This window comes from Thalassophryne amazonica, chromosome 11, assembly GCF_902500255.1.
Source record: "Thalassophryne amazonica chromosome 11, fThaAma1.1, whole genome shotgun sequence".
Lineage (NCBI taxonomy): Eukaryota > Metazoa > Chordata > Actinopteri > Batrachoidiformes > Batrachoididae > Thalassophryne > Thalassophryne amazonica.
The window spans coordinates 5,768,545-5,899,928 of NC_047113.1; the positions used below are offsets into that span (position 1 = coordinate 5,768,545).

Sequence of the window (131,384 nt, forward strand, 5' to 3'; positions counted from 1 at the left end):
AAGAAGTTTAACTGAAAATTACCCCCAAAATAGCCTTTTATGTAAGACCATACAGTGTTGTACCATGTGCTTTTCATGCTGCCACTGCTGCTGAGCTGAGCCTAGCACCCACAGCTATATAGCTTTGAGCTGAGCCTAGCCCACACAGCTATAGGTATAAAGCTTTGTTGCTGGCCTGCTGACCAGCACAGTTAGGTCTCTGGTCCAGCACACAGCACAGCACACTCAACAAAACAACAACATGCTTAGGCTGAGGCTGTGGGTATGACCAGACAGATTCAAATTTCCAGCCCTGTATATGTGTTGGCCATCTCTGTTTATTTAATCCCTTTCTATAGCACACTCAGCACAGCCACAGCACACTCAGCAAAACAACAACATGCTTAGGCTGAGGCTGTGGGTATGACCAGGCAGATTCAAATTTCCAGCCCTGTATATGTGTTGGCCATCTCTATTTATTTAATCCCTTTCTTCAGCTACTTTATGTTCTCAACTGTTAAGCACCTGACTGTCCTGTACAACCCAGTTTGCCTTCCTGTCTGAATACATTCATTTTACGTTTGTAAAATTGCAATGTAAAAACAGTGAAATACACCACTACCTCAATTTTGATTCATTGATAAATTTGATTGCAAAACAACGTCTGCATGAAGGACTTCAATTGTGTTTGTCTTTTAACCAAGTATTTCCACTTAGTTTGGGGAGTCCACCTCTTATAGTTCTGCTGGACAAACTTTAGCCCATTAAATATTACATTTATAAGATATCAGCATTACAAAAACAAATGTTGGCAATTGCTTTGATTAAAATGATTGGCATTTGGCCTATGTCTAAAACAGGTTAACCCTGACACTCGCCGATTTGAGGAAAGTGTGTACCATATTTCTGTGATTAAAATATGGTCTATTCATTTTTTTCAAATTGTGCTCAGACACAGTGCCTAAACGAGGCAGGGCATAATTCAAGGCCGGTGATTATTAACAAAATGCTACTTGTTGCCTTCACTGTAATATGGTGTTAAGTTTCACACATATCCCTGGGTGTGACAAACCAAAGAGCTTTAGCTCACAGCCCTCTGCGGGGCTGCGAATCCGCACACCTGGTAAATCTGAGACCACAAAGGGCTGTGATTTGTCACTTTTCTGGTTTCACTCCTTCCTCACCTGTCATATTTTTAAATTTTTTGCAGTACACACGTTGATTTAATTTCAATCATGGATCAAATATGTTTGGCAGAAACGTCCGCAAATATAAGTTCACAACACAGTGTCGGCAAAAAGACACTCAAATGACCCACAATTCAATGGAGGAAATTGTATGCCTTACCTTTGGTTTGGAGGTTGATGACTGTATAAACAAGTGGAGTGTTGTGAAAGTGTAGGAACACGGACCCACAACAGGGGGCGTAAAAGAACGGGCAATGGATAAGCCAAACAGTAACAATTTAATGTTGTAAATTGTGCACAACGGAATACAGACAACAATCAGTTTGGGACTACAGTCAATTACACGTTGGGTGACGTGTGGGCAGGCTTGAGGATAGGAGACGCCCATCCAGAACCGAGCCGGATCCCACACGGCCCTCACCGCCAACGGACCTGAAGAACACCGGAGCCGCCAAGTCCTGGGTCCCCAGGTGGTCACCGTCTTCAGCTGTCAGACCTGGTACTGCTGGCAGAGAATAGAAACAGCACAGGTGAGTGTGAGTACGCACACTCAGTAATCCCACAGTCTGTGTTCAGTAAGGAGGGAGCACCTCCACCTCCAATCACACACTCGTGCAGCTCCTGTCTAACCACTTATCTGGTTGGGGTGTGAAGCGAAGCAGTCGCTGATCACACCAAACGCCAATCCCACAGATAAGGCAATCCCACAGGAAAACGGCTGCAAAGAAGTTCAGACTATTAGTCAGCGTTAAATACAGCAGAGAATACCTCCAAGGTAGCTGATTTCTCGGCGGGGAGGTGGAGTTGCAGTCCGGCCTTTATGGTGATGGTGTTGAGTAGTGGATGAGTGACAGCTGGTACGGATGATGAGTGACAGCTGTCACTCCCGGACGCTCCGACGCCCTCTCGTGCTTGAAGCCCGCACTTCAAGCAGGGCGCCATCTTGTGGTGGTGGGCCAGCAGTACCTCCTCTTCAGCGGCCCACACAACATGGAGCTCATTGAGGGACAAATTAATCCAGAAAACGCCACTGCTCCTGCGGCAAATTGCATGAAATGATTCTTTTGACGTTAATGCATGGCCACAGAATTACAGAGTTGCAGAAGAATAAATCAGGCTTTAGGATTTAAAGGTACCACTCCACAGCTGACTTAGAATAAAGAGTGATTCGTCCAGATGTAATCTTTTTAATAGACATAATGTGTGGCGCTTATTTAAGGCAGGTTTTGACTCGGTCATTAAATGAGACAGGTCCCGATTCAGGATTCCACGCTGATCGTATGGCTCCTCCTGACTGTAACTAATCCATTACCTACATGTAATGGATTTTGTCCGTTTTATACGTATAACGGATTTTCTCCATTTTACACATATAATGGCTTTTGTCTGTTTTATACATATAACGGGCTAACTTACAAAATTCACTGGTCCACTTGAATCCATCATATGTGAGTGTATATATATACGAGGTCTATTAGAAAAGTATCAGACCTTATTATTTTTTTCAAAAACCATATGGATTTGAATCACGTGTGATTACATCAGACATGCTTGAACCCTCGTGGGCATGCAAGAGTTTTTTCACGCCTGTCGGTTATGTCATTCACCTGTGGGCAGTCTTTGAGTGAGGAGTCGCCCACCCTCTCGTCGATTTTTTCATTGTTTAGGAATGGCTCAGAGACTGCTGCTTTGTTTGATCAAAATTTTTTCAAAACTGTAAGGCACAACTGAGTGGACACCATTTGATAAATTCAGCTGGTTTTCGGTAAATATTTTAACGGCTGATGAGAGATTTTGGTCTGGTAGTGTCGCCGTAAGGACGGCCCACGGTGCCTGATGGCGATCTGCGCTTCGAGGTGGCAGCGTCTCGCCGTTTCAAGTTGAAAACTTTCACATTTCAGGCTCTGTTGACCCAGTAAGTCGTCAGAGAACAGAGAACTTTCAGAAGAAGTCAGCATGAGGAGTTTATTCGGACATTCCATTGTTAACGGACATTTTGTAATGAAAGAATGTGCGGGCAGAGTCGCATGTCGGGCTGGACCCGACCGCGGGGGGTCGCGACAGGAAAAACACCTCCGTTGGAAACCTTAACAGGCAAGTTGGAACATGCCCAAGCTGTTAAACAATTTCTCAGTTACTCACTTGTTGAAAGTCATCAAAAGCCGCCTGAATTTTACAAATGGTTTTCAACACGGAAGACGTGCGCACAATTTGCGCGCACGTCTTTCATTACAAAATGTCCTTAAACAGTGGAATGTCCGCATAAAGTCCTCATGCCGGCCTCTTCTGAATCTTCTCTGTTCTCTCACGACGTCCTTGGTGAATTAAGCCTTAAATTAGGATGTTTTCAGGTCGAAACAGGCCGACGACGGCGCCTGGAAGCGCTGCGCGATGTCCCGCTCTGTGGGAAGTCCTTACACCGACAGAAACACCCCATAATCTCTCATCAGCCGTTAAACTGTTCACCGAAAACCAGCTTAATTTCTCAAATAGTGTCCACTCGGATATTCCTCACAGGTCCAGAAACAAAGGAATTCAGCCGAGAGGGCGGGACCACATCTCACTCAAGGCCTGCCCACAGGGAAATGACGTCATCGACACTTGTGAAAAAACTCACGCATGCGCACGAGGGTTCAAGCATGATTGGTGTAATCGCACGTTATTCAAATCCATATAGTTAAAAAAAAGTGTTGGTTTCTTATCTAATAGACCTCGTATATATATATATATATATATATATATATATATATACACATACAGGGCTGTCGGTGGTTTTTCCATCGAGTGATTATCCGAGAAATTATGGATGTGCCTGGACATGCCAGAACATGTCCTGTGAGGCTTCATCACGGCGTTGCTGTGCGCCATGCGGCACCACCGCGACGAGCGGAATTCCTCGTCTGTCTCAATGTGCCGAAAAAGTGCTGATGTCCACGTCTTTTCACAATTCCTGTGCTAGTCAGTCGACGTCCTGGACAAAACACAGCGTCCAGTTTGGAAATGAACGGCACATTCCACTGTTACAGGAGTTTTTGTCATGGAAAGAGGAGAGGAGGCTTCGCGCGTCGCGGCGGTGCCGCATGGCGCACAGCAACGCCGTGATGAAGCCTCACGGGACATGTTCTGGCATGTCCAGGCACATCCACCATTTCTCGGATAATCACTCGATGGAAAAACCACAGACAGCTGTCTGAACGCCATCTCAAAGCTGTCCTGTGAGACCAAAACGGAGGTGGTTTTGTCTCGCTTCATCAGCGAATCCATCATGACACGCGAAGCCTCCGCTCGGCTTTCCATGACAAAATCTCTTGTTAAAAGTGAAATCTGCCGGAAAATGGTTGATGTCCAGCTCTTGTGATAACCAGAGAAAGTGCACACGACGGTCTCGGATCCACAGAGCCATCCGTTTAGAAATGATCCGGTGGTTTGTGGCTCTCGATAGCGGCACGGAGCGCGGCGCGCCGAGCGTCCTTAAAGCCGTCCTTAAAGTTGTAGTAACAGTCCTTATTCTCTGTCAAGCCCGTACAATTTTCACCGAAAGCCAGATAAATTTTTCGAATGGTTTCCAGCTGCCAGTCTCTAACAGTTTCTGAAAAAATTCTGATGGAAAAAAAGCCAAAATCATTCCGCCATTTCCTGACAATGAAAATCCGCCGAGGGGGTGGACCACTCCTCACTCAAAGCCTGCTCACAGGCGAATGACGCAACCGAGAGGCGTGGAAAAACTCACGCATGCGCACGAGGGTTCAAGCTTGTCTGATGCAATCACACGTGATTCAAATCCATATGGTTTTTGAAAAAAATAATAAGGTCGGATACTTTTCTAATAGACCTCGTATATAGATATATATATATGCTCAATAGTTTACTATGAATGATGACACAAACTTTTTTCACTCATGGTTTGTGGTTGGGTGAAGGTATTTATTGTCAAACAACTGTGTATACTCTTTTTAAATCATAATGACAATGGTAACTACCCAAATGACCCTGTTCAAAAGTTTACATACACCTGGTCTTAATACCGTGTGTTGTCCCCTTTAACATCACTGACAGCTTGGAGTCTTTTGTGGTGGTTGTGGACGAGGCTCTCTGATGGTGAAGCTGCCACTGAATATGTCTTGAGAAATACAAACAATACGGCACTCTATGGTAAATCTGCATGGAGTAGACAGTTCTCAAAAACTGAGTGACTGTGCACCAAGATACCCAGACAAGCCAGAAGTTCTAGGCTTCTGTGGCTGTGATTGCATTTTGCATCACCACTCTGCTTCATAGTGGAGTACAGAAGGATTTTCTTTCACCAAAACAGATGAAATGTTGGCTTGTATCTCAGATGTACCTTCTGTCAATTTGGAGCTAAACTTTCACGTCTTTTCAAGAAAATCCTCCTCTATACCACTTCATCATGAAGCTGTATAACTGCATGTGCTGGGGAGAGGAATGAGAGACACGTGCTGTGGGCTCATCTGGAAATAAGATGCTGATAAAAGTGCTTTATTTGGCTCCCCACGTTAAATAATGAACCTCTTCTGTTCTTCTTACCATATTGTTTGCTAATAATTTATGTGAATGAACTCTAAGACATATTCAGTGACTTGTTCATGTATCCATTCCCTGACTTGCCTGAAGAAAACTTACTGTAAAATTGATGATTTACTTACGTCATACTAATAAATGCAGATTATTAAGATGTTATGGCGCGTGTGCACCATCGAAATATGTCCGGCGGAAGTGGTGCTCACCGCCTTATCAAAAAAAAAAAAAAAAAAAAAAAAATGGCGAGTGGTCTTGGGAGTGAGTAATTTCTCCATCATTCTATAGTTTTATTGAACGTTATATAGTGACTTTGTGCGTCTTCTTATATTTATATGTTGCACTTTTGTTAGTTTTGTTTCGATCCAACACATTGTTTTTTGGTAAAATTTAGCGTTAGGTCTATGTGTGACTGTGTCTCGTGAATGTGTTCCCCCGCATATCAATAATGCTAAGCTAACGTTAGCGTCGATATTTTGATTATATGTTGCAGGCTTGCAAAGTCAGGCCTTACGTTTATATTTTTTTATTTGCTGCTTCGAGCTTATATTAAAAGTGAAACTTACCCCAACACGTAAAACCCCGCGTCTTTATAGTACAACGTGCAAGTAGGGTTGCCAACTCTCTGAAAAATAAATAAGGGACACCTCGCCAGGGCCGACTGACCATTGCCTTCACCCTTCCCAGCGTCTTTGTGAAACGATTTTTAACCATTTGACTGTTGACTTGACCCTGAATTTAAGTAGATGCATATGTGCATTTGTTCTAATATGAACACGTGGAAAACAAATTATTATTTAGCAATTTATTTTTAGTGCAAAATAAATTTTCACTCACAATTTCAATATGAGCATTCTGTCCTGCTTCAAAGCATAAAATAAAAAAAAATTCTTTAAAAATAAATCTCTCTGTAGTGCTTAACTTAAAATTGTATAAATTAACAAAAAACAATTGAAAATTTGCATCATCCAAAACAATGTAACAGTGCACATTTACACATTTAGTGTGATAAAAAGTGCAAAAAATAAAGTCTGAAAAGTAAACAATACTTACAATACTTATAGCTGTTGTCGCGCACCTTTTCCACCCAGCCATTTTCCTTTTCTCATTCGCCCCTGTATTTTTGCATTCTTTTTTTTTTTTTTTTTTTTTAGGAGGAGGAGTAACGACGTTACAGACATTGCTGTCTGTAGGCATATCTGCAGTGCTAGTGTCGGTGTCTGCATCGATATCAGCCATGCTGCTTTGTTATTGTCGTCCAGCGACCGTCGTCGGCTCATGACGTCGGTATCTTCTTGCGAGCAGATTCCCTCGACCAATGAGATAAGAGTGATTCTGTATTGTCAACTCGTGTCTGTCAGCTCATTGGTGAAAAGCAGGAGAGAGGCTGGGATCAAATTTACCGTAAGTTTCCATATAAAGCGCCAGTCAATTCCATTGACATTTTACAGACTTTTTGATTCTCACAGAAATACGGGACAAACTGCGTCCCGTTTCAGGTCAATACGGAAAGCACACTTTTATTTCCAAATAAGGGACGATTCCGTTTTTCAAGGGACGGTTGGCAACCCTACGTGCAAGCAAACAGTTTTTTTTTTCGGCACAATGATAATATCAACAAAGGTAGGTTTGTAAACAAGAACTTTCACTATTTGCTATATAATGACATTTCTGTATATTTCCGTAATATGTATATGTCGCGGACATGAACGAGCAAATCTCTTCAGCATCTCACCTTGTCATTTAGGTCTCGGGATGGGTCTAATCAATGCCATTATCGATTCCGCTTATAGATCCGATTCCTTATCGATTTCCCTTATCCCTCTTGTGAATTTTCTGGGTACTAAAAGTAGGCTTTACAGGTTTTCTATGTCAACAACATTTTATTGAGTCTTAAAGTAAATATATATGAAATTGGTCACTGGATCCTCGGTCTCTGGACATAAATAGAAATAAACAAAATCTGTAATTTTTTGTCCAAAGCATTTCTTTTCAGACATTAATGCCATGAATATCACTCCACACCTTTGAGCTGAGCTCAGCCGGCTGCGCTGCAAGTCAGCATCATTGTAATTCATAAAAAACACAGGACGTCTCATTTTGGGAGGAAAAAGCGTTTTAGTCGATTGTAGTTTGTTTGTATTACAACGTTTGGAAAGGTGTGATTTGATTTAAAACTGCGATTCGCATTGAAGTTATTAATTCTGACTAACCTGACTCAGCAGAGAGCGGCGCAGTGTTTGGAGCTGTCCAAATGGAATGGAGGATGATTCTCCTTTCTTGCCTGCAACAAGACAAGAATCCCAATTAGTGGCTTTAATAAGCACAAAAGTGACTCATGATTGACATCTTTAAATCTCTTTGAGAGGGGTTAAGAAGCGGACTCGCTGCTTCTGAAAAGCATCGAAGCAATGAACCAACAAAGCAGCGAGTTGGAGTACTGCTTCATTGGTTCACGCTTCAAAGCGGAGGTGTTACTGAAGCAGTTGATTACAGACCCGCTGCAGGGTCTGCAATCAGCGTAGAGAAATTATTATTTTCCCGATAAACGCCCTCAAAAGCTGCTCTGAGGGACCGATAAGGGAACCATTAAACAAAATGGCTATCGATCATCGGCTTGTGGCTTTTTATGAAAATGTTGTCCGGTTTGCGGGTTTTTCGCCACTGGGGAGATTTTTTATTTATTTTTTGTGCCATTTCCGGTTTGCGCCTTCCTCTACCATAACAGCGAGCTTCGTGCCGCTTCGCTCTTTTAATAATCCCTTATGTTAATGTGAATAAAGAGGTTGTTTCACTTTAGATCAAAGTGTATTCGCTCCAAAATATGAACTTATATCAGTGTTACCCACTTATTAGGTATGTCTGTTCATCGTGCCATGATGTGAAACCTGTTAGTTTTTTAGTTTTTTCAAGTCCACTGGTCACTCAATTTGTTCCTGGAAATCATCTGTGCTGCTTATGTTCCGTGTGTCTTTACCAACTCGATCAGGTCCATAAGTATTTCAATATGACACAATTTTTGTAATTAGTAAGCCGGTCTGCTCTGTGTCAGCCTGATCCCATCAGATCTCAGAAGCTAAGCAGTGCAGCGTCTGGTTAGTACTTGGATGGGAGACCTCTTTGGAACACCACCGTCTGTGTGTGTTTCTCCGGGTAAAACGGGAGTTGCATCAGGAAGGGCATCCGGCATGAAACTTGTGCCAAATACCATTGCGGATCTGACTGTATCCGCTGTGGTGACCCCAAACAACACGGGAGCAGCCGAATGGACAACAACATTACCTTTGTGCACACAACAGTGGTTTAAGTCAAGACTAGGGATGGGTATTGATAAGATTTTATTGATATCAATGCCATTATCGATTATGCTTATCGATCCGATTCCTTATCGATTCTCTTATCGATACCTCTTGTGAATTTTCTGTGTACTAAAAGTAGGCTTTAGAGGTTTTCTATGTCAACAACATTTTAAATTGGTCACTGGATCCTTGATCTCTGGACATAAATAAAAATAAATAAAATCTGTAGTTTTTGTCAAAAGCATTTTCTTTCAGACATTTTGGCATGAATGTCTCTCCGTATCTCTGAGCTGAGCTCAGCCGGCTGCTGCACGTCAGCGCAGGATGTCTCATTTTGGAAGGAAAAAACATTTTGATCGATTGCTGTTTGTTTGTATTATAATGTTTGGAAAGAGGTGTCATTTCATTTAAACAGCGTTTCGCTTTGAATTTATTAATTCCGACTGACTCGATCATTCTAACTTGACTCGGCAGAGAGCCGTGCAGCGTTTGGAGCTGTGTGAACAGAACGGAGGACGATTCTCTTTTCTTTCCCGCAACAAGACAGGAGTCCCAGTTAGTGACTTTAATCCGCACAAAAGTGACTCACGATTGACATATTCAGGGATGAAAGTGGTGAAAAACAAAAAAAGCTGAAACCCAAAATTACCCCCCAACACCACCTCACGAAAATATTTGCAGCATCCATTTTGGTGAGGAAAAAACAACTTTCCTTATTCAGATTCATTCCAGTAGTATTCTGTTCTTACGAGGATGCTCAGTTTTCTAGCTTCATAGATAGTTCTGGAGGAAATGACACTGTTACGTCTCAAGAAATGAACAAATTGAAAATATGGTTTGACCGAAACAAATTGTCATTAAACTTAGATAAAACAGGGATGAAGTGGAGGTGTAAGAGTCACTAGGTGTTCACAGGAAACACTTATTTATTTCTATGTTTATTTATTCATGTTCATTGTTAGTTGGTTTTATCTTTTCTGTTGTTTTGTTTTATCAGGTTCTTTTTGTCTCTTTCTCTAAAATTGTATTTTATCATTATTAGTTATTATGTTATTACTGTTATTGTTGTTGTTGGTATTACTATTAATATATGAATTAATATATGAATTAAAATAAATAAAAAAAAATTACAATTTGACTCTTTTATGACAACGAACGCTGAGCCATTTATTATTATACAGAAAACAAATGCACACAAACGTGCTGAGATGCAAGCAGTTTAATGCTAACTTTAACATTGAAAATGCCATAGACATGCTAATGCGTTAGCATCGGTACCGCTTTTAAGTTATACATCTGTCAACTTTTTCAGAAGACCATAACAGGCCGGTTTCACATAAAAAAGGTAATTATTACTCACTTTAGGGTTTTAGCGGGGAAAAATTAAGATAAAGCGAAATAAAACAATGAATTAACGAAGCAGCAGATCGAATCACTGCTTCGATCTGCGAATCACTGCTTCGATCTGCGAATCACTGCTTCAATTGGGTCAAGGTTCAAAGCTGCGCCGTAGAAAAGTTGATTACAGACCCGCTGCAGGGTTTGTAATCAATGTAGAGAAATGATCATTTTCCTGACAAACACCCCCAAAAACAACGGCCACTCTGAAGGACCAATAAGGGCATCGTTAAGCAGAAAGGTTGTTGATGTCAGTGGATCAGATCATTTCTTAACGATAACTGAAAGGAACCGGTTCTCGATACCCATCCTTTAGTCTGGATGTTCTTCTGTAGACTTTCAGGTTTAATTTAAGGGCCTTTAACAAAAATATATCATTAACCTTTTAGGAATTACAGCAACAGGGTTGCCAAATTTGGAACCTTGGTTGGAGTGAGACTCTGCATGCGCATAGCGTGCGCCGAACATTTGTAACCCTAAACCTAATAAAAAAAACAGTCCTCATTTCCTAATAAAAGTAATAATGGAAGGGAAACTGTGTTTGATTCTTCTCTCCACGTCCATGATCCTTCCTTTCTCTGAAATATTTTAGCAGGCTCATCTACAGGCATGTGAGAGGCAAATAAAGAAAAATGATTCAAGTGACTGGAGGTAAAGAGGGCCCTGGTTGGGGGGTCTGGGGGGTGACGCCCCCAGAAGCTGAAGGATTTTAGCTATGCTAATCCTCCCAGAACCATTTTCTGCATTGAATTTTCAAGGAGAGTTAGGGAAGATGGAGGCAGGTGTTTATCCAACTCTTACAAGCTGGACAAAATCTACATATGCTAGCAGCTTCTGTTCCTGCATGAGTCTCGTTCAAAACGGGAGAGCAGAGAAACAGACTCAAGCTTAACATCGCTGAAATGATCTTGTTTTAAATAAAAACCTTTGAAGCCCCCAAATCCCCTTCATTTTGTACAACTATGGTCATAACAGTCCCTAGTTAAACAAATATTTCACAATTTCTATATCTATGACATCACATTATAACACAAGTATATTATTAATGCCTTTAAATGCCTGACTGTTTCATTGTTCCATGTAAAGATTGGCCAGCAGATGTTGCCATATTTAATTGTATCAAATGCTTCAAACACTGAACCATTTCAACACAATTTCTTCATATTGATTCAATGCTTCAAAACGCTCCAGTTTCTCCGTCAGTAATAATTATCAATAAACTGTATCAGCAACCACACGTTTTCAGCGCATGTGCACAGATAGACTTACAATCATGAATACTTGCTAACCAGGACATTAAATAACATATGCCCTTTAAATTACATAGTTTGCAACTAGTTGAAGTCTGTAGCTTCCTGTCTCAACACAGTTAGACTGATGAGGCTCCATCTTTAGTAGCAAGACCCAATTTTATTTGACAATAATTTATTTGATTTGTTAGGCTTTGTATGGGCTTACCTTGTCATCCAAAACTTTCTATCCCGCATCAGTGGCCAACTCAGAACCATAACCTGCTCTACAATTATGCCTCACATTCACCCCGAAGTCAGGGTACTGCCATACAAGGCGCTCACTACACACCGGGAGCAATAGGGGATTAAAGACCTTGCCCAAGGGCCCTTAGTGATTTTCCAGTCAGGCGGGGATTTGAACCGAGGATCTTCTGGTCTCAAGCCTAACACCTTAACCACTAGACCATCACCTCCCTATGATGCAGATGGAAAAGCACTATATAAATGCAGTCCATATACCATTTTAAACAGCTCACCACACATTTTATTGGATGCTGTTGTAATGTGTCTCATTTGTGTTGCATTACATGCTCATCTCAAGTAGAGTCTGAAATATCAAAGTTATCTTTGTTTACTCTCAGAGTACACCTCTTCAAAACTTTGTAACAAAATTGCGTTGATGACTGAATTGCTAATTTTATGATGCCATGAAAGAAAAAATAAGGTCAGTAATCTGTCGTTCAAAGTTGATCCATTATTTTGGGGGGCCAAATATTGTAAATACCAAATTTGAGCTTTATGCTTCCATTCAGAGCTGATATATTGCTTTCTGAATATGCAAATACAGGTTCAAAATTTGTTCGCGCCATTTATGGTACCCTACTTTGCAATTTTTTTTTTTCACTATGAAGGCATTTGAGCTAGATTAAAAAAAAAATTGACATAGAGATGGTATATCAATATGCTCTCCACAAAAAAAGTATGAATTGGCTGAGCAATTGCCCACATGGTCAAATCATTAAGAGACTGGAGGCCTGTTTTTGACATTCTACGATCATGTTTGATTTTCAAGAGTCAATAATTGAAAAACCCTTCAAGTTATGACCACAATGTTTTACACACATATAACTAGTACCCTAGATATGTCTATTCGACATTATGAAGATTATCCATTGAATCCCTTCTTTAGTACAGCTTTTTGAAATTTTGTAATTTTTTGCGAGAATGGACAAACTGCCATTTTTGTGATGCTACAGAATGAAAAATTAGCTCTGTATCCCATTTTTGAAATTTACTACTGTATCTGGGGTGCCCAAACAGGGTGTTTTCCAAATTTGAGCTTTATATCTGCATTTTTAGCTGAGATAATGCCTTTTAAAAAAGAAGGAAAGCTCAAAATGCATTCGCGAGTGAAAAATAGGATTATGGGTACCCTTATTCAAAAAATATCTAAAAACAAGTACTTGGAATTGAGCAGAAATATTTTGCATGTGTTCATCAGACATATGTAGGTACTTGCAAAAAAAAAAAAAAAAAAAAATCATGAGAATTCCAGTCGGTGACCTGGGAGGCACCTGATGATTTCACACAGAATGACCCATTTAGGATTCATGATTTCAGCAGACATGACACACATCATGTTACTGTCCTTTCTACTTGAAAGACCCTTTTATTTTAAGGATAGTTTTGCAAATGCTTTATTGTCCAAAGCACCCAGTCATGATAGTCTGGCTCCTCCACAGCACTGACAATTTTAAAATTCTTGTAACCCCCCCCCCCGCAAAACTCTTTTAATAATATACGTCTTAAGCTTCCTAAATGTAGAAAAAGATGGTTTCTCTGTTTTAATGTACAGCTATTTAAATTGAATAGTTTGAAGTTTTATACTGTTTAATGAATAAAAAACATTTGATTCTGTAATAAAAAGTAGTTTAAGAAAATTGGTAATTTCTTTGTATATATTATGTGTTGGCATGACTTACATGTCTCCCTTTTAAATAAGGGTTTTCTGTCTTTTTCCCACAAGCGCACTGCTGCCACAAATGCACGGACATGGTGTTTATTTACCTGTACTGTTTTTGTTTGCATTCCAGAACATAAAATATTAAATGTGGGGCCAACGGAGCCCTGGTCAGTCAGAGAGAAACTGTGCTTGGCTTCTTCTGTCATGAGGAGTGGCGACCAGAACTGGTACAGACACAGCCTACTCACAAATACACAACCGCTGTTTTTACCACTCACTCCGTACTTGGAAAGCTATAAATGATCTGCAGTTTTGGTGGTAAAAGTTAATTTGTAAATAGAATGCCACACTAGAATGGGCTGGTTTAGATGGCAGGAAGGTAACAGTAACTCAAATAATTGTGTGATTAACACAAGGTGAAACATGTACAACATTCTAATTTTATCATAGCCTCAGGCATACATCCGGGCCTCCTGCTGTTTCAGGCAAATTTTGAAATAATCTTTTCCCAGTTAATGAAATGTTTAGTTTAATGTTTAATGTCTTGTACAGAATAATGAAAGAATTCAGGGTTTGTATGTGGTCAGCTTGCACTATTTATTTTTTTAATAAAAACTTCAATTTTGGTATGCTGCTGTCTGGGTTTAATTAAAATCCATAGATTAAAACATAAAGGAAGGAAAGTTTAGGGTCCCCTGCTGGAGCTGTTGCGCCGCAACCCGCTCATGGATAAGCAGTTAAAGATGAGTGATGAGAGTGTGAGATTAAAACATCATCTACTGATAGGCAAATCTTATATTCAGCTTTTTCCCCCCCAATTAAAATACCTCCATCTGATGGTTTTCTGTCTGAGGGCTTGTTCCCTGCACTGATATTTATAGATTGTGACTTTGTTTTCCATAAATCACTTTTTGGCTTCATTCATTTCTGAATAATCTCTGTCCTCCAGGGTGTCTGTGAGCAGAGCCATAAAACCCTTCTCTGAGCCTGGTCGTCCACCCGACTGGTTCTCACAGAAGGTAAGAAACCAAATGTCCTACATGACACTTTGATTCTATGAGTCCTCCTAAACAGCAAGGACTCACTGTTGTCTTCAAATTTTCTCTGTTTCTCAGCACTGTGCCTCCAAATACTCTGAGCTGCTGGAAGCCACAGAAGCACCAAAGTCAGTGCTGCAATACACCCATTCACATCTGTTGATGAATCATAACACTTAATTTGTTTTTGGTTCCTTTTAACTTTAATTTTTTTTAACCACTGTGGAATATTTAACATGCTCTTTTTGTGCACCAGACGTAAGCGTGGCGAGAAGGGTGAAGTGGTCGAGACCATTGAGGATGTCATTGTTCGTAGACTGACCGCTGAGAGGATAGAGGAGCTGAAGAAACTCTTGCGAGATACACAAGAACAATACAGGTGCATTAAAGAAAACCTTTGAGAAATGCGAAACATGACTTTTAACTGACCGTGCTTACTGTCTGAACAGGAAGTTGAAGAAAGAAGTGGATCTGATACAGACAGGTCACATGGACTCACAACTGAAGGAACTATGGGCAGATATCACACAGTAAGACTCTGAACACGTCTTTTTATGTTGGTTAATACCATTTATTATACCCCCTGCAAACAAAAATTGTTGTGGGAGTTATTAGAAATCACCATGTGCGCCCACCATGAATTTCAGTGAAACCTCATGCAATGTCGTAGTACACCATATGAAGAAAGGAAAGAATTCTGGTCTGACATATTCAGGGAGGAGATAATTGGATTTTTGTTGTTTTTTTTAAATACATCATATTTGTCAATTACATGTACAGAGGTGGACCAGTTTTCTTAATTCAGGTATTTTATCCCAAAATATTTACTGCAATGAATATATATTGTACGCAAACAAGTAGCGTGTCAGATGAACTTTGGCTTTGGACTGCATTATTTTTATAATTACTGTTTGAAATCGCATGTTCAAATCAAAACATCACAAATGTAATGAATGAAAATGTGTGAGTCCAACTTTTTTCTGCCAGATTTCAATATCTAGCTGTTCTCTGTTTGTCAGTGTAAAATACTAAGATGATTAACCTATTGATTCCTTTTCCAGCCAAATTGGCTGAACATAATAAACCTCTAGTCTCTGTTCATTGAGTAAGGAAGTAGCTGGTGTTATTTTGTTAAATATAACCTAATAGTAGTTGTACTGAAGAATTTCTCCCGTTAATCCTGGAATTCAGCCAAAATCCTACTTTTTCCTTCTTTCTCAACATGCTGCCAGTTTTTAAATGGTTTATTTTCCCAACCCCAGAAAGAAAAAGCATGAAGAGGATGAAGCAGAACAGAAGAGGAAAGCTACAGAAACAGCCTATCAGGGTAGGTTCACTCCTGATCCCTCTTGCTCAATTGTACGATGTATCTTAGCGTTGGTAACAGGATAGGACAGTGGTCATCAACCCTGGATAATATCTGCTCTGCATGTTTTCAAACTCTCCCTGATCCAACCACTGCTAATTAATTGAGTCAGGACTCAGGAGTCTTCAGCCCTTCAAGAGCTACGAAACACCAGACTTGACTAATTGTCCGTGATTGCAGCAGGTAGACACTGAAATCAGGCAGGACAGGGGATTTCCAGGAGCAGGGTTTGTGACCCTTGGCATAGGGCTTGTCCAGCAAAAATGTAGCTGAATAGGTGGGTGGCTAAGTGAGTGGGTTAGTATTTCCCAGCCAGCTTGTGTGAGCAGTAACTCAAAAACAATAAATTTTAGCCCCCCTCAGTCTGCTCTCTGTGTGTGTGAGGCAATCAGAGAGAACAGTGAGCCAGCCATTTGAAGTAAGCAACCACAATATTACAACCAGAAACTTCGGAGGCATAAATGGAATTGATCTTTTTCTTCTGAAATGTGAACCTAAAAGCAAAAGTGTACTGATCTGATCATTTGCGTTGAATTACTGTCCCCAGATGAGATCAGTCTGATCATTTGAGTTTAGACAGACAAGGCTAAAAATATGGACAAAATATTGAAGGTGGCCTGGGTCGACACATCACGCGACATAAAAAAACAAACAAGCAAAAAACAAAACAGCGCAATGCACAGTCAATTCATCCCAACGCAAATGACATGAGATGTAATTAAATTCAGAAACATTTAATGAAAAAAGAAAGTTTACATTTAAACTTTGTCTCACAGTGTTAAAGTGGCTGACAACAGCTCTCTGGTGCTTGTAGATAAAAATACTGAATAAAGATTTGATGAATTTTCAAAAACGGAACTTGTGTGAACCAAACTGTGACTTCTGTGTATGTGACACCTATAATACATACACGCACACACACACACATATATACAGTGAGGAAAATAAGTATTTGAACAACCTGCAATTTTGCAAGTCCTCCCACTTAGAAATCATGGAGGGGTCTGAAATTTTCATCTTAGGTGCATGTCCACTGTCAATCAATCAATCAATCAATCAATCAATCAGTTTTATTTATATAGAGCCAAATCACAACAAACAGTTGCCCCAAGGCGCTTTATATTGTAAGGCAAGGCCATACAATAATTACGTAAAAACCCCAACGGTCAAAACGACCCCCTGTGAGCAAGCACTTGGCGACAGTGGGAAGGAAAATCCCACTGTCGCCAATCCCACTGATTGTGAGAGACATAATCTAAAAAAAAAACCTTAAAATCACAATGTATGATTTTTTTTTTAAATAATTTATTTGTATGTTACTGCTGCAAATAAGTATTTGAACACCTGTGAAAATCAATGTTAATATTTGGTACAGTAGCCTTTGTTTGCATTTACAGAGGTCAAACGTTTCCTGTAGTTTTTCACCAGGTTTTCACACACTGCAGCAGGGATTTTGGTCCACTCCTCCATACAGATCTTCTCTAGATCTTTCAGATTTGGAGTTTCAGCTCCCTCCAAAGATTTTCTATTGAGTTCAGGTCTGGAGACTGGCCAGGCCACTCCAGGAGCTTGAAATGCTTCTTACGGAGCCCCTCCTTAGTTGCCCTGGCTGTGTGTTTGGGGTCATTGTCATGCTGGAAGACCCAGCCATGACCCATCTTCAATGCTCTTACTGGGGGAAGGAGGTTGTTTGCCAAAATCTCACAATACATGACCCCATCCATCCTGCCTTCAATACGGTGCAGTCGTCCTGTCCCCTTTGCAGAAGATCACTCCCAGACTATGATGTTTCCACCCCCGTGCTTCACGGTTGGGATGGTTTTCTTGGGGTCGTTCTCATCCTCTAAACATGGTAAGTGGAGTTGATTCCAAAAAGCTCTGTTCTGGTCTCATCTGACCACATGACCTAATCCCATGCCTCCTCTGGATCATCCAGATGGTCACTTGTGAACTTCAAATGGGCCTGGACATGTACTGGCTTGAGCAGGGGGACCTTGCTGCCCTGCAGGATGTTAAACCATGACAGCATCATGTGTTACTAATGTAATGTTTGTGACTGTGGTCCCAGCGCTCTTCAGGTCATTGACCAGGTCCTCCTGTGTAGTTCTGAGCTTTCTCAGAATCATCCTTACCCCACAAAGTGAGATCTTGCATGGAATCCCAGACCAAGGGAGATTGACAGTCATCTTGTGTTTCTTCCACTTTCTAATAAATAATCATAACAGTTCTACCAAGCTGCTTGCCTGTTGTCCTGTACTCCATCCCAGTCTTGTGTAGGCCTACAGTTTTGTCCCTGGTGTCCTTAGACAGCTTTTTGGTCTTGGCTATGATGGACAGGATGGAGTGTAATTGATTGAGTGTGTGAACAGGTGTCTTTTATACAGGTAACAAGTTCAAACAGGTGCAATTAATACAGGTAAAGAGTGCAGAATAAGAGGGCTTCTTAAAGAAAAATTAACAGGTCTGTGAGAGACAGAATTCTTGCTGGTTGGTAGGTGTTCAAATACTTATTTGCAGCAGTAACATACAAATAATTTATTTAAAAAAAAAAATCATACATTGTGATTTCCGAATTGTTTTTTTTTTTTTTTTAGATTATGTCTCTCACAGTGGACATGCACCTAAGATGAAAATTTCAGACCCCTCCATGATTTCTAAGTGGGAAAACTTGCAAAATCGCAGGGTGTTCAAATACTTATTTTCTTCACTGTGTATGTGTGTGTGTCTATGTATGTATACAACCCCAATTCCAATAAAGTTGAGACGTGTAAAATGTAAAAAAAAAACAATACAATGATTTGCAAATCCTCTTCAACCTATATTCAGTTGAATACACCACAAAGACAAGCTATTTAATGTTCAAACTGATAAACTTTTATTGTTTTTGTGCAAATATTTGCTCATTTTGAAATGGATACGTACAACACGTTTCAAAAAAGCTGGGACAGTGGTATGTTTACCACTGTCTTACATCACCTTTCCTTCTAACTAGCTAGGGCTGCCACAAATGACTATTTTGATAGTCGACTAGTCAACGATTATTTTTGTGATTAGTTGACTAGTCGGATCATATGTAATTTCCTAAATTTAAGGCCTGCAGCATTTTCCGGGAAATGTCAGGGGATGAAAACATGAACATTTCCAAATCAATGACTATTTCTTAGACTTTGCTTACATCAATCATTCAGAACATTAAATATCTTGTCTTTGTGGTCTATTCAATTGAATATAGGTTGAAGAGGATTTGCAAATCATTGTATTCTGTTTTATTTACATTTTACACAACGTCCCAACTTCATTGGAATTGGGGTTGTACACACAGTTTTCAACCTCTGTTATTATATAGAGACAGCAACCAGGGAATCAAATACAGAGAGAGACTTACACTGGCAGGCAACCTGGGGACTGTGCAAACCACATTCTGCCACATATGGTACGCACCCCCTCAGCCATGCTCATCTCTTAAGAAAATCTCAATGTGATTGATGCGATTTTGTTTTTTTTTTTTAAATAGCTTTGATGCTAGTCCATGGGGCCCGGCCGGGCTCAGCCCGAAAGAGCGACGTGGGCCCGCCCTCCTGTGGGGTCACCACCTGCAGAGGGGGCCATGGGGGTCGGGTGCAGAGAGGATTGGGTGGCGGTCGAGGGCGGGTGGCCCGGCGGCCCGGTGCATGCTCACAGCCCCTGGCTGTTGGGACGTGGAATATCACCTCGCTGCGGGGGAAGGAGCCTGTGCTTGTGCGGGAGGTTGAGAGTTACCGTCTAGAGATAGTCGGGCTCACCTCCACGCACAGCTTGGGCTCTGGTACCCAACTCCTGGTGAGGTTTTGGATGCTTCATTATTCTGGCGTTGCACACGGGGAGAGGCGGAGAGCTGGGGTCGCATTGCTTATTGCTCCCCAGCTCAGTCGCCATGTGTTGGAGTTCACTCCGGTGAACGAGAGGGTCGCGTCCCTACGCCTTCGGGTCGGTGACAGGTCTCTCACCGTTGTCTCGGCCTACGGGCCGAGCAGCAGTGCAGGGTACCCGACCTTCCTGGAGTCCCTGGGAGGGGTACTAGATAGCGCTCTGACTGGGGACTCCATTGTTCTCCTGGGGGATTTCAACGCCCACGTGGGCGGCGACAGTGAGACCTGGAGGGGGGTGATCGGGAAGCACGGCCTCCCCGATCCGAACCCGAGTGGTGTTCAGTTGTTGGACTTCTGTGCTAATCACAGTTTGTCCATCACGAACACCATGTTCGAGCACAAGGGTGTCCATAAGTGCACATGGCACCAGGACACCCTGAGCCGGAGGTCGATGATCGACTTTGTAGTCGTATCATCTGACCTTTGGCCACGTGTCTCGGACACTCGAGTGAAGAGAGGGGCAGAGCTGTCGACCGCTCACCACCTGGTGGTGAGTTGGATCCGCTGGGAGGGGAGGAAGCCGGTCAGACCTGGCAGGCCCAAACGTATCGTGAGGGTCTGCTGGGAACGACTGGCGGAACCCTCTGTCAGCGAGGTCTTCAACACCCATCTCCGGGAGAGCTTCTCCCAGAACCCGGGGGAGGTTGGAGACATGGAGTCCGAGTGGACCATGGACCATGTTCTCCACCTCCATTGTCAATGCAGATGTTGTCTGGCGGTGGAAGGAGTACTTCGAGGATCTCCTCAATCCCATCGTCACGTCTTCCGAAGAGGAAGCAGAGACTGGGGACTCAGAGGCGGACTCATCAATTACCCAGGTCGAAGTCACTGAGGTGGTTGGAAAGCTCCTCGGTGGCAAGGTTCCTGGGGTGGATGAAATCTGTCCTGAGTACCTTAAGTTTCTGGCTGTTGTGGGACTGTCTTGGCTGACACGCCTCTGCAACATCGCGTGGCGATCGGGGACAGTGCCTCTGGATTGGCAGACCGGGGTGGTGGACCCTCTGTTTAAGAAGGGGGACCGGAGGGTGTGTTCCAACTATAGGGGGATCACACTCCTCAGCCTCCCCGGTAAGGTCTATTCCAGAGTACTAGAGAGGAGAATTCGAGCGACGGTTGAACCTCAGATTCAGGAGGAGCAGTGTGGTTTTCATTCTGGTCGCGGCACACTGGACCAGCTCTACACGTTCCATCAGGTGCTCGAGGGTTCATGGGAGTTCACCCAACTAGTCCACATGTGTTTTGTGGATCTGGAGAAGGCGTTCGACCATGTCCCTCGGGGCACCCTGTGGGGAGTGCTTCGGGAGTACGGGGTCCGGGGTCCTTTGCTAAGGGCTATCCGGTCCCTGTACGACCGCAGCAGGAGCTTGGTTCGCATTGCCTTTAGTAAGTCAAACCTGTTTCCAGTGCACATTGGCCTCCACCAGGGCTGCCCTTTGTCACCGGTTCTGTTGATTATTTTTATGGACAGAATTTCTACGCGCAGCCACGGTGTAGAGGGGGTCTGGTTTGGGAACCAAAAAATCTTGTCTCTGCTGTTTGCAGACGATGTGGTTCTGTTGGCTTCATCAAATCAGGACCTTCAGTGTGCACTGGGGCGGTTTGCAGCCGAGTGTGATCCGTCCTGGGTGAAAATCAGCACCTCCAAATCCGAGGCCATGGTTCTCGACCGGAAAAAGGTGCTTTGCCCTCTTCAGGTCGGTGGAGTGTCCTTGCCTCAAGTGGAGGAGTTTAAGTATCTCGGGGTCTTGTTCACGAGTGAGGGACGGATGGAGCGTGAGATCGATAGACGGATCTGTGCAGCATCTGCAGTGATGTGGTTGCTGTATCGGACTGTCATGGTGAAGAGAGAGCTGAGTAGGGGGGCAAAGCTCTTGATTTACCGATTGATCTACGTTCCGATCCTCACCTATGGTCCTGAGATTTGGCTCATGATCGAAAGAATGAGATCGCGAGTACAAGCGGCCGAGATGAGTGGCTGGGTGCCCCCTTAGAGATAGGGTGAGGAGCTCGGTCACTCGGGAGGAGCTCGGAGTCGAGCCGCTGATCCTCCACATCGAAAGGAGTCAGTTGAGGTGGCTCGGGCATCTTTTCCGGATGCCCCCTGTACGCCTCGCTGGAGAGGTGTTCCGGGCACATCCCATTGGGAGGGACTACATCTCTCGGCTGGCTTGGGAACGCCTTGGGGTTCCCCCGGAGGAGCTGGGGGAGGTGTGTGTGGATCGGGAGGTCTGGGCGGCTTTGCTTGAGCTGCTGCCCCCGTGACCCGACTCCGGATAAAGCGGAAGAAAATGGATGGATGAATGATGCTCATCTTCTTGTTAGGCTGTGTTTGTATTCCTCATTCAACTCCTCTAGACCAAATGGGATTTGTGTCCACACTTCTGGATAATAAAACGTGACTTTCTTTAAACAGATTCTAGTTCAGGATTCATGAACTTTTATAAAGTACAAAAGCAAATGGAAGTATTACATTCAAACATTATAGAACAGGACAGCATTGAGTCTACAATCTTTCTGACGTACGTTGTTACGCAGATGATACCCAGCTTTATCTATCCATGAAGCCAGAGGACACACACCAATTAGCTAAACTGCAGGATTGTCTTACAGACATAAAGACATGGATGACCTCTAATTTCCTGCTTTTAAACTCAGATAAAACTGAAGTTATTGTACTTGGCCCCACAAATCTTAGAAACATGGTGTCTAACCAGATCCTTACTCTGGATGGCATTACCCTGACCTCTAGTAATACTGTGAGAAATCTTGGAGTCATTTTTGATCAGGATATGTCATTCAATGCGCATATTAAACAAATATGTAGGACTGCTTTTTTGCATTTGCGCAATATCTCTAAAATTAGAAAGGTCTTGTCTCCGAGTGATGCTGAAAAACTAATTCATGCATTTATTTCCTCTAGGCTGGACTATTGTAATTCATTATTATCAGGTTGTCCTAAAAGTTCCCTGAAAAGCCTTCAGTTAATTCAACATGCTGCAGCTAGAGTACTGACGGGGACTAGAAGGAGAGAGCATATTTCACCCATATTGGCTTCTCTTCCTTAGCTTCCTGTTAATTCTAGAATAGAATTTAAAATTCTTCTTCTTACTTATAAGGTTTTGAATAATCAGGTCCCATTTTATCTTAGGGACCTCATATTACCATATCACCCCAATAGAGCGCTTCGCTCTCAGACTAGGGTTTGTAAGAGTAGAATGGGAGGCAGAGCCTTCAGCTTTCAGGCTTCTCTCCTCTGGAACCAGCTCCCAATTCGGATCAGGGAGACAGACACCCTCTCTGCTTTTAAGATTAGGCTTAAAACTTTCCTTTTTGCTAAAGCTTATAGTTAGGGCTGGATCAGCTGACCCTGAACCATCCCTTAGTTATGCTGCTATAGACTTAGACTGCTGGGGGTTCCCATGATGCACTGAGTGTTTCTTTCTCTTTTTGCTCTGTATGCACCACTCTGCATTTAATCATTAGTGATTGATCTCTTTTTCCTGGTTCTCTCCCTCAGCCCCAACCAGTCCCAGCAGAAGACTGCCCCTCCCTGAGCCTGGTTCTGCTGGAGGTTTCTTCCTGTTAAAAGGGAGTTTTTCCTTCCCACTGTCGCCAAGTGCTTGCTCACAGGGGGTCGTTTTGACAGTTGGGGTTTTTCCGTAATTATTGTATGGCTTTGCCTTACAATATAAAGCGCCTTGGGGCAACTGTTTGTTGTGATTTGGCGCTATATAAATAAAATTGATTTGATTTGAAGTATTTCCATCAGAGTCCTATCTTTTAAATGATCTGAGGTTTTTCAGACAATGTAAGTGTTGGTGTATTTCCTCCCAAAAATAATTTGCTATCTGTGTCAAAATGCAACTTGGTGTCAGTAACTGAACATAAATATTTGTAACTATTATGTATGAATGGCATAATATATACAGTGCCCTCCAAAAGTATTGGCTACTTGATATTTCACACATTTTAATTTGTTTATGCCATTTCAAATACAAATATAACACAATGCTAAAATACCCTAGGCCATATGAGCATGAAAATAGGAAATAGAATGTGACCTTTTGGCCTCTTAAAATAGGTCAAGGTTAGCCATCTTTGAACTTGTCCAAGGTTTGTGTCCCAAGAATGTTTCTTGTGAATTTGAAGACCCTGGGAGTAATAGGACTGGACTTATGCTGAGCACAGACGAACGCACGGACGCATTGCATTCGTAATACCCAATGGCCATATTTTGGCCTTGGGTATAAAGTAAATCAGGCTTCTTAATATCAGTGGTGGGCACAGTTACGATAATCCGATAACCAATAATTATCGAAGATAATGTTTTCATTATCGGATTATCTTTTTATATAACTTTAAAAACCGGACTAATTATCTTGCAATAAATTTTTGTCCGATAATTTTTAGACCAGCTACAAATGAACAGCTACAAATGTTGATCAAACTTAAAATCAGTTGAGCACCTACCTACCTGTTAAATGTTTTTTAGCTGATGTGTAGTTCTACCCTCTGCAAAACAGAGAAGAGCTGCTTTAAGAAGAAACCACTCTATCCTCTGCAGACAAAGGACAACTGGTCCCACAAAAAACCCCTAATTTCTCTTATCCCCGTACCGAAACACGGGCAATATCACCCAAGTCATCCAGAGGCATACATTTTTAACTTATGGTTCAACTTTTAACCAAACTAATTTCGGACAAGTTATTTAAATTAACATCATGTCTGAAGTTTTATAAAGTGAAAATATCAGATATATGTTTTAGTTTTAAAGTAATGCGCTAATTTTTAAGGTTTTAGTGTGGATATATGCTGTGCCCAGCAGTGCATTATGGGTAGGATAGGGTAATCTCAGTACGTTCACGACATTAGAAATGCATTTCAGACACTCTGAACAGGTTCTACAGACAACAGCATTAAACTCTCGTGCCTAAAACTCTCGTGAATATATTCTCTGGGTTCATAGACGTTATTGTGTCTGCGTTTAATAATTCCATGCATGTTAAATGTAGCAGACACAGATTATCTGGAATTTTGTTTTGGCAAGTTTTCAAGGTCTCTACTGTCATCTATTGGCCAGTAGTGTTCATTCGCCCTGTTGACTTATCCCATTATCCCTTGCGTGCCAGAGAGTCGCTGCAGTCAAACATTTAGAGAATCAACACGATGACAGTTGTAAATAATTTTTTTTATGCTTTTCATCACATTAATAAGAGACTGCTGCATGATACCCTGAAAACTTGCTAAAACAATTATAACAAATAATCCGTGTCTGTTACATTTAATCTGCGTGGAATTTAATAAACGCAAACCAAATTTCAGACATATTATATATATATATTAGTCTCGAACAAAGAGGACAGACAGTGTTGTAAAGAACAAGACGTTAAAGAGCAGTTCTCAATGTTACTGAGATCTATCTCACAGCGTGGCGACCTCTCCGAGGTTTTGCGGGATTTGAAACGTCAATAGGACGAGTAGCCAACATTTATGTGTCAAGACAATATTGAGCGCACATTTTACAATATAATAAAACGTGCGCACAATATAATAAAGTGAGTGCACATTCTCTCCACATGCAAAACATTTTGCAGTGACACTTCCAGGGCTCTGTAAAAATGGAATATTTTACAAAAACACATTTATCTGTAAACACCAACACACGTCACATTAACGTGTTGGTTTACACTATGAATGACAAACTTTTTTTTCACTTATGGTTAGTGGTTGTGTAAAGCCATTTATTGTCAAACAACTGTGTTTACTCTTTTAAATCATAATGACAACACAAACTAATCAAATGACTACTTTGAGACAATTATAGAAACATGATTCTTTGCTGAATATTTGTGCTGTGTGTCTTTGTCTCTCTCTCTCGCTCTCTCTCTCTCTCTTCAGCCCGTCAGGCAGTGAAAAACACACCTAAGCGTGTGCCCAGTGTCACAGTACGCTCTCCTCTGGGTGCCAGCCCCCCCACCATGGAATCTCAGGCTGACTCCTTGGTTGTTACTCCGCCCATGGATACAGGAGGAGTCATGGCCGATGACAGCATCCCCCATTCTGTTGTAAGAACATACTGACATACACAGTTTTTCTTCTATATCTACAACAATACAAAATGTGGCCACTCTTAAAACCTTTCTCTTAGCCTCCAACATAAACTCCAAGTTTTTTTCTCTTCTCACTGAGTCAGTGAGAAGAGATGCACCAGAAACGGGCCCATCAAAAGAAGTAAAAAAAAAGAAAAAGAAAAAATTAATACAAGATATTTTTGCTTGCAATAAGCAAAAAAATCTGCCACTGGAACAAGTGAAAATTCACTTGATAAGACATCTTGAAATAAGACATTACATTAAGCCTTGCAACATAAAAGAGGTGTTGGAATTAGCTGGGCAAACTCATTCTTAGCTATATTTTATTGTTATTGTCAATTTTTTTTCTTTTCATTTCATTTATATAGCACCAAATCACAACACAGTTGCCTCAAGGCGCTTCACACAAGTAAAGTCTAACCTTACCAACCCCCAGATCAAGCACACAGGCAACAGTGGTAAGGAAAAACTCCCTCTGATGACTTGAGGAAGAAACCTCAAGCAGACCAGACTCAAAGGGGTGACCCTCTGCTTGGGTCATGCTACTGACAAATTGACAAAACGAATATACAGGAAATTTAGACGTCCATACCAGTGCACAGGACAGGAGGCTTGCAGAAGAAGACACCACCCCCACCTCTGGATGGAACAGCACCTCAAACAGAGATTTAAAAAAAAAAAAAAAAAAAAAACAGAATCAGGCATCAGAAAGACAACAAATACAGTATACTTTGTCAGCATTAAGCAACAAAAAAACTGAAGAAATACTGGCCACTAGCCCTAAGCTTTACTCAGAGACAGACTTTGGAAAAAGTTGAGGCTGCAGCCTGCTCCGTTCACTAATAAATTAATTTGAAAGGGTAAAAAGGATAGTGACATACTATGCCAGTATGCTAGCCATACAAAAGGGAAAATAAATTGGCTTGCAATTGGCTTGCCTCTACTGGTGGTTGGCTCTCACTGCGGTATTGTATCACTTCCTGTTCCGGAGCACAGCTGTGTTTTTCTGTATCTGTTAGCTGTTTAATCTGCGCAGTTAGATTGATCTAGTTATCTAGATTACGATTTGTTTCCCAGTGTAATCTTCACGTGCCTTAACTAAAGCACTCCTTCTGCTGAATCACCTCTAAATTATTTACACATTATACACTTTGCGTGTTTTTAGGAATCCGCTAGCTTAGCGCAGCTACTAGCTCTTAGCCGATTTAGCCGATTTAGCATGGCGGCTTCTCCTGTCTCTCCCGCACTTTTCTGCTCTGGGTGTGAAATGTTTAGTTATTCCTCGGCCTCCTTTAGCAGTATCGGTACTTGTAATAAGTGTAGCTTATTCGTAGCTTTGGAGGCCAGGCTGGGCGAATTGGAGACTTGGCTCCGCACCGTGGAAAATTCTACAGCTAGCCAGGCCCCTGTAGTCGGTGAGGACCAAGGTAGCTTAGCCGCCGTTAGTTCCCCTCTGGCAGATCCCGAGCAGCCGGGAAAGCAGGCCGACTGGGTGACTGTGAGGAGGAAGCGTAGTTCTAAACAGAAGCCCCGTGTACACCGCCAACCCGTTCACATTTCTAACCGTTTTTCCCCACTCGACGACACACCCGCCGAGGATCAAACTCTGGTTATTGGCGACTCTGTTTTGAGAAATGTGAAGTTAGCGACACCAGCAACCATAGTCAGTTGTCTTCCGGGGGCCAGAGCAGGCGACATTGAAGGAAATTTGAAACTGCTGGCTAAGGCTAAGCGTAAATTTGGTAAGATTGTAATTCACGTCAGCAGTAATGACACCCGGTTACGCCAATCGGAGGTCACTAAAATTAACATTAAATCGGTGTGTAACTTTGCAAAAACAATGTCGGACTCTGTAGTTTTCTCTGGGCCCCTCCCCAATCGGACCGGGAGTGACATGTTTAGCCGCATGTTCTCCTTGAATTGCTGGCTGTCTGAGTGGTGTCCAAAAAATGAGGTGGGCTTCATAGATAATTGGCAAAGCTTCTGGGGAAAACCTGGTCTTGTTAGGAGAGACGGCATCCATCCCACTTTGGATGGAGCAGCTCTCATTTCTAGAAATCTGGCCAATTTCTTAAATCCTCCAAACCGTGACTATCCAGGGTTGGGACCAGGAAGCAGAGTTGTAGTCTTACACACCTCTCTGCAGCTTCTCTCCCCCTGCCATCCCCTCATTACCCCATCCCCGTAGAGACGGTGTCTGCTCCCAGACCACCAATAACCAGCAAAAATCTATTTAAGCATAAAAATTCAAAAAGAAAAAATAATATAGCACCTTCAACTGCACCACAGACTAAAACAGTTAAATGTGGTCTATTAAACATTAGATCTCTCTCTTCTAAGTCCCTGTTGGTAAATGATATAATAATTGATCAACATATTGATTTATTCTGCCTTACAGAAACCTGGTTACAGCAGGATGAATATGTTAGTTTAAATGAGTCAACACCCCCGAGTCACACTAACTGTCAGAATGCTCGTAGCACGGGCCGGGGCGGAGGATTAGCAGCAATCTTCCATTCCAGCTTATTAATTAATCAAAAACCCAGACAGAGCTTTAATTCATTTGAAAGCTTGACTCTTAGTCTTGTCCATCCAAATTGGAAGTCCCAAAAACCAGTTTTATTTGTTATTATCTATCGTCCACCTGGTCGCTACTGTGAGTTTCTCTGTGAATTTTCAGACCTTTTGTCTGACTTAGTGCTTAGCTCAGATAAGATAATTATAGTGGGCGATTTTAACATCCACACAGATGCTGAGAATGACAGCCTCAACACTGCATTTAATCTATTATTAGACTCTATTGGCTTTGCTCAAAATGTAAATGAGTCCACCCACCACTTTAATCATATCTTAGATCTTGTTCCGACTTATGGTATGGAAATAGAAGACTTAACAGTATTCCCTGAAAACTCCCTTCTGTCTGATCATTTCTTAATAACATTTACTCTGATGGACTACCCAGCAGTGGGGAATAAGTTTCATTACACTAGAAGTCTTTCAGAAAGCGCTGTAACTAGGTTTAAGGATATGATTCCTTCTTTATGTTCTCTAATGCCATATAATAACACAGTGCAGAGTAGCTACCTAAACTCTGTAAGTGAGATAGAGTATCTCGTCAATAGTTTTACATCCTCATTGAAGACAACTTTGGATGTTGTAGCTCCTCTGAAAAAGAGAGCTTTAAATCAGAAGTGCCTGACTCCGTGGTATAACTCACAAACTCGTAGCTTAAAGCAGATAACCCGTACGTTGGAGAGGAAATGGCTTCTCACTAATTTAGAAGATCTTCACTTAGCCTGGAAAAAGAGTCTGTTGCTCTATAAAAAAGCCCTCCGTAAAGCTAGGACATCTTTCTACTCATCACTAATTGAAGAAAATAAGAACAACCCCAGGTTTCTTTTCAGCACTGTAGCCAGGCTGACAAAGAGTCAGAGCTCTATTGAGCTGAGTATTCCATTAACTTTAACTAGTAATGACTTCATGACTTTCTTTGCTAACAAAATTTTAACTATTAGAGAAAAAATTACTCATAACCATCCCAAAGACGTATCGTTATCTTTGGCTGCAAGCCATCACTTGACCCAGCTATCTTAGCTAATTATAGGCCAATCTCCAACCTTCCTTTTCTCTCAGAAATTCTTGAAAGGGTAGTTGTAAAACAGCTAACTGATCATCTGCAGAGGAATGGTCTATTTGAAGAGTTTCAGTCAGGGTTTAGAATTCATCATAGTACAGAAACAGCATTAGTGAAGGTTACAAATGATCTTCTTATGGCCTCAGATAGTGGACTCATCTCTGTGCTTGTTCTGTTAGACCTCAGTGCTGCTTTTGATACTGTTGACCATAAAATTTTATTACAGAGATTAGAGCATGCCATAGGTATTAAAGGCACTGCGCTGCGGTGGTTTGAATCATATTTGTCTAATAGATTACAATTTGTTCATGTAAATGGGGAATCTTCTTCACAGACTAAAGTTAATTATGGAGTTCCACAAGGTTCTGTGCTAGGACCAATTTTATTCACTTTATACATGCTTCCCTTAGGCAGTATTATTAGACGGTATTGCTTAAATTTTCATTGTTACGCAGATGATACCCAGCTTTATCTATCCATGAAGCCAGAGGACACACACCAATTAGCTAAACTGCAGGATTGTCTTACAGACATAAAGACATGGATGACCTCTAATTTCCTGCTTTTAAACTCAGATAAACTGAAGTTATTGTACTTGGCCCCACAAATCTTAGAAACATGGTGTCTAACCAGATCCTTACTCTGGATGGCATTACCCTGACCTCTAGTAATACTGTGAGAAATCTTGGAGTCATTTTTGATCAGGATATGTCATTCAAAGCGCATATTAAACAAATATGTAGGACTGCTTTTTTGCATTTACGCAGTATCTCTAAAATTAGAAAGGTCTTGTCTCAGAGTGATGCTGAAAAACTAATTCATGCATTTATTTCCTCTAGGCTGGACTATTGTAATTCATTATTATCAGGTTGTCCTAAAAGTTCCCTAAAAAGCCTTCAGTTAATTCAAAATGCTGCAGCTAGAGTACTAACGGGGACTAGAAGGAGAGAGCATATCTCACCCATATTGGCCTCTCTTCATTGGCTTCCTGTTAATTCTAGAATAGAATTTAAAATTCTTCTTCTTACTTATAAGGTTTTGAATAGTCAGGTCCCATCTTATCTTAGGGACCTCGTAGTACCATATCACCCCAATAGAGCGCTTCGCTCTCTGCAGGCTTATTTGTGGTTCCTAGGGTTTGTAGGAGTAGAATGGGAGGCAGAGCCTTCAGCTTTCAGGCTCCTCTCCTGTGGAACCAGCTCCCAATTCAGATCAGGGAGACAGACACCCTCTCTACTTTTAAGATTAGGCTTAAAACTTTCCTTTTTGCTAAAGCTTATAGTTAGGGCTGCATCAGGTGACCGTGAACCATCCCTTAGTTATGCTGCTATAGACGTAGACTGCTGGGGGGTTCCCATGATGCACTGTTTCTTTCTCTTTTTGCTCTGTATGCACCACTCTGCATTTAATCATTAGTGATCGATCTCTGCTCCCCTCCACAGCATGTCTTTTTCCTGGTTCTCTCCCTCAGCCCCAACCAGTCCCAGCAGAAGACTGCCCCTCCCTGAGCCTGGTTCTGCTGGAGGTTTCTTCCTGTTAAAAGGGAGTTTTTCCTTCCCACTGTAGCCAAGTGCTTGTTCACAGGGGGTCGTTTTGACCGTTGGGGTTTTACATAATTATTGTATGGCCTTGCCTTACAATATAAGGCGCCTTGGGGCAACTGTTTGTTGTGATTTGGCGCTATATAAAAAAAAAAATTGATTGATTGATTGATTGAAATGCGTCTTAAGTCTGGACCTGAAAGTCTCCACTGTTTAATTGACACAGGGAGATCATTCCACAGAACAGGGGCACGATAAGAGAAAGCTCTGTGACCTGCAGACTTCTTATTCACCATAGGGACACAAAGTAGTCCTGCACCCTGAGAACGCAAAGCCTGGGCCGGTGCGTAAGGTTTAATTAGGTCAGCTAAGTTGGGAGGAGCCAGTCTGTGAACAGTTTTATAGGTTAATAGCAGAACCTTAAAATCTGACCTCACTGGGACAGGAAGCCAGTGAAGAGACGCCAAAATGGGTGTAATATCGTCAAAATTTCTGCGTCATGTCAAAAGTCTGGCAGCAGCATTTTGAACCATTTGGAGAGCCCTAATGCTGGACTGTGGTAAACCAGCAAATAGTACATTGCAGTAGTCCAATCTAGAAGAGATAAATGCATGAATTCTGTCTCTCATAATAAGTTCAAACTGCCTGTGGCGTTCTGAAGAGATCTCTCTTCCAACTATTACACACTGCTTAGCTTCTGAGATCTGATGGGATCAGGCTCACACAGAGCAGACTGGTTGCTAATTAAGAAACATTTATTTAAACATCAAACAGCCTTCAGGGTACTGTATTCAAAGGACATCTTGTTTCTCAACATTTTGGTGCATAGTATTGATGGAACACTGTAATTGATGACAGTATTTGTTTTTACATCTTACTTTTGGAATAATATGGTACAGTCTGTCCCGAATGCAATAGAACAGAGAAGGGAACATAATTCAAGCTTTTGCCTCTGTCTTTTTTTACATATCACATGGACATGGTTTGATGGAGATGTAAGGAAAGTTGAGCATGTTGACTTGCAGGTTTGAATAAAGCAGATTTGTTGTCTCAATTCAAGTTAAGTTGATTTCTTGAAGCAAGATGATTCATCTTTTACAAATAACCTTATGACATTTCAAAAAGCTTGTTTTGTCTGAAATATAACTCAAATGTTTTGAAGACTGTTCACGATGCACTGTATAAAAACGAGCTCCTGTATCTCACTTGAATGTTACTGTTAAGGTGATTATGTCTTATATTAAATGTGATGAGATATTTTGACTAGAAATTAGAAGAATACTCTTGGCAAGATTTGGAGTTTTTGCAGTGTGGTGGTGTTTCTGGCAATTCCAGCTACTGTTGTCAGCAAACATAGTATTTGAGATTTGCCATTTGCTGTTTCAGCCACTGATTCCTCCTGTTTTTTTTTTTTTTTTTGCTTTTTTTTTGCCTCCAACAGGCTCAGGGGGTTGGAATGTTTCTGCCAGTGACAGCACCTGCAGTTCCAGGACTCAAAGATGGAGGCCTGACTGCTCTGGTTGATGACTCGCCACAGAAGAGGCTCCTCACCCAGAAGGCTACACCACCGCCGTCACCTCTTCTCTCTGAACTCCTGAAAAAAGCCAACCTCATCTCAGCCAGTCCCCGCCTGGTGAGACAGCTTTATTTGGCTATGAGCATCTACAAGTGTACCAGGAAATTAAGATACTTTAAATGTGGAGACAATATGAATGACTCATTCAGTTTAATTCTCTGGGCCCCTCCCCAATCGGACCGGGAGTGACATGTTTAGCCGCATGTTCTCCTTGAATTGCTGGCTGTCTGAGTGGTGTCCAAAAAATGAGGTGGGCTTCATAGATAATTGGTAAAGCTTCTGGGGAAAACCTGGTCTTGTTAGGAGAGACAGCATCCATCCCACTTTGGATGGAGCAGCTCTCATTTCTAGAAATCTGGCCAGTTTTCTTAAACCCTCCAAACCGTGACTATCCAGGGTTGGGACCAGGAAGCAGAGTTGTAGTCTTACACACCTCTCTGCAGCTTCTCTCCCCCTGCCATCCCCTCATTACCCCATCCCCGTAGAGACGGTGCCTGCTTCCAGACCATCAGCAACCAGTAAAAATCTATTTAAGCATAAAAATTCAAAAAGAAAAAATAATATAGCACCTTCAACTGCACCACAGACTAAAACAGTTAAATGTGGTCTATTAAACATTAGGTCTCTCTCTTCTAAGTCCCTGTTAGTAAATGATATAATAATTGATCAACATATTGATTTATTCTGCCCCGAGTCACACTAACTGTCAGAACGCTCGTAGCACGGGCCGAGGGGGAGGATTAGCAGCAATCTTCCACGCCAGCTTATTAATTAATCAAAGACCCAGACAGAGCTTTAATTCATTTGAAATCTTGACTCTTAGTCTTGTCCATTCAAATTGGAAGTCCCCAAAACCAGTATTATTTGTTGTTATCTATCGTCCACCTGGTCGTTACTGTTGAGTATCTCTGTGAATTTTCAGACCTTAGTGTCTGACTTAGTGCTTAGCTCAGATAAGATAATTATAGTGGGTGATTTTAACATCCACATAGATGCTGAGAATGACAGCCTCAACACTGCATTTAATCTATTATTAGACTCAATTGGTTTAGCTCAAAATGTAAATGTGTCCACCCACCACTTTAATCATACTTTAGATCTTGTTTTGACTTATGGTATGGAAATTGAAGACTTAACAGTATTCCCTGAAACCCCCTTCTGTCTGATCATTTCTTAATAACATTTACATTTACTTTAATGGAGTACGCAGCAGTGGGGAATAAGTTTCATTACAGTAGAAGTCTTTCAGAAAGCGCTGTAACTAGGTTTAAGGATATGATTCCTTCTTTATGTTCTCTAATGCCATATACCAACACAGTGCAGAGTAGCTACCTAAACTCTGTGAGTGAGATAGATTATCTTGTCAATAGTTTACATCCTCATTGAGCACAACCTTGGATGCTGTAGCTCCTCTGAAAAAGAGAGCCTTAAATCAGAAGTGCCTGACGCAGTGGTATAACTCACAAACTCGCAGCTTAAAGCAGATAACCCGTAAGTTGGAGAGGAAATGGCGTCTCACTAATTTAGAAGATCTTCACTTAGCCTGGAAAAAGAGTCTGTTGCTCTATAAAAAAGCCCTCCTAGTTTTGCAACCAGTCATCTTTGCTTCCATTTGGGATACAGCTGTCATCCTATCTTACTGGAAGAAAGAACTTGATGTTCCTCTCTAGAAAAGTATGAATTGAGCAACAACAGGGATATTGCATTGCTCTGTCTCTGTGCTGGGTAAGGTACTTTGTAGGGGACATTTTCAACCAGTTACCAGCTACTTATAGTAACATTGCGCCACGTGAGGTAGAATGCTTCTAGTTTTGAACTACAGAATTTTTGTTCTAGACTTCTAGCCTTATGCTTGAGGCCATGTAAGTAATCATTGAATCAAGGCGACTGTTTTGGGGGGGGGGGTCATGGTTTAAATATAGGTGGAGCTATCATGTCGAGTGTGGTTGTGAACGCTGAGTTTAAGCTGTCCACAAGACTGTCTACTGAATGGTCATTTTCCAAAAGTAATGCCAAGATGTGAGGCTGGCTCCAAGTTTAGTTGTAGTTGAAGAGTTGATGTGTCACTGTAATGATAAATAAGGTTCTTGTTCCAGTAAACATGGCAACGAGACTATAAATTTAATTAGTGAGTGATTGGAGATCAATGACGCAAGAGGCGTCAGTCAGTATTTCTCAAGATAATTGTATTTTAGACCCCCAAAAACTAGCAAGTGAAACAGATTTATAAATTAGAGCAGCACCACCGCCTTGCTTCTTATCACGAGGGATGTGACTAAATGTGTAAACTGGTGTCTAGGCTTAATTTAAGGGGTGGACAGCAGTAGATTTAAACCAGGTTTCACATAAACCAATCATATCTAAGTTGTGTTCTATAATTAGATTGTTTATCAACAGTGATTTTGAGGACAGTGACCTTATGTTCATGAAGCCCAAACTAAGGACCTCAGTGGGGTTGACAGTTGGACTGTTGGGATTTGGGGGTAGTTCCAGAGTAGTATATGTAAGATGTCTAAAATTAGGTTTAGGTTTAAGAGGTTCCACATGGGTTGTAGGTAGCAGACACAAAATATCTGATGTTGCAGGAACAGCCAGTGGGGCATCCTCAATTTTAATGTCATCCAATGTAGTAATGGGTATTAAGTTTGCAAAACATATCCCCTCTATGCTCTTTATGGAACATCTATGGAAACAGGCCACAGTTTCAACTTGATGACTTTCCCTCGCTGCCACATAAACTGCGCTATCACCGTAGTGGACTTTCTGTGCTAATTTCCCCACTAAGCTAATGGATTCCATGGGCACATTTAGTCGTAAGCCCTGCAGGTTCTCTAATCACCTCATCTGTGGTCTGCTGTAGAGTTATAATGTAGCCCTCTCTATAGTGTGCTATCTATGTTCGCAGCTAAAATGGGGTCGCCTTCACTGGTAGGCTGAAGGCCGTCCGGTATCAGCAAGTCACGGCAGCCCCAAAAAGAAGGCCAGTTATCAATGAAACTAAAGTCTTGCTGTCTACAAAATTGTGCCAGCCACCTATTCAATGATGTCAGCCTGCTAAACGCCTCATCATTACCCTGGGAGGGGACCAGAGACTATTAATTGATGCCGACACATCTTTCTGGCGAGGTCACTTTGTTCTCACTAATGTCTTGCACTTCCTGATTTACTCTTTCCACATCATCCAGCCTTTTCTCTCTCTCATTTTCTTCATTCATCAGCTCTTCAAAATATTCCCTCCACCTTCTCAACATGCTCTCCTCGCTTGTTAGCACATAGTCATCTGCAACTTTCACCACCCTAACCTGCTGCACATCCTTTCCAGCTCTGTCCCTTTGCCTGGCCAATTGGTTCTTTTTCACCAACCTCTTTCTTCTCATGCTTTCCTGGGCATCTTTTTCTACCACCAAGTCTCCCTGTCATCCTTCCATTGTCCAGAAGCCACACCCGGTACCTTCTTCACTCTCTCCTTCACCACATCTGGAGTACTTTTCCAGTTGTCCAAAATTGCTTCCTCTCCATCCAGTGCCTCGCTCACCTGCTCACTGTATTTCACATGACAGTCTTCCTCCTTCATCTTCCACCACCTGATCCTTTGTTGACCTCACGCTCTTCTTCACCTACAAAACACCATCCTGTGCTGTCTGGCTGTACACTCCCTTGCCTCCACCTTACAGTCTCCAGTTTCTTTTAGCTTGCTTCTCCTATGTTGGACAGTGTGTCTCATGGCCATGTCATAACTTCATATCTCCTCTGGGACGCCATGATACATGCTGTTCTTTTGCTTACCACGCTACACAGACAGAACAGTTTTACTTTTATACATACGTTTCAAATATACAACTCGAGCAGTCACCGCACATAAATAACATGCAACATCTTTCAACCAATCGTATAGCATTACTGATCCATGCGCAGGGCAACGTCCCGCCCATCTGGTTGTGGGGGGAGTGTAGGCAGAAGATGGAGGGACAGGGCCTTGTGAGCAGCTTGCAAGCTGTGGTTGCAAGTCTCTGTTTAGTGAAGGCATTTTTCAATACATCTAAAATTGAAGTCCGATTCCTGTCAGTCTTTGAGTCTTCTGAGTTCGCTCCCCAACTTCAATTACACATTAAACTGGGAAAATCAGGGAAACCCCCTTCACTTACAAAGAATGTAGTTCACCTGTGTGCACATCCTCCTATCATACATGTCACCCCGTGCTTCCTTTTTTCTTCAAGTAGGTATTCACCACAGCCATTTCCAACCTTTTTGCAAAATCAACTACCATCTGCTACATTACTGTCCTTGATACCATACCTACCCATTACTTCCTCATCACCTCTGTTCCGTTCACTAGCATGCGTGTTGAAGTTGGATCTTTCATGCTTGGGCACACTCTCCACCACCTCATCTAATACACAAATTTTCTTTCCCCTTCGTCTCGCAACTTCCTGTGGGGAATATGCACTGATGATGTTCATCATCACCCCTTCAATTTCCAATTTCACACTCATCACGATGTCAGACACTCGCTTACCCTCCAACACACTCTTAACATACTCTTCCTTTAAAATGACCCCAACACCATTTCTCTTCTCATCCATACCATGACACAACAACTTGAACCCACCGCCTATGTTCCTGCTCTTACTTCTCTTCCACTTGGTCTCTTGCACACACAATGAGAGAGATGAGATTTATTGTCATTGTCATTACACGAGCGCAGCAACAACAATGAAATTACGTTTACACTCTAATTACCTCAGACAAAATACAGCAATTAAACCACAATTATTACTAGTTTACCGTAATAATGGCACACATCAGAATTAAAGACAACACATATACATTTGACATTGTTTATGTGCACTAAACTTGAAGCAGTCCGTCATCCGAATTGAGGCAAAGAGGGTGAAGGCTGCAGCAGGCGGGGCCTGCGCCACCCAGCTTGGGGAGTTGAAGGCTGCAGCAGTAAAAACACGCACTGCCTTGGAGGTGGCAGGAAGGAAGCCAGGGTGAGGGGAGTGGAGAGACACCGGGGGGGGTAATAGGAATGGAGAGAGGAAGACATGCATTGTGTGCAGATGAGTTAAGTTTCTGTCAGTTTCTGTCCATGTGTGTGTAAAGTAAAGCAGGCCGGGGGGGAGGCGTAGATAGATGAGAAGGGGGAGCCGAATTCCTTCACCGAGGCCGTAGATCCTTCTGGGGGAAGAGCAGGGCATTTGACCTTCAGGATCCAGTAAGGCTGCCATGTTGATGCTAGGCGGAGAGATACAGAATTCCATTTACTGTGCCTCTGACCATCTAGAGTCCAAATTTATGAAGAATATTCTCCGGTCCTCAACAGCGCATTCCTTTGCAATGGAGCGATATGCTCCAAGATGGTATCCATTTTGCATTTGAGTTCAAGAGTTAACGCAGTCTGAGATTACATGGCATTGCCCAGCTCATTAATCATGACGGACATATGAGGGGATGAGATTCTGGAAGCAGCTGTTTTGCTAATATTCCTGCGGGTCAGGGCAGCACACAAACCAATCAGCGCAAAACCTCCCACCATAAAAGCAAATAGAAATGACTCCTCAACAGCTTCCACAGCGAGTGGAACAAAGCATGCCACGCTCCATTTCTCTCAGGCATCGAGAGCATAACCCACTGGGTAGGTTCCATGAGGGCACACAGAGTCCCCCAGCCCTGATTTCCTTGTCGAAAAAAATGGTGTCAATAGCGTTGAGAGACCAGTTGATCAATTCCATGGTTAATCCAAATCTTAATTTGACGAATTCACAGTCTGGTGAAGCTGGGACTTTGAAGGTCGGAGCAGAGATAGAGAACAGAAAGGAGGAGAGGAGAGGAATGCGACCATCCTTGCCGGAGTCCCAACATGATATGTCTACCTTTCTCCTCTCTATCATATCAGCCAGCTATCTCCCTTTACCAGTCATACTGCCAACATTCAAAGTCCCTACTCTCACTTTCACCCTTCTTGTTTTCTTCCTCCCACTGTCTGTGTACATGCTCTCCTCCTCCTCTTCTTCTACTTCGCCCAGCACTCGCCCAATTTCCACCAGCACCCTGTTGGGCGCCGGTGGTGGACGTTGTTTACCCGGGCCTCTACCGATTTGATATGGAAACTGGATTTGTATTCTGCATGGTGTTTTTTTTTTTTTATTTGAGGGGGTGCTTGTTTTACGATGGCTGCCCTTCCTGATGCAACCCTACTCATTTATCCGGGCTTGGGACGGGCACTCAGAATGTATTGGCTGCACACTCCATGTACAGTACAGTGGACATAATGAATGGGCTGGGCCTCAGGAGAATATGCCTGTGATAACCACAGTCTGTTCCAAAATCATGTTTATTCAGGTATCATAGATTCTGACATGCTCTCATAAGTGTGTATAATTTTAAGTTAGTAGCTGTATTTATTCAGTATTTTGTAATATTTTATTTTAAGCAATCCAGTTTCAGGGGCAGCAGATTGAATACTATGTTCAGCTGTTGATGTTGCAGTCACACTGGATCTGTTGGTTTAAAATAAAAATAAAATGCATGATTATTTCCTGCAATTATTGGTGTTAGGTTGGAGAGGGGGACTCTGCTGGTAGCCTTGCTAACGGAGTACAGGCAGCAACAGTGGCCACTGCCTTACCAACTGCTCATGAGATCATTACAGGTAATACATAACTGTAATCACATACTTGAAATGAAATTTTCAGTTATTCTCAGAACCCAGTATCCTGCCAAATAAGGTCAATTCTGAAAAACTAAAGAAACCAAGTTCTTGATACTATAACCAAGCTATGTTTTTTTTGGCTTATGTTTTTTTTTTAAAAGTCAGAATGAGCTGAAGATAACTTAAAATTATTTGGGTTACATTTTTTTTTTCTTTTTTCTTTTCTTTTCCTTCTCTCAGTTGACGGTCATCAATGTGATGAGAAATTTCTCAGTTCAGATTTTCAGCATATTCACAGTTTCTACACTCCTCAGTTAAAAGCAGTATAGAATTTAAGCAAAGACCATTACAGAGGTCTGTTATGGTGCCTGGAAACGGGTCTGTTTCTGCCATACCAGGGTTGGTGAGGAATTTAAGCAGGCAGGACTTAAAAATCCTGACTACTACCACTATGGCAAACCTCCTTATTTGCCATTGTAGAGCTGAGGACTGGGGCTGACGCTAGCGCACACATAAATAACAGAAATCTGTTTCTGACAACCACAGTGAAGCAGAAAATAATTGAGTTTTAGAATCATTTAGATCTCAGGATGATGAAAGTGTATTAATTGTTGTTTGTTTTTGCTCTAATGATTCAAGTCACGTGGAAGTGTGCTTGTTTACTATAGTCATACTGACACCAATAAAGCAAATATTTATGTGTTAATCTGACCATTAGCACATTCATCTCCCAGTCTGACTTAGAACTAAAATCTTAGCTAATGCAAAGTGTTGACTACATTCCAGACTGGTCAGATGAAGTATTGTCATTCTTCACGGCTGACTTGTTGTAACCTCTCCTAATCCTTGGGAGAGTGATAGATTGAAATTTCATTTCTGTTTGAGTGATTTGAGTCACCAAGCAGGACCTCTTAGTCAAGGAACACTTGGATCAGTGATCACCAGTATGTGGAGAGTTGGTCAGTGCCCCCTTAACCTATGATGTCACTGCAAATCCTCAATGTACAACCCCCGCAAAAATTATGGAATCACCGGCCTCGGAGGATGTTCATTCAGTTGTTTAATTTTGTAGAAAAAAAGCAGATCACAGACATGACACAAAACTAAAGTCATTTCAAATGGCAACTTTCTGGCTTTAAGAAACACTATAAGAAATCAAGAAAAAAAAGATTGTGGCAGTCGGTAATGGTTACTTTTTTAGACCAAGCAGAGGAAAAAAAAATATGGACTCACTCAATTCTGAGGAATAAATTATGGAATCACCCTGTCAATTTTCATCCCCAAAACTAACACCTGCATCAAATCACATCTGCTTGTTAGTCTGCATCTAAAAAGGAGTGATCACACCTTGGAGAGCTGTTGCACCAAGTGGACTGACATGAATCATGGCTCCAACACGAGAGATGTCAGTTGAAACAAAGGAGAGGATTATCAAACTCTTAAAAGAGGGTAAATCATCACGCAATGTTGCAAAAGATGTTGGTTGTTCACAGTCAGCTGTGTCTAAACTCTGGACCAAATACAAACAACATGGGAAGGTTGTTAAAGGCAAACATACTGGTAGACCAAGGAAGACATAAAAGCGTCAAGACAGAAAACTTAAAGCAATATGTCTCAAAAATCGAAAATGCACAACAAAACAAATGAGGAACGAATGGGAGGAAACTGGAGTCGTCTGTGACCGAACTGTAAGAAACCGCCTAAAGGAAATGGGATTTACATACAGAAAAGCTAAACGAAAGCCATCATTAACACCTAAACAGAAAAAAACAAGGTTACAATGGGCTAAAGAAAAGCAATCGTGGACTGTGGATGACTGGATGAAAGTCATATTCAGTGATGAATCTCGAATCTGCATTGGGCAAGGTGATGATGCTGGAACTTTTGTTTGGTGCCGTTCCAATGAGATTTATAAAGATGACTGCCTGAAGACAACATGGAAATTTCCACAGTCATTGATGATATGGGGCTGCATGTCATGTAAAGGCACTGGGGAGATGGCTGTCATTACATCATCAATAAATGCACAAGTTTACGTTGATATTTTGGACACTTTTCTGATGTTTAAGGATGATGAAATCATTTTTCAAGAAGATAATGCATCTTGCCATAGAGCAAAAACTGTGAAAACATTCCTTGCAAAAAGACACATAGGGTCAATTTCATGACATAGGGGTAATGTCAACGAGCAGATGTGATTTGATGCAGGTGTTAGTTTTGGGGATGGAAATTTACAGGGTGATTCCATAATTTATTCCTCAGAATTGAGTGAGTCCATATTTTTTTCCTCTACTTGGTCTAGAAAAGTAACCGTTACTGACTGCCACAATCTTTTTTTCTTGATTTCTTATAGTGTTTCTTAAAGCCAGAAAGTTGCCATTTGAAATGACTTTAGTTTTGTGTCATGTCTGTGATCTGCTTTTTTTTCTACAAAATTAAACAACAGAATGAACATCCTCCGAGGCCGGTGATTCCATAATTTTTGCCAGGGGTTGTATAAACAGGGGGTTCTTGTCTAGCAAAGCTTTTTCTGTGTTATTTCTCAATGTTAGTGCAGATAAGACATTTTCTGTTTTAAATTTTGTGCTTGTTGTCTTATTTTCTCCGCTCTGTGTGTCTGTAGAGGGTGAAGCAGACGCTATGGTGAAGGCTGCTCTCGGTGAGGAGACAGGATTGGTGGAAGAAGACCTAGTGGCTGTGTCTTACATGGGAGATGAATTGGACTTGGAGACTGTCGGTGACATCATCGCTATAATAGAGGAGAAGGTAAATATTGTGTGTGTCTGTAAAAAAAGTTTTCATTAATGAGTTGTACTGATATATCACAATGAGGAAATATGACCTGGATTGGAAGAAACTATGGGGCCATTATTGTAGCAAATATATTTGCAAATGTGTTTTGATTTGTGCGTGTGTAACCAGATCCACAAAAAAAAAAAAAATCAGTGTGTGTATATTAGATGTGTTCTTACACGTGACTTTTACTACACTTCTGCCGCAGAAGACCTGCAAATGTGTGCAGCAATTTGTAGCCGTGTGGAGACTCGTCTGTGCCTGCGTGGTTATACAGCTTCACACCACCAGGGGGCACAAGCACTAATGATATTGATCAACTCTCCCGTTTTAAGCCTGGCTGGGCCCTCTAAGAACATCCATTGATTTGGGTTAAGGGTGTATTTTTTCTGTGTTTTGGAGACTAGGAACATGGATGGATTATGGGGCCATTATTGTTGCAGAAGTATTCATTTGCAAATACTTTTGCAATAATAATGGCCTCATAATGGATCTTCTATTTACATTTGCATCTTTTTTTTTCATTTATATAGCACCAAATCACAAGAGTTGCCTTTCTAAAATCTTTTAATTTTAAATAAACACAAGAATAAAAATGATAATAAGAAAATGTTAGACAATAGTACTATATCCTTACTGAAGCTGCTGAAAAAATGGAGGAAGCTTCTCAACCCAGCTCTTTAGATACCATATTCAGCAAACACACTGTGCCATGTATCTGGTTACACACACACACACTTTTTACACATTTATGGATCTGGTTACACACACACACTTTTTACACATTTGTGGATCTGATTACATACACGGGTGACTCTTAGACTACAGGCGCTTATTATGTCCTTTGATCATATTGTATGAAAAACAAAAAAGGGGAAATTTCACACTTTTATAGTTATCTTTACAATGAAAGTGTGTTAAGAAATTTGTTCTAGTAGTCTATGATGACTTTTTCACCTTTTTTCAGCATCATTATATGCAAATTTGCCGTTTTGTGCTTGTCCCACACCCAGACTTTTGATCTTCAATGATAAAAATGAATGGTAAAGAAATGTTTTTTCTAATGTTTTAAAATATCTCTGAATAAAATATCAGTAAAATAATCAAAACATAATTGGGGTATTCAATGTCATACAACTGTTGTGATTTTTTTAAACAAAATGTAGTTGTCCCACACTTCTTCTTCTTCTTTGTCTTTCGGCTGTTCCCGTTAGGGGTCGCCACAGCAGATCAATCGTTTCCATCTCACCCTGTCCTCTGTATCTTCCTCTGTCACACCAACCACCTGCATGTCCTCTCTCAGCACATCCATGAACCTCCTCTTTGGTCTCCCTCTTCTCCTCCTGCCTGGTGGCTCCATCCTCAGCATCCTTCTCCCTATATACCCTGGGTCCCTCCTCTGCACATGTCCAAACCATCTCAATCTCGCCTCTCTGACTTTGTCTCCAAACCGTCCCACCTGAGCTGTCCCTCTGATATGTTCGTTCCTAATCTTGTCCATTCTTGTCACTCCCAAAGAGAATCTCAACATCTTCAGCTCTGCCACCTCCAGCTCTTCCTCCTGTCTTTTTGTTAGTGCCACTGTCTCTAAACCATACAACATAGCTGGTCTCACTACTGTTTTGTAAACTTTTCCCTTCACTCTTGCTGATATTCTTCGGTCACAAATCACTCCTGCCACCTTTCTCCACCCACTCCACCCTGCCTGCACTCTCTTCTTCACCTCTCTACCACACTCTCCATTACTTTGAACAGTTGACCCCAAATATTTAAACTCATCTACTTTCACCACTTCTACTCCTTGTAACTGCACTATTCCACTGGGCTCCCTCTCATTCACACACATGTACTCAGTCTTGCTTCTACTGACTTTCATTCCCCTTCTCTCCAAAGCATATCTCCACTTCTCCAGACTAGACTCAACTTGCTCTCTACTCTCACTACAGATCACAGTGTCATCTGCAAACATCATAGTCCATGGGGACTCCTGTCTGATCTCATCTGTCAACCTGTCCATCACCACTGCAAACAAGAAAGGACTCAGAGCTGATCCTTGGTGTAATCCCACCGCCACCTTGAATGAGTCTGTCATTCCGACTGCGCATCTCACCGCTGTCACACTATTCTTGTACATGTCCTGTACTACCCTAACATACTTCTCTGCCACTCCAGACTTCCTCATACAATGCCACAACTCTTCTCTTGGCACCCTATCATAAGCTTTTTCTAAGTCCACAAACACACAATGTAACTCTTTCTGTCCTTCTCTGTACTTCTCCAACAGTATTCTCAGAGCAAACGTTGCATCTGTAGTGCTCTTTCTCGGCATGAAACCATATTGCTGCTCACAGATCTTCACCTGTTTTCTAAGCCTAGCTTCTACTACTCTTTCCCATAACTTCATGCTGTGGCTGATCAGCTTTATGCCTCTGTAGTTACTGCAGCTCTGCACATCACCCTTGTTCTTGAAAATAGGAACCAGCACACTTCGTCTCCACTCCTCAGGCATCCTCTCACTTTCCAAGATTTTATTAAACAATCTTGTTAGAAACTCTACTGCCATCTCTCCTAGACATTTCCATGCCTCCATTGGAATGTCATCTGGACCAACTGCCTTTCCACTCTTCATCCTCTTCATAGCAGCCCTCACTTCTTCCTTGCTAATCTCTTTTACTTCCTGATTAACTCTCACCACATCATCCAGCCTTTTCTCTCGCTCATTTTCTTTATTCATCAACTCTTCAAAATATTCCCTCCACCTTCTCAGCACACACTCCTCACTTGTCAGCACATTACCATGTGCATCTTTTACCACCCTAACCTGCTGCACATCCTTTCCAGCTCTGTCCCTTTGTCTTCGCCAACCTCTTTCTCCTTATGCTTTCCTGGTCCTCTTCATTCCACCACCAAGTCTCCTTGTCTTCCTTCCACTGTCCAGATGTCATACCCAGTACTGCCCTAGCTGTCTCCCTCACCACATCTGCAGTACTCTTCCAATTGTCCAAAATTGCTTCCCCTCCAACTAGTGCTTCTCTCACCTGCTCGCTAAATTTCACACAACAGTCTTCCTCCTTCAGCTTCCACCATCTGATCCTTTGTTGAGCTCTCACTCTCTTCTTCTTCTTTACCTCTAAAGTCATCCTACAAACAACCATCCTATGCTGTCTAGTGACACTCTCTCCTGCTACCACCTTACAGTGTGTGATTTCTTTTAGCTTGCATCTCCTATAAAGAATGTAGTCCACCTGTGTGCACCTTCCTCCACTTTTATATGTTACCCTGTGCTCCTCCCTTTTCTTAAAGTAGGTATTCACCACAGCCATTTCCATCCTTTTTGCAAAATCAACTACCATCTGTCCTTCCCCATTCCTATCCTTGATACCATATCTACCCATTACTTCCTCATCACCTCTGTTCCCTTCACCAACATGCCCATTGAAGTCTGCTCCTATCACCACTCTTTCATGCTTGGGCACACTCTCCACCACCTCATCTAACACACTCCAGAAATCTTCTTTCTCCTTCATCTCACAACCTACCTGTGACGCATATGCACTGATGATATTCATCATCACCCCTTCAATTTCCAACTTCACACTCATCACCCTGTCAGACACTCGCTTAACCTCCAACACACTTTTAACATACTCTTCCTTTAAAATGACCCCAACACCATTTCTCTTTCTGTCCTCACCATGGTACAACAACTTGTACCCACCGCCGATGCTCCTGCTCTTACTTCCCTTCCACTTGGTCTCTTGCACACCTAATATGTCTACCTTTCTCCTCTCCATCATATCAGCCAGCTCTCTCCCTTTACCAGTCATACTACCAACATTCAAAGTCCCCACTCTCATTTCCACCCTTCTAGTTTTCTTCTTCTCCCGCTGTTTGTGGCAACGTTTTCCTCCTCTTCTTCGTCGTCGTCGTCTTCGCCCAGCAGTAGCCCAATTTCCACCGGCACCCTGTTGGGCAATAGCACCAGTGGCGGACGTTGTTAACCCTGGGCCGCGACCGATCCGGTATGGGAATTCGATTCTGAGTCTGCATAGTTGGGTTGGCTTGTTTTACGCCGGATGCCCTTCCTGACGCACCCTCCTCATTTATCCGGGCTTGGGACCGGCACTCAGAATGTACTGGCTGCACACCCCATGTGGCTGAGTTGTAGTTGTCCCACACTATTGCCGTAATTTCCACCACAACACTGTAATGTCCCTTTAAACAGTTTGTATGAAAGATTGTTTGGGTAGTTTCTATGGAGATAAACAGTGACATCAGAGCACATGTATATAGCGCCAAATCACAACAAACAGTTGCCCCAAGGTGCTTTATATTGTAAGGCAATGGTGTGGTGGAAATTACATTTACAAGGCCAATAGTGCCCGTAGTTAAAGAATCACCCACACACAGATCAAGGTACATATTTGCAAATACTTTTGCTACAAAGTGGCCCCATAGAAACAATCCTTCCACAGTAACGAAAGAAAACCAGTTTCAATGACCCTGGAATGCAAAAATATCAAGGGAATCTGATCTCAGGACCTCAAAATAGTTAAACAAGACACATTAAGTGAAGCGATATAACACCTGGTTTGTGGAGTTTGAGTTTTATCATTTTCAACATGGTCGCCAGCAGCCATATTGAATTTGCAGGAGTGCTTCACTCATGAAATTTCTGTGTTCCTTAACTCTTACACAGGTAAAAAAAAAAAAACAAAAACAACAAAACCTTAATTATGCAGGTTTCCTGTGCCAGTGATTTATAAAAGAGCTTGTGTTTCTACAAAAGCATCAGATTTGGTGTGGCATTCAGGGGTGCTTTCAGCTTGGCACTACATCAGAATTTGTTTGGGTCCATCAGATGTCTTCACCTGCCACGTTTGACGCTTAAAATGAATAATTTCAGTATTTTCTGTTAATTATCTGCTCCACTAATAAAAGCAAGCGGGCACAAACCCATCTGACACCAACGTGCAGCAACACCAGCGTAACAAGTGCTCTCAAGCAGCCTGATTTTGAACACAGGTTAAAAGACAACTTTGATTTTTCACTGAAAGAAAGATCTGTGTGTGAGGGCAATTTTCAGTTTGCATTGGGCCTCATTCACAATATTTGCCTTATTCATAACTTCTGCATTGAAAATCACACATTACTGTCTCGTCTCCACCTATGAAAGTCTCATTGGTGTTCTGTATTCCACTCTAGGTGGACGACTCTGTTGAGGCCTTGGATGCAGCGGCTGTGGAAGCAGCTCTTTCTCTGTGTGAGGAGGCAGTCTCAGAAGGCCACTCTTTGTCTGGCCCCTGGGAGACCCAGGAGCTAAAGCCTTCAGATCCCACAACCACAATCCAGGACTCAAACCCTATACAAGATTTTCAGGATGTGACTGTGATGTCAGCTTTGACCACCTCTGTCTTGGAGCCCCACAGTCAGGCAGATATTAAGAGGGAAGATCAATTTAAAGGCAACTGTGAGGGACATGAGGTGACAGGAAGCGATGTCCTGTCTTCTGTGGCCTCTGATGATGGTGCAACAGGAAGTGAAGTTACAGAAGAGGGAATGACATTGAAGGAAGCCACTGAAGGAGCAGTGAAGAGTGAAGGGGAAGAGTGGAACCAGCCTGAGCCCAACCCACCTTGCCTTGGTGGGTTGCATCCAAATGTCATATATGTAAAATTCCTATTCATGTGGCAAAGTACATGTGGTTTCTGTACAACCAAAGTAGGAACTGTGTCAGCATTCTTTGCTTCACATCAAACCTGTTTCCAGTGGACGTTGGACTTGTTAACCCCAAAACGTGAATCAGCTGCAAATCCTGAATTATCTGGAAACCGTTAGGTAAATACTGAAAAAATATCTCACAAAACATGAACATGGGTCTCACAAAATGTGAACGCGGGTCTTGCAAAACATGAATATCATTACACACACACGCACGCATGTGTGTGTGTATTCTTTTTCCAGTTTAAGTACAGTCAACAAAAATATAAACGCAACACTTTTGGTTTTGCTCCCATTTTGTATGAGATGAACTCAAAGATCTAAAACTTTTTCCACATACACAATATCACCATTTCCCTCAAATATTGTTCACAAACCAGTCTAAATCTGTGATAGTGAGCACTTCTCCTTTGCTGAGATAATCCATCCCACCTCACAGGTGTGCCATATCAAGATGCTGATTAGACACCATGATTAGTGCACAGGTGTGCCTTAGACTGCCCACAATAAAAGGCCACTCTGAAAGGTGCAGTTTTATCACACAGCACAATGCCACAGATGTCGCAAGATTTGAGGGAGCGTGCAATTGGCATGCTGACAGCAGGAATGTCAACCAGAGCTGTTGCTCGTGTATTGAATGTTCATGTCTCTATCATAAGCCGTCTCCAAAGGCGTTTCAGAGAATTTGGCAGTACATCCAACCAGCCTCACAACCGCAGACCACGTGTAACCACACCAGCCCAGGACCTCCACATCCAGCATGTTCACCTCCAAGAAGAATTTCTGCACAAACTGTCATAAACCGTCTCAGGGAAGCTCATCTGCATGCTCGTCGTCCTCATCGGGGTCTCGACCTGACTCCAGTTCGTCGTCGTAACCGACTTGAGTGAGTAAATGCTTACATTCGCTGGCGTTTGGCACGTTGGAGAGGTGTTCTCTTCACGGATGAATCCCGGTTCACACTGTTCAGGGCAGATGGCAGACAGCGTGTGTGGCATCGTGTGGGTGAGCAGTTTTCTGATGTCAGTGTTGTGGATCGAGTGGCCCATGGTGGCGGTGGGCTTATGGTATGGGCAGGTGTCTGTTATGGACGAAGAACACAGGTGCATTTTATTGATGGCATTTTGAATGCACAGAGATACCGTGACGAGATCCTGAGGCCCATTGGTGTGCCATACATCCAAGAACATCACCTCATGTTGCAGCAGGATAATGCACGGCCCCATGTTGCAAGGATCTGTACACAATTCTTGGAAACTGAAAATGTCCCAGTTCTTGCATGGCCGGCATACTCACCGGACATGTCACCCATTGAGCATGTTTGGGATGCTCTGGACCGGCGTATACAACAGCGTGTACCAGTTTCTGCCAATATCCAGGAACTCCGCGCAGCCATTGAAGAGGAGTGGACCAACATTCCACAGGCCACAATTGACAACCTGATCAACTCTATGCGAAGGAGATGTGTTGCACTGCATGAGGCAAATGGTGGTCACACCAGATACTGACTGGTATCCCCCCCAATAAAACAAAACTGCACCTTTCAGAGTGGCCTTTTATTGTGGGCAGTCTAAGGCACACCTGTGCACTAATCATGGTGTCTAATCAGCATCTTGATATGGCACACCTGTGAGGTGGGATGGATTATCTCAGCAAAGGAGAAGTGCTCACTATCACAGATTTAGACTGGTTTGTGAACAATATTTGAGGGAAATGGTGATATTGTGTATGTGGAAAAAGTTTTAGATCTTTGAGTTTATCTCATACAAAATGGGAGCAAAACCACAAGTGTTGCGTTTATATTTTTGTTGAGTGTAGTTTATCCATTTCAGTTTATGGATCAGTTACTACAGGAAATCTTGATGGCAAACCCTGTGACCGCCATTGTCATGTCATTGTGAAAAACTTTGGAGAATTTTGTATTGATTTAAATTTTCAATAGCGTCAGTGTTAAAAGGTGTAGTCACACAAACTCCACAGCACACATCAGTGGGGTCCTGCTGTTATACTACAGCACTCAGTTTAGAATAATGTGCAAAAATTGAATGTTAATGATTTTGTATCATTAAAATAAGTCACAAAATGAGCAATAAAATTCACTAATTCACTAAAATTAAATTTTTTTGCATATTTTTTTAAACTGAGTGCTGTAGTATAACCAGCAGGAGATCACTGATACGAGGTCTGATAGAAAAGTATCCGACCTTTTTATTTTTTTTAAAAACCTGATGGATTTGAATCACGTGTGCTTGCATGAGTCAACCTTGAACCTTCGTGCGCATGTGTGATTTTTTTCACGCCTGTCGGTTGCGTCATTTGCTTGTAAGCAGCCTTTGTGTGAGCATGGGTGGAGTCTCTCGTCGTTTTTTTCTTTGCAAGGAAATGGCGGAACGACTGGAGCAGCGCGACTGCATCAAATTTTGCCAGAAACTGGGCGACAGCCAGGTGGAAACCATTCGGATTATTCAGACGGCTTTCGGTGACGATCCTCTGGGCATCACACAGATTAAGGAGCGGTACAACTGGTTTAAAGACGGCCGCACAACGGTGGAGAGTGAGCCACGCTTGGGTCGGCCATCAACATGCTGAAACAACCGGATCATTTCCAAAGTGAACGCTGTGGTGATGTGGGACCGTCATGTGATTATCCGAGAAATTGCAGAAGAGGTGGACATCAGCACTTTTTTGACACATTCCACTGTGACAGAAGATTTTGCCATGAAAAGAGTGGCGGTGAAATTCATCGGCACAAAGCTGATGGCGCAGCAAAAGAGCCACCGTGTTGAAGCCTCACAGGATGTTGTGACATGCCCACCTCTTCCACCATTTCTCGGATAGTCACACGACTGAAAAGCCACCGAAAGCCGTCTGAATCATCCGAATGGTGGAGGAGGTGGGCATGTTACAACATGTCCTGTGAGGCTTCAACACGGAGGCTCTTTTGCTGCGCCATCAGCTTCATGCCGATGAATTTCGCCACAACTGTTTTCATGGCCAAATCTTCTGTCACAGTGGAATGTACCGAAAAAGTGCTGATGTCCACCTCTTCCACAATTTCTCGGATAGTCACACGACGGTCCCACATCACCACAGAGTTCACTTTGGAAATGATCTGGTCATTTCAGCATGTTGATGGCCACCCGGAGCGTGGCTCGCTCTCCACCGTTGTGCGGCCGTCTTTAAACCGGTCGTACCGCTCCTTAATCTGTGTGATGCCCAAAGCATCGTCACCGAAAGCCGTGTGAATCTTCCGAATGGTTTCCACCTGGCTGTCGCCCAGTTTCTGGTAAAATTTGATGCAGTCGCGCTGCTCCAGTCGTTCCGCCATTTCCTTGCAAAGAAAAAACGATGAGAGACTCCACCCATCCTCACACAAAGGCTGCTTACAAGCAAATGATGCAACCGGCAGGCGTGAAAAAAATCACGCATGTGCACGAAGGTTCAAGGTTGGCTCATGCAAGCACACGTCATTCAAATCCATCAGGTTTTTGAAAAAAATAAAAAGGTCGGATACTTTTCTAACAGACCTCGTATGTGCAGTGAATTTGGTGACACCACACCTGAATTTATTGAATATTTTTCTGGTGTCTTGTTTTTGTTTTGACGGTCCCTATGCTTCCGTTTCTCTGCTGCCTGCTCGTTGAGATAATCATTTTTCCAGCTCAGAGGACGGCTCATATGGATAAAAATAAGGTTGTAGCCTGTTGTTGACCTTCCTGAGGTTAGAAATTAGTGTTGTTTGTTTTCTACAATGTTTCTCTTAAGATTATTGAGCCTTTTACCGGGGGGGGGGGGGGGTCTGTCCTTCCTGAGTTTGGCATGTGGACCGTCCCAGTCAAACTCCTCACCTGATCACACTGTCCCTGGAGCAGGACAAACCCAGCAGGCCCAGGTGCTTGACAACAGAAGTGACAGCTGCTCGGATCACCTCCGCACCTCATCGGCTGTGGTGCCCCCCCCTCAATAAAAATTTTGTGGTCATATGGTTTGCGATCAACATTTCCTGCAGTAATTGAACCGTAAACTGAAATCCATAAACTGAAAATGAAAAAAATATACGTTTATCAATAAAGATATTCACGTTTTGTGAGACCCGCCTTCACGTTTTGGTTGATATTTTTTCAGCGTTCACGTTTTGCAATTAACGGTTTCCAGATAATTCACGATTTGCAGCTGATTCACCTTTTGGGGGTTAACAGACTCCAACAGGGCTGGCCCTTGTCACCAATCCTGTTTGTGATGTTCATGGACAGGATTTCAAGGTGCAGTGAGGGATTAAAGAGTGTCCTATTTAGGGACCTCAGACTTGCATCTCTGCATTTTGTGGATGATGTATTTCTGTTGACTTCATCAAACGGTGACCTCTGATGTTCACTGGGCAGGTTTGCTTGTTCATAAGTGGGGGCAAGTTGGGTATCTGGGCTTACAATAGGAGACAGGATGAGAAACCCAAATATCACATTGAAAGAAGCCAGCTGAGGTGGTTCAGCAATGTGGTGAGGATAGCCCCTGGTTGTCTCCTTTGGGAGATCATCCTGGTGCATCCAATTGGGAGGGGGCCCAGAGGAAGACCCAGGACATGCCAGAGGGATTATGTATTTCCCAGCTATCTTGGGAGCACCTCAGGATTCCCTGGGAAGAGTTAGAGAACTTGGCTGAGGATAGGGAAGTGTGGGAAGAGCTGCTTGGTTTGCTGCCACTAAGAGCCGCACCCAAATAAGTGGCAGAAAGTGAATGAATATACAATGGGGGGCCATGTTCACACCTTCTGCTGTGGCTGTTTGAACAAATAAAACAACATTCCACAGAATTAGAACATGCAGTGATAGAAATGTTGCAACTCCGCCACCATACGTGACATAGTTGATGCAAGGCTTGATAGATCCATGCATTCATGTTGTTTATGTCAAATTCTGGCTCTACCATCCGATTGTCTCAGCAAAACCTGAGACTCATCAGACAGGGCAACATTTTTCCAGTCTTCTATTGTCTAATTTTGGTGAGCCTGCCCCCCACTGTAGCCACAGTTTCCTGTTTGTAACTGACATATGGCCATTCTTCTGTGACCTCTGGGCATTTTTGTCCAGAACACCACCACTCCCTGGATGTTTTGTCATTTTCAGTCCATTCTCTGTAGATAACAGAGATGGCTGTGTGTGAAAACCTAACAGTTTATAAAATACTCAAACCAGCCTGTGTGGCACCAACAACGGTACTATGTTCAGTGTCACTTGAATCACCTTTCTTGACCATTATGATGTTGTGTTTGAACTTCAGATCTTCTTGATAATGTCAGCGTTCTTAAATTCAAGTTCCTGCCATGTGATTGGCTGATTAGATATTTGTGTTAATGAATGGACAGTTGAACAAATGTACTTATTGAAGTAGCTTGTAAGTGCATGTTTTTATTCTTATCTTATTTTTGTCTGCAGACTCTGAAGACAGTTCTGTCTCTGGGAAAGAATCCAAGGTATGGTTACTTATGTGCCACCATTTTGAAAATGTGTCTCTCTGAAAGCAGGCACATCAAGTTTGACGTAGCTGAAAGCAACACAGATGTAATGATCATTCGTAAATCATGCGTAACAAAATGGACATGGTATAGACTAAAACCAAAGCTGAATGGATGGATAAAGATGGTGGGTGTTGACTTCTTCTGAAAGCTTGTGAACAGGGCTGTTCAATATTTTATAAAAACAAAATTAACTGCAAAAATTAAACTAAATTCCTGATGCGACAAAGTGAATTTGGGACATGAAAGTTGTATTTAATATTTCTGATGAAATGTCCCCACTTTATTTGCATCATGGCTGTTCTGTCTCAAATGGATTTCTTCTTCTGAACGCACTGAGGTACCCATAATGCACTGGGCACAGCATGTCCACACTAAAACCTTCAAAATTAGTGCATTACTTTAAAACTAAAACATATATCTGATATTTTCACTTTATAAAATTTCAGACATGACGTTAATTTAAGTAACTTGTCCAAAATTAGTTTGGTTAAAACTTTAACCATAAGATAAAACTGTATGCCTCTGGATGACTTGGGTGATATTGCCAGCATATCAGTATGGGGTCAAAAGAAATGAGCTTTTTTTTTATTTTTTGTGACCAGTTCTCCTTTGTCTGCAGAGAATAGAGCGGTTTCTTATGGAACCAGCTCTCTGTTTGCAGAGGATAGAACTGCACATCTACTACAAAACATTTAACAGGTAGGTACTCAGCTAATTTTAGACTTCATAAATGTTTGTAACTATAAAACTGTTCACCACGCCTCCAAAAATATGTTAGTAGGGATGTGACTCTTACAACAACTCACGATTCAATTCAATTCCGATTCTTGGGGTGACGATTCGATTCACAATCGATTTTTGATTCAAAAAGCGCTGAAAAATAGTTATATTACTTAAAAAATGTTTATGTTTAAGAAAATTGAGCTTTACAAGGTTAATGAAGTGAGTCTAAAGATGTAAATTTACTTATCTTGCTTTGCTCGTTCAGAGTTGGCTGGCAGTATAGAGAAGTGATGGAGTGTGCGCTGGTCAGTAGTCGACAGATACCGCTGCTCCGCTTCTTTTAGCTCCGGATGATAGCATAGCATGTGGGCTTGAGGATTTGAAGTGTTTCCGAAGTACTTGACTTTCATTTTGCACACTGCATAAGTCATGTCAAGCTCCTTCTTACACAGCAAATAATAAAATCCAAAATGCGCTCTAACATTTGCCTTCAGCAACAACGGTGCTGGCTGAATTAGCTCTTCGTCCGCCATGCTAAGTTGCAGCTCACGCATGTTTGAAGCACGCCGGACCCTCCCCTCGTGGCGACACTGTAGTACAGAGGCCGTTGCTTGACAAACAGTACACGCAGTGAGTAAGAGCAAGCAAGAAAATGTTTTTAAAAAATGCTTTTTAAAAATCGATTCTTGGACATTTTGGATCGATTCAGAATCTTAATAAATAAGAAACGCGATTTGGATGTGAATCAGTTTTTTACAGCACCCCTATATGTTAGCTGCCCAAAAATTGTCAGACCAAAAATTGTTATTATTATTATTTGAAGCCTTTCTGTGGAATACCAGTTTAATATTTTAGGTGGTAAACTGGATGAAAACGTTTAATTACTGCATGAAAAACTATCACTGTCAGTAGACACCTGCTTTCAGAGAATGACCCAAATGTAGTAATTTCATTCTGAGTCTCTTGAATCCAGGAAATAAAGGAGGAGGAGGCAGGAAGTGAGGGAGACCCAGAAGAAGGGATGGAGCTGAAGGAGTGTGGAGAGGGGGAGGGTCCTTATCTATCAGAGGTGGAGCGAGCAGCCAGTGAGAGTGAAGATGGGTATGGCCCCGCCTCCCAACGCTACACAGTGGACTCCCTGGCCAGCAGTCCTGCTTCTTCCTCACAGTTGTAAGTACCCAGATTGTATTCCCAGAATTTGTTAAATGTGCCAATTTACCTTTGTAACAACAAAGGTAAATTGGCACTTTTATTGGAACTGAATTGAGATGTTGAGAGAGGTTTTAGTGTAAATCTTCAGGGCTGTATAAGTGCGAGTCCTGACGCCTCATTTATCAAACTGTGTAGAAAAGATCCTAAATGCTGTCATATGAACAAAATTTAGAGTAAGTGGGAAAGAATTTTATCAAACAGGTGCACACCATTTGTACAACCCCTGGCAAAAATTATGGAATCACCGGCCTCGGAGGATGTTCATTCAGTTGTTTAATTTTGTAGAAAAAAAGCAGATTACAGACATGACACAAAACTAAAGTTATTTCAAATGGCAACTTTCTGGCTTTAAGAAACACTATAAGAAATCAGGAAAAAAAATTGTGGCAGTCAGTAGTATTTTGTTGCACCACCTCTGGCTTTTATAACAGCTTGCAGTCTCTGAGGCATGGACTTAGTGACAAACAGTACTCTTCATCAATCTGGCTCCAACTTTCTCTGATTGCTGTTGCCAGATCAGCTTTGCAGGTTGGAGCCTTGTCATGGACCATTTTCTTCAACTTCCACCAAAGATTTTCAATTGGATTAAGATCCGGACTATTTGCAGGCCATGACATTGACCCTATGTGTCTTTTTGCAAGGAATGTTTTCACAGTTTTTGCTCTATGGCAAGATGCATTATCATCTTGAAAAATGATTTCATCATCCCCAAACATCCTTCCAATTGATGGGATAAGAAAAGTGTCCAAAATATCAAAGTAAACTTCATCCTCAAAACTAACACCTGCATCAAATCAGATCTGCTCGTTGACATTGACCCTACGTGTCTTTTTGCAAGGAATGTTTTCGCAGTTTTTGCTCTATGGCAAGATGCATTATCTTGAAAAATGATTTCATCATCCCCAAACATCCTTTCAATTGTCCAAAATATCAACATAAACTTGTGCATTTATTGATGATGTAATGACAGCCATATCTCCCCAGTGCCTTTACCTGACATGCAGCCCCATATCATCAATGACTGTGGAAATTTACATATTCTCTCCAGGCAGTCATCTTTATAAATCTCATTGGAACAGCACCAAACAAAAGTCCAGCATCATCACCTTGACCAATGCAGATTCGAGATTCATCACTGAATATGACTTTCATCCACAGTCCACGATTGCTTTTCCTTTAGCCCATTGTAACCTTGTTGTTTTCTGTTTAGGTGTTAATGATGGCTTTCATTTAGTTTTTCTGTATGTAAATCCCATTTCCTTTAGGCGGTTTCTTATAGTTCGGTCACAGACGTTGACTCCAGTTTCCTCCCATTCGTTCCTCATTTGTTTTGTTGTGCATTTTCGATTTTGGAGACATATTGCTTTAAGTTTTCTGTCTTGACGCTTTGATGTCTTCCTTGGTCTACCAGTATGTTTGCCTTTAACAACCTCCCCATGTTGTTTGTATTTGGTCCAGAGTTTAGACACAGCTGACTGTGAACAACCAACATCTTTTGCAACATTGCGTGATAATTTACCCTCTTTTAAGAGTTTGATAATCCTCTCCTTTGTTTCAATTGACATCTCTTGTGTTGGAGCCATGATTCATGTCAGTCCACTGGTGCAACAGCTCTCCAAGGTGTGATCACTCCTTTTTAGATGCAGACTAATGAGCAGATCTGATTTGATGCAGGTGTTAGTTTTGGTGATGAAAATTTACAGGGTGATTCCATAATTTATTCCTCAGAATTGAGTGAGTCCATGCTTTTTCCCTCTGCTTGGTCTAAAAAAGTAACCGTTACTGACTGCCCACAATTTTTTTCCTGATTTCTTATAGTGTTTCTTAAGCCAGAAAGTTGCCATTTGAAATGACTTTAGTTTTGCATCATGTCTATGATCTGCTTTTTTTTCTACCAAAATTAAACAACTGAATGGACATCCTCCGAGCTGGTGATTCCATAATTATTGCCAGGGGTTGTATGCACCACAGTAAAGCCCCCGTCACACATAACAAGAACCAGCCCTGCACCTGCAAATATTGCCATAATCCGACACAGTTGGGAGGGAAAGAGGCATGGTCAGCCGTGTCAGAACGCATCCAGATTACCTTGTCCACACCTGCACAATGGCAGACAAAGCACATGTAGACAACAGGTTGATGACACAGAATGCTGTCAGACAGCCATAAAAGGTGCTGAAACTGCTGATGTCCAAACGTCTGGATGGAAAACACGGGACCGGAGTGGAAGGGAGCACTGTGTTCCTCCCTTTGCACAGTCACTCTGCGGCACTGAACATCGAGTACAACCAGCGTATGGACCAGACTCATGTCATGTGTCAAAACCGGCATGGTGCGGTCACACAATCACATCTGTGCTCGTCCTCCCCTTCACAGCGCTACTGACCTGACATGCGTGTGTAGAGCAGAGGTGCTGGACTGATGACGTGATCGCTGGGTGTGTGTGTTCATAATGGCTGAATAAGCAGGTGTGTGTGTGTGTGTGCAGGCACACAAGTGTGCCTTGGCACACGTGCGCCGCATACGTGTCTTTAATTTCTTTTTTTGTGTTTTGGCTCACTTCAGCAGCACAACGCAACTCTGTCCACCATAATGGTTGGATTATTACATGGGATTTATTTTTGCCGTGGTTGATTACAGCACACAGCAGTGGGGTGAGAGCATTTTAACCACAGGCTGCGGTCTCGGCTCCACGTCTACCCTGTGCTGTGAAACACTCCTGGACTACTGTTGGAGGTGAGAGTCAAATCAAATCAGTTTCATTTATATAGCGCCAAATCACAACAAACAGTTGCCCCAAGGCGCTTCATATTGCAAGGCAAAGCCATACAATAATTACAGAAAAACCCCAACTGTCAAAACGACCCCCTATGAGCAAGCACTTGGCGACAGTGGGAAGGAAAAACTCCCTTTTAACAGGAAGAAACCTCCAGCAGAACCAGGCTCGGGGAGGGACAGTCTTCTGCTGGGACTGGTTGGGGCTGAGGGGAGAGAATCAGGAAAAAGACATGCTGTGGAAGAGAGCAGAGATCAATCACTAATGATTAAATGCAGAGTGGTGCATACAGAGCAAAAAGAGAAAGAAACAGTGCATCATGGGAACCCCCCAGCAGTCTAAGTCTATAGCAGCATAACTAAGGGATGGTTCAGGGTCACCTGATCCAGCCCTAACTATAAGCTTTAGCAAAAAGGAAAGTTTTAAGCCTAATCTTAAAAGTAGAGAGGGTGTCTGTCTCCCTGATCCGAATTGGGAGCTGGTTCCAGAGGAGATGAGCCTGAAAGCTGAAGGCTCTGCCTCCCATTCTACTTTTACAAACCCTAGGAACTACAAGTAAGCCTGCAGTCTGAGAGCGAAGCGCTCTATTGGGGTGATATGGTACTATTAGGTCCCTAAGATAAGATGGGACCTGATTATTCAAAACCTTATAAGTAAGAAGAAGAATTTTAAATTCTATTCTAGAATTAACAGGAAGCCAATGAAGAGAGGCCAATATGGGTGAGATATGCTCTCTCCTTCTAGTCCCTGTTAGTACTCTAGCTGCAGCATTTTGAATTAACTGAAGGCTTTTCAGGGAACTTTTAGGACAACCTGATAATAATGAATTACAATAGTCCAGCCTAGAGGAAATAAATGCATGATTAGTTTTTCAGCATCACTCTGAGACAAGACCTTTCTAATTTAGAGATATTGCGCAAATGCAAAAAAGAAGTCCTACATATTTGTTTAATATGGGCATTGAATGACATATCCTGATCAAAAATGACTCCAAGATTTCTCACAGTATTACTAGAGGTCAGGGTAATGCCATCCAGAGTAAGGATCTGGTTAGACACCATGTTTCTAAGATTTGTGGGGCCAAGTACAATAACTTCAGTTTTATCTGAGTTTAAAGCAGGAAATTAGAGGTCATCCATGTCTTTATGTCTGTAAGACAATCCTGCAGTTTAGCTAATTGGTGTGTGTCCTCTGGCTTCATGGATAGATAAAGCTGAGTATCATCTGCGTAACAATGAAAATTTAAGCAATGCTGTCTAATAATACTGCCTAAGGGAAGCATTTATAAAGTGAATAAAATTGGTCCTAGCACAGAACTTTGTGGAACTCCATTATTAACCTTAGTCTGTGAAGAAGATTCCCCATTTACATGAACAAATTGTAATCTATTAGATAAATATTATTCAAACCACCGCAGCGCAGTGCCTTTAATACCTATGGCATGCTCTAATCTCTGTAATAAAATTTTATGGTTAACAGTATCAAAAGCAGCACTGAGATCTAACAGATGAGTCCACTGTCTGAGGCCATAAGAAGATCATTTGTAACCTTCACTAATGCTGTTTCTGTACTATGATGAATTCTAACCCTGACTGAAACTCTTCAAATAGACCATTCCTCTGCAGATGATCAGTTAGCTGTTTTACAACTACCCTTTCAAGAATTTTTGAGAGAAAAGGAAGGTTGGAGATTGGCCTATAATTAGCTAAGATAGCTGGGTCAAGTGATGGCTTTTTAAGTAATGGCTTAATTACTGCCACCTTAAAAGCCTGTGGTACATAGCCAACTAATAAAGACAGATTGATCATATTTAAGATCGAAGCATTAATTAATGGTAGGGCTTCCTTGAGCCGACTGGTAGGAATGGGGTCTAATAGACATGTTAATGGTTTGGAGGAAGTAACTAATGAAAATAACTCAGACAGAACAATCGGAGAGAAAGAGTCTAACCAAATACCGGCATCACTGAAAGCAGCCAAAGAGAACGATACGTCTTTGGGATGGTTATGAGTAATTTTTTCTCTAATAGTTAAAATTTAATTAGGAAAGAAAGTCATGAAGACATTACTAGTTAAAGGAATACTCGGCTCAATAGAGCTCTGACTCTTTGTCAGCCTGGCTACAGTGCTGAAAAGAAACCTGGGGTTGTTCTTATTTTCTTCAATTAGTGGATGAGTAGTAAGATGTCCTAGCTTTACGGAGGGCTTTTTATAGAGCACAGACTCTTTTCCAGGCTAAGTGAAGATCTTCTAATTAGTGAGATGCCATTTCCTCTCCAACTTACGGGTTATCTGCTTTAAGCTGCGAGTTTGTGAGTTATACCACGGAGTCAGGCACTTCTGATTTAAGGCTCTCTTTTTCAGAGGAGCTACAGCATCCAAAGTTGTCCTCAATGAGGATATAAAACTATTGACGAGATAATCTATCTCACTCACAGAGTTTAGGTAGCTACTCTGCCCTGTGTTGGTATATGGCATTGGAGAACATAAAGAAGGAATCATATCCTTAAACCTAGTTACATCGCTTTCTGAAAGACTTCCACTGTAATGAAACTTATTCCCCACTACTGGGTAGTCCATCAGAGTAAATGTAAATGTTATTAAGAAATGATCAGACAGAAGGGGGTTTTCAGGAATACTGTTAAGTCTTCATTTTCCATACATAAGTCAGAACAAGATCTAAGGTATGATTAAAGTGGTGGTGGACTCTTTACATTTTGAGCAAAGCCAATTGAGTCTAATATAAGATTAAATGCAGTGTGAGGCTGTCATTCTCAGCATCTGTGTGGATGTTAAAATCGCCCACTATCATTATCTTATCTGAGCTAAGCACTAAGTCAGACAAAGGTCCGAAATTTCACTAGAGAAAACTCATAGTAACGACCAGGAGGACGATAGATAACAACAAATAAAACTGGTTTTTGGGACTTCCAATTGGATGGACAAGACTAAGAGACAAGCTTTCAAATGAATTAAAACTCTGTCTGGGTTTTTTGATTAATTAATAAACTGGAGGGGAAGATTGCTTGCTAATCCTCCGCCTCGGCCCGTGCTACGAGCATTCTGGCAGTTAGTGTGACCTCGGGGGTGTGACCATTTAAACTAACAATATTCATCCTGCTGTAAACCAGGTTTCTGTAAGGCAGAATAAATCAATATGTTGATCCATTATTATATCATTTAGTAACAGGGACTTAGAAGAGAGAGATCTAATGTTTAATAGACCACATTTAAACAGTTTTAGTCTGTGGTGCAGTTTGAAAGGTGCTATATTATTTTTTCTTTTTGAATTTTATGCTTAAATAGATTTTTACTGGTTGTGGTGGTCTGGGAGCAGGCACCGTCTCTACGGGGATGGGGTAATGAGGGGATGGCAGGGGGAGAGAAGCTGCAGAGAGGTGTGTAAGACTACAACTCTGCTTCCTGGTCCCAACCCTGGATAGTCACGGTTTTGGAGGATTTAAGAAAATTGGCCAGATTTCTAGAAATGAGAGCTGCTCCATCCAAAGTGGGATGGATGCCGTCTCTCCTAACAAGACCAGGTTTTCCCCAGAAGCTTTGCCAATTATCTATGAAGCCCACCTCATTTTTTGGACACCACTTAGACAGCCAGCAATTCAAGGAGAACATGCGGCTAAACATGTCACTCCCGGTCCGACTGGGGAGGGGCCCAGAGAAAACTACAGAGTCCGACGTTGTTTTTGCAAAGTTACACACCGATTCAATATTAATTTTAGTGACCTCCGATTGGTGTAACCGGGTGTCATTACTGCCGACGTGAATTATAATCTTACCAAATTTTACGCTTAGCCTTAGCCAGCAGTTTCAAATTCCTTCAATGTCGCCTGCTCTGGCCCCCGGAAGACAATTGACTATGCTTGCTGGTGTCGCTAACTTCACAGTCTCAAAACAGAGTCACCAATAACCAGAGTTTGATCCTCAGCGGGTGTGTCGCCGTGTGGGGAAAAATGGTTAGAGATGTGAACGGGTTGGGCGGGTACACGGGGCTATCTGTTTAGGACTACGCTTATCCTCACAGTCACCCAGTCGGCCTGCTTTCCTGGCTGCTCGGGATCTGCCGGGAGGGAACTAACGGCGGCTAAGCTACCTTGTTCCAGCACCGACCTACAGGGGCCGGTCTAGCCTGTAGATGTTCCAAGGTGCGGAGCAGAGTCTCACAATTTCGCCCAGCCTGGCCGTCCAAAGCTACGATAAGCTACACTTATTACAAGTACCATTACTGCTAAAGGAGGCCGAGGAATAACTGAAACATTTCACACCCAGAGCAGAAAAGTGCTGGATAGACAGGAGAAGCGCCATGCTAAACCGGCTAAGAGCTAGTAGCTGCGCTAAGCTAGCGGATTCCTAAAAACACTCAAAGTGAGTATGTTGTAAATAATTTAGAGGTGATTCAGCAGAGGGAGGTGCTTAGTTAAGGCACGTGAAAGATTGCACTGTGAAACAAATCGTTATCTAGTTAACTAGATCAATCTAACTGCGCAAATTAAACAGCTAACAGATGCAGCAAAACACCGCTGTGCTTCGGAACAGGAAGTGATACAATACCGCAGTGAGAGCCAACCACCAGTAGAGGTTCAACACCAAGTCATGTTTATTAATGTGTCATGGCCTGACACAACAGTTCCATGTCATATCTCCTACAGAAGTAAGAGGTGGTCTATATTACAGTGGTGAGATCCTTTCAGCTCCGAGTTGATGGCCACTGTTCACATTCACTGTACATGATGAAGCGAGCCACATACATTTCACAGTCCACCCCCCACGTGATACGTGGCATGTGCAGGTCATACTGGCAGGCTGTGCCATGCCATATCCATGTCGAGATTCCCTCGTATGCGCTCAAATCGTTCGTATCCTGTTTTACTGCCATCAGAATATGTAAATTGCGGTCAGATGGTCCTTTGAATTGCACATGGATCACCGTCAGATAGGTGGTCCATCTCAACAGCGCCTGGAGGGTTTTGGACATGTGCATCACACTCGGGCCGCCAGCCAATTTTGACAACTCTGTGGACTCTTGCAGATGGCTGTCAGAATGTTTTGGAACTGAAACCCGACACTTTTTGGATGTGTGCCGATTCGTCATTCTGACGGCATTCTGCATGATTCTGGCTATGTGTGACTGGAGTATAAGTATCAGCTTTTGATAAAGCCCACATTCTAAACACACACTGTGTATATGTACTGGACAAAGCCTGCCTGACATCACCTGTTGATTTTCTGTAGAGACTCAGAACACTGACTCATCACTCATCTTCCGCCACTTTTCTGAGTTCGGGTCACGGGGCAACAGCTCCAGCAGAGGACCCCAGACTTCCCTTTCCCATGCCAGATTGACCACCTCTGACTGGGAGATCCCGAGGCTTTCCCAGGCCAGTGTGGAGATATAATCTCTCCACTTAGTCCAGATGGTGATCAGTTGACAGCGCTGCCCCTCTCTTCACCCGAGTGTCCAGAACATGCGGCCTCAAAATCAGATGATACGATCAAACAATCGATTCTTCGGCCTAGGGTGCTGTGGTTCCATTGTACACTTATGGGCATCCTTATGTTCGAACTTGGTGTTCGTTATGGATAGTCCGTTACTACACAGAAGTCCAATAACAAACGACCATTTTGGGTTAGATCAGGGAGGCCCGTGTCCTCCCAATCACAATCGCCCTCTCCAGGTGTCCTCTGTCATTGCCCACGTGTATGTTGAAGTCCCCCAGCAGAACAATGGAGTCCCCCACCGCAACCCAATACAGGACTCCAATTCAGGGACTCCAAGAAGGCCGAATACTCCAAAATGCGGTTTAGTGCATACGCATCAAACAACAGTCAGATACTGCTACTGTCATTGGTTTTAGCAGAATAAAGTGAAAGCTCTGGATTGGCCATCTCAGTCTCCGACCTCAGTATCATTGGAGCCCCTCTGGGGAGATGTCAAACATGCAGTTCATGCAAGACAGCCCCAGGAATATATGGGACAATGAACAACGTGGGATCAGTGCAATACGAGTTTGTTTGTCTCCGAGCTTGCCCCCCCCCAAAAAAATCTCCTGATGTTTTTAATATTTATTGAAGTAGTGTATGGGTGAGTGTGTTTGAGTGTGGTCATTGTTTTTTGAGGATGCACAAGCAAATTTCGTGGTGTTGATTGCTGTGCAATGACAAAGGTGATTCTGATTTACTGAAATTACTCATACCATCCCAAAGACATATCGTTATCGTTGGCTGCTTTCAGTGATGCCAGTATTTGGTTAGACCTCTTTCTCTCCGAATTGCTCTGTCTGAGTTATTTTTATTAGTCACTATCCTCCCAACCATCAACTTGTCTCTATTAGACCCCATTCCTAACCAGGCTGCTCAAGGATAGCACTACCATTAATTATGCTTCGATCTGAATATGATCAATCTATCTTTATTAGTTGGCTATGTACCACAGGCTTTTAAGGTGGCAGTAATTAAACCATTACTTAAAAAGCCATCACTTGACCCCAGCTATCTTAGCTAATTATAGGCCAATCTCCAACCTCCTTTTTCTCTCAAAAATTCTTGAAAGGGTAGTTGTAAAACAGCTAACTGATCATCTGCAGAGGAATGGTCCTATTTTGAAGAGTTTCAGTCAGGTTTTAGAATTCATCATAGTACAGAAACAGCATTAGTGAAGGTTACAAATGATCTTCTTATGGCCTCAGACAGGGGACCTCATCTCTGTGCTTGTCCTGTTAGACCTCAGGGCTGCTTTTGATACTGTTGACCATAAAATTTTATTACAGAGATTAGAGCATGCCATAGGTATTAAAGGCACTGCGCTGCGGTGGTTTGAATCATATTTATCTAATAGATTACAATTTGTTCATGTAAATGGGGAATCTTCTTCACAGACTAAGGTAATTAGGAGTTCCACAAGGTTCTGTGCTAAGCCCAATTTTATTCACTTTATACATGCTTCCCTTAGGCAGTATTATTAGACAGCATTGCTTAAATTTTCATTGTTACGCAGATGATACCCAGCTTTATCTATCCATGAAGCCAGATGACACCACCATTAGTTAAATTGCAGGAATGTCTTACAGACATAAAGACATGGATGACCTCTCCTGCTTTTAAACTCAGATAAAAACTGAGTTATTGTACTTGGCCCCCCACAAATCGTAGAAACATGGTGTCTAACCAGATCCTTACTCTGGATGGCATTACCCTGACCTCTAGTAATACTGTGAGAAATCTTGGAGTCATTTTGATCAGGATATGTCCTTCAATGCGCATATTAAGCAAATATGTAGGACTGCTTTTTTGCATTTGCGCAATATCTCTAAAATTAGAAAGGTCTTGTCTCAGAGTGATGCTGAAAAACTAATTCATGCATTTATTTCCTCTAGGCTGGACTATTGTAATTCATTATTATCAGGTTGTTCTAAAAGTTCCCTGAAAAGCCTTCAGTTAATTCAAAATGCTGCAGCTAGAGTACTGACGGGGACTAGAAGGAGAGAGCATATTTCACCCACTGCCCTTCCCTGTGCCTGGTTCTGCTGGGGGTTTTCTTCCTGTTAAAAGGGAGTTTTTCCTTCCCACTGTCGCCAAGTGCTTGCTCATAGGGGGTCGTTTTGACCGTTGGGGTTTTTCTGTAATTATTGTATGGCTTTTGCCTTACAATATAAAGCACGTTGGGGCAACTGTTGTTGTGATTTGGCACTATATAAATAAAATTGATTTGATTTGATTCTGAATTTACATGATCGGTATGTAAACTTTTGATCAGGGTAATTTGTGTAGTTTCTGTTGTCATTATGATTTAAAAAGTCTAAACACAGTTAGTTGTTTGACAAGAAATGGCTTCACAAAACCATGAACCATGAGTGGAAAAAAGTATTTGTGTCATTCATATTCATATTGGCGCTATATAAATGAAAATAATTGAAATTGAAATTACATGTAAGTGGCAAGGCTGAAAACCAACATGGAATGCCCGTGACCTTCCATCCCTCAGGCGGCACTGCATGAAAAACCCACATCATTGTGTAAAGGATCTTACCATGTGGAATCAGGAACACTTCAGAAAACCACTGTCAGTTAACACAGTTCATCGCTACATAATAATAATAATAATAATACATTTTATTTGTATTGCGCCTTACATTTCAAAGAAATGTCAGAGTGCTACAGCAAGGATTTAAAACAGAATTAAAACAGATTTCAAAAACCATTTCAAACGATAAGATATCTAAAAGGCCTTTTGAAATAACAATGTCTTTAGGCCTTTTTTAAAGGCCTCCACACTTTGTGGGGCCCTCAGGGTCTCTGGGAGGGAGTTCCAGAGCCGAGGGGCCACTGCCTGGAAGGCCCTGTCTCCCATGGTGGAGAGTCTGGTCCTGGGTTGGTGAAGGCAGTGTGAGGAGGTGGTGGAGCGGAGAGATCTTGAGGTGGTGTGTGGGGTGAGGAGTTCACTGAGGTAGGCAGGGGCGGTTCCGTGCATGCACTGATAAGTCAGGAGGCAGAGTTTGTACTCTATTCTGTATTTGATGGGCAGCCAGTGGAGGGATCTGAGGACAGGGGTGATGTGGTCAAACTTGCGCCTCCTCGTCAGGACCCGGGCAGCACAGTTCTGGATGTGCTGCAGCTTTTGCAGGTTTTTACCAGGGGTCCCGACGAGGAGGGCATTGCAATAGTCCAACCTGCATCTACAAGTGCAAGTTAAATCTCTACCATGCAAAGTGAAAGCCAAACATCAACAACATCCAGACATGCCGCAGGCTTCTCTGGGCCCGAGCTCATTTGAAATGGACAGATGCAAAGTGGAAAAGTGTGCTGTGGTCTGATGAGTCCATATTTCAGATTGTTTTTGGAAATCATGGACGTCGTGTCCTCCGGACAAAAGAGGAAAAAGACCATCCAGATTGTTACCAACTCAAAGTTCAAAAGCCAGCATCTGTGATGGTATGGGGGTGTGTTAGTGCCCATGGCATGGGCAACTTACACATCTGTGATGGCACCATCAATGCTGAAAGGTACATCCAGGTTTTGGAGCAACACATGCTGCCATCCAAGCAATGTCTTTTTCAGGGTCGTCCCTGCTTATTTCAGCAAGACAATGCCAAGCCACATTCTGCACGTGTTACAACAGCGTGGCTTCATAGTAAAAGAGTGCGGGTACTAGACTGGCCTGCCTGCAGTCCAGACCTGTTGCCCATTGAAAATGTGGGGCATTATGAAGCACAAAATACGACAACGGAGACCCCGGACTATTGAAAAACTGAAGTCGTACATCAAGCAAGAATGTGAAAGAATTCCACCTACAAAGCTTCAACAATTAGTGTCCTCAGTTCCCAAATGCTTATTGAGTGTTGTTAGAAGGAAAGGTGATGTAACACAGTGGTAAACATACCACTGTCCCAGCTTTTTTGAAACGTTGCAGGCATCCATTTCAAATGAGCAAATATTGCACAAAACAATGAAGTTTATCAGTTTGAACATTAAATATCTTGTCTTTGTGGTGTATTCAATTCAATATAGGTTGAAGAGGATTTGCAAATCATTGTATTCTGTTTTTATTTACATTTTACACAACATCCCAACTTCATTGGAATTGGGGTTGTAAACTTTACAGTACAACTGTATTTTGTAGTATCAAGTCTTTTTCAAATAAAAGCAGACAACTTTACATCTTACAGACAGAAAAGTGGTTTACACTGCTCATTAATACTCAGTATAACTGCTTGTTTCTTTAATGTATTAAATTGTGAATGAAATATTCCGATGAACATCACTCATTTGCGGTGGTTTGAATCATATTTATCTAATAGATTACAATTTGTTCATGTAAATGGGGAGTCTTCCTCACAGACAAAGGTTAATTATGGAGTTCCACAAGGTTCTGTGCTTGGACCAATTTTTATTCACTTTATACATGCTTCCCTTAGGCAGTATTATTAGACAGCATTGCTTAAATTTCATTGTTATGCAGATGACACCCAGCTTTATCTATCCATGAAGCCAGAGGACACACACCAATTAGCTAACTGCAGGATTGTCTTACAGACATAAAGACATGGATGACCTCTAATTTCCTGCTTTTAAACTCAGATAAAACTGAAGTTATTGTACTTGGCCCCACAAATCTTAGAAACATGGTGTCTAACCAGATCCTTACTCTGGATGGCATTACCCTTAACTCTAGTAATACTGTGAGAAATCTTGGAGTCATTTTTGATCAGGATATGTCATTCAATGCGCATATTCAGCAAATATGTAGGACTGCTTTTTTGCATTTGCGCAATATCTCTAAAATTAGAAAGGTCTTGTCTCAGAGTGATGCCGAAAAACTAATTCATGCATTTATTTCCTCTAGGCTGGACTATTGTAATTCATTATTATCAGGTTGTCCTAAAAGTTCCCTGAAAAGCCTTCAGTTAATTCAAAATGCTGCAGCTAGAGTGCTGACTGGGACTAGAAGGAGAGAGCATATCTCACCCATATTGGCCTCTCTTCATTGGCTTCCTGTTAATTCTAGAATAGAATTTAAAATTCTTCTTCTTACTTATAAGGTTTTGAATAATCAGGTCCCATCTTATCTTAGGGACCTCTTAGTACCATATCACCCCAATAGAGCGCTTTTAAGATTAGGCTTAAAACTTTCCTTTTTGCTAAAGCTTATAGTTAGGGCTGGATCAGGTGACCCTGAACCATCTCTTAGTTATGCTGCTATAGACTTAGACTGCTGGGGGTTCCCATGATGCACTGAGTGTTTCTTTCTCTTTTTGCTCTGTATGCACCACTCTGCATTTAATCATTAGTGATTGATCTCTGCTCTCTTCCACAGCATGTCTTTTTCTTGGTTCTCTCCCTCAGCCCCAAGCAGTCCCAGCAGAAGACTGCCCCTCCCTGAGCCTGGTTCTGCTAGAGGTTTCTTCTGTTAAAAGGGAGTTTTTCCTTCCCACTGTCGCCAAGTGCTTGCTCACAGGGGGTTGTTTTGACCATTGGGGTTTTTCTGTAATTATTGTATGGCTTTTGCCTTACAATATAAAGCGCCTTGGGGCAACTGTTTGTTGTGATTTGGCGCTATATAAATAAAATTGAATTGAATTGATTTTCCTAAAATATTGAAACACCAGATCAGAGCTATGAATGAAGTTACTAACATTTGGTTCAAATCATTCGCTGGAAATAAACAAAAAATGATGTCATGTACTAAGAGTAAAGAGTTCAGGGAGAGATAATGACTTTGCTTTTATTCCAAATACATAAATCATTTTGGGTTTTTTTCGAAGATGATTACAAACGATGAAATGGGGCTTTTATTCATGTTTCAACTTTCAGTTAATCGGTTTGAAAATGAAAACAGTTCATTTTCTTGATCAAATAATTCATATGCTGTTGGGTTCATATTTGATAAAATATGTCACACTCCCATCTTTTATAGCTTCATACGTTTTAGGTTTCATGTGGCACATCTTCAAAGTCCCACAATTCTGTACCAAACTCTTGGATGACGCTCTCACTCTGCATTAGGTCAACCTGTGGTGAGGACCATGAGGCTGTGCAGGCACAGAAGATTTGGAAGAAAGCCATTATGCTGGTGTGGAGAGCTGCGGCCAACCACAGGTACAGCTTACCAAACCAATGGAATTCATGTGGACGAATCAGACATTATGTGCCAAATTAGTACCATGCAGTCAGTGTCACAGTCTTTCGGTGCTTAGTTGCCATAATTGATTTTTTAAATAATATCAGGCGTCACCAAAAAATATGAAAAAGGCAGATGGCCTGTCATTCAGTGTCTTTATGTTGATTCCATAGTAAAACAGACAAACATGTAAGTCACACAAAGGACCAAAACCTCAAAACAAAAGTTCCACCAATGTTTGAAAAAGTGCCAGCTAAAGCCAGATCTTATTTTGTACAGTTCAGACACATATTTAATAAATAATCTAAAAGGCTTAGATTAAAACAACAACAAACTAACTTTTAGTAGATCACCAACAAAATTTGCACTTCATCTACTCCCTGGGAGCACTGTTGAGATGTCACACATTTTTGTTAGATAGGGTTCATGGTGTCAGATTTTTATATTGAGCTACTGATTCTTGTGTGCCCACAGATTTACTCAAACGTGCACTTGTCCGTTCTGCTCACCTATGACATTTGAATTAAAATTACATTCTTGCAGTGTTGCAAAAGTAAACTTTGCATTTTCATCTGCCAGAGATGATTTAAAAACTTGAAAGTTTTTAGGGTTTCATTGGATAGTTTTGTGTCAAATTGTGATTTTAACAATGATCTCCGTGCTGCAGTTAATAGTGCATTGTTGCTCTTTCAGGTATGCCAGTGTTTTCCTGCAGCCCGTGTCAGATGACATCGCACCTGGTTACCACAGCATTGTACACAGGTCAGCCCACAGTCCATCACTTACTGTTCTAGTCAAAATAAACACATACACAGCCTTAAAAATATGTAAAATATGCAGAGTGATCGACGTGCTAAAGCAGATATTGTGCTGTATTTTGAAAGACATTCAAGAGCTCATATAACAGACTGACCCTCAGTCCAAAGACCTTTGTTTATGCTGCACATGTGAAACACATTTAAGCCAATTGTAATAAAATTGTGGCATTTAATACACATGATCACTATATGCGCAGTTATGTGCAGAGGTGAATGTCATGGCAGTATTTGGCTTTCAATTAATTGAATCTTTGAACTGTTTTTTTTTAATATATATTTATATATGTTTTTAATAGGGTTGGATGAATTGCACAATATGCATCTAATAAAAAAACAAAATATGGTGCACATTTTGATTTATTTATGTATTTTATTTTAGAAATCAGTATAGGGTCAAAAATATACATACACCCACTTAGATTATTAATTCAGTTGTGCTGAAAGTTCCTAAATGTCTTTGAACTTGCCAAAGTCTCTTAATTTCCTATTGGTGATCATTGACAACAGCTAGTAGCTTCTCTGTGCCATCATTCAAAGAGAGTTTGATTGACAACATCCATTGGTACAGATCTGAGAGAGGATCACAGATCAACAACTCATGAATGTCTCTTAGTCATTTCTAAACAACTTCACATTCCAAGATCCTAAGTTCAAACACCTGAAGGTAAGTTATTGGGAGGTGCAGATACTTTGCCAGTGTCTGAAATAAGACCTGAACTGTCACCCTTAGCTGAGAGGAAACTGGTTTGGATGGTCAGCAGGCCTCAACAATAAGACTTGCTTTATTACAAGTAAAGACCTATGTCAGGTAATAAAGTCCCCCATTTGCTCAGTTAGGGAAGTGTTAAAAAAGAAATAAGGTTAGCAACTGTTAAACAGTGTGGTGGTGCCATCATGCTCTGATGCTATTTTGCTGTCATTGGAATTGGTGCATAGATAGCAGGAGGTGGTAATGGTAGAAACTATATACGAGGTCTGTTAGAAAAGTATCCAACCTTTTTATTTTTTGCAAAAACCATATGGATTTGAATGTGTGATTGCATCAGCCAACCTTGAACCTTCGTGCGCATGCGTGAGTTTTTTCATGCCTGTCGGTTGCGTCATTCGCCTGTGAGCAGGCTTTGTGTGAGCAGTGGTCCACCCCTCTCGTCAGATATTTATTGCGAATAAAATGTCTGAACGATTTGGAGCTTTGCTGCATCAAATTTTTCCAGAAACTGTGAGAGACCTCCAGGTGGACACCATTCGGAAAATTCAGATGGCTTTCAGCGACAATTTTATGGGGATTACACAGATTAAGGAGTGTTACAGCCGGTTTAAAGACTGCCCACAGCGTCTGAGAGCGCGGCGCACTCCGAGCACAGATCGACAGGCTGAAACCGCGCTCAAACAACCAGATCATTTCCAACGTGAAGGCTTTGTTGATCCGAGACGTCATCTGACTTCCACAAAAAAGGCAGAAGGCGTGGACATCAGCACTTTTTCGGCACATTCCACTGTTACAGGAGTTTTTTTCATGGAAAGACGAGCGGAGGATTGCGCCACCGTGCCGCTCATGGCACGGCACAAAACCACCTCCGTGTTGGTCTCACAGTACGGCTTTCAGATGGCTTTCAGACGGCTGTCGGTGGGTTTTCAGTCATGTGACTAACCAAGAAATTGTGCATGAGCTGGACATGCCAGAACATGTCCTGTGAGGCTTCATCACAGCGTTGCTTTGCACCATGCGGCTCCACCGCGATGCGCGGAACTCCTTCGCACGTCTGTCTCAATGTGCCGAAAAAGTGCTGATGCCCACGTCTTCCGCAATTCCTGTGGAGGTCAGACGACGTCCCAGATCAACACAGCGTCCAGTGTGGAAATGAACGGCACATTCCACTGTTACAGGAGTTTTTGTCATGGAAAGAGGAGTGGAGGAAAGCCATCTAAAAGCCGTCCTGTGAGACTAACACGGAGGTGCTTTTGTCCCGCGCCATGAGCGGCTCCATGGCGCATCCCTCCGCTTCTCTTTCCATGAAAAAAAACTCCTGTAACAGTGGAATGTGCCGAAAAAGTCTTGATGTCCACGTCTCCTGCCATTTTTGTGGAAGTCAGATGACGTCCCGGATCAACAAAACCTTCACGTTGGAAATGATCTGGTTGTTTCAGCCTGCCGATCGGCGCTCAGAGCGCGGCGCGCTCTCAGCAGCTGTGGGCGGTCTTTAAACCAGCTGGAGCACTCCTTAATCTGTGTAATCCCCATAAAATCATCCCTGAAAGCCATCTGAATTTACCGAATGGTGTCCACCTGGAGGTCTCTCACAGTTTCTGGAAAAATTAATTACATTTATTCGCAATAAAAATCTGACGAGAGGGGTGGACCACTGCTCACACAAAGCCTGCTCACAGGCGAATGACGCAACCGACAGGCGTGAAAAAACTCACGCATGCGCACGAAGGTTCAAGCTTGGCTGATGCAATCACACGTGATTCAAATCCATATGGTTTTTGAAAAAAATAAAAAGGTCGGATACTTTTCTAACAGACCGTTATATCGTATTTTTTTCCCAAATATGCTTACATCCACTTCAGAGATTGTGCATTGTGTAATTTGGGAGATATTTCATATAGGAAGTGGGTGTCTACCATGACAACCCCCCCACCCCATGCAAAAAAGAAAACTGCAATATATACTGTAATTTTAACATCTTTCGAAATATTAGAATGTAATTGTTTTGACTTCATGATTAGTTTTGATGAACTTTGCATTGAACACAACATTCAAGTTTATGATATATAATGCTCCTGACTTGGTAGTACTTGTTTTAGAGAAGTTACAAAAGCTACATAAGTACTGATATTATTACAGTGATCATGCAATTACACATGTAATTTCAAGTCACAACATGGCAAGTTGTAGTAAATCAAGTGTCATGGCCAAGCCAAAAACAAGATCTCAGGCTAAAGAATTTGATAAAATCTTTGACAATGGTTTATGTTTTTCAAGTTTTTGAAGAGCATGGCCTCCTCCTAAGTTCTGTTATTCACACAGTGTTACTGAAATAAAACCTTTGACAATGGTTTATGTTTTTAACGTTTTTGAAGAGCATGTCCTCCTCCTAAGTTCTGTTATTCACACAGTGTGACTGAAATAAAACCTTTGTGAAAGAATTGTGTTTAGAAAGTTTTTGAAGAGCATGGACAAACTTTACACATAGCGGAATAGCCAGATAATTCAATCAATCAATTTTATTTATATAAACTTTACACATAGCGGAATAGCCAGATAATTCAATCAATCAATTTTATTTATATAGCGCCAAATCACAACAAACAGTTGCCCCAAGGCGCTTTATATTGTAAGGCAAGGCCATACAATAATTACGTAAAAACCCCAACGGTCAAAACGACCCCCTGTGAACAAGCACTTGGCGACAGTGGGAAGGAAAAACTCCTTTTTAACAGGAAGAAACCTCCAGCAGAACCAGGCTCAGGGAGGGGCAGTCTTCTGCTGGGACTGGTTGGGGCTGAGCGAGAGAACCAGGAAAAAGACATGCTGTGGAGGGGAGCAGAGATCAGTCACTAATGATTAAATGCAGAGTGGTGCATACAGAGCAAAAAGAGAAAGAAACACTCAGTGCATCATGGGAACCCCCCAGCAGTCTAACTCTATAGCAGCATAACTAAGGGATGGTTCAGGGTCACCTGATCCAGCCCTAACTATAAGCTTTAGCAAAAAGGAAAGTTTTAAGCCTAATCTTAAAAGTAGAGAGGGTGTCTGTCTCCCTGATCTGAATTGGGAGCTGGTTCCAGAGGAGAGGAGCCTGAAAGCTGAAGGCTCTGCCTCTCATTCTACTCTTACAAACCCTAGGAACTACAAGTAAGCCTGCAGTCTGAGAGCGAAGGGCTCTATTGGGGTGATATGGTACTATGAGGTCCATAAGGTAAGATGGGACCTGATTATTCAAAACCTTATAAGTAAGAAGAAGAATTTTAAATTCTATTCTAGAATTAACAGGAAGCCAATGAAGAGAGGCCAATATGGGTGAGATATGCTCTCTCCTTCTAGTCCCCGTTAGTACTCTAGCTGCAGCATTTTGAATTAACTGAAGGCTTTTCAGGGAACTTTTAAGACAACCTGATAATAATGAATTACAATAGTCCAGCCTAGAGGAAATAAATGCATGAATTAGTTTTTCGGCATCACTCTGAGACAAGACCTTTCTAATTTTAGAGATATTGCGCAAATGCAAAAAAGCAGTCCTACATATTTGCTTAATATGCGCATTGAATGACATATCCTGATCAAAAATGACTCCAAGATTTCTCACAGTATTACTAGAGTTAAGGGTAATGCCATCCAGAGTAAGGATCTGGTTAGACACCATGTTTCTAAGATTTGTGGGGCCAAGTACAATAACTTCAGTTTTATCTGAGTTTAAAAGCAGGAAATTAGAGGTCATCCATGTCTTTATGTCTGTAAGACAATCCTGCAGTTTAGCTAATTGGTGTGTGTCCTCTGGCTTAATGGATAGATAAAGCTGGGTATCATCTGCGTAACAATGAAAATTTAAGCAATGCCGTCTAATAATACTGCCTAAGGGAAGCATGTATAAAGTGAATAAAATTGGTCCAAGCACAGAACCTTGTGGAACTCCATAATTAACCTTAGTCTGTGAAGAAGATTCCCCATTTACATGAACAAATTGTAATCTATTAGATAAATATGATTCAAACCACCGCAGCGCAGTGCCTTTAATACCTATGGCATGCTCTAATCTCTGTAATAAAATTTTATGGTCAACAGTATCAAAAGCAGCACTGAGGTCTAACAGAACAAGCACAGAGATGAGTCCACTGTCTGAGGCCATAAGAAGATCATTTGTAACCTTCGCTAATGCTGTTTCTGTACTATGATGAATTCTAAAACCTGACTGAAACTCTTCAAATAGACCATTCCTCTGCAGATGATCAGTTAGCTGTTTTACAACTACCCTTTCAAGAATTTTTGAGAGAAAAGGAAGGTTGGAGATTGGCCTATAATTAGCTAAGATAGCTGGGTCAAGTGATGGCTTTTTAAGTAATGGTTTAATTACTGCCACCTTAAAAGCCTGTGGTACATAGCCAACTAATAAAGATAGATTGCTCATATTTAAGATCGAAGCATTAAATAATGGTAGGGCTTCCTTGAGCACCCTGGTAGGAATGGGGTCTAATAGACATGTTGATGGTTTGGATGAAGTAACTAATGAAAATAACTCAGACAGAACAATCTGAGAGAAAGAGTCTAACTAAATACCGGCATCACTGAAAGCAGCCAAAGATAACGATACGTCTTTGGGATGGTTATGAGTAATTTTTTCTCTAATAGTTAAAATTTTATTAGCAAAGAAAGTCATGAAGTCATTAGTAGTTAAAGGTAAAGGAATACTCAGCTCAATAGAGCTCTGACTCTTTGTCAGCCTGGCTACAGTGCTGAAAAGAAACCTGGGGTTGTTCTTATTTTCTTCAATTAGTGATGAGTAGTAAGATGTCCTAGCTTCACGGAGGGCTTTTTTATAGAGCAACAGACTCTTTTTCCAGGCTAAGTGAAGATCTTCTAAATTAGTGAGACACCATTTCCTCTCCAACTTACGGGTTATCTGCTTTAAGCTGCGAGTTTGTGAGTTATACCACGGAGTCAGGCACTTCTGATTTAAAGCTCTCTTTTTCAGAGGAGCTACAGCATCCAAAGTTGTCTTCAATGAAGATGTAAAACTATTGACGAGATACTCTATGTCACTTACAGAGTTTATGTAGCTACTCTGCACTGTGTTGGTATATGGCATTAGAGAACATAAAGAAGGAATCATATCCTTAAACCTAGTTACAGTGCTTTCTGAAAGACTTCTAGTGTAATGAAACTTATTCCCCACTGCTGGGTAGTCCATCAGAGTAAATGTAAATGTTATTAAGAAATGATCAGACAGAAGGGAGTTTTCAGGGAATACTGTTAAGTCTTCAATTTCCATACCATAAGTCAGAACAAGATCTAAGATATGATTAAAGTGGTGGGAGGACTCATTTTCATTTTGAGCAAAGCCAATTGAGTCTAATAATAGATTAAATGCAGTGTTGAGGCTGTCATTCTCAGCATCTGTGTGGATGTTAAAATCGGCCACTATAATTATCTGAGCTAAGCACTAAGTCAGACAAAAGGTCTGAAAATTCACAGAGAAACTCACAGTAACGACCAGGAGGACGATAGATAACAACAAATAAAACTGGTTTTTGGGACTTCCAATTTGGATGGACAAGACTAAGTTTTTGATTAATTAATAAGCTGGAATGGAAGATTGCTGCTAATCCTCCGCCTCGGCCCGTGCTATGAGCGTTCTGACAGTTAGTGTGACTCGGGGGTGTTGACTCATTTAAACTAACATATTCATCCTGCTGTAACCAGGTTTCTGTAAAGCAGAATAAATCAATATGTTGATCAATTATTATATCATTTAGTAACAGGGACTTAGAAGAGAGAGACCTAATGTTTAATAGACCACATTTAACTCTTTTAGTCTGTGGTGCAGTTGAAGGTGCTATATTATTTTTTCTTTTTGAATTTTTATGCTTAAATAGATTTTTGCTGGTTATTGGTGGTCTGGGAGCAGGCACCGTCTCTACGGGGATGGGGTAATGAGGGGATGGCAGGGGGAGAGAAGCTGCAGAGAGGTGTGTAAGACTACAACTCTGCATCCTGGTCCCAACCCTGGATAGTCACGGTTTGGAGGATTTAAGAAAATTGGCCAGATTTCTAGAAATGAGAGCTGCTCCATCCAAAGTGGGATGGATGCCGTCTCTCCTAACAAGACCAGGTTTTCCCCAGAAGCTTTGCCAATTATCTATGAAGCCCACCTCATTTTTTGGACACCACTCAGACAGCCAGCAATTCAAGGAGAACATGCGGCTAAACATGTCACTCCTGGTCCGATTGGGGAGGGGCCCAGAGAAAACTACAGAGTCCGACATTGTTTTTGCAAAGTTACACACCGATTCAATGTTAATTTTAGTGACGTCCGATTGGCGTAACTGGGTGTCATTACTGCCGACGTGAATTACAATCTTACCAAATTTACTCTTAGCCTTAGCCAGCAGTTTCAAATTTCCTTCAATGTCGCCTGCTCTGGCCCCCGGAAGACAATTGACTATGGTTGCTGGTGTCGCTAACTTCACATTTCTCAAAACAGAGTCGCCAATAACCAGAGTTTGATCCTCGGCGGGTGTGTCGCCGAGTGGGGAAAACCGGTAATTAATGTGAACGGGTTGGCGGTGTACACGGGGCTTCTGTTTAGGGCTACGCTTCCTCCTCACAGTCACCCAGTCGGCCTGCTTTCCCGGCTGCTCGGGATCTGCCAGAGGGAAACTAACGGCGGCTAAGCTACCTTGGTCCGCACCGACTACAGGGGCCTGGCTAGCTGTAGAATTTTCCACGGTGCGGAGCCGAGTCTCCAATTCGCCCAGCCTGGCCTACAAAGCTACGAATAAGCTACACTTATTACAAGTACCATTACTGCTAAAGGAGGCTGAGGAATAACTAAACATTTCACACCCAAAGCAGAAAAGTGCAGGAGAGACAGGAGAAGCCGCCATGCTAAACCGGCTAAGAGCTAGTAGCTGCGCTAAGCTAGCAGATTCCTAAAAACACACAAAGTGAATAATGTGTAAATAATTTAGAGGTGATTCAGCAGAGGGAGTGCTTTAGTTAAGGCACGTGAAGATTACACTGTGAAGCAAATCGTTATCTAGGTAACTAGATCAATCTAACTGCGCAGATTAAACAGCTACAACAGATACAGCAAAACACCGTTGTGCTCCGGAACAGGAAGTGATACAATACCGCAGTGAGAGCCAACCACCAGTAGAGGCAAACAAGAGGCAAAATTGAAAATAGACCATTGTTACATTCAAGGGGTGGGGGGGTTATTTTCAAGATATAGGATTAATTTCGATGCCAAAATGCTGGTATTAATATTGTGAATCATTTCCCAAGTGGATGTATTGAAATTCTGACTTGTGATTTTACCACCTCCTGCTAGCATTGAACAAAATGCATGAAATATTAGAGAAGGAAGTCTGGATAAAGACAAGTAGCATTCAGCTTTTGGGATGTCTTTCCCAATGTCCTGGCGTCAGCGTGATGGAAAATATCTGGACTGTTATAACAGTCAGGCCTATGCCAGGAAGCCAACAAATTTAATTGAATTCTACCAGTGTTATATCCAAGCAGAATTCTTCTAGGAGGTAATTGATGGCTACCACAAGCATCTTAGATTAGATTAGATAAGCCTTTATTCATCCCTCAATGGGGAAATTTCAGATTTCTGGTCAATGTGAAACTGGCTAAGGGACATTCAACCAGATATTAGATGTGCTGTGTAAATGGTTAGGTTGTTGAACAATCCTTCTGCCTCAGAAAGGTACTGCACTGTACTATACACACATGTTAATATAGACCTCTCTTTTTCTACTGTTACTTGGCGCCTTCTACCTATCCTACTCCAGACCTATGGACCTGTCTGCCATAAAGAAGAACATAGAGTCAGGAGTGATCCGTACAACAGCTGAGTTCCAGCGAGACATCATGCTAATGTTTCAGAATGCAGTTATGTATAACTCTTCAGACCATGACGTGTATCACATGGCTCTGGAGATGCAACGTGATGTCCTGGAACACGTCCAACAGTTCTTGGCCACCCAGCTCATTATGCAAACCTCAGAGAGCGCCATTTCGGCCAAGAGCCTCAGAGGCAGGGAGGGAAGCCGTAAGCCAGGCGAGCCAGCCGACAAGGTGGGTAACAGCGACATGGTTAAGGCAACACTAAGATATGACTGAGTAGGCCTCCCCTTTGAACTTTCTGGACATGTGCATCCTTTTGTTTGGCTTTTGTGTTGTATGCCACAACTTGTATCTGATCTATTCCTTCAACTATATAGTGTGTGATGACTTTTAAAATACGACTGTAAAGCAGGGGTGCCCACATTTTTTCGGCTTGCAAGCTACTTATAAAATGATCAAGTCAAAATGATCTGCCTACATTACAAACGCTAAACATACATTAGCTCATCAATTAAACTTTGCATAGAACCGTAGTAAAACTTAGTCTCAGAGTAATACCAACTTAAACACTTTAGTAGTTAAAATTATTGTTAAGTAGCCCCAACCAGTCTCAGCAGAAGACTGCCCCTCCCTGAGCCTGGTTCTGCTGGAGGTTTCTTCCTGTTAAAAGGGAGTTTTTCCTTCCCACTGTGGCCAAGTGCTTGCTCATAGGGGGTCGTTTTGACCGTTGGGGTTTTTCATGGTTATTGTATGGCCTTGCCTTGCAATATGGAGCGCCTTGGGGCAACTGTTTGTTGTGATTTGGCGCTATATAAGAAAAAAGTTGATTGATTGATTGATTGATAGTAATAGTGGTATTTAGTAGTCTGAAAAAAGGTCTTCAAAATTGGACCCTTGATTAAGGGGTGTTGTGGCCTCCCCCCAACGAGTTGTGAGTTCTTTCCGTCTGGATCCCCCTGGTCTGCCGTTTAAGCAGGAAGAATGGATAATGTGTGTTTAGTATACAGAAAGCACGACCTGATTGACGGGTAAGAAGGTTTTATCAGTAGTCTTAACATCATGCCGTCCTCAGAAAGAGACTTTAGTAGCATTTGGGGGGTACACTATTTAGTATAACCACAGTGAGGACACTCACAGAGTGGCACAGAGTTTTAAAGAAAAGAAAAGTGTAAAATATCTTTGTAAAGCTCACTGCAGGTGTGCTACAGTCACCGCACTTTGAGAGACAGAGACAACGACAGCTGTTTTTCAACTCAGAGCTGCTGCACAAAACAGTGGATGAACAGCTCGCAGCATCAAGTGCTAAAAAGGGGTGAAGTGGATGGTTCTGCCGAATACTCAACCTCCCCCTAGCTGTAGGTCAGCTTTAATTGCATGTGTTCTACCCATACTGTCTTTGCGATCGACGTATTGGGCACCCCTGCTGTTAAGGATCATCACCATTCTGCAAGCGGGTAAGATGTCTATTTAGCCCGATTTATTTAAAATGTGCAAAAGTCATATTATTAGGCACCACCACAGGTTGGCTCAGTGAAATATTGGGATGTGTTTCTTCCATCCTTGTGTCTGTCAGGATCATATAGGACAAGCTTCAGTGTAAACTAAACATAATTACATGAAATTTGAAAGGTTTCTCTAATGCATAGGTGTCAAACTGATTCCAGAAAGGGCCAAGAGGGTGCAGGTTTTCTTTGTAACCACCAACTCCAGCAGGTGATTTCACTGATGAACTCTTCCCATCTGCTCAAAGTGATGTTCATCAGTGAAATCACCTGCTGGAGTTGGTGGTTACAAAGAAAACCTGCACCCTCTTGGCCCTTTCTGGACTACGTAAACATATGGCTGTAATTACTAAATAACTTATGGAATATTTTGTTAAACCTCTGAACGCAGACAAACCACACGGGAGGCACATCTTGATTGTTTTATTTCAACTCCATTGTGGTGGTGTACAGATACAAAATTAAAAAAAAAATCTTGTGGACCTGACTGAACATGACTTCATAGACACTGATCTTCCTACACATCACCTGTTATAGATCTCAGATACAAGTCATTTTGTTATGCTGGTTCCCATTTGTGTTTGTAAAGTACCCATATGTGACATTGATGGGAATGCAGTTCTGCCTTAAATGGTCACATAACAAAACCGTCAATACTGCAACAGTCAAATAATGACAGTGGATCGGACAGCCATGCAAACTAAATGTTTGAGATGCTTTTGAGCAGTTGAGTGCAGCTGTTGATGACCGTGAATGTGCTAATGTACTTCTGTGTTGCATGTTGTATTTTTATGTAGGTGAGTCCGTCAGTTTACTGAATATGTATAACTGTTACATGTAAAACAATTCTCATTTGTCTTTGAGGAATTACACTTGAGCACTCGGGCTAGTTTTGTAGAATTAGTCTATTTTTTATTAGGCATTCAAATGATATACAGTGATTCTCACCGCCATGTGGTATGATATGGACTAAATATACTTTTTTTTTTGTGAGGAAGAAGTTTAATATGAAGAATTGAAGGTAGAAAAAAACAGCTAAATAATAGCTGTGCAACATGTAAACGTGAGCTACATAACAGTACATCAACACATCTCATTGAAACCTCAGTGTGTTATTTATTTATTTATTTTTAATCTGTTGTCGACGGTACAATGAAGGAATGAGTTTGATGTCTATGACAAGTAGGACAATGTCTAAAAAAAACTTGCTTCTTGAAATATGAGGATAAATCCACAAATGTACAGTATTTGCATTCCTGGTGCACCTGGTGCAGGTGTCAGTGGATCCACTCTCCTCACTGTTCACTGTACTGCTTTTCATTGGGATTCCTGGCCTAGTTTTCCCAGCTAATCATCTCCTGCATGCTGGCTGCAGTTCACTATAACTTCTGCGTGCCTGTGTGATGTGTAGTTTGTCTGTTTGCACCTTCTGATTGTCTTTCTAGTTTTTCCTCATTCAAATGTCAGAATATTCTGTCTGTGCCTGAATATTCTGACTGCCACTTATCAAGTGTGCTGTTGAATGCATTGTGTTTCTATAACTGTTTGTGTGTCTAACAAGGCTCCTGGGAGTAGTGGCATTTTTACAGTATCGTGGGATTTAAAGACGTCTCTTCCAAACAAGTGTCATGTGAGAATGTGGTTCTGCTTTACAAATTGGCCATTATATTAGTGCAATGAACAAAAATATAACTACACCAGAGAATATTTTTTATATACAATATAAAGAATTTGCTATCTGTTGTAAGATGCGGAAACCTAGACAATTACTACATCAAACAGTTTGCCTTCAAAAACAGCCAGTTTTTATCAAGAGAATAGAATACGATGGATTCAGATGGCAGTGTTTTACACACACATGCATGCACACACACTATACACACACACACACACACACACACATAGGCATATATATATATATATAGACATAGGCCAAATGCCAATCATTTTAATGGTACCAGTTTGTTCCCCATGTCATGAGGATTCAGAATATATATAGTTTTTAGGGCTACATATTATAGCTTGAGAGTTTATCGTGGACAGACAGACAGAATTAGCCCTTTATGTATATAGATAAAATAGCCAAGTGGTGTGTGTGTGTGTGTGTGTGTGTGTGTGTGTGGTTTCAATTACAGACCAAGCGGGAAGAGCTGACACTTGCTGTTTGGCATGCTTATGTATTTTGGGTCAAGGATGAACTCTGCCAAAACAGAAGGCTGATATAACAAATATTTTTGGATAAATTAGCTATTTTAGCTAACCAGTAGAGAATAGATTAAAGCATTAGTCCAGTAACCATAAAGAATTAAAGTGAAAGTTATTTTTGTCAAAGGGGGTGTAATTCAAATTCTGACCACTTTACTCAGGCTTTCTTGATGCCATCCTTGGGATGGTGGGGGGGGGGGGGGGGGGGGGGGGGGGGGGGGGGAGTCTATTTATCTTTTATGGTCCTGGTTGCCCAGTAATTCCATGATTAAAGGTCTAGAGATCTATAGACCTGGGCAACCAGGGCACCTTGACCTGGTTGCCCAGTAATTCCTTAAAAGATAAATAAAGAGAATAGATTAAAGCATTCATTTTTTTGGTTACGTTCAACTTTAAAAAAAAAAATGGTAGCAGTTTGTTCCCCATGTCATGAGGATTCAGAATATGTATAGTTTTTAGGGCTACATATTGAATCATATTTATCTAATAGATTACAGTTTGTTCATGTAAATGGGGAGTCTTCTTCACAGACTAAGGTTAATTATGGAGTTCCACAAGGTTCTGTGCTAGGACCAAGTTTATTCACTTTATACATGCTTCCCTTAGGCCAGGGGTGGCCAAGTTCGGTCCTCGAGAGCCACCTTCCTGACACTCTTAGTTGTCTCCCTGCTCCAACACACCTGAATCCAATGAAAGACTTGTTAGCAGACTTTTAATGAGCCTTTTGTTGGATTCAGGTGTGTTGGAGCAGGGAGACAACTAAGAGTGTCAGGAATGTGGCTCTCGAGGACCGAACTCGGCCACCCCTGCCTTAGGCAGTATTATTAGACAGCATTGCTTAAATTTTCATTGTTATGCAGATGATACCCAGCTTTATCTATCCATGAAGCCAGAGGACACACACCAATTAGTTAAACTGCAGGAATGTCTTACAGACATAAAGACATGGATGACTTCTAATTTCCTGCTTTTAAACTCAGATAAAACTGAAGTTATTGTACTTGGCCCCACAAATCTTAGAAACATGGTGTCTAACCAGATCCTTACTCTGGATGGCATTACCCTGACCTCTAGTAATACTGTGAGAAATCTTGGAGTCATTTTTGATCAGGATATGTCCTTCAATGCGCATATTAAACAAATATGTAGGACTGCTTTTTTGCATTTGCGCAATATCTCTAAAATTAGAAAGGTCTTGTCTCAGAGTGATGCTGAAAAACTAATTCATGCATTTATTTCCTCTAGGCTGGACTATTGTAATTCATTATTATCAGGTTGTCCTAAAAGTTCCCTGAAAAGCCTTCAGTTAATTCAAAATGCTGCAGCTAGAGTACTGACAGGGACTAGAAGGAGAGAGCATATCTCACCCATATTGGCCTCTCTTCATTGGCTTCCTGTTAATTCTAGAATAGAATTTAAAATTCTTCTTACTTATAAGGTTTTGAATAATCAGGTCCCATCTTACCTTAGGGACCTCATAGTACCATATCACCCCAATAGAGCGCTTCGCTCTCAGACTGCAGGCTTACTTGTAGTTCCTAGGGTTTGTAAGAGTAGAATGAGAGGCAGAGCCTTCAGCTTTCAGGCTCCTCTCCTCTGGAACCAGCTCCCAATTCAGATCAGGGAGACAGACACCCTCTCTACTTTTAAGATTAGGCTTAAAACTTTCCTTTTTGCTAAAGCTTATAGTTAGGGCTGGATCAGGTGACCCTGAACCATCCCTTAGTTATGCTGCTATAGACTTAGACTGCTGGGGGGTTCCCATGATGCACTGAGTGTTTCTTTCTCCTTTTGCTCTGTATGCACCACTCTGCATTTAATCATTAGTGATTGATCTCTGCTCCCCTCCACAGCATGTCCAATATAACTTTTCTTCATCCAATATTTCTCTATGTTGGACGACTTACCATCCATCAGTTATGTTCTCCACCCCCCTCCCAAATTAAGCAAACAACAAAGTCAAGTAAATTAGATCAATTTATTTTGTTGTGAACAGCATATGAATGCTTCTGAAATGTCGGTAGCGTGCTTGTCCACCTTCTTAGTGTTTTTGGCATCCTTGGAGTTCAATATTTCCACCAGTTCCTCCTCTGTGAACTCAGCAAACGTCACTGGCAGACGATTTTCTGCTGTTGTTGACTTGTTTGTTGCCATTTTTTTCAACCATCGTTTGTCAGCTAGTTCCTGACCTTCGTATGCCGCGCTCTGATTGGCTAGCTGTTGGCAGTAAGCTCTAATGCTATTGGTCAGTGGGAACCGATCCAGTATAACTTTTGGTCCTAGCCTTTTTGGATCGTTTTGGATCCAACCTAACTTTCTGGCGCCGAGCATGTCAAAATACAGGTAAATGATGGACAGAAAGGCTAATCTGTGATTGGCTATTGCAATCTGAGTGGAGAACATATACGCACACAGTCATATGCCCTTAGATTGGATTCAGGTGGACCAACGAATTTTGTCCGTTATACCTAACCCTTACCTTAAACTCCTAAAGCTTGATTCATTCTTCTGCAAATCTGTAACCGTGGAATGGCGTTGACGTGCGCGTAACCCTTTTTAAGTTCTCTGTCACGTCTTACTGCAGTTTACTGGAGGAAATAGCGGCTTTTTCTGGATTAATTTGTCCCTTAACAAGCTCCACTTCTTTATGCAATCATCAACCTTCAAACCAACAGTAAGATGTGCACTTTTCCTCCATTGTTCTTTCAGCATCTTTTTCTGACTCCATGTTGTAAAGTTGGTCATATTTGTGGACTTTTCTGCCAAACATATTTGATCCATGATCGAAATGTAATCGAAGGTCACACTGCAAAAACGTTTAAGATATGATGGGAGAGGAAGGAGTGAAAAAGTAAAAATGTCAAATCACAGCCCTTTGTGGTCTCAGTCGTTTAGCCGGTGCACGTCAGGCTGTGGGGAGGGTTCTCAGCCACGCAGAGGGCTCTGACCTAAATCGGTTGTCTTTGGTTCGCCACACCCAAGGATATGTGTGAAACTTAACACCATATTTACAGTGCAGGCAGCAAGCAGAATTTTGTTAATAATCACCAGCCTTGAATTACATCCTGCCTCATTTAGGAGCCGGATCTAAAAGCATTGGGACTTTTGCTTTTGTCTGAGTGTGAATATCTGTTTTATATGATGATGGTTTAGGCATGTTTTGCTGTATATATATAAGGAGATTTATCCATTTTTTTATTTATTTATTAATTCACCCACTGCATTTTACAAGGTACATTCCAAAGATTTTCCAAAGTATAGGAAAATACTATTTGTTTATCGTTCAAAAATGTGATTTTCAACTTCAGCTTGGTGTGTATGTTTTTGTTCAGTATTTCTATTAGAGTGTAGATTATGTTTATTGTTGAGCATGTTCTGTCATTCTGCTTTCAGTTGTTGGCACTGGGGTTGATCATGAAACATGTCCTTTGTTTGGAATTTTACTGAGCTAAGCTTGAATGCTTTAAATAACTTCTTGTGCATAACATTGATATTTCCAAACCGCTGAGGTGTTTCTAAGCTCTGTGTGTGACATCTCTTGTGTCCATGGTCCATTTATATAATTACTTGTAGAGCCCGACCAATATGGATTTTTTGAGGTCGATGCCGATAACGAATTTTGGATGAAAAAAATGCGGATAATTGATAAATCGGCTGATTTGCCGATAGCCAATAAATCAGCCGATTTTTTTTTTTTTTTAATGAATAAAATGTTCTTTTTTGGACCCTTAACAAAAAAGGTATGAGCTAAAAGCTGAAGCTTTGTCCTCATATTGATTAACTTTATAACAGAGAAGAATTTTCAAGTTCAAAAAATTCAATCAAGAATTAAACCTTTGTGAAATTAGCAAATACATATCCTTAAAAAGAGTTGTGAAATACATCTGATCTTGTACCTCTTGTTGCTGCAACTTAGATATAGGTTATATTACAGGTTAAAAATAAATAAATAAATAAATTTTTCAGTTGCAGACAAGTAATTGTGAGAGGAAAGAAACACAAACACTAAGGAAGCATTATTTTCACAAGACTCCTTTATTTTTCTATTCTGCAACTTTCAAGAACAAAAAACTTTCAAACAACCTTAGTGCAAGCAGAGGTTGGTTTTAGTGCTGGTAGAACATTTTTACAAGAAAACATGGACATAACGTGAGGAAACTATCATATTTGTAACAGTAAAATAAGATTCTTTTCACAAGACCCTGTAGTATGTTTGTGCAATTTTCAAGAACAGTAGCAAAGAACTGTCCAGTACAAAAGGACAAGATAAATAACATTACAAAAAAAAGCTGATCAGTGCAGTGTGACAGCGAACTACGGAGGCCGGTGATGAACACATTTAAGCAGGGGTGTAAGCAGCTCTCAGTTGAATGGAGTCAGAGCTCCATCTACTGGACAAATGGTGCAAGGACATTTTACATTTCCGACACAAACATTATTTCAGTAACTGTTCTGTTTATGAGAAATTATTGGCGTTCTGATGGCAAAATTTCGACCGATAGTGAGTACTTTGAAAAGGGCTTATATCGGCCGATATATCGGTCGGGCTGTGATTACTTGTCTGCATACAACAGCACACATACGTTTGGAAATGGAACTTTTCACAGGTGTGGGGTTTCTTCTTGTTTTCTGATTCAAATGTGTTTCTTCCTGGGTGTGCGTTTGTGTTTGACGCAGACTTGTATGAAACTTGCTTTCTCATGCAGGTGTGTGTGTGTGTGTGTGTGTGTGTGTGTGTGTGTGTGTGTGTGTGTGTGTGTGTGTGTGTGTGTGTGTGTGTGTGTGTGTTTTCTCTCTTTCTCACGCTGTTTGTCCTCCTACAGGACAGTGTCCCAATGGCCTCTCCTGCTTTCCTTCTCTCTCTGTTTGTAAGTATTCAGGTTCTCCCTCAGATTTCACCAGAACCAGGCCACGCTCTGCACAATGTTTTCTGACCGCAAATGCACTGTAGAACATATCCAGCTGTTACATTTTTCTCTCTTACTTGCTCTCTTATTTTATTTTTTTGTTGTTGTTAGTATTTCACAGCAGAAAAATGTAGTCAGTCAACCACAACATGTTGGTGTTCAAAAGCAAATGACTTAGGCTTTAATTTGAGTGTTCACAATGGTGGAACTTCAGCTTCTGTTGTAATTCATCCCTCCATCACGTCTCTGGTGATGTGACTTTTTACCTTTGCATCAGGGACTGTCCATTTAATGTGTACATTAAGATAATGTAAGAAATTGTTTTTTGGTAGTTTTGATTTCCTTGTTGTTGTGTTCGACTTCCTTGTTTATTTTGTTTATTTATTTTTTAATGAAAAATTGATAGACAGCATAATCTGTTCAGTCTGTGGCAACAAAAAAATTCTTTCTCAGGCAGGTCTTTTTTTTTCTTTTTTTAAGGCAGAAATGAATATGACATGAATCACAATGCAGCTTTAACCCTCTGAACTTCAAGCCACCCGGCAACAGGGCTGTTCTTTTTTTTTTGTTTTGTTTTGTTTTGCTCATGTCATATCTTTTCTCATGTTGGGCTCATTTTTCACTGCACCTGCACCTCCATGGAAATAACACAATTGTGGCTCAATGTAGGAAGAACTTAAAAATGTATTGTCTGCAGTATAATATATATATATATATATATATATATATATATATAAGAAAAGAAGAAAACACTAAAGTTGAATTTCTTTGACATTTACAAAAATTTAAACAAGCAACGTTCATGCTAGTGCACATACACATCTACACTGACTGTGACTGTTTTTTATTTTGTTTTTTCCCGTTGTCACTTAAGTATTGTTTCAGAAACAAATCACTGATCCTGGTTCATTCATTTGTTTTATGTTTCAAAACCAGAGTGGTGGCAAATTGTCTGGAACTTTTTGAAACATTAGCGATGTATTGAGGCCATTGAACACAACATGATGTCTTCCTTTTGATACAGTGTCCAGATTGGGCCTCATTCAAGAACATTAGTACTAACAGAGTTGTTCATTAATGCCATGTATGAGTGATGTAAGAGAACTTCCTGCATTCACCACTTTTCACGTGAGTTACTGTATTTTGTAGGCATGAACAAAATCAATGAATGGTCCAGACCTGCAGTAGGAGACATATGCCTGCTGTCATCCAGGCTTGTGTTTTCAGTAACTGATTGAATATTTTATTACTTTGATGTAATTTTAGATTGAAAAGCCAACATAAAGTGTAAGTCATAATTGTATTGGCACCATCCTGCTTCACCCAGCAGTTTGAAATGTTGTACTAATCTAAATTCATTGATATGATACCAGTGTTATTATCTAAATATATGATTCCTTTATTCTTATGCTAGGTTAGGGCTTTTGTCCAACCCCCACTTGACTGCAAATTAATATAAACCTCTCGCACTGTAAAATCAATTGTGGCACGCAACGTTTCCTTCTTCTACACCAGTGGCTCCCAAACATTTTAGGTCATGCACGCCTGTGTACATCCTCACTTACGTTTTCACAGACCTCACTGCCCAACAATAACCAGTTTTGTGCAATAACTAGCTCAAAGTTCAGGTCACATGGATTCAAATGAATAAATTCAAGTTCATATAAGTTAAGTTATTTTTAGTCCCTCTGTTAAATAAAAGACGTGCAGAAGAGGTTACAATTTGCCAAAGAACACATCAACCAGCCTAAAGAGAAATGGAGGAATATTTTGTGGACTGATGAGAGTAAAATTGTTCTTTTTGGGTCCAAGGGCTGCAGACAGTTTGTGAGACGACCCCCAAACTCTGAATTCAAGCCATAGTTCACAGTGAAGACAGTGAAGCATGGTGGTGCAAGCATCATGATATGGGCATGTTTCTCCTACTATGGTGTTGGGCCTATATATCGCATACCAGGTATCATGGATCAGTTTGGATATGTCAAAGTACTTGAAGAGGTCATGTTGCCTTATGCTGAAGAGGACATGCCCTTGAAATGGGTGTTTCAACAAGACAGTGACCCCAAGTACACTAGTAAACCAACAAAATTAATGCCTTGCAGATGTGAAGAAATCATGAAAAACTGTGGTTATACAACTAAATACTAGTTTAGTGATTCACAGTATTGCTAAAAAAGCAGTTTGAACATAATAGTTTTGAGTTTGTAGCGTCAACAGCAGATGCTACTATTATTGTGAACACCCCCTTTTCTACTTTTTTTACTAATAGCCCAATTTCATAGCCTTAAGCGTGTGCATATCATGAATGCTTGGTCTTGTTGGATTTGTGAGAATCTACTGAATCTACTGGTACCTTGTTTCCCATTTTACAATAAGAAATATACTCAAAACCTGGATTAATATTTTTAGTCACATAGCACTACTATTATTCTGAACACTACTGTATGTCAGTATTCTTCTTAACTTGTTCAAATGGTCCATTTCATGGAAAAATATGATACCAAGCAACATTTTTTTATTTTTAGCTTCTAAATGGACAAGAAATGTACACGGTAGATAAATGACAGTATAAGTAAACTGTTCAACAATTCTATGTATTTTTCTGAATAACGTCATGACAAAAATCATATTCCTCTTAAAATGTTGAGTAAACACAATGAACATCTTAATTTGTCACTTCTACATGTTCTATACCATTTCATTAAGAAGTTATAACTGATGTTTGTAACTTATTCATTTAACAGTGGTCACGTAATACCGCTTAAGAGGAACAAACTACTAACAAACGGTGCATGTATTCTGATGTCCCAGTTATGTTTTTAAAATCATGACCAATGCATAAATTAACATTAAACCAAAAGACAAATTAGACCAAAATAAGTATTAAAGACAAATATTCAACATCCACATAATAACTACATGCATGTTTGTTGCTGAGAGAACACATATTTTATGTACTGTCATTCAAACAGTGACCATGTCCTGCTGCTTTTGCTTTTCTTAAACATGAAAAACTTTGTGGAAACATTAAACAATATTCAAAACGGAGACAGTAATATAAGATCACATTGCACATGCAAGTATGTTTTTCCAATGAAAAAGTTTAAATTTGAGGTTGCTATATTCAGGACAGTTTATTCCATCCATAAAGTATGTATATCAACTTCTACTCAAAAATGCAGCTTCCTGAAAAAAAATGGTGGTAAGTGGTCTAGTCTATTGTGCCAAAATGGCAGGTGTGAAATCTGCCAAAGCATCCAGTTTTGGACCGACCATGAAAGGTGGTTCCTGTCCGGATCAAATTTAACCATGGTCTAGTGTGTTTATAGTATAAAAACACTTTTTGGATAGTTTGGACTTTCTGACAAATTCCTGTGAGGATGCAGGTTATTGTCACCCTTTGTACAATATAAGAAGAAAAGAAACTCAATGATTTAATTAATTTACCCTCTTGAAACCGGTCTACACCACTCTTTATCTTTTCTTTTTGTCAAAGATAAATCAGCATCCATTTTGTATGTTGCTACATCAGATATCAGTTAACAATATTTCCCTTTTTACAATAAGTGCTGTGAAATTACTCACCACTTGCTCCAAAAAAGAAAATGTTTGACGTTCAGGGAAGTGCAGTCCATTGTAGAGTCCCTTAATTGAGAGAGTAACGACATGATGAGTCAGGAAAAACAAAAAATTGTTACGTGACTCATGGTGCCATCTTGGGTTTAAAATAGCATTTGCTTTTAATCTGTCTGCATGTAAATCCAGCTATTTTTTTTATTTATTCGCTGAAAATGATGGGTTGTTGTGCATTTGGATGCACAAATAGACACAAGGGCTTCAAGATGTACAGATTCTCTTCAGATCCGAACAGAAGAAAAATTTTGAAAAATAAAGTCAGCTGTGTGGGTGGAAGCGACATAATCATCAAAGTTTTGTGAGGTAAATTTATTGCTTAGTCCCATGAACAGTAAAACTCACCTAAACCAACATCGTATGAACCAGATATTCACAGTCACTGGACAAACAAATCCCCAAAGTTTTTGTGTTGTTTTCCATGTAATAAACACCATATATTATGGATTTTGCATGTTTCATCACAAACTAATCAGTTTATCCTCATTATGTGCTCCATTTAATTCAGTGAGTTAAAGATCGTAGCACTGACACTTTTTGAGTGATTGTTTCCACAAGCTTTTCGTTCCTTGCGCTCTCCTCCAGCCTGCAGTTGATTTGGTGAATTTTTGTAACATGACTGTGTGTCTCAGCAAAGTCATTGAAGGCTCCACAGGTGGCCCAAGGAGCACAATTTATTTAGTTACTTTCTGGATGGAACAAATGTTATTTTTGGCAAAAACTCAATAAAATGGTTTGATAAATATTATTTTAAACTTGGATTTGCAGGTATTTTTTTCCCCTATCAGCATGGTTAATTCAAGGATAGTCAAGATTTGATAATTTGTATTTTTACAGTGTTTAGATGTGATACATGGTGTATTTTTGGTATTAAAAAAAAAGAAATTTAAACACACTTTGAAAACCTGTTGTGGGGTTCAGAGGGTTAAACACTGTCGCAGAGTTTCTTGTTTTATGTTTCCATTTTGAAGGACACATTCCTGAACACACCTCACACTTATAATCCGGCTCCATGAACATGATGTTCCCACCCACACTCAGAGTCCAGTAACCTAAAGCTGACCTTTGGTTTTTGACCCCATGTTGATTTTTGGTGTTTTTCTGTCTGTCTAACACTGTTCTTTGCATGTTTGTCCAGTATAATTTCTTTGCTTCTTTTCTTTTCAATTTTCCTTTTTTTTTTTTCTTCATTTGGGGACGATGTCTTCTGAGGTGGACTGTGCTGTGTTTTTGAATGGAGCTCAACCGCATGATGAGGCTCACCACAGGGCCTCCCTTCTCTCTGCCCGACTGGCACCTGACCATCCAAGTCATATTCATGCTTTTCTGTCTCTCTCTCGCAGGATGGAGGCACCAGAGGGCGCCGTAGTGCCATGGAGGCGGACCTCAAAATGAAGAAATAGACTATTTTCAGAAACCAAAAATTCTGTAGACATCTGTACCAGAAAGAAGTGGCACTGGCTGCTTACTGGTCACTTTGGGTCCAGTCTCTGTGTGCCTGCTGTGTGTTAGTACACAATCACCCGTGTGTTGGTGTAGATGATGTTTGTGTGTACCAAACCTTCTGTCCTGTTTGTTTCACTGTACAACCATGTGGGATTTCATTTCAGACCAGACAGTCCAATGCACCACTTCTCCCTCATGTATCATTTTGCTCATGTGCGTCGTACGTTGTCTTTCCACTCCGCCGAGCAGCTGCAGCAATGGCCTTTGTGAATAGATTTTTCACCAGCAAAGCACCGTTTGCGATATAATGAAGCAAAGTTGTTTTAGTTCTGCTTGTCTGACTTGTTATTTAGAATCACAGACGTGCTGGTTGTACTACTGTATGTTCAGCAAATACTCGCCGGCACTGAAGTCGCGCCGTCTGTATCAGCACTGTGAAAATGTCAGACTGATGTCCACTTTATCATTACTGGAAAAAGACATCTTTAATGATTGACTGGAAAAAGGTTTGATCAGTTTATTCATAATTAATAGATTGGGGTCAGGATTTGTATGTTGATGTATCTTTGAACTACAAAAAAAAACATACTGTAACATTTGTGACTTATTTGGGAAGTAATATTTTCCTGTTTACACTGTAGACCATATACATGTTCTTTGTGGTGCATTCAGGTACCTTGTCATAGGTTGTCTTTGTTCTTAGTGCAGAAGCAATGTTGACTGTCTTGAAAGTTGTGAGATGCATCGTCTGCCTTTCCACATTCACTTATAAATTGTCCTTTAGCTGTGGAACTTCTTCCAGTAGTTTTCCAAACTACTGTGACAGTATAGTATTTGGTAACAGACTAGTGGAAAGTGGTGGCTTTAAGGTCCCAAATTTTTAACCTCCCACAACAGTGCGCTGCTTCATTAAGTGACTGGCGTTTGGCAGCAGTAGACTTGATTCATAAAAGGTGCTACAACCAGAAATTTTTTGTGTTTAAACAAAATGTTTGAGAAGATTAAGAAACCAGAGGCTCTTGTTCAGAACGTGACACTTTAGTCACTGCAAGCGGTGCAACATCAAATCTACAAACTGAAGCATGTGACGCATGGGGATTCTTACAGTGGTCACATGGTCTTGAGTCATGGATGCATTGAAGAACTGGATCTTTCCTTGATGGTTTAATAACAAAATTGGGCAATAGCTTTACAGTGTATACACACCATAAAACAGTTTGTACTTCATCCTTTGCCTATTGATTAATCAACGCCATCACCATGTAACATTCCAGTCTTAAAGTGGATATGACACTTAAAGACAACATAGTCTTATTACATATAACAAAGGTTATATAATTCAGTCAACCTAAGCGTTTCGGGAAAGTGGACGCGGTTCTCCCGTTATATATAACATTTGAACGTCCCGCCACTGAAAAATGTGCACACCCCATGACCAGCTTCCCGCTGAGCACCAAGCCTGAAATACATCACTTACGTGTAGACCGTATCGGCTTGTGCGCCTGGCGGCTGTTTACACTTTTTTTAGCGGCAGAAACTTTGATTAAACACAGCTCTCAGGGACTTCTTTGTTGATATGCCTGTCCAGTGTGTCGCAGCATATTGCACAAACACAAGGGTGAAAGGTTTTTAGCCTTTTCAAGTCCAGGCAGATTGATAGAAAGCTGCGGTGTTGTGCGATGCACGACATGTCCGGCTGCTGCTCGCACACCCGCATTTGGTCCCGACAGCAGACACTTTCCTCTACCGTCTCCATGTTCTCACCGCTCACAGGAACACATAAAATGTCAACCCCAAATAATATGTTCACAATAATTTTGAAATGGTCAAGGAACTTGTAAAAATAACAGTGCAATACATAGTAAACATGCTGGCAGCATGTTCACTATTGTTTTTGGCAATCTTTTTCGAAACTTTCGCTGTTTATTTCCTATTCTTTCATGAAAATAATGTAACTAAACACAGATGAATGCAATGCTAGGCACTCAAAAACGGCAAAAACCAGAAGGTAATGACGGTGGTCCTCAAGTAGTAGCTACACTATCGCGGCTCTGGAACAATAACAAAGGCAGTAAACAGACGCTAGAATCGAAAATGCTATTATTATAGTGTTATAAACAGCAGCAACAAAAATCAAAGCTTCCCTTACCATTCCGTATTCTGCAGCCTTTCAAAATCCATCCGCCATAAGCACCGTCAGCATTATTTTCACTGCCAGAATGCTCCTGGTTTGAATGTTCGTCCGAAAGATACGGCTCCAATCTGTAGGGTCTAATTACTGCTGTGACATCCTTAGGATCCGAGTCAGTCTTGATTTCCTCACAGTAATACAACCCCTGGCAAAAATTATGGAATCACTGGCCTCAGAGGATGTTCATTCAGTTGTTTAATTTTGTAGAAAAAAAGCAGATCACAGACATGACACAAAACTAAAGTCATTTCAAATGGCAACTTTCTGGCTTTAAGAAACACTATAAGAAATCAAGAAAAAAGATCGTGGCAGTCAGTAACGGTTACTTTTTTAGACCAAGCAGAGGAAAAAAATATGGAATCACTCAATTCTGAGGAAAAAATTATGGAATCACCCTGTAAATTTTCATCCCCAAAACTAACACCTGCATCATATCAGATCTGCTCGTTAGTCTGCATCTAAAAAGGAGTGAACACACCTTGGAGAGCTGTTGCACCAAGTGGACTGACATGAATCAAGGCTCCAACACGAGATATGTCACTTGAAACAAAGGAGAGGATTATCAAACTCTTAAAAGAGAGTAAATCATCATGCAATGTTGCAAAAGATGTTGGTTGTTCACAGTCAGCTGTGTCTAAACTCTGGACCAAATACAACATGAGAAGGTTGTTAAAGGCAAACATACTGGTAGACCAAGGAAGACATCAAAGTGTCAAGACAGAAAACTTAAAGCAATATGTCTCAAAAATTGAAAATGCACAACAAAACAAATGAACGAATGGGAGGAAACTGGAGTCAACGTCTGTGACTGAACTGTAAGAAACCACCTAAAGGAAATGGGATTTACATACAGAAAAGCTAAACGAAAGCCATCAACACCTAAACAGAAAAAAAACAAGGTTACAATGGGCTAAGGAAAAGCAATTGTGGACTGTGGATGACTGGATGAAAGTCATATTCAGTGATGAATCTCGAATCTGCATTGGGCAAGGTGATGATGCTGGAACTTTTGTTTGGTGCCGTTCCAATGAGATTTATAAAGATGACTGCCTGAAGAGAATGTAAATTTCCAGTCATTGATGATATAGGGCTGCATGTCAGGTAAAGGCACTGGGGAGATGGCTGTCATTACATAATCAATAAATGCACAAGTTTACGTTGATATTTTGGACAATTGAAAGGATGTTTGGGGATGATGAAATCATTTTTCAAGATAATGCATCTTGCCATAGAGCAAAAACTGCGAAAACATTCCTTGCAAAAAGACACGTAGGGTCAATGTCAACGAGCAGATCTGATTTGATGCAGGTGTTAGTTTTGAGGATGAAAATTTACAGGGTGATTCCATAGTTTTTTCCTCAGAATTGAGTAATTCCATATTTTTTTCCTCTGCTTGGTCTAAAAAAGTAACCGTTACTGCCATAAGATTTTTTTTTCTTGATTTCTTAGTGTTTCTTAAAGCCAGAAAGTTGCCATTTGAAATGACTTTAGTTTTGTGTCATGTCTGTGATCTGCTTTTTTTCTACAAAATTAAACAACTGAATGAACATCCTCCGAGGCCGGTGATTCCATAATTTTTGCCAGGGGTTGTAGTCCACACTTGAGGAGTCAGAAACGTTCTTGATCTCGTCACCGTCCCTGCTGAGGTCTATCTGTTCCTGTTGTCAATCTAACAAAGATGGGACTCTACACGTTGTGACATCACGGCATCACTGATGGAACGGTGCCAACGCACTTTCCAAGAAACACACTTTTTAGAAACTACAAACTTTCAATTTACTATATGTATATTGATATCAGTTTTACCTAATTTTTTAGGTGTCATATCCACTTTGTTACACCTGTGTCTTAGTATGTAAATTGGTTTTTCCATAGTGGTTGGTGACAAATTTGCCTTTTAACTGCATAATGTGACACTGAAATAAGGTTTGTTTGTTTTTTCCCCTCAGTGTTAATACACATGAAAGTTTTGTACCTAAAACAATTTCCAGTATTTGGGTTGCAGACCTGTACATTTGTATAAATTAAAATTTAATTCATCACTAAGAGGTGCTGCAGTGTAATTCCAGTTTAATTTTGCCTTTACTAAGCGCACACACACACACACACACACTGGAGAACTGTACTGGAGGGCAGGCATCATGACATTTGAGACAAAGTAATCATGTCTGACCACAATCCAGCATTATGTAAATTAGTTTAAATGAAACACCAGACATGTAGTAACAAAGATTTATTTTCTTGAAGTTTGAGACCAGCTCATTCCTGAAAAAACTCACAAGGAGTAGTAGGTTACACATTGTGTAAACTTACAATTTAATGTATAGACAAAAAGAAATATTCAGAATACAGTCACAAACAGTGCAACACTTCTATGAAAGAAAAACACACCAAACTCATCCATAAGACAATGAAACGGGGTTTACAATCTTCAGTCAGTTGAAATCACAAATGACAGGACTGGCAGAGGAGTAGAGCTTCCGTTTCACCAGCCGGTACTCTGACCGGAGCTTCAGTTCTCTACTCTTCTCAAAGAGCTGTTTGAGCGGTGGCCAGCCTCTGTCTTTGTCTGCCTTGAAGACCATGGACAGTTCAAATGTTGGGGTGACATTCGGGTCAGGAAAAATGCTCCCCAAATACGTCAGTCCATCTTTACCCTCCACATAGACCATGATGGCGGCACCGCGGAGCCCACAGGGTTCATCCAAGGAGGAGCGAACTACATCCTGACCAACTCTGGCGGTCATGCGGCGTGGAAGGAGCAACACCTGACACTGCAGCTTGGACGCTTTGGCCTCGGTCAGACAGCGCTCGATCTGCTGGGTGACACCCTGCTGAAGGAGCTCCTCATCAGCAACTGGAAGAGGAGAGAACGATCATTAGAAGCACAGCCAGGATGTAAATTAATGTAATTTGATTACAACTATTTTTATATTTGAGAGAATAAATATTTTCCAACTGGGATCAACTTGCATCTACATCTGTAGGCAAAAGTTTAACTGTTGCCTCACTACACACACACACTTTATATATCACTTTTTAAACTCGTCCTTTTAAAAGTCGTGACGTCACCTGCTGAGGGCGGAGTCACAGAAGCTGAAGTAAGCGCTGCGGCTTGCATCAGAAACTTCAAACACGAAAATAAACTACAAAGATGGGGGGGGGTAAACCTCATAACTGCATTAAAACAAACAGAACTAGCTGAGAGTGCAGTCGTGACTTACAGGGAGGGCTGTCCGTGTCGTCGCAGCTGTCCACGCTGCCCCGGCGGTCCAAACTTCTCTGGAACAACTGGTTTTCCATCACGTCGGCCACACGTTCCTCTTCTGACACGACGGACATTCCGTGTCCAAACAGCAGACCTGTGGTATACACCATCCTGACTCGAGTTTTTCCAGCTCCAGTCTCACCTCTAAGCGTTTAGTCCGTGTTTTCTCCGTGTACATAATGGACCTGAGTGCGGATCGAAGCGGCGCTCAGCGCTTTTATACCGTCGGTTCGGTTGCATCAGCTTTTTTTTTTTTTTCTTTTTTTCAATGGGCGGGGTCGTGACGTTACGCTCTAGAACCTTCCTGAGTGGCTGGCGGCGTCTCGCGCAACTTATCCGGGGATTGCAGCCCACAGCGAGCTGCAAACCTGAAGGCAGACACGTCACTGTGTGTGTGTGTGTGTGTGTGTGTGTGTGTGTGTGTGTGTGTGTGTGTGTGTGTGTGTGTGTGTGTGTGTGTGTGTGTGTGTGTGTGTGTGTGTGTGTGTGTGTGTGTGTGTGGTGGGGGGCTCTTTCTTTTTTTTAATTTATTGAAAATATAAAAGAATAACAGAAACAAGGCTCGAGGCTTAATTATACAAGGCTAAAGATTTCCAAAATAAAGAAAATAAATATAAAAATACAGAATATTTTTAACCGTTCAGATTAATTATACAAGGCTCAAGTGTTCCCAAATATACAAAATAAATATAAAAATACAGAATATTTAATTATACAAGGCTCAAGTGTTCCAACATATACAAAATAAATATATCGAATCAAAATCAAATCAATTTTATTTATATAGCGCCAAATCACAACAAACAGTTGCCCCAAGGCGCTTTATATTGTAAGGCAAGGCCATACAATAATTACAGAAAAATCCCAACGGTCAAAACCACCCCCTGTGAGCAAGCACTTGGCAACAGTGGGAAGGAAAAACTCCCTTTTAACAGGAAGAAACCTCCAGCAGAACCAGGCTCAGGGAGGGGCAGTCTTCTGCTGGGACTGGTTGGGGCTGAGGGGAGAGAACCAGGAAAAAGACATGCTGTGGAGGGGAGCAGAGATCAATCACTAACACCATGTTTCTAAGATTTGTGGGGCCAAGTACAATAACTTCAGTTTTATCTGAGTTTAAAAGCAGGAAATTAGAGGTCATCCATGTCTTTATGTCTGTAAGACAATCCTGCAGTTTAGCTAATTGGTGTGTGTCATCTGGCTTCATGGATAGATAAAGCTGGGTATCATCTGCGTAACAATGAAAATTTAAGCAATGCTTTCTAATAATACTGCTTAAGGGAAGCATGTATAAAGTGAATAAAATTCGTCCTAGCACAGAACCTTGTGGAACTCCATAATTAACCTTAGTCTGTGAAGAAGATTCCCCATTTACATGAACAAATTGTAATCTATTAGATAAATATGATTCAAACATATTTGTATAAAAATACAAATATTTTTTACAGTTCAAACTGGTCACATATCGATTTGGTTTTCAGTGCTTTTGTATTCGTACAAAAGTCCAGTGAGTTCAAGTAATACGTCAGTAGAGAGTTAAATACGACAAGTTTAGGTTTTTAGGTTTATTTAGGTCTGTAAGATAACTCACCAGCGCACCCTTTTAAAGTGTGACGTCACAGAAAATTCAAGAAATGTCCACCAGTCGCATGAAAGTATTGCTTTATTACATACAGCATCTGTCGAGCCTCAGCAGGGGCGTGATCATTTTGTGGTGCAGGGCAACCGAATTTGTAAATGTGTAAGATTAAATGTTAAAGTGTAGTGGAGGTGTAATGTGTAATCTCTCTGATTTTGCACAAACTGTATTCATATTCTTGTGTCTACACCAACATCACTTACCCACAAATCTGTGCAAGACATGCAAAAGTTGGCAACAACCGGATTTGTTAAAGGCTTCATTACGGTTAAGGCACCTTGCTGCCACTTGCATGAATTTGATTGCCGCACTGGCACACAATCTGGAGTGCCAATGCTCCGTAAACTGTGTGAATTGTGCGCAGCTGCATGTCAATGCGCAAAGAAAATTTTGAAATGTCAAAACTTCTGGCACAGATTAGTTTTGTGAACTCGTCGTGAACATTGTGCAACCTACTTGAAAACTGTGTGTCATGATTATGAAGAGATGTTACATCTATAATAAACATAATTTTTACAGATCCAAAATCTAACTCTAAGAAGTAATGAAAATGAAATGGTTTTGCCAATCCATTACAATCTATAAATTGTAAATCATTACCTTTCAGACAAGATTCCAAATGCGTTCTCCACTGCACAAAGTGCACAAGACAACCAGCAGCTGGAGATCATACATATGTGATTCTGGGAGTGAAGGCAGAATGGTTTCAACAGGTTCAACAAGTTCTGAGAGCAAATGTGTCACTGGCTACGAAAAAATTATTTTATATAGTGTGGCATCAAACGGGATGCATTGGCACGATGAATTTCACAGCAGTGTGGGGATCAGATTCGTCCAAGTGTCAAGGTGCCTTTAGAGACATTTTGCTCTGGCAGCATTAGTGTGTGGTGCATGCTGGGATTACCTGGGGGCAAACAACAACTGGGACTCCAGACGTCACTCTGCAACATTCATTCATGCATTTTCTAGAACTGCTCACTCCAATCAAGGGTCACAGGGAGCTGGAGCCTATCCAAGAACATCCCACTAGTCCGAAGGTTCAGGTTAATAAATGAATATATTTTGATGCCAAGTTTCAGTAGGTTGCACTACTAGCTGTATCACTGATCACATCGATGTGATGCAGTTTTGAACGTGGCAGAATCAAGCTGTCTTGATTTGTCACAGAGCCCCAATAATGGAATATTTCAGGTGGTAGAGGAAGCAGAAGATATCTCATGTGCCACTTGTCATTCCTTATTTTTTGTTTGTTTGTTTTAATTTTTATTTAAGATGCAATTTGGTGCTATTTAAATAAAATGAAATTAAAAAATCTGATTGAATTTATGTTGATCTGAAGTTCTTTGGCCCTCAATAAATCACATTATGACCTTTTTTTAAAAATGTAATTATTCATAGATTTGGCATGGAAGTATGAGTAATACTTCACACAGTGATTTGAGAGAGCGAGACGCTCCACCAGGTGTGGGCATGTGTCTGTCATGTGATTCACCTGTGACTAAGACACTGCCACACCACCACCACGTCTGGAGCTGATCTGAATTCCACACCCTGGAAACAGCTCCAAAGCTCGTATTTACTGCTTACATAAAAACTAATGTGACATTTTAACGCTTCACCCAGGAACTCACTCGATGTATCAAATGCATTTTGTCTTAATAAAATTGGTGTTGAAAGAACTAGGTTGCGGCTACAAGTGGCTGAAATGGGCTTCCGTAGGAGGGTGGCTGGTGTCTCCCTTAGAGATAGGGTGAGACATTCGGTCATCCGTGGGAAGCTCGGAGCAGAGTCGCTGCTCCTTCGTGTTGAAAGGAGCCAGCTGAGGTGGTTCGGGCATCTAGTAAGGATGCCCCCTGTGCATCCCCCCTAGGGAGGTGTTCCAGGCACGTCCATCTGGGACGAGACCCCAGGGAAGACCCAGGACTAGGTGGAGAGATTATATCTCCACACTGGCCTGGGAAAGACTCGGGATCCCCCCAGTCGGAGGTAGTTAATGTGGCCCAGGAAAGGGAAGTCTGGGGCCCCTGCTGGAGCTGTTGTCCCCGCGACCTGATCTCGGATAAGTGAGAGTGAAAACTAATAAATGCTTGCGATTTCAATTATCAAAGTGAATCGAGGAAAAAACACCCAAATTAAATATCTTTTTGTACATTTTATTAAGTGTTTATACAGGCGGGAGGAGCGGACATAAAGTTGACTACATCCAGGTCTTTCGTAACCTAGCGACCTGAAGGTCCGGTAAAAACACGCAGGCTTTCTCTGTTGTTTACGTACGTAAACAAATTCCTAAATCATCAATAACAAGACAATGAAAATTCGCTACTCTAACACGATAATCAACATGGATGCCAGTGAACGTGGCGCTTGTTTTCACCGGCACACTGTTTGTGGTCACATGACCACTGGGTTGTGACGTAGTGCCACAAGTTGCTATATATCCAGAGGAAGAATCCTCCCTTTTCAAAGTCTATAATATTTATGAAACACCAAAATATCTTTTAGTGTTTCTATATTTTGACAGCAGTGAAAAAATAAATCTTGTATTCCTGGGCATTACTATATCAAAACACGTATCTTTCTGCCGCACTGTCTGGGTTTAACAAATTGGAAACACTCAGCCTCAATAATTCAGTGCTAAGGAAGTGAAACAGCATTATATTGACTATTCTTTTTTTTTCTAAAATGAAACCTTGACGGAGGATACTTTTAACAAAGGTGTATTTTAAGAATACTTATAGGCTCCAGCCCATGTGACCCTTGACTGGAGTAAGTGGGTATAGAAAAGACATGAATGTTACTTTAATAACTCTGGTACTCATTTTTACTCACTGTCCTGCTGTCATCTTCAAGACTCCCACAGAATTGTAGGCTATATATATATATATATATATATATACACGAGGTCTGTGAGAAAAGTATCTGACCTTTTTATTTTTTTCAAAAACTATATGGATTTGAATCATGTGCGCTTGCATTAGACAAGCTTGAACCTTCATGGGCATGCGTGAGTTTTTTCACGCCTGTCGGTTGCGTCATTCCCCTATGGGCAGGCTTTGAGTGAGCACTGGTCCACCCCCCTCGTTGGATTTCTATTGTTCAGGAATGTTTCTGTGTAGGCTCTCGAAGGCCTACACAGCAGAGTGTATGAGCGGAATGGCGGAGCGACTGCCGCTTTGTTCCATGAAAATTTTTTAAGAAACTCTGCCAGACAGCCAGATGGAAACCATTTGGAAGATTCAGATGGCTTTTGGTGAAGATTCTATCGGTATCACACGGATTAAGGACCATTAAAACTGGATTAAAAACGGCCCACGGCGGCGGAGGGTGCAGCACGCCCCGAGCGGCCGTCAACAGGCTGGAACAAGCAGATCACTAATTTTAAGGCTCTGTTGATGCAGGACTTCGTGTGACTAGCAGAGAAGTTTCAGAAGAGGTCGGGATCAGCACTTTATCGGCACATTCCACTGTTAAAGGAGATTTTGTAATGAAAGACGTGCGGACAGATTCGCACATCGGGATGCAGCCGCTCATGGCGCGGGACAAACAACATCTCCGTGTTGGAAGTCTCACAGGACAAGTTGGAACATGCCCAGCTGTTACACAATTTTCTCAGATACTCGACTGAAAAGCCACCGAAAGCCGTCTGAATCTTACGAATGGTTTCCAACATAGTAGGAGAAACATGCCCATATCATGATGCTTGCACCACCATGCTTCATGTCTTCACTGTGAACTGTGGCTTGAATTCAGAGTTTGGGGGTCGTCTCACAAACTGTCTGTGGCCCTTGGACCCAAAAAGAACAATTTTACTCTCATCAGTCCAAAAAATATTCCTCCATTTCTCTTTAGGCCAGTTGTCTTCTTTGGCAAATTGTAACCTCTTTTGCACGTCTTTTATTTAACAGAGGGACTTTGCGGGGGATTCTTGCAAATAAATTAGCTTCACACAGGCGTCTTCTAACTGTCACAGCACTTACAGGTAACTCCAGACTGTCTTTGATCATCCTGGAGCTGATCAATGGGTGAGCCTTTGCCATTCTGATTATTCTTCTATCCATTTTGATGGTTGTTTTCCATTTTCTTCCACACGTCTCTGATTTTTTTTTTTGTCCATTTTAAAGCATTGGAGATCATTGGAGATGAACAGCCTATAATTTTTTGCACCTGCGTATAAGTTTTCCCCTCTCCAATCAACTTTTTAATCAAACTACGCTGTTCTTCTGAACAATGTCTTGAACGTCCCATTTTCCTCAGGCCTTCAGAGAGAAAAGCATGTTCAACAGGTGCTGGCTTCATCCTTACATAGGGGACACCTGATTCACACCTGTTTGTTCCACAAAATTGACAAACTCACTGACTGAATGCCACACTACTATTATTGTGAACACCCCCTTTTCTACTTTTTTTTACTAATAGCCCAGTTTCATAGCCTTAAGAGTGTGCATATCATGAATGCTTGGTCTTGTTGGATTTGTGAGAATCTACTGAATCTACTGGTACCTTGTTTCCCATGTAACAATAAGAAATATACTCAAAACCTGGATTAATCTTTTTAGTCACATAGCACTACTATTATTCTGAACACTACTGTATATATATATAGATATATATATATAAATGCTGAGATGAGTGATGAGAGAATGGTTTCAACAGGGAACTTCAGAGAGCAAATGTGTCATCGGCTATGAAAAAATTATTTTGTATAGCGTGTCATCAAGCAGGACGAATTGGCACGACGAACTGTGCAGCAGTGATATATACGAGGTCTGTCCGTAAGTATAGGTCCTTTTTATTTTTTTCAAAAACTATATGGATTTCATTCATATGTTTTTACGTCAGACATGCTTGAACCCTCGTGCGCATGCGTGAGTTTTTCCACGCCTGTCGGTGACGTCATTCGCCTGTGAGCACTCCTTGTGGGAGGAGTCGTCCAGCCCCTTGTCGGAATTCCTTTGTCTGAGAAGTTGCTGAGAGACTGGCGCTTTGTTTGATCAAAATTTTTTCTAAACCTGTGAGACACATCGAAGTGGACATGGTTCGAAAAATTAAGCTGGTTTTCAGTGAAAATTTTAACGGCTGATGAGAGATTTTGAGGTGATTCTGTCGCTTTAAGGACTTTTCACAGTGCGAGACGTCGCGCAGCGCTCTCAGGCGGCGTCATCAGCCTGTTTCAAGCTGAAAACCTCCACATTTCAGGCTCTATTGATCCAGGACGTCGTGAGAGAACAGAGAAGTTTCAGAAGAAATCGGTTTCAGCATTTTATCCGGATATTCCACTGTTAAAGGAGATTTTTTTAATGAAAGACGTGCGGGCGGATTGCAGCGTCGGCTCGCAGCCGCCGCGACGCTCCGCCACAGGAAAAACACCTCTGTTGGAAGCCTTGAGGACAAGTTGGAACATCTCCAGCTGATAAACAATTTCTCATATACTCACTCCACTGAAAGCCATCAAAAGCCAACTGGATTTTAACAAATGGTTATCAACACGGAGGTGTTTTTCCTGTGCCGCCACGCCGCGTCGGCTGCGTCCCGACGCGGGGACCCGTCTGCACGTCTTTCATTAAAAAAATCTCCTTTAACAGTGGAATATCCGGATAAAATGCTGAAACCGACTTCTTCTGAAACTTCTCTGTTCTCTCACGACGTCCTGGATCAATAGAGCCTGAAATGTGGAGGTTTTAAGCTTGAAACAGGCTGACGACGCTGCCTGAGAGCGCTGCACGACGTCTCGCACCGTGAAAAGTCCTTAAAGCGACAGAATCACCTCAAAATCTCTCATCAGCTGTTAAAATTTTCACTGAAAACAAGCTTAATTTTTCGAACCGTGTCCACTTTGATGTGTCTCACAGGTTTAGAAAAAATTTTGATCAAACAAAGCGCCAGTCTCTCAGCAACTTCTCAGACAAAGGAATTCCGACGAGGGGCTGGACGACTCCTCCCACAAGGAGTGCTCACAGGCGAATGACGTCACAGACAGGCGTGAAAAAACTCACGCATGCGCACGAGGGTTCAAGCATGTCTGACGTAAAAACATATGAATGAAATCCATATAGTTTTTGAAAAAAACAAAAAGGACCTATACTTTACGGACAGCCCTCGTATATATATATATATATATATATATATATATATATATATATATATATATATACACACTGTTACAGAGGTCGACATTCATATTTTAATTTACAATTAGTTAATTTGAGAACATCTGTGATATTTTTTGTATGTTTTTACTGCACTAAATCATATCAAAATATTTCCTCTGTAGATTGATGGGAAGGAATGTGCAAACTAAAATATCAAGGTGATGATCAAAAGCACATCTGTGGTTTGTGCTCGTGCACCACACAGACCTGTGCTGTGTACGAGTCCTCCAACAGGTGGACCTGTTACCTAGTCCTGACCCTACAGTCCAAGGCATCGCTGAACTGGTGAAATGGTCACTTGAACTCCTCCACTGACCACCACAATATGTATTTTAGGTAATATTATTTTATCTATGACCAGTGTAAGTAATAACGTAGTATTTTCCAATTATATCTGCAGTCACTTAATGCAGTTTATCTACTACACATATAATAATGTAACACTCACAATGAAAGGAGACTCTGTAGTTAATGAGACTTTTGTTTCACATTAAAAGAGAGCAGAAGGACAGATTTTTATTTGAACTCTGAATCCTGAGTCACTTTCCCCGGGAAATCTCCCCGCTCTGACCTCACCTGCGTTAACACAAACACTACTGACGCAAAGAAGGAAGTGTGTGTGTGTCGAAATGCAGGGGGGAAGTACAGTGTGTGGTGACGATACACACTTGTCATTTATATCCTGCTGTTTGTCTGTCTGATGTAAGGCCTCACATACAGCGTGAACTATTTTTAAAAGGCATAAAATAAATCAATTTGTCCAACAGTGACACTGAGATACATTTTATACTTCATTTGTTTTACTGTTTGAAAATGATGGTGTAAATTTCTTTAATGTAAATGATAGTATTTCCACTTTTCACATCATTCACTGTGTGAAATTGGAAGTGTTTTTTTCACTCACTGTTAAGTGTTGTTCTGTTTACTTTTTCTTTTTTGTGTCATCAGTCCAGCTTATCTCAAAAACCTGTCAAATATATTGACATGGAAGTAAATGCACACACTAGACTTCATGAAAACACATGTTTAACTTTGACCTTCATAGTGACGTCTAAACAACATAAAAAAAACATGTTTCATGGCCGTAGCTCAGCAAATTGAACACAAGAGCTCAAATGAAAGTGGAAAAAGTCCAGGAATCTGCCTGGATAAACATTTCAACCATGATTTAAGATCCAGATTCCTAACCTGGGGTCTGACGTTGCTGTGGGTGTGTGTGTGTGTGGGGGGGGGAGTACAGTGTGTGGTGACGATACACACTCATCATTTATATCCTGCTGTTTGCCTGTCTGATATAAGGCCTCACATACAGCCTGAACTATTTTTAAAAGGCATAAAAATAATTGATTTGGCCAACAGTGACACTGAGACACATTTTACTTTGTTTTGTTGTTTGAAAACAATGGTGTAAAGAATTTAAGGTGCTTCACACAAGTAAAGTGTAATTTAACCCACCCCTAGAGTAAGCACACAGGGAATGATGTTGAGGAAGAAACCTCAAGCAGACCAGACTCAGAGGGGTGATCCACTGCTAAGGCCATATACTACTACAAGGTTTTTACAAAGTTTTTATCAAGCTGAAGAAACAGGTAAACCAGAATAGCATCAAAAACAAAGTGTATTATTGAGATGAGCACACAGTCATTGGCACCACAGGCAGGGTGTCCTGAGTCTAACGCCCTGGGATGCAGGGCCAGCACCCATCCATCACGTTGTAAGAGGGCCACAGCACAGGGTGTCCTCATGGGAGAGTACACTCCAAAACCAGTCTGAGTGTGCTGCATTGGCTTCAGCCAGGGCATCTCATGGTCAGTCCCATTCCCTGTGGCACACAGCCTTCAGCCTGGCAAAATCTTTTCAGTGCCTTGAACAGAGAGAAAAAGAGTAGAATCAGTCAGCCAGAAATAACTGCACCTAAAGCACGAGTTCACCAGCAACAAATCCTCAGGGAAGCAGAGAGAATACAGGTGACCACCTTAACTTCCATGAGTTGGGGTCCACAAAATCAACGGTGAGTTATCTGAAACTGCCAGTTAATAAAGTTGACCAAAAAATGTTAAAATCAGCTTACCTTGCCTTATTGCAATTTGACCATTTGAAACATGATTCCTTCCTGGATGGTGATGATTTCTTCATCTGGAGTGGGTTCAGGATCTTATTCTTCCTCCTCCAGCTGCTGCACTTAAGAGGACTTCATCAGTACGGATGATTCTGGACTCTTGACACAGGCTTCTGTGGCCTGCAGCCTTTTGATTCTACCAAACCATGTTGTGAGTTTGCCCAGTGTCAGTGTTTTTAACAACAGGTATAATCAGTATTATTATGGATTTTAAGTATTTATATGGTTTTTAACTTTTGATGCGTGCTTTTACGTACTATCTGTACAGTTTTTTATCACACAATAAATGTTATGCAGTTGTTAGATAATATCCATGCTAATTCCTTATTCTGTTATTTCATGTTGGTTGTCAAGTTTTTGCTATGTTTAAACGGATCAGGGAGACAGACACCCTCTCTACTTTTAAGATTAGGCTTAAAACTTTCCTTTTTGCTAAAGCTTATAGTTAGGGCTGGATCAGGTGACCCTGAACCATCCCTTAGTTATGCTGCTATAGACTTAGACTGCTGGGGGGTTCCCATGATGCACTGTTTCTTTCTCTTTTTGCTCTGTATGCACCACTCTGCATTTAATCATTAGTGATTGATCTCTGCTCTCTCCCACAGCATGTCTTTTTCCTGGTTCTCTCCCTCAGCCCCAACCAGTCCCAGCAGAAGACTGCCCCTCCCTGAGCCTGGTTCTGCTGGAGGTTTCTTCCTGTTAAAAGGGAGTTTTTCCTTCCCACTGTCGCCAAGTGCTTGCTCACAGGGGGGGCGTTTTGACCGTTGGGGTTTTTACGTAATTATTGTATGGTCTTGTCTTACAATATAAAGCACCTTGGGGCAACTGTTTGTTGTGATTTGGCGCTATATAAATAAAATTGAATTGAATTGAATTGAAACGGTTATGTTTTTGGTGAGTTTTGGTCATCTGTTTGAGTCAACTGGTTTGAACTGATCAGAAACAAGGAATTAAGTTTCACCATGTATCAAGTAACTTGGTTGAAGCTTCCACTCAGTCTGTGGGGAACCAGTAAGTTTAGAACTGTGAGACTAAACCACACCCACTGTAACACCCACATTATATAAAGGTGTTGTGCGAGCCATCTTCTTGGTCCCTTCACAAGATGGAGTCCGTCTGTGGGGACCCGGGACCAGTTTCAACGTGACTTTCAATCAATTCAAAATGAGGAATATATCGATTTTTGTTCTTTGTAAGTGGCAGTAAATTATATCAAGAACAGGGAGAAATTACAGCAGTTAGCATACATTAAATCTACAGAGTTTCACTCAGCATGTTCTGCAACAGTGGCGTTCTGATCCATTAGAATGTTTCAACAAGCCAGATTATTCCAGGTGTAATGTCATAACATTCTGCAGATCTGCAGAGCGCAGATGTAGTTATATATATTTAATTCATATTTAGCATCCACTATCACATGGCTGAAGTAACGTGGACTTGGCCATGAACTCAGAAACAAAGTGTCACAATTACTCTTAAAGAACCATCCAATGACTTTCACTCATGGCTTCATTTATTAAAAAAAACTAATTCTAACACTTTAATGACATTAACGGCAACTCTGTCATTTTTACGAAGTGAAAATATCACACATATCCTTTAAAGTAACATGCTAATTCTGAAGGTTTGTGCATTAATCAACACGGGAAATGATATTTTCTGAATCTCCGTCTGATCACTTCCCCCTTGACCTAACATGACGCCGAACAGGCAGCAGGGTGATATACAGATCAGTAGGTGATATCTGTCACTCATTCTTCTGTTTGTGGTTTTGACTGAGTGTTTTGCTTTTTCCTGACCGGCCTTTTGAAAAGCCAGATAGTGACGTAGAAATCTCCACCCCCTCTGTTGCCATGTCAAGTGAAGGCGTCAAAATGCATAGAACAACACTGCCTTCTACTGGATGGCAGTGTGAATAGTGAGGTACATATTTGTAAACCTGAAATGCAGCTCTGTGAACAGGATGCCTCAAAATTCTGTAAATGAGCAAAGTGATGAATGCGTGTGATCGGTGACCTACAAATGCTGAATCACACTTCACAAACAGAATTTTCAGTTTTGCAAATGCCTTTTTTAACAAATGAAAAAATGATATATTTACAAATACACATTTATTTGTAAAAACCAACACACAAGTTACAAATCAGAAATGTGTGTTTGTGGATCGCAAAACACATTTGCAAGTCAAGGAATAATTGTAGATCACCCTCTGTGCATTTAGGTATTAATGAGACAAATTTAACTCCACAGAAATGTGGCAGGGGTGGGGTTTGAACCAGGAACCATTCACACTGAAACTAAGCACACTAACTAGTCAATTAGTCAACATGTCAATTCAGAGTTCTGTGCAGTTATGAGAAAGTCCACAATGCAGTGTTGCCAACTCCTCATTAAGAAAAGTAGTAATTGGCTGTTCTGAAAGTCACTAGACGTCACTAAATGAGATGATGAGATGAGATTTATTGTCATTGTCATTACACGAGTGCAACAACAACAAAATTACATTTACACTCCAATTACCTCAGACAAGCTACAGCAATTTATCCACAATTATTACTTGTTTACCGTAATAATGGCACACATCAGAATTAAAGGCAACACATATACATTTGACATTGTTTATGTGCACTAAACTTGAAGCAGTCCGTCATCTGAATTGAGACAAAGTGGGTGAAGGCTGCAGCAGGAGGGGCCCGCGCCGCCCAGCTTGGGGAGTTGAAGGCTGCAGCAGTAAAAAACACGCTGCCTTCAAGGTGGCAGGGAGGAAGCCAGGGTGAGGGGAGTGGAAAGACACACTGGGGGGGGGGACACACGGATGGAGGGAGGGAGACATGCGTCGTGTGCAGATGAGTTAAGTTTTTGTCAGTTTCTGTCTGTGTGTGTGTAAAATTTGACATTGCTAGGCAACATCAGGCTGGGGGGGGCTAGATAGATAAGAAGTGTCAAAACAGTTGTTTATCATAGTTTGCTGTGTGTTTTGAATAAATGTGTGTGGAAAATTATTTTCCGCTTTTATCTTTGTTATTACTGATTGTAAACCTGTATTACACTTATAAAACACAACAAAAGCATATATATTATAAAACAACAGGTTGTCCTGAAAAAAGAGACATAAAACTTGATTGTGGGATGCAGGGAGAGCTGCTAACAGCAATAATAAAACATTTATGCCAGGCGAGTGAACTGCCCAAAAAAATGCCCTCGGACCCCAAAGGGTTAAAATTGGCCATTGCTTCTCAAAATAAAGTAATAACTCCTTGAGGCCAGACTGCGCAGCAAACAAGTCCACGAGGTTTGCGATTCAATGATCAGACCTTTGCAGCAGCAATGACTTAGGTGAGAAACAAGTTTTTTGTTTTAGGTCCCACTAAAACAGGGTGGGATCAGCCGTGGCGGCATCGTACATGTGATTCATTTGCACTTTGAATGCGGAGGAGTGTAGATCTCTGTTCACTCTGCTGCCAGTTCTTGGCAGTTAGCACGGTGCACACTTGTAAGTGCTTTGGGGTGGTGGGGACAGAGAACAGAAACTGTAGATCAATACGTGCTTTCATTTTTGAGTCGCCAAACACCAGAAAAGTCTCCAGTGATACCAGCAAAAGTAGCTAGATTTGTCGCTAGTCGCTTTTGAGAAAATAAATCGCCCAAAGGGTTTGGAAAGTCACCAGATTTAGTGAGAACGTCGCCAAGTTGGCAACGCTAACACAATGGATGCAGAGAAAACTGCTACTCGACTCTGCCCCCTGCTGGTACGGAGTAAGTACAACAAGCCCATTTAATCTAAATTTCATTTAAACCTGAGGAAATGCATGAATGTCTCATGTTTCTTTGACATGTTTCTCACCAAAATAAAATACATTTCCTTATTTTCAAGGATAACACAATATTCTCAAAATAAAAATACAATTACCAAAACACAAATGCTACACTTTTGTGGACGTCACAAACACATTATGTATGCGGATTGATTCCCAAAGCGAAGGCTCAGCAAGAATTGCACACTGTGTGCAGCAGTGCACATTTCCAATCTGTCGCTGATGCAACACTCCGTTTTGAGAGGGAAATTAAAAAAAAAAACGTTGAGTGCACAAACACAATTTATTTTCAGTGTTTGGTGAATTCATGCGCACATGATAACTGTCTGCACATTGCCAAGTGCTCCCACAGACTTAAAATATACATTATTATTGGGTGTTTATGTGGAAAGTAACAGAGAAATAAATTTCTTGAGCAAGGAATAGATTTTGCTTGTTCAGAGAGAAAGGTACATCATGTGAACCAGCTCCTGAACTCCAGTGGCCACATACACTTCCAAAATTATTGTATACATGCATAAAAATGAATAAAATTGTAGAAATATGTTTTATGTTCCTGGGAAAACAGGCGACTCTGGGAACATATAACTTGTGAGTCTGTGGCCCGCAAGTGCCTCAGGATGCCTTGGGATTCCACAGGAAGAGTTACAGGACGTGGACGGGGACAGTGAAGTGTGGGATGAGCTGCTTGGTTTGGTGCCACTGTGACCTGGATCCAGATAAGCAGCAGAAAATGAATGAATAGGTCATATGTTGTGCATACACAATGAGATTTCTTTTCTATTTTGTACTCTGGACACACACACACATAGTTAGATAAATATACATGCTTAATGAATTTTTTTTAATACGTCAAAAGTCTTTGTTGATAATGAAGCTTCAAGATGCCTCCTGTGTGGAGAAATGACTCACATGTGTTGCTCAGGTGTGATTTTGGCTCATTCTTTCATACAATCAATCTTCAAATCTTGAAAGTTCTGTGAACCTCTTCTATGAACTCTGATCTTTAGTTCTTTCCGTAGATCTTTTCTTGGATTCAAGTCAGGTGATTGGCTGGGCCATTCTAGCAGCTTTATTTTTTTTAACTGACAGTTTCCTTGACTGTGTGTTTGGGATCACTGTGTTGTTGAAATGTCCATCCTCGTTCATCCTGGTAGATTTTTATCAAGAATGTCTCAGTACATTTTTCCATTCATCCTTCCGTCAGTTATATGAAGTGTGTCAGTGCTGTATGCTGAAAAATACATGATGTTCCCACCTCCAAACTTCACTATTGGTATTGTGTTTTTGGGGCCATTTGACCTCCAAACACGGTGTGTATTATGGCATCCAAAAGTTCAGTTTTGGTCTCATGTGACCAGACTATTTTCTCACAGTATTTCACAGGCTCATCTAAATGTTGTGCAGCAACCTTTAAATGAGCTTCAACATGCTTTTTCTTCAGCAATGGAGTCTTGTGTGAGGAGCATGCATACAGACCATGGCGATTGAGTACATTACTTATGGGCCTTTCACACCGGAACTGTCAGACGTGGCAGTTAACGGCCCCAACATGTCAGTGACGTTACATCGGATGCGGCAAGGGGAGCGGAGATTGCTACGTCTCACACTGGCTTTTTCCACAACTCGATAAAAGCTGAGCAATTGCCATCTTGAATTTGCTTTTGTAGAACCACAAAAAAAAAAAAAAAAAGCTTAAAAACAGCAGTAGAACATCACCCTGCTGGGAGAAGCTTTTTTCCGCTACTTTTTGGAGTGACACCGAGCCGAGGGAGGACTGATGACTTGGTGGGGTATCAATTGAACTGCGACAGCATGCAGAAATGCACGAAGGAGCCAGAGTTCAGGCCTCATTCCGGGGTAGAGAGAGAGAGAGGCAGCTGGGATGATGGAGCACCCACTCAGTTCCAAATTCCTCATTTTTGGATACATACAAACACCCAGTTTGACCAACGGAGTTTAGTTCTGCAGCTTACTCGAGGTGAAAATAATTTAAAAATAAAATGTGATGTTACTGCACTGCTCAAGGTTTAATGCTAGGCTAACACTAACTTAGCTTCTTTTTTTTTTTTCTTTTTTTGCACATTTGAGCTGAGTGAACGCTTTAATTTGTAAATGGTTCAGTCCATTTTTATTTTTACCAAATAAAGCTGCAGCTTTTTTTGTTACTTCTGAGACCACAGAAAGCTCCACATTGTTTCTGGGCGTTTTCTTCGGGTTTTTTGTTTGTCTTTTTTCATTTTTTAAAACTGTTTAGTGTTTCTTTATATTTTAAGAATTTATTTATTTATTTATTTTGTCTCACAATGAGGAACAATTGCTGTGCAGGCAACCTAAATTCAGATGCACTTCAAGAACTTCCAGTGATGAGCTGAACACCATGAAGTCCAGTCGGAAGAAAACATCTCTGCTCTTCAGTCAAAAGACATTTGCATAGGTAGAAGTCCTGCCCCTATTGTGCACAATTTTATAACATTTGTTACGGGGTCTAGTTTAGTTCACAGACTCTTATTATGATAGGCACTAACTCCAGATGTTACGACATTGTATGCTGGAACAATATACACAGACTGGCTATGCTACTTACCGGAGTGTGTGTCTTTTTTTATAATTTATATTCAAGCTATTACCAGAACATGGTGTCAGAAGTTAGTTAGTGAATTCACAGCTTCGTAAAGCCGTGGTCACAACCCGCCGTACTTGCACGTGCGTGCAGTCTACTTGCAAAAACGTGGGCTAAATTTGGAGATCCGTACGTCATAAGTACTGCCTCAGTACGAATTTAGGAGCACGCAGACACACGCAGACACGCCGTAGAGGTTTTAGTGCATGCAGAACTTTCACTGCGGTCAGGCTGCGGATTCACCAGCAGTACAGATAACGCACGTTGTGAGTACTGCCTCAATATGGATTCAAAGCAGCACATTTTCATTCAGTTACTATTGAATTAACCAAATCTGTACGTAGGCAGTACGGATTACGGCACTCACCACATACTACGGAGGCCGACAGACTTGCATGCACAACGCAGCTTCTCACTTGGACTTTATTTCCAAACGTCAGCAACACACACTCCACAGCTTCAGTCTGTTAACTAGCTGTAACTTTTCGAGGCAAGTAAACACTCGTACAACTTACCGCTGCAGGCTGGACATGCTCATGCATCGCCAACGCCGAAAAACACCTGTCACTCCGGTCCCGCTCATAAAAAAGAAAAGCGACCCCCCCCACACACACACTGCTTTATTGTCAACTCTTTATCGTTACACTCCTAGAGACGTGCGTTGAACGTACTCCCTCCCTCCTCTTGCTACTGCCTCCGTACGTTTTCACAAAAACGTAGTGGCTGTGGCATCCGCAGAAAACATATGGCGAAAAAAACGCACGGTGGGTTGTGACCGGGGCTTAACCTACGTATTCACCATGTCACAAGAAGCGAATGTTGATGGTGGGCCAGCAGAACCAGCCCAACAACAGCAGCACGTCGCCGAGCCAGGCATAGCCGCCAACTTTCCAGGCATGGCCGCCAATATTACCCCGCCGTCACCGATGTGCTTTACTGGTGACTGGAGTGCAAACTGGGAAACATTCCGGGCAGAGTTTGAGGATTATTCCCTTGTCACGGGGCTATCTGGCAGACCGAAGAATGTGCAAGCAGCTATGCTACGGACTGTGATGGGAAGTGAGTGCAGACACATTTACCGTCATAATTTAAATCTTACCGCTGCTCAGCAGGATGATCCTGTATCCATACTGAATGCTCTGGAAGGGTACTTCAAACCCGCTAAGAACGTAATTTATGAGAGATACATGTTTGGGTGTTGCAAGCAGGAAGACGGGGAAAGTATAGACACTTATTACCAGGCTGAGAGAGAAAGCTGCAACATGCGAGTATGGGCAGTTGAAGGATGAAATGATTCGCGATAAAACTGTACTGGGCATTTCAGACGAAGGCACGCGGTGCAGACTGCTTAGGGAAAAGACTTTAACACTTGTCAGTGCCATCGAGATGTGCCGCACAGCAGAGCAGACAGACATTCGAATGAAAATGATAGTGTCCACTGACTCCACGTGACACTCGGACGCTGTCCACGCGGTTGCCAAGCAACAGTTCAGGCTGAACAAATCGAAACCGAGTGATTCTCCCCCTCCAGTCGCAGAGACGGAGATGTGCAAATACTGTGGCTACACACACCGAAAGGGCAGGCAGCATTGTGCAGCATTTGGGAAGGTATGCAAATCATGCGGCACACAAAATCACTTTTCAAAGATGTGCATGAAGAGTAAAAGAAATGACAAGAAGCTGCACTGTGTAGAGGAGTTATCTGATTCAGAGGCAAACAATGAGGGTGACATATACATGAATGAGTCAATTGGAGCAGTGCAGGCAAAAGGGAAAAAATGGTTTATTACACTGCAAATAAATCAGAAGTTGCAGCAGTGCCAGCTTGATTCAGGGGCCACTTGTGATGTAATGAGCTACAAAGACAAAATGAAGCTGGCACCTAATACACCACTGAAGCCCAGTAATACCAGACTAAAGCTGTATTCTGGAGACATGTTAACATCCATGGGCATCTTTGAAACAGAGTGTGATCAAAGGCGAGACTCACCAACTGGCATTCGAAGTTGTCAAGACAAGTCAAAAGCCCTTGCTGTCAGGCTCCACTTGCGAGCCTTGACTCATCAAGTTCATGATCCCTGCAGATGTGCACACAGTGGAGCACACCAACTCCAAGGCTCTTACCAAGGAACAGTTGATCCAACAATATGGGGATGTGTTCAACTCATCTGTAGAATCTGTGCCTGGGGTAGTTCATTTTCTGATTGGATGAGTAATATGGTCTTTGTGAAAAAGCCAGGCAAATTGAGGATCTGCTTGGACCCGAAATTCTTGAATAAAGCCCTGAAACGCTCAGACTACATCATGCCCATGCTTGAGGATGTCTTATACAAGTTGCCAAAGGCCAGGCTTTTCAGCTTAGTGGATGCCAAGCATGAGTTCCTGCAGTGTAAGCTGGATGACGAGAGCAGCCTCATGACCACATTCTGGACCCCCTGAGGCAGGAAGCGCTGGCTGAAGCTACCTTTTGGGGTCTCGGTGGCCCCAGAGGTCTACCAGCACAAGCAACATTAGTTTCTAGCAGGGGTGAAAGGGGTGGAACCCATTGCTGATGACATTTTAGTCGTGGGTTGTGGAGACACAGACGAGGAAGCAGAAAGAGACCATGATGCAAACCTGCGGGCAGTGATGGAGCACTGCAGGGAAGTGAAACTCCAACTAAGCCTGACGAAACTGCAGTTTAAGTTGACAGAAGTCCGCTTCCATGGTCACATTCTGTCAGCCACTGGGTTAAATCCTGACCCTGAAAAAGTGAAGGCCATTGTGGACATGCCCAACTCAGAGGACACGAAAGGTGTGCAACGTCTCATAGGTTTTTGCCAACTACCTAGCGAAGTTCATGCCACACCTGTTGGCCGTCTGTGAACCACTGCGGCACTTGCTGGACAAAGACACCCCATGGCACTGGCTCCCCAAACATGATGCGGTAGTGTCCGAGCTAAAGTCCCTAGCCTCATCCATGCCGGTGTTACGCTATTATGACGTCACACGGCCTGTCACGGTGCAGAGCGACTCCAGCCAGAGCAGACTTGGGTGCTGCCTCATGCAGGAAGACCAGCCCATCACTTTCGCATCCAGAGCACTCACCCCTACAGAGAGAAATTACGGCCAGATTGAAAAAGAGTGTCTCAGCATTGTGTTTGCTTGTCAGAGGTTCCACCATTACCTGTATGGGCGTGATCTTGTCACAGTTGAGACCGACCACAAGCCTCTGATATCCATATTCAGCAAGCCTCTTCTGAGTGCACCAAAGAGGCTCCAGAGCATGCTTTTGACATTGCAAATCTACAACCTGAGAATTGTCTACAAACCCGGGGTGGAGATGTTCATCAGTGACACACTCAGCAGGGCAACGATCAAGTGCTCAGGCCTCGGCACGGTCTACACACATCAGGACATCTGTTCACTGCAGCGAGAACAGGACGATCCACAGCACATTAACCAGGCAGAGTATTTGAATGTGAGCGATCAGGGACTTGAACAGATTAGGCGACACACTGATAGGGATGAATGCTTGCAGTCTCTCAAGTCCACTGTGCTTGCAGGTTGGCCAGAGGCAAAAGAAATCACACCACACTGCATTCGTGAATACTGGCCTTTTCAAGATGAGATCAGCGTGCAGAACGGCATCCTTTTCCGGGGCCAAAAGGTCATCATACCAAAGTCCATGCGTCCAGAGATGCTTACCCGCATACACTCCAGCCATATTGGAGGTGATGCCTGCTACAGACAAGCTAAAGAGACACTTTACTGGCCCAATATGCAGACAGAAATCAAGGACTATCTTAGTGCATGCTCAACCTGCAATGAATATGCTCACAAACAGCAGAAAGAATCCATGCTCTCACATGAGCTACCCACACGGCCATGGCAAATCGTCAGCATGGACTTGTTTACCCACAGACAAAAGGACTACCTGCTCATCGTCGACCATTATTCAGATTTTTGGGAGATTGAGCTCCTTCCAGACCTGTCGGCAGACACAGTCATCAAGCGCTGCAAGTCCCAATTTGCTCGTCATGGCCAGCCAGACAAGGTCATCACAGACAATGGCCCACAGTTTGGCTCCCTGTTCAAGCGATTTGCCCTCGAGTGGGAGTTTGACCATGTGACCTCCTCACCAAGACACCCAAAAGCAAATGGGAAGGCTGAGTCAGCGGTTAAAATAGCAAAAAACCTTCTTCGCAGAGCAGCAGGAGATGGGGCAGACCCCTGGAAAGCCATCTTGCACTGGAGAAACACACCTACAGAGAACATGGACAGCAGGCCCGCACAACGCCTCAAGTCCAAGAGGCTCAAAACCTCCATTCCTGTGACAAACAAACTACTCGAGCCAAGTGTGACATTGGGCGTCACAGAGAAGTTGCGCCATCGTCGTCAGATTGCAAAGCACTTTTATGACCGCACCACGAAAGACTTACCTGAGCTGGAAATTGGTGAGTCGATTAGAATGAAGCCCATGCCAAGCGATGCGTCTGGTCGCTGGAGACTGGGAACCTGTCTTCGACAGGTTGCACCACGCTCCTACCTGGTGGATGTCGAAGGTACCCTATACCGGCACAATAGAGTGGACCTGAGAGTGGCACAGCCCACCTCCTCAGCACTCATAGACATTCATGAGCCCAGACACACTTCAGCACCTGAAGTGCAACGCTCAGGGCCCAAAACGCCAGGGGTTGTGTCCAGCCCTGCCATACCGGATCCTGTTGCTTTCCCAGAACTCGGGCAGCAGCTTCCTTCCCACATCGGCACATACACTAGGGCCAGGAGACTGTCAAAACTGCCTCAGAGACTGAATCTGTGAGCTGCATGCTCAAGCACTTGAGAGAAAAAAAAAAAAAATCAAAGGGGAGGGGGATGACCGATGAATGTAGCAATATGCAATATGTTTGATAATATGTTCTATATATAATATGTTTTGTTGTTTTGTTTGTTACAGTTCAGTTCCTTATATGTTAAAGGTTAAACGTTAATGACTCGGCAAACAGGTTTGTTTATTCACCTAAGACAAGTTAAACCTCCACTATGCTCAGGTGTTTCTTTATGCATTGAGATCTTTTTGTTTTGTAAAGGAGGACGTTACGGGGTCTAGTTTAGTTCACAGTTTAGTTCACATTTGTATTTATTTACAGTGTCTCGTTTTCTGGTTGAAATGCAGACATGAATAATCTACCAGACTTAAAAATGTACACATTAATTTCCATGATAGTTTATTTGTCTAAAAATAAATGTCCAAATATGTTAATCAGGAAATCATCTAATCTGAAACAACAGGTAAATACGGTTTTAATTTACTGATGAAGAATTTTGTTCCACCATCTGCATGAAAGGGGGGCATCACGATACAAGCTGAAATATACAACATCTTTGTAAAATGTAACCCTTTTGGTGTTTTTAGTGCAATTAAACTTCATCCCAGATACAGTTGGGCCCATAAGTATTTGGACAGTGGCACATTTTTGTGATTTTGACTCTGATCGCCAGTTTCAAATTAATATATAGAGGTTTAGCTTCAGTTTAAGAGGCTTAATAAAAACATAACGTTAATCATTTAGGAACTGCAACAATTTTTACACACAGTGCCTCGATTTTCAGAGGCCACAAGTAATTAATCTAAATACATATATTTAATACCAATCATCACTTTTACAGCCAGTTTTTCAGAGAAGTCAAGGGGTGGATAAATGAATATTTCCAAGTCACTGAAAGTGTCATGGACTCCATTTACATCAATTAATATAAAAATGAAATCCAGTCTGGTGCTGAGTGGTAAATGTGTTTGGAGTGGGTTCTTCTCACTGAGTGGATGTACAAGAAGGACACTCGTGAGGGAAGCCACTAGCCTGATATAGCCAAACTAATTCTCAAGTCATAATTTATAATAAATATCAAATTAAATGTGAGCTTTGAGATTTGTCTGGTTCCCAGCCGAGGAAGCCACCAGGACACTGATAACAACTTTGAAGGAGTTACTTCTGTTGAACATAAAACTCTCTCATTGCACTGATGTGAATTCTTTACATGTAGGTTGTGACTGTCATCATCCAAGATCATTCAGATTGTACAGTTTTAAAAACTTTTTTTCTCAAAAAGTGCTAGGAATGCTTTTAATATTTAGGTCTATTTTTGATTCTGTGACGACTGTAGGGTTTCAAACACACTAACACCTATCAGTCTGAATTACATTTTCATGATTGAATCATTCTGAATCTAGTGGGCAGAAAATCAACATTTTAACAGGCATCATATGAATCAACTCTGAATATGTTTCCGGCTGTGACTAGGGTTGCCAACCGTCCCTTGAAAAACGGAATCGTCCCTTATTTGGAAATAAAAGTGTGCGTTCCGTATTGACCTGAAACGGGACACAGTTTGTCCCGTATTTCTGTGAGAATCAAAAAGTCTGTAAAATGTCAATAGAATTGACTGGCGCTTTATATGGAAACTTACGGTAAATTTGATCCCAGCCTCTCTCCTGCTCTTCACCAATGAGCTGACAGACACGAGTTGACAATACAGAATCACTCTTATCTCATTGGTCGAGGGACATCTGCTCGCAAGAAGATACCGACGTCATGAGCCGACGACGGTCGCAGGATGACAATAACATATCAGCATGGCTGATATCAATACAGACACTGACACTGGCACTGCAGATATGCCTACAGACAGCAATGTCTGTAACATCGTTACTCCTCCTCCTAAAAAAAACAAACAAAAAAGAATGCAAAAATACAGGGGAGAATGAGAAAAGGAAAATGGCTGGGTGGAAAAGGTGCGCGACAACAGTATTGTTTACTTTTCAGACTTTATTTTTGCACTTTTTATTACACTAAATGTGTAAATGTGCACTGTTACATTGTTTTGCACTGTTACATTGTTTTGGATGATGCAAATTTTCTATTGTTTTTTTTTTGTTAATTTATACCATTTTAAGTTAAGCAATAGCACTACAGAGATTTATTTTTAAAGAAGACAGAATGCCCATATTGAAATTGTGAGTGAAAATTTATTTTGCACTAAAAATAAATTGCTAAATAATTTGTTTTCCACGTGTTCATATCAGAACAAATGCATGTGTGCATCTACCTAAATTCAGGGTCAAGTCAACAGTCAAATGGTTAAAAATCGTTTCACACAGACGCTGGGAAGGGTGAAGGCAATGGTCAGTCGGCCGGTCGGCCCTGGCGGTGAGGTGTCCCTTATTTATTTTTCAGAGAGTTGGCAACCCTAGCTGTGACTCTTGTATGATCTGCACTTTTCTTTGCATTATTTCTGTTTCACAGATGTTTTTAAAATGACTAGCTTTTTTTTGGGGGGGGGGGGGGGGGGGGGGGGGGGGGGGGGGGGGGGGGGGGGGGGGTTAGCATTATGACAGCTGTTTATTTTGTGTTATGTGGGTTCTCGGTTTTTGCACATAATATCATCCTTTTATCTGTAAATCTGAGTTCTACTTTTGCAGAATTTGTACAGTCTTGTCATGGATAATGCAGTTTTTGCTCAGCTGTCCTTATCACCGCCGTTCTGGGAAGCTTACAGCCCGTAAACACGTCTGATGCAACCTCACACAGCAGTTTCAGACAAGTTTTGTATTGTGCATGTGCACGTGAGCATGTGTGTGTGTGTTTGTGTGTGTGCATAAGACAGAAAAATGGGTGTGTTGGAGTTAGCGTCTTGTGACTGTTTTCTTCCTCAGTCATACAAATTCTCCCTCCTCCTTCCTCGTCTTTCTATCACCCATAGTGAATGTGCTTTATTTTTCTTTTAATAAATGTGGTTTTGTTTCATTTGTATTTTGTGTCATTACATTTACATATATAAATATACGAATAATGAAAGTTTATGAGTTCAGTGGTACGAATATTTCATGAGGTGAAAGCTGGAACATACCATTCAACGAGGCGAAGCTCTTCTTTTCTTCTTCTTTTTCTTTCCGCAGCTCCCGTTCAGTATCACCACAGCAGAAGCGTGCAATGGCACCAAACATATGGAACCAAATTGCACTCTAAATGGAACCAAATTGCACTCTAAATGCCACAATGGAACGAATAATCCATGTCACGTGACATACAACCCACCAATCAAATAACAAGGATCCACAATATAAAATTCAATCAATCAATCAATCAATCAATTTTTTTTTATATAGCGCCAAATCACAACAAACAGTTGCCCCAAGGCACTTTATATTGTAAGGCAAGGCCATACAATAATTATGTAAAACCCCAGCGGTCAAAACGACCCCCTGTGAGCAAGCACTTGGCTACAGTGGGAGGGAACAACTCCCTTTTAACAGGAAGAAACCTCCAGCAGAACCAGGCTCAGGGAGGGGCAGTCTGTATAATGTATAATTTACATAGTGTCATTGTTTACCAGAAAACAATATTTTTATATACTTTCTTATTGCTACAAAGTGTTTTATTTTGACCAATACTTATGTAAAAACAGACAAATTGACATCTTCTTCTTCTTTGTCTTTCGGCTGTTCCCGTTAGGGGTCGCCACAGCAGATTAATCGTTTCCATCTCACCCTGTCCTCTGTATCTTCCTCTGTCACACCAACCACCTGCATGTCCTCTCTCAGCACATCCATGAACCTCCTCTTTGGTCTCCCTCTTCTCCTCCTGCCTGGTGGCTCCATCCTCAGCATCCTTCTCCCTATATACCCTGGGTCCCTCCTCTGCACATGTCCAACCATCTCAATCTCGCCTCTCTGACTTTGTCTCCAAACCGTCCCACCTGAGCTGTCCCTCTGATATGTTCATTCCTAATCTTGTCCATTCTTGTCACTCCCAAAGAGAATCTCAACATCTTCAGCTCTGCCACCTCCAGCTCTGCCTCCTGTCTTTTTGTTAGTGCCACTGTCTCTAAACCATACAACATAGCTGGTCTCACTACTGTTTTGTAAACTTTCCCCTTCACTCTTGCTGATATTCTTCGGTCACAAATCACTCCTGCCACCTTTCTCCACCCACTCCACCCTGCCTGCACTCTCTTCTTCACCTCTCTACCACACTCTCCATTACTTTGAACAGTTGACCCCAAATATTTAAACTCATCTACTTTCACCACTTCTACTCCTTGTAACTGCACTATTCCACTGGGCTCCCTCTCATTCACACACATGTACTCAGTCATGCTTCTACTGACTTTCATTCCCCTTCTCTCCAAAGCATATCTCCGCTTCTCCAGACTAGACTCAACTTGCTCTCTACTCTCACTACAGATCACAATGTCAACTGCAAACATCATAGTCCATGGGGACTCCTTTCTGATCTCATCTGTCAACCTGTCCATCACCACTGCAAACAAGAAAGGACTCAGAGCTGATCCTTGGTGTAATCCCACCTCCACCTTGAATGAGTCTGTCATTCCGACTGCACATCTCACCGCTGTCACACTATTCTTGTACATGTCCTGCACTACCCTAACATACTTCTCTGCCACTCCAAACTTCCTCATACAATGCCACAGCTCTTCTCTTGGCACCCTATCATAAGCTTTTTCTAAGTCCACAAACACACAATGTAACTCTTTCTGTCCTTCTCTGTACTTTTCCAGCAGTATTCTCAGAGCAAACATTGCATCTGTAGTGCTCTTTCTCGGCATGAAACCATATTGCTGCTCACAGATCTTCACCTGTTTTCTAAGCCTAGCTTCTACTACTCTTTCCCATAACTTCATGCTGTGGCTGATCAGCTTTATGCCTCTGTAGTTACTGCAGCTCTGCACATCACCCTTGTTCTTGAAAATAGGAACCAGCACACTTCGTCTCCACTCCTCAGGCATCCTCTCACTTTCCAAGATTTTATTAAACAATCTGGTTAGAAACTCTACTGCCATCTCTCCTAGACATTTCCATGCCTCCATTGGAATGTCATCTGGACCAACTGCCTTTCCACTCTTCATCCTCTTCATAGCAGCCCTCACTTCTTCCTTGCTAATCTCTTTTACTTCCTGATTTACTCTCACCACATCATCCAGCCTTTTCTCTCGCTCATTTTCTTTATTCATCAACTCTTCGGAATATTCCCTCCACCTTCTCAGCACACACTCCTCACTTGTCAGCACATTACCATGTGCATCTTCTACCACCCTAACCTGCTGCACATCCTTTCCAGCTCTGTCCCTTTGTCTGGCCAATCGGTACAAGTCCTTTTCTCCTTCCTTACTATTCAACTTCTTGTACAGCTCGCAATATGCCTTTTCCTTTGCTTTTGCCACTTCTCGCCTTACGCCGCATCTCCTTGTACTCCTGTCTACTTTCTTCATCTCTCCGACTATCCCAAAACTTTTTTGCCAACCTCTTTCTCCTTATGCTTTCCTGGTCCTCTTCATTCCACCACCAAGTCTCCTTGTCTTCCTTCCACTGTCCAGATGTCATACCCAGTACTGCCCTAGCTGTCTCCCTCACCACATCTGCAGTACTCTTCCAATTGTCCAAAATTGCTTCCCCTCCAACTAGTGCTTCTCTCACCTGCTCGCTAAATTTCACACAACAGGGCTCTTGCTTGCCTCTACTGGTGGTTGGCTCTCACTGCGGTATTGTATCACTTCCTGTTCCGGAGCACAGCGGTGTTTTGCTGTATCTGTTAGCTGTTTAATCTGCGCAGTTAGATTGATCTAGTTACCTAGATAACGATTTGTTTCACAGTGTAATCTTCACGTGCCTTAACTAAAGCACTCCCTCTGCTGAATCACCTCTAAATTATTTACACATTATTCACTTTGTGTGTTTTTAGGAATCCGCTACCTTAGCGCAGCTACTAGCTCTTAGCCGGTTTAGCATGGTGGCTTCACCTGTCTCTCCCGCACTTTTCTGCTCTGGGTGTGAAATGTTTAGTTATTCCTCGGCCTCCTTTAGCAGTAATGGTACTTGTAATAAGTGTAGCTTATTCGTAGCTTTGGAGGCCAGGCTGGGCGAATTGGAGACTCGGCTCCGCACCGTGGAAAATTCTACAGCTCGCCAGGCCCCTGTAGTCGGTGCGGACCAAGGTAGCTTAGCCGCCGTTAGTTTTCCCTCTGGCAGATCCCGAGCAGCCGGGAAAGCAGGCCGACTGGGTGACTGTGAGGAGGAAGCGTAGCCCTAAACAGAAGCCCTGTGTACACCGCCAACCCGTTCACATTTGTAACCGTTTTTCCCCACTCGGCGACACACCCGCCGAGGATCAAACTCTGGTTATTGGCGACTCTGTTTTGAGAAATGTGAAGTTAGCGACACCAGCAACCATAGTCAGTTGTCTTCTGGGGGCCAGAGCAGGCGACATTGAAGGAAATTTGAAACTGCTGGCTAAGGCTAAGCGTAAATTTGGTAAGATTGTAATTCACGTCGGCAGTAATGACACCCGGTTACGCCAATCGGAGGTCACTAAAATTAACATTGAATCGGTGTGTAACTTTGCAAAAACAATGTCAGACTCTGTAGTTTTCTCTGGGCCCCTCCCCAATCGGACCGGGAGTGACATGTTTAGCCGCATGTTCTCCTTGAATTGCTGGCTGTCTGAGTGGTGTCCAAAAAATGAGGTGGGCTTCATAGATAATTGTCAAAGCTTCTGGGGAAAACCTGGTCTTGTTAGGAGAGATGGCATCCATCCCACTTTGGATGGAGCAGCTCTCATTTCTAGAAATCTGGCCAATTTTCTTTAATCCTCCAAACCGTGACGATCCAGGGTTGGGACCAGGAAGCAGAGTTGTAGTCTTACACACCTCTCTGCAGCTTCTCTCCCCCTGCCATCCCCTCATTACCCCATCCCCGTAGAGACGGTGCCTGCTCCCAGACCACCAATAACCAGCAAAAATCTATTTAAGCATAAAAATTCAAAAAGAAAAAATAATATAGCACCTTCAACTGCACCACAGACTAAAACAGTTAAATGTGGTCTATTAAACATTAGGTCTCTCTTCTAAGTCCCTGTTAGTAAATGATATAATAATTGATCAACATATTGATTTATTCTGCCTTACAGAAACCTGGTTACAGCAGGATGAATATGTTAGTTTAAATGAGTCAACACCCCCGAGTCACACTAACTGTCAGAATGCTCGTAGCACGGGCCGAGGTGGAGGATTAGCAGCAATCTTCCATTCCAGCTTATTAATTAATCAAAAACCCAGACAGAGCTTTAATTCATTTGAAAGCTTGTCTCTTAGTCTTGTCCATCCAAATTGGAAGTCCCAAAAAACAGTTTTATTTGTTGTTATCTATCGTCCTCCTGGTCGTTACTGTGAGTTTGTGAATTTTCAGACCTTTTGTCTGACTTAGTGCTTAGCTCAGATAAGATAATTATAGTGGCCGATTTTAACATCCACACAGATGCTGAGAATGACAGCCTCAACACTGCATTTAATCTATTATTAGACTCAATTGGCTTTGCTCAAAATGTAAATGAGTCCACCCACCACTTTAATCATATCTTAGATCTTGTTCTGACTTATGGTATGGAAATTGAAGACTTAACAGTATTCCCTGAAAACTCCCTTCTGTCTGATCATTTCTTAATAACATTTACATTTACTCTGATGGACTACCCAGCAGTGGGGAATAAGTTTCATTACACTAGAAGTCTTTCAGAAAGCGCTGTAACTAGGTTTAAGGATATGATTCCTTCTTTATGTTCTCTAATGCCATATACCAACACAGTGCAGAGTAGCTACCTAAACTCTGTAAGTGAGATAGAGTATCTCGTCAATAGTTTTACATCCTCATTGAAGACAACTTTGGATGCTGTAGCTCCTCTGAAAAAGAGAGCTTTAAATCAGAAGTGCCTGACTCCGTGGTATAACTCACAAACTCGCAGCTTAAAGCAGATAACCCGTAAGTTGGAGAGGAAATGGCGTCTCACTAATTTAGAAGATCTTCACTTAGCCTGGAAAAAGAGTCTGTTGCTCTATAAAAAAGCCCTCCGTAAAGCTAGGACATCTTACTACTCATCACTAATTGAAGAAAATAAGAACAACCCCAGGTTTCTTTTCAGCACTGTAGCCAGGCTGACAAAGAGTCAGAGCTCTATTGAGCCGAGTATTCCTTTAACTTTAACTAGTAATGACTTCATGACTTTCTTTGCTAATAAAATTTTAACTATTAGATAAAAAAATACTCATAACCATCCCAAAGACGTATCGTTATCTTTGGCTGCTTTCAGTGATGCCGGTATTTGGTTAGACTCTTTCTCTCAGATTGTTCTGTCTGAGTTGTTTTCATTAGTTACTTCATCCAAACCATCAACATGTCTATTAGACCCCATTCCTACCAGGCTGCTCAAGGAAGCCCTACCATTATTTAATGCTTCGATCTTAAATATGATCAATCTATCTTTATTAGTTGGCTATGTACCACAGGCTTTTAAGGTGGCAGTAATTAAACCATTACTTAAAAAGCCATCACTTGACCCAGCTATCTTAGCTAATTATAGGCCAATCTCCAACCTTGCTTTTCTCTCAAAAATTCTTGAAAGGGTAGTTGTAAAACAGCTAACTGATCATCTGCAGAGGAATGGTCTATTTGAAGAGTTTCAGTCAGGTTTTAGAATTCATCATAGTACAGAAACAGCATTAGTGAAGGTTACAAATGATCTTCTTATGGCCTCAGACAGTGGACTCATCTCTGTGCTTGTTCTGTTAGACCTCAGTGCTGCTTTTGATACTGTTGACCATAAAATTTTATTATAGAGATTAGAGCATGCCATAGGTATTAAAGGCACTGCGCTGCGGTGGTTTGAATCATATTTATCTAATAGATTACAATTTGTTCATGTAAATGGGGAATCTTCTTCACAGACTAAGGTTAATTATGGAGTTCCACAAGGTTCTGTGCTAGGACCAATTTTATTCACTTTATACATGCTTCCCTTAGGCAGTATTATTAGACGGCATTGCTTAAATTTTCATTGTTACGCAGATGATACCCAGCTTTATCTAGCCATGAAGCCAGAGGACACACACCAATTAGCTAAACTGCAGGATTGTCTTACAGACATAAGGACATGGATGACCTCTAATTTCCTGCTTTTAAACTCAGATAAAACTGAAGTTATTGTACTTGGCCCCATAAATCTTAGAAACATGGTGTCTAACCAGATCCTTACTCTGGATGGCATTACCCTGACCTCTAGTAATACTGTGAGAAATCTTGGAGTCATTTTTGACCAGGATATGTCATTCAAAGCGCATATTAAACAAATATGTAAGACTGCTTTTTTGCATTTACGCAATATCTCTAAAATTAGAAAGGTCTTGTCTCAGAGTGATGCTGAAAAACTAATTCATGCATTTATTTCCTCTAGGCTGGACTATTGTAATTCATGATTATCAGGTTGTCCTAAAAGTTCCCTGAAAAGCCTTCAGTTAATTCAAAATGCTGCAGCTAGAGTGCTGACTAGAGTGGAACTAGAAGGAGAGAGCATATCTCACCCATATTTGGCCTCTCTTCATTGGCTTCCTGTTAATTCTAGAATAGAATTTAAAATTCTTCTTCTTACTTATAAGGTTTTGAATAATCAGGTCCCTTCTTATCTTAGGGACCTCATAGTACCATATCGCCCCAATAGAGCACTTCACTCTCAGACTGCAGGCTTACTTGTAGTTCCTAGGGTTTGTAAGAGTAGAATGGGAGGCAGAGCCTTCAGCTTTCAGGCTCTTCTCCTGTGGAACCAGCTCCCAATTCGGATCAGGGAGACAGACACCCTCTCTACTTTTAAGATTAGGCTTAAAACTTTCCTTTTTGCTAAAGCTTATAGTTAGGGCTGGATCAGGTGACCCTGAACCATCTCTTAGTTATGCTGCTATAGACTTAGACTGCTGGGGGGTTCCCATGATGCACTGAGTGTTTCTTTCTCTTTTTGCTCTGTATGCACCACTCTGCATTTAATCATTAGTGATTGATCTCTGCTCCCCTCCACAGCATGTCTTTTTCCTGATTCTCTCCCCTCAGCCCCAACCAGTCCCAGCAGAAGACTGCCCCTCCCTGAGCCTGGTTCTGCTGGAGGTTTCTTCCTGTTAAAAGGGAGTTTTTCCTTCCCACTGTCACCAAGTGCTTGCTCACAGGGGGTCGTTTTGACCGTTGGGGTTCTTCCGTAATTATTGTATGGCTTTTGCCTTACAATATAAAGCGCCTTGGGGCAACTGTTTGTTGTGATTTGGCGCTATATAAATAAAATTGATTGATTGATTGATTGATTGGTTTCTTGTTAAAAGCGCGTGTTGTGGTGTGCGCGTGTTTTTTATGCCTGCGTTTCTTGTTAAAAGCGCGTGCTGTGGTGTGCGCGTGTGTTTTTTATGCCTGCGTTTCTTGTTAAAAGCACGTGTTGTGCGCGTGTGTTTTTTATGCCTGCGTTTCTTGTTAAAAGCGCGTGTTGTGGTGTGCGCGTGTTTTTTATGCCTGCGTTTCTTGTTAAAAGCGCGTGTTGTGGTGTGCGCGTGTTTTTTATGCCTGCGTTTCTTGTTAAAAGCGCGTGTTGTGGTGTGCGCGTGTGTTTTTTATGCCTGCGTTTCTTGTTAAAAGCGCGTGTTGTGCGCGTGTGTTTTTTATGCCTGCGTTTCTTGTTAAAAGCGCGTGTTGTGGTGTGCGCGTGTTTTTATGCCTGCGTTTCTTGTTAAAAGCGCGTGTTGTGGTGTGCGCGTGTTTTTTATGCCTGCGTTTCTTGTTAAAAGCGCGTGTTGTGGTGTGCGCGTGTGTTTTTTTATGCCTGCGTTTCTTGTTAAAAGCGCGTGTTGTGGTGTGCGCGTGTTTTTTATGCCTGCGTTTCTTGTTAAAAGCGCGTGCTGTGGTGTGCGCGTGTTTTTTATGCCTGCGTTTCTTGTTAAAAGCGCGTGTTGTGGTGTGCGCGTGTGTTTTTTATGCCTGCGTTTCTTGTTAAAAGCGCGTGTTGTGGTGTGCGCGTGTTTTTTATGCCTGCGTTTCTTGTTAAAAGCGCGTGCTGTGGTGTGCGCGTGTGTTTTTATGCCTGCGTTTCTTGTTAAAAGCGCGTGCTGTGGTGTGCGCGTGTTTTTTTATGCCTGCGTTTCTTGTTAAAAGCGCGTGTTGTGGTGTGCGCGTGTGTTTTTATGCCTGCGTTTCTTGTTAAAAGCGCGTGCTGTGGTGTGCGCGTGTGTTTTTTATGCCTGCGTTTCTTGTTAAAAGCGCGTGCTGTGGTGTGCGCGTGTTTTTTTATGCCTGCGTTTCTTGTTAAAAGCGCGTGTTGTGGTGTGCGCGTGTTTTTTTATGCCTGCGTTTCTTGTTAAAAGCGCGTGTTGTGGTGTGTGCGTGTGTTTTTATGCCTGCGTTTCTTGTTAAAAGCGCGTGTTGTGGTGTGCGCGTGTGTTTTTTATGCCTGCGTTTCTTGTTAAAAGCACGTGTTGTGGTGTGCGCGTGTGTTTTTTATGCCTGCGTTTCTTGTTAAAAGCGCGTGTTGTGGTGTGCGCGTGTGTTTTTTATGCCTGCGTTTCTTGTTAAAAGCGCGTGTTGTGGTGTGCGCGTGTGTTTTTTATGCCTGCGTTTCTTGTTAAAAGCGCGTGTTGTGGTGTGCGCGTGTTTTTTATGCCTGCGTTTCTTGTTAAAAGCGCGTGCTGTGGTGTGCGCGTGTGTTTTTTATGCCTGCGTTTCTTGTTAAAAGCGCGTGTTGTGGTGTGCGCGTGTGTTTTTTATGCCTGTGTTTCTTGTTCAAAGCGCGTGTTGTGGTGTGCGCGTGTGTTTTTTATGCCTGCGTTTCTTGTTCAAAGCGCGTGTTGTGGTGTGCGCGTGTTTTTTATGCCT

At 41.7% G+C, this 131,384-nt stretch overlaps 2 protein-coding genes across 3 annotated transcripts; one reads left to right on the forward strand and one right to left on the reverse strand.

The window, feature by feature from the left end:
• Positions 1-5,936: 5,936 nt before the first annotated feature.
• Positions 5,937-92,821, forward strand: brd8 (bromodomain containing 8). Of its 2 annotated transcripts, XM_034181404.1 has the most exons (19): positions 5,937-5,963; positions 13,725-13,821; positions 14,544-14,613; positions 14,710-14,759; positions 14,888-15,010; positions 15,081-15,161; positions 15,894-15,958; positions 25,804-25,970; positions 32,614-32,805; positions 39,310-39,403; positions 42,027-42,169; positions 47,402-47,840; positions 53,350-53,387; positions 55,129-55,325; positions 69,657-69,749; positions 70,465-70,533; positions 79,107-79,392; positions 87,692-87,736; positions 92,752-92,821. In XM_034181404.1, the coding sequence occupies exons 1-19, from the start codon at positions 5,945-5,947 to the stop codon at positions 92,809-92,811; spliced, it is 2,328 nt and encodes a 775-aa protein (XP_034037295.1). In that variant the 5' UTR covers positions 5,937-5,944; the 3' UTR covers positions 92,812-92,821. The 2 variants fall into 2 exon arrangements, with proteins under 2 accessions (XP_034037295.1, XP_034037296.1); XM_034181405.1 differs by lacking the exon at positions 87,692-87,736.
• A 4,442-nt stretch (positions 92,822-97,263) lies between these two features.
• On the reverse strand, positions 97,264-98,516 carry si:ch211-39i2.2 (uncharacterized protein LOC449866 homolog). The gene is made up of 2 exons (XM_034181406.1): positions 98,270-98,516; positions 97,264-97,902 (listed from the first exon to the last, which is right to left on the reverse strand). The coding sequence occupies exons 1-2, from the start codon at positions 98,421-98,423 to the stop codon at positions 97,481-97,483; spliced, it is 576 nt and encodes a 191-aa protein (XP_034037297.1). The 5' UTR covers positions 98,424-98,516; the 3' UTR covers positions 97,264-97,480.
• Between the last annotated feature and the right edge of the window lie 32,868 nt (positions 98,517-131,384).

Bases quoted from the DNA above. Each gene is read 5' to 3' on its own strand.
- brd8 (XM_034181404.1), top strand. The intron at 15,959-25,803 runs GTAGGTTCACTC...CTCTCTCTTCAG, and splicing joins TACAGAAACAGCCTATCAGG to CCCGTCAGGCAGTGAAAAAC. The intron at 32,806-39,309 runs GTGAGACAGCTT...TATTGGTGTTAG, and splicing joins TCTCAGCCAGTCCCCGCCTG to GTTGGAGAGGGGGACTCTGC.
- si:ch211-39i2.2 (XM_034181406.1), bottom strand. From the start codon at position 98,423: ATGGTGTATACCACAGGTCTGCTGTTTGGACACGGAATGTCCGTCGTG. The intron at 97,903-98,269 runs GTAAGTCACGAC...CTCCTCTTCCAG, and splicing joins CGACACGGACAGCCCTCCCT to TTGCTGATGAGGAGCTCCTT.